Here is a 138547-nt window from a genome sequence, read left to right on the forward strand (position 1 = left end):
ATATTAAAAATGTGTTGGATAGCAAATGATACTTGACTGCTTTCATGGTGTCACAATATGAGCTTCTTTTCTAGTTGACTGATGAACAACAATGGACGACAGTAAAAAACAGGAAATCATTCACGATTTCTGGTGACGGAAACCTAAAATTTACACCCAAGAAACATATTGAGTCTGGTCGTTATTTGTTCCAAATCAAGATAAGCAATGACAATGCCTGGAGTAACTGTTACATTGAGGTATTTTCACAACAGTTTGGCTAAAATTACAAAGTATCTGGCTGTCATTGGTCTGTATGAATTGGTCATAATATGAATTGGTCTGCAAATGATTTAAATTGATTTGGAACATGGGTATAAGTAATTGCCAGCACATTTTATTGTCATCATTTCCCCTTTTATAGCTAAATAGGCCTGTATATTATAGAAATGTTTCAATCTTTTTTGACAAATATTTTTTTGTTTCTCATTGACATAGTCATTATCGTTTACCAAACCTGTGAATTATATGACTAACATTTTTGTTTTTAAATTTCTGAAGTTTTTATGTCCATCTACCACAGCACAATATTTTTGGTCTTTGCAGGTTAAACCAGAATCGAAACCACCTCAACTTCAAATTCCAAAAGGCTTTTCCCTTGATCCTGTTCCATTTGATATTGATTTGAACATTGGCATAAATGTCTCAAGCATTGCAAGAATGCTCCTAAACGAAGATGAAAACATTAAAAACATTTCTCTGTTCATAAAACCGTTGGACTCCTATCTTGGTAAATGATGACTTTTCTACAAGATTTACTTTACTGCAACAAGTTGTTTGTATGTGAAATACGCAACGATCTTAAAACTTGGCCTTAAGTGAAGTATATGTGTGAATATGCATTTGTTTCAGTTTGTCTATGGCGATAAAGCTGCTATTTTGGGTGGCTGAATTTAAGTTTGCCTGTATTTTAGTTATTTTTGAGAATTTTTTTATTGAAAACGTGATTGTGTTTTTTTAAAAAAATTTCTTGAAACCTCTTTAGAATGTAAAACAAATACTTTTGATCTTTTTCTGCTTTAGGACAATGGCAATTTGAGTGGCATGGACGGTGGACAAATCTGACAGAATTAATTACAACAATTAGTAAGACAGTTTTGTCTGTCTTTCAGTTTAAAACATTTTCAGCTGTATACATGTCCTATGTTACAGAACCAAATGGGGAAAAATCGTTTCAAATGTTAAGTTCTGCTGGGCTAGGAGTATTTCTGGCTCCAAGTGGTCGAATCCGGTTTCAACCAGTTCATTTTGGTTTGTTCTGGAAGCGGTCACAAGCTTGGTCTTCCACAAGAATTACAATGTGGATTTGGGATGCTGACACAGCTTTTTCTGAGGAAGCCAAAATGGAGTATGAAGAGCTTCTTGACCTTTTCAACTCCTATGGATATGTTAAAGTTCCTATCTGCCCTCTGAAGGTGAATTTAATTTTTAGATCAAAGCCATTGACTTGGTTATGCAGTTGATAAAGGTTCATGGATATAAAACCCTTACTATATTTGACAACAGTAGGACCGGGCCATTACAAAGGCCCTGATTTTAGGAATGATTCAACATGCTTTTATCATATCACCTCCCAAAATCAGTGATTAGATCTCAAAAGACTGGTGACCTAAGAGCAGTTTATATTTTTTTAAGGACCCAGAATGTGATGACATCACAAAGAGACACAGTGATCTCATTAGTCAGGATTCAGTTACTGTGGCAATAGAACGCAATGGATGTGATGGAAAAAAATCATCTTTAAAAGTCAACTCTGATTATTGTGGTGTTTGTGGTGGTGATGGCTCATCATGTTTAGATTGTAATGGTGACCCACATGGAGGTGTGTGCCTGCTTGTGTGTGGAATAAAGCCTGGTTATAAATGATGGTTAAATTATCTAACCAAAGCTGAATGCTTTTGTTGTAAAATTAACTTCGTAAAGATCAAACTGATTTTGAACGCATGAATTTTGTTATTACTCTTTCTGTTAGTAATTAACAATGACATTTATGCTTTTCTGAGATTTAAGGAGTTACTTTTCTACATATGATTGATTGAATTATAGTTATTGAACATGCTAAAAACTTAGAAAGCACCTGACAAAAAATATTATGTAGCGATATTCAACAATGATTTAAAGTTGGTGAACATTTGACTGAAGTCCCAAATTCAGTAGATGGAAAAAAATTGATGTTATGTTTTTTTATTTAGATGCATTTATCGACCAATGTGGTGTATGCTCTGGTGGTTTAACCAATGTCACACCCAACGCTCTTCTTGATTGCGCTAATGGCTGCCATGCTAACAACTACATGGATTTGTGTGGATTTTGCCAGAACAGGTATGTAGTGTGTAAAACCTTTTAAACCATATAACTTTATCCACTCTGTTTCACTTAGATTGAAACCTGTTGTGAATATGATGGATTGTTCTGGCAAATGTCATGGAAAAGCTGAAGTCAATCAGTAAGTTTTTACAATTAAAAAAAACAATTTTTGCCTTCTGTTTTTGAAAAAGACAACACCAGTACTTAATTGCCTGACATTAAAATTCAAGACTGTAGCTAATGTGCTAATGCCTGACAAATGAAACCAATACTAGCAAGTTGTTGTAGTGTGAATATATATATATGTAGTCACTTTTTTAAGATGTGGATATTGTGTCTCTCCTCTCACAACTTCTCTCCCTGATGCAGTGGAAGACATATGTGGAGTTTGCGGAGGGGACAACTCATCTTGTCAAGGGTGTGATGGTGTTCCTGGGAGCAAGAATATACTGGATAATTGTGGAAAATGTCGCCATCCAAAAGATGAAGATTTCAATCAAGGTATTAAACCCCGCTGATCCACTTAGATTTTTAAAACAATTTGTTACTTTCGTTGACTATCAACTAAATGTGGTATTTATAAAATGTGCAATGTCAAAGTCTGAAACTGATAATTTAATATTGTTTTACTAGGTTGTCTGTCTAATCTATACATTCTGAATCCATTCTATGTGATCAACAAAACTTCACCAAGCCTGGATTTAATATTTTATGGGCATTTTTCATCATTTGAGGCATCAAACTGTTGGATCCAGCTTGTCAATGGATCTGATTTCCCTATTTCGAAGCGATCAATTAATCTTGGTTTAAGTAATGTTTTGTCTACAAGTGATCTGACCTCTTTACTGATTGCTAAAAATGACAACACGAATTTAAAAGGTACTACTGTTTTTAGATGCTAGTTTGTAAACATGTGTCTGTATTATGAAAAGTGCGGCATTTTGTAGTTTGTCTCAATTTTGTGTTCCAATTCGTGAATCGTGTGCATTGTTTTTTTGTGTTGTTCACTTGTTGCCTACAGTGCACACTGTTTCAACCTATAAGGTCATCACAGTGCAGCTGGTGACTAGAGATCGGCCATATTGGCTAGTGTTGACATTGTTCACTTGACTGTTCTGATTAATGTTTTTCTAACTTCTGAGTTTTTTACAGAAATAAAAGGTCTTCGTTCGTCAACTGACTTCTTACACTTTCACATTGATTTAATATTCGTACATGAACGCCCAACTATGTGGGAAGCCCACTGTTTGTTGTACAAAAATGGAAGGTACAAAATAAGTCAAATTGCCAATACTTGGTCATTTTTGACAACTAGAATATACTAATTCTGTGATTTTGCTGGTTGCTTTTCCAATTAAATGCATTATGATTCAAAAAACTGGATGTGATTTTACAAGTTTTTACCCATGTCCGAAATTGTCAAAGTTATGTTTAATGCTCCTCTGTAAGTGATATTGAGCAATTTTGAAATGTAACATTTTTAAAAAGGTGTAACTAAGTTGTAGTAAGTCACATTATAACAATAACTAGTTGTGCATTTAGCTTTCTTTTTTGCAAGAATATAAATCCATTCTATGTCAAGTAACTAAGCAATTTGCTAATTTGTCAACAACTGTTTCAGTGACACACAGATTATTGCTTCAAATGGTTCCAATATTGTCATCCAGCCATCTAATTGGCCAGTGCTTAATCATGTGACCCCTATGGACATCCCGATTGGCTCTGGTCCAACCAATCTAATGATATCTGGAGGAATGTTTTTGAAGCATTTTCCACTGACATGTATTCTGATAGCAAAGTCAAAAAAGTGGCGCTTATTTCCAGCCAAGTAAGTTATGATGTATTTTTTGTACTAGATTTTCATACATAAGCTAAGTTGACATGAAAGCATCGAGCCAATACATGATAAGCTGCAGTGCAGAATTAAATTGATTTCTCTTAATTTGTGAAGCTGCTTTTGTTCATGAGGACATCTAATTTGTTCCAAAATAAGAGTTATGTGTTGTTAGGTGTCATTAAAACAACAGCTATCCAATAAACTGCAAAAAATGTTTAAAATGTCATACTATGTTTTGTACAAAAGTGTGGTGTTATTATTGGTTTACATGAATGCTTAAGGGTGCCTGTGCAGTTGTAGAAAATTATTTTATGTTTGGTTGTTTTCGTGGTAGGTTTCTGAATCAAAGTATGGTTTCGTGTGAGATACCATCTGCCAACAAATCTTTACAACTTCGATTGTCAGTTGTATTTGAACCAAATGCTATGAACCTAAAATATGTTGACATCAAAAAGTTGACAAACTTTCTTATCATTACATTTTAGTAAGTATGAATTATGCAAATTATTTATTACCCAACTTTGAATTCTTGAAACAGGTGTTTTGTACCTTACTGGGAAACTTAAAATCTAAAACAAATATAATTTTCAAAATTAAGCTGTTACATGTTTAAGCTGCAGGCAGTACACGTTGTTTTAACCTCTATGGATTCACCAGTCAATTGTGCAGCTGGTGACGAGAGATTGGCCATTTGGGCTAATGTAGCTCCTTATGTCACGCCTGTTTGTTGGGAGCAGCAAGCTGAAAAGCCATGCCTTTACAAACCTGTTCCATACCACAACTGGGCATTAATGACAGAAGAACATAATTTGTTTTATATTAACTTATATAGAGTGTTATGCACCGATACTGTACAAGTTGTGCTAGGCCTCTCCTGTGTTTTAAACAATGTACTGGAAAATTTACTTGAAATTTACAAGCTTTTAAAACAAAGTTGATTGTTTTCAGTGCACCAGCGCCAACAATTATTTCAGCAAAACTGAACTCGAAACTGGATTTAATAACAATCAAGTTCAATGAAGCAATTAAGTTGAATAAGGAACACAATTGCAGTAATGTGTTTAAAAGCTTACCTGAAGGTGTTCTTGGTGCTCAACCAAGTTGTTTCAACAAGAAACCAAATGGAGTGATTGTCAAACCAGATTCCAATGCCCTTTTGCACATAAATATCACAGGTATCAATACATTTTTATTAAAAAACAATACATTGGCCAAGTATTGGGAAAGAGCCTAAGGTATGACAATTAAGCAAACCACTCAAAGAAACCCTGTCTATAATGCTTTGAAAAAGGGATTGACTGTTGCAAAAGGTGAAAAAGTTTCGGATGCTTTTAAATGGACAAGTTATTAAAAACAAATTTTCAAGAGAAGACATAAATAGATTTGAAACCATTGAATCAAAGTACCACTCAGACAGAAATCGTAATTTAAAAAAAAAGAAAAAAAAATGTGTGTTATAATTTCAGAATTACTGAAAACTGGTTTTACACTTGCAATGAAAAGAGGTTCGGTGGTAGCGAGGAGATCTGACCAACACTTTGACATATTTCCTGCAACTAGATTTGATGTAGAGCTGCCAGATGTGGTGGTATAATTGCATTTTATTTTCATCAAAACTACCGAACTTGTGTATAGTAAATACATTCTTTTGCAAGTAGAATGTATTTACAAGCTGTATGACAGCTTTGTTTACAATCGACCCAAATCTGTGTGTAGTGTTCCAACTGTAGTTTTAACACAAAAAGTTGTCCCAAAATATCTTTTCACTACATTGTTTGTTCTTTTAGGAACCTGGTTCAGTTTTAATCAGAGGACTGCCTTCATTCGGTCCTTGTCAAGATATTTACTTTTCATTTAAAACTAGTGGTGCAATAGCAGAAAAAATATTTTGGAAAGTTGAAAGTGAACATGAGAATGAAATTTTTTCCATGTTCGAAAACAATTTGAGGAATATTTCCAAAAGTGGTCGAGTTCATCTAGGAAAAGTTCCTGTAAGTTTCCTTGTTTATAAGTGTTTTACATCTGTACTACATAAAAATTTTACTGGAAGATTTGGAAAAAAATTAAACTGTATTGCACTTATTTTTACCATTAAAACCATTAAAATAGTTAGTTATAGTTACTTTTAGTGATATACTTTAATACCTAAACTTCTGTTTCAGTGCAATGGTTTGGGATAAAGTTGTTGTTGTAAATTTTTCAGGCAAACCAGTCAACAACCCAAAACTTTACGATATCAGTGCAAGCAACAAATTTAATTGGGATCAAAAGTGAATCGTCCACTTATTCATTTCAACTTATTTCCGATGTAGACCTGTTACAAGTTAAGATAGATGGTGGTGATGAAAGGTTATTTAAATCAAACCAAAATATTAAACTCAAGGTAGGTGCTGTTGTTGTATAAAGTTTATTTCTTTGTACATGTTCAGCAAGTTCATGGGCTTTTTGTGTGTTTCTGTTTGCATATTTCATTTTCAATCAATTTTGTGTATGTTTAAGTTCACTTTGTGGTGGAACACACCTTCATTTGTCTTCAACTAATCAAATTTCTTGTACATATAACTGTTTGTTTTTGAATAATTTTGTTTTATTAATAATCTCAAAGTTGTAACAGTACAATAGTATGTATCGTTTTCTGATAACTGTTCATAAGCAACCAGATAATCAAATTCTGCTTAAAGGAGGTACAGATATCTAGAAAGTGCTAGATATCTGCACCTCCTTTCGCAGTACAATGAGAATTTTAACATTTGTTTTATTTCTCTACATGACTGATAGCCTGTGTATGTATGTATTATATTTTAGGCATCAGTGTCATTCAATCTCCCCCAATGTGGTAACTCTGAGTCGAATTCTGTGCAAAAGGAGAGTTTAAAATCTTCTTCCAGACTTGTGTACATCTGGGAGTGTGAGGATCTTGCAACATCTACAAACTTTCTGCTGGATGAGTTTAAGGATGAAGATAAAGATTGGTCAAGAACCCTATATATTCCAAGTGGAAATCTTGTACCTGGCATTCAATATCGCTTTACTGTTACAGGTTGGGACATGAGCTTCAAACACAATATATTTAACCATTTATTAAAAACTATTTGAGTGAGTTGAGTTGATTTCGCTTGGTGAAAAAATCGTAACACAATTACAGTAATATATTCACCTTGCCGGAGATAGCTGTGCAACGTTTAGATGTTAAAAAGCTCGACAAAGTAGAGGGCACAATTGGTGGAGAGATGAGAAACGCGCTGCAGCTACACCGTTATAATAAGCGTTATGTGACGGGGACTCACATCAGAGGGTGAGGTTGGCGCTTTAGGACGTCAAGACTGGGGGAAACGATGGTGGAACCAGTCAGGTTGGGACCTAGAAGCCAACCACCCATGTTAGGGAAAGATTTGCGATGTATATATGTACTTATAACAAAGCTTGCAAAATTTAAAGCCGTTGCTGGCAGAGTGAGCAATTGGTTGCTTTTTACAACTGTATGTACCATTGTCTTTTTTGACTATGTTTAAGCATTTGGCAAGCGAATATGGTCCTTAAGTTAACGGAAGATTACACTGTGATGTTGAAAAATATATGTATCTGCAAATTGTGGTGTTTAAATTGTACATTGTTGTAGCTTTGTTGTTTTCTGGTGACACAATGCTTGGACAAAGCAGCGATGATGTCACAATCCTGATTGAGAGTAGTGACCTTGTTGCCATAGTAACTGACCAATATGCTGATGGGTTGGTGAATGTCTCAGATCAACTGGTGAGTTATACTTCTGTGTTTGCACTTTGAGGTAAATTCCAAGTAAACATACCTCTTTTCATGTTGTCCCATTAGTGCAGTGATACCCTTCCTTGGAGAATGGAATTTCAAATCACAACATATTTTTTACAGATAAAAATAACTGCCCAAATCGACGTAAAAAGTGACAAGAATAAAAAATTGTAAATGAATTCATATTCAAAAGTTTTATTTATTTTACAGATTTTGAATGGTCTTCAGTCTTACGACCCTGATAACCCCAAAACCCAACTCACATACAAATGGTCTTGTGAGGACATGAGGGGAATTCCCTGTGTTGTAAAGGGCAATTTATCAGAAGAAACATTTGACAAAAGGGCAGATGAGGTTTTGGCAAAATATGAGCTCTCCCCAGGATATATTTCAATACCAGCAGCACTGTTTCCAATAGATGTTATGTAAGATTGTTACAATAGTACAATAGTGCATTAAATTCGCTTTTTGTTATTTTATGTAAAACATTTAAATTAAATAGACAAATAAATGATTTTTTAATAGATATTTGTTATTTTTTTACCTCTATTTTAAGACTAAACTCTTTGTTTTCTTTGAAAACATTTTTTTTCAGCAAGTTACAACTAAAGTGACTGCTACCTATTTAAATTTTTCTTTCATATTAAATTTACTTTCTAAATGAAAGTCATTTTATTTCATAAAATATGGGTAAAAATGTAAATGTTAATAGATTGTATAATTTTTAGGTATAACTTTACACTGATTGTACATGCTGGTGACCGTTCTGCTTCAGCTTCAACCTTTATCAAAGTTAAACTAATTCCATCATCACATCCAAGGATTATTTTCACCTCCAAACAGAGACAAGTGATCAGTGTACAGAAAGTCAACCGGTTTAAAGCATATATTAGAAGGTTAGTGCAGTGCCACTTACATGATTTTTTACAAACTCTTGGAGAATTCGGTAGTGACGTAAATAAATGCTGAACAATTATGACTTATTTGATTTTTTGTTGTAAACAGTGATAAAGAATTTATTGGAACTGTGTATTGGACGTCACTAGAAGATGAAACATTTACTAAACTTGATTTGGGCACAAGTTTGTCTTCACCTGTCATGAGACAAGTTACATTATCAAGGTAAATAGAACAATTGAACACATACATCTATTTATTTGTTCCTTTCAATAATTGTTTTAAGATCTTTATTGTTTTTCAAAAATCGTTTACACAAATATTCTTTAAATATCAATCTGTTATTGAACAAAACTGACAGGAAAGTTAGTAAAAGGTTTTTCGGTGAATATTTTGTCAAACATGTGCTTAAATTATTGATACCTGTAAGTGACTCAAGTTCTGCTTTTTCGAAAACCTAGAATTTTCAAAGCATAGTCTTATAGTTGTTTTTTACCATTACAAATTTTATCGAAAAAGTTTTAACACAAAGTTTCAGTCCCAAACAACTACATATTTTAGGTTATCTGTACTTGTTTTATTCCTATTTTGGTTATAAATGTTTTAGTTCATCAAGATTGTCAGTTCCTCTTGTGATCAAAGCTGATTCCCTTCAACCAGCATCAAAATACAAAGTCAGACTTGTTTTAACATCGTCAAGTGATGATGTTATCTTATCTGAAGCAGCATTTACATTTTCTACTCCATCTCTACCACAAGGGGGAATACTACAAGTAAGCATGTGTTTAAAAATACATCCAACTGTTTGTTTATTTTCTCAAAAGCCGCGATACAAAACTATTGTTTGATGTGTTCATTTCAGGGGATTTTTTACCCTTTTGAAACTAAATTCATATCCTACATTAGAATTTTGAATCTAATATTTTTAACTTAATTTTTTGTTAAAAATAAAAAAATGATTTGTATTGTGGTAAAAAGACTTACATGAGCATTTATTCACAATGTAGACTCATATTCTTCACCTCACGACGTATTTTAATTTGCCTGCAATGTATTTCAAACTGTTGTATATTTATTTAATTGCAGGTAACACCAAAATCTGGTACAGCAATGTCCACAACATTTACATTACAAACAAGTGGTTGGTTTGATCCGGCATCTGATTCTGAAGAAACTTTGTTCCAGTATAAGTTTGGATATTATAGAACATTTGAAGGGGTTCTAAAATTTACAACACTGCAGCCTTACACAGAGCAAGCTTTTGTAAATGTTGTGCTTCCACCAGGTAATATAATATTTATGAAAGTTACTCTTATTTAAAAGTATAAATTATATTTAGTAACCATTGTTATTGAAAAACTGACACAAAAAATTTGACATTTGATTTAAAAAGATGTGGAATTTTTTAGGTTAAGTTTTGTAAAATCTTTCTGATTTTTGATTTACAAATATGTGAAATTGTTGAAACAGAAATTTCATTGTATATTTATTTGTGCTTGTCCAATGATCAACTATCATGCACAATAATATAGCATTGTATACGTTTAAAACCTGTAAGAGTTTACTTCAGAATAATGGTTTCAAATCTTTTTTATAAACACCTTTTATAATTTTATTAAGTCTGCAAGAACTCAAGTACAATTAACCCCTTTTTTGAGAACTCGAAAACCCTTGCATCTATAATCCTTCCAATCTCACAAACTTCAGATTTGTAGCCACTGCTTTTCAAAAAGTCGCATGTCAAGTTATTTAAAATGTGTATATACAGGTGAAGGTAATACAACTAAACTGCATGTTGTGGTGTTTGCGAAGCTGAGTGATGAACAAAATGCATTGAGAAATAAAGCTTTTGCTGAAGTGTTGGTTCATCCCCCACTGGAATATGAGGAAAAAGCAATAAATGATACATTGGATGCAGTTACTGAAGCAATATTGTCAGGTTTGTGAAATGACTTCTTGCATACATACTTGCAGTCAATTGAAACTTGTGGTTTGTACTATAAGGAACTCTAAAAAGCAACCAATGTGACAAATCAAGCCATATTTTCATCATTCTGTTGTAAACTTTCTATAATTTTGCAGAAAAGGTTTACAAATGATTGTGGTTGTAACCAACAAAACAGAATTTGTAATTTACCACAATTGACTGCATTGCTGCTAGACCTTTTTGACATTGTTCAAAAACTTACATGGTTTCTGTAAATTATCAAAACATTTTTAAGTGATTTTGGTTTATGTGTTTGTAACAATTCAAACACGCAGGAGATCACAGCAAAGCATCAGCTACTATTTCCACTCTTACTGATGCCATTGACGGTGTAAATAAAAATGAAGAAAAGATACAAAATGTTGTTGATACTTTCGCACTTTCAATATTAGATGTTCGACCAAGAACAGAAAGGTTTGGATTGCACAACAAAACATTGTAATATTTTCCAATCACTTATTACTGAAATTGTTTATATATAGTGAGGCAGATGAACTTCTCAAACAAGCTACTTCAGTTGCAAGTAGAGTGAACTTACTTTCAGAAAGCATTGGATATTTTTCTCAAGTTCCTGGAAATATCATTAATGTACAATATGCCATAGGTTTGTATGTAAAACAAACATTTGCTTGAAAAATAGACAGAATTATGTTATTAAATGCTATGTTTGTCAAAGACTTTGACTTGTTGATTTTATTTTGCTTGGTGAAAGAACATGTAGTTACACAACTGCACTAAACAATCACCAAGCTGGAGATAGCTTCGAATTGTAAAAAAATGTTATGGATAGCACAATTGGTGGGTCATAACTGTGAAGCATTAGATTTCATTTTAGTGTTTGCTGGTGATGGTGGCATCAGCAAGTAGACTGAGAAATGTTTTTTAGATAAATCAACCGTGACAAGGAAGAGGAGAAACAGTGATGACGTATCAGTGACAAATGAGATTCCATCAGAACTGGTGAGTAAACTGTTTCTATGCATGTTACAATGTGCTCCTCCGAAACTGATTCCTTCCAAAAACTTTAAATCAGTTAAAAATACTTTTTGTTATTTTTTAAGTGACAACTAAGCAGTTTTGGGTATTTCTTATAATATTAAAATATGTTTTCATGAAGGTTTTATTTATCTTTTTTACTTCATGCAATACAGAAATTGCAGGAAATCATGCCATCTGTTACATTGCATATTGGCTGTGAACACGAATCACTAAAAAAGTGTTTGCGTTATGAACAGCCCCTAATTGCATAAGCAAACTTGACTAATTTGTTATGTCTGTGTATAGTTTCAACAAATTTAAACAAAACAGTAAATTCTACAGGTCTCTCAAATCCTATCTCTATATGATATTGTTCTGAATGGAAGTGATCATGATGATTTGGATTATAACACAGCAAGAAACAACTTTGCGAAAGACCTTAAATCTATAAAGGTTTGCATTTCAATATTTTTTCTCTCTACACATAATCATTCCACTGTCTTTGTTTTCCTATATATGAAATATTTACCTGGTCATGGTATTCTAAAAATTCAAAATATTTTTCTTGTGTTTGCAGTCATCGTTGTGTCGAACTGTTGCTTACCTTGAACCAGCTTTGAAAATTGAAACACCAGATTCCAAGATTCTGGTTCAGAAAAAGATGGAAGTTGCAAGTTTCAATGCTGACTCTAATTTGCAGGTTGGTTAGTTTAGTTCTAACTGCTTAATTGAAGGTTTAATGAGAAAAACAGCAAAGACACCAAAAATGTAATATGAGTTGCATTTGATGTTTTTGTAAGTTTGATTTTAAAATTGTATAATTTTGGCAGATTTACTTTTCACAAGAAATAGAAGATATTTTCGTCTCATGGACATGCTTCGAAGACACAAAGGTAAAATAAACGTATAACAAGTTGTTTTGTTTCAAATTTGCATGATTTAGTTTTGGCTTCTCCAAAATTCGCAATTCTACTATTCAAAACCATCAAATTTACTGAAATGTATTGTAATAAAATGTTTCAATGCTTAGGCTTTAAATGCAATTTATTGAAGTCTCATATCCAAACCAAACCACTGTCTGTTTTTAAAACCACATTTTCTAGAATGGCACAGAACGCCTCTTCATTGGCATGTTAACGCTGGTAAAAATATTTAGCCCAGAAAGGTTGTTTGAGATTAAATTATAATTTTATTGTAATACAAAAAACCTAATAGTCCCAACCGTCTCCATTTTGTTAGGTTTTCTTATTAGGTTACATATTTTACAGTAGAAACCATTATTATTTTCATGTCACAGTTTTTATAAATAAATATTACTTAAACAGCAGAAGTTTCATTCAACCAGAAGCAAAATGCTTAGGCGTTAAACTGTCTACATTTATATTTCAGTGTGATGGAGCCTGTATTGCGATTGGCAGCTTCTCACACAACATCAAGACTTGGTACAACACAGAAGATATACACAGAGTATCTGACACTGTATCTGTAAGTTACGGACACCGTTGTTAAGTTTTTGAGGACTGACCGCACACTAAAGATGAAAATGTTTCGTCCACATTATGCACTCACATATTATAGAGTTGCAACTCCGTCTCCTGCATTAAGTTTATGTCGCCAATTAAAACAGCACATCGACACAACTGTACTAAAACAATCACCAAGCCAGAATTAGCTGCGCAACGTTGAAACGTTATGGTGCGCAAAATGGCGAAAGGCAATATTGGTGGATCATGACTTACGCCCTGCAGCTACACCATATCAGCGTTATGTGGCAAGAGAGTTTGGTGCCCAGTGAGTGAAACGCGTGTGGGACCAGTAGAGTGCGCTCCTAAAAGCTAAGATAAGGAAATAAGCGGCATTAAGTTAACAATCCATTGAAGACAAGAAACAAACAAAGACATAAGCAATATGAACAAATACAAATACGCTTTTGGAGAGGTGTGGGGTTAGTTCAGCTAACTTTGGCACGTGACAAAATACACTTAAATCTTATTATTTCCCTACAAACTATTTTATACGGTTAAATTTGTGACACATGCTTTACTTTTTCAAATGATGTTGTTTTGTTTTTCATCAAGTTGTCAATACTAAACCCTGAATCTGGAACCGAAACGTCAGATCTTTTCTCCACGAGTGGGAACTACTCCTTTACAATCAGTTTCAATTCTTTAAACACTGAAAGTTTTGACCAAGATTTGCATTTCTACGAGGTAACAAACATTTTAGTCCTTTACCTTTTACAGGGGTGCACTAACTTTGCCATTGTGAGCCGCGTTACAGGTTTTTTTTAATTTACTGACGGCAAACGAAAGGCCCGATGAAATGTCTAGCAGCTGAACACTTACGTTCATATCTTACGTTCATAACTATCCTGAATGTGAAATGTGTCGCGGGTGAGCGCCCCACTGGTACACCCTTTCCGTTGGTAGTTTACTTATTTAAAAGATGCTTGTATTATGTAACACAATTTGGCTGTTCTCCTAAAACATACGTCTATAAGAATAGACAAAGTGGTTCACAGCTTTTGAATTTTCTACATTTCTAGGGTATTTTCCAACAAAACGCGACCCCCTTTCGTGCTCTTCACTAACACCTTGAATTTTAGCAGAATGTGTTTTTATTTACAATTCTACGTCAATGTTACAGTAAGCCTTTTTGCTCGTATATCAATTAATAACACCCTTGGTTATGTCTGGAGTTAAACATTGGCAATATTTCAAGATGAAATGAAAAAAAAAACTTTTACTTAGGTATATTGTCGAAAATGCAGCTGCGCAACAACTATTCTTAATCTAACTGTTGTGCGCATTTTCTTGGCCTTAAGTCAGTGGTTCTCAACTCGTTTTGGGCCATGGACCACCAGCCCAGTAAAAATAATATCATGGACCATGTTTTTTTTTTGTTTTTTTTTTAGATTGAAGTACGCATACAAAACAACCATTTGGACTTGAAACATAATTCTTTAAAACTAATTTTCAAGAAGTGAGATACATTTATCAACATCTAGCATTTTTATACTCTTTCAACATGTAATATGTAATCATCTCTAGTTTGTTACTAAATTTAGTGGACGTCCTGTGGACCACCAAAAAAGGCATCATGGACCACTAGTGGTCCATGGACCACCAGTTGAGAACCACTGCCTTAAGTCATGGATATTTTTTGTGTTCCAGATAAATTTGGCTTCGCGAACTCCTAAACTAAACCAATTTAATGCTTGACGGCCATTTTGTTCCAAATTGTTTACGATCTATTTGTTGTTCAGTGCCGCAAATGGGATCAATCAATGTGGTGGAACGAGCCTTGTCGCGCAATCACAACTACCACCGACTTTAACGGAGCCATTGTGGGCGTTACCTGCCAATGTTCAGGAACTGGAGGGTATTTGGCGTAAGTCGGGTTAATATTTTCTAAACTGGTGTAAGTTTTTAATATTCAATTCTTTTTGTCTTTTCTCACAGTTTTGTTTTTGTTGAAATTAAGGTTTAGTTCTACACATTTTGGAAATTTGGCTAGTGAAACGTTTTTTGGCGATTTAGTGTTATTGTGATTATCACTGCTACATCAAGTTACTTACCAAATCTTTGCTAAGTGTAAAATTTTTCAGTGTGTTTGCGGTTACATTACCAACCACCACTGAAAATTCAAGCAAATATGTGACATCCAGTAATGTTCCATCTTGTACAGAACCAAAAGAAGTGGCATCAGTTTGTGATTCGTAAGTATTACGTCTCTTAAGTGCATGTTTATTACCAGTAAAACTCAAGACTGCATTCTTCGAGCAAATACAGCACAGCAAAAATTTCGGAAAACATTTAGAATCCGATTTTACTTTCGTGATACGTTTTCACCAAAACTGTCTTTGCAGACAAAAATAGGTTTGCAAAAGCCAATAAAACCTTGTTAAAAACTGTTTTAAATCCCGAAAAAGCAATTGTCAGGCTCGACTTGGTACTATTCTCTGACAAACTTGGGTTTTTCTAATTTTTTAGATCATGTGTTCTGTCTTGCGCCCATCTCTCTGCAAACCCTCCTTGTTTTGAAGAATGCACCCCCATGCGGTCTTGTGTTTGCCCTCCTGGTCTGGTTAATGACGATTTTGGAGATTGTGTAAAACCGGACGATTGCGAGGAGCAACCTGTATCACCACCTGAGGGTATATTTTTACATATGCTCAGGATATATAATTTGACACCATAAACTAGTTTTAAACGCAAAAAATGCTTTGTTTTTCGAAAGTGATTAGATTTTAAATTCTTGTTGTTGAAAACACCTGCATCAGATGTGCTATAGTATATTTAAAGGTGTTTCAAATCCTGTAAAATAGAAAAAAGTAACTCATTTACCATCTGATCCCAAAAGGCTGGGGTTATAAGTTTAAATCTTGTCACTACCTCTGTTTGTGTCCCAAGCATTGGTAGCATATAAATCGAAGACCACCAATACTACCAAGATTTCTAGGTTGCTTAATCGTTTTTGCTCTACTCTCCCTTTTACATTGTTATAATTTTATTATATTTTCAACAACTGAGCCTTTCGCGTACGAACATTTTTTTACTCAGTTTGTACCACCCATACTTTACAATCGCCTAGATTGGCAAGGCCTTGCCTGGTTGTACAACTACAGTTTTTAGTTCACTGTCAAACTCTTTGTTTAGTTGAGACTCCATTCAAACCAGATTCGTGGATAATGACACTTGTGTGGTGTTTGGTGGGAATTTTCTGTGCTCTGCTCATTCTTGTACCAGCTGCTATTGTGGTTTCATCAAGATACAACAAAAGGGTAAGTGTTCATTTTTCTAGACGTTTGTGATTTGAAGAATCGTTTTTCGATTCTGTTTTGTATTTGCCGTTTTGAAAAGAACTTATAAAACGGGCAAGTCTGTCTTTTACTTCTATTTTTTTAATTTAATTATTTGTTTCTTGATTTTCCTTTTTTATCTTTAATTTTTTTTGTGGTAGGCAGTTAGTCCCTTTTTAGTTTTTAATTTTATCTGCACAAAATATTTGCAGACGCCAGTTATTAAACTGCAGAAAAACGCCACTATCGAATATTGCCATGACGACGCGTTTCGTCACGCCCGAGCGGCCCCGCTTGAACCAGTGTATGACAATATTCCGGCTCTACCCGATTTTCCGCCTGCATATTGCCCACCCGGTTGGTCACGTGATGGGAAAGTCGGCGTCTGATTGGCTGGTCGCGAAACGCACACCAGAAGAACTTAAAATTGATTTTTTTGTAGATTTCTTTCTTAGATTACCTTTATAATAGCTATTTAGTAATAAAAAGAGAAAATGCTTTGACCTCATTTTGGTCAGGTTTTGTCTGTACCTACACTAGTTGGTAAATAAGGACTTTAGTGCATCTGTCATTGATGTGCGACGCGGCAAGAAAAAAAAAAGAACTCCATCTGGGCACGAATACGTGGCTATTAAAGCAACTGCTTAGCGTCCCTTCAATGTTTGACCATGCACCCATCGTCAAACTCAGATTGGACCAAAACTTAAACTAATTGCATAACAATTTGGAAAACAAAAATGCGAAATTTTCATGTATGCATTGAATTGTGGAACAAAAAACGCTTTAGCTACTTCAGTGTTGCTATTTATGTTGTATCAACATAACCCAATGTCGGTAAGTAAAGAAAATGCTGCAACATGGTAAGTACCTGGGTGATTAGCGGCTCCGCAATAAGATACTGAAACCTTATTTTTTCAGGTTCACATTTTGATTATTGCGGAGTAAAAGTCGAGCACAAAAGGGAATAATTAAACACATTTTAATTTCTTGAGAGAAATTTTGTAAGTCGCACTTGCGGTGAAACACATGTTTTTGGATTCAATTCTGGGAAATTAAAGGTACAATTTAAAGTTTTATCGGAGGCAATGTAATAACATGGCTAAGATTTCTATTTTTTGTACTTTTCAAAAGCACTTGCAACCACAAATCGTTTTAATTTTGTTTGTTTTTCACCACAACTTAACGTTTAGGTTATTTGTGCCAAATTCAAAGCAGTGTTGAGGTGGACGAGTTTCTTTCGCTGGAGTGCCTCACACGTATGAGTGCCCAAAACTGTCACTTGACAGAAAGGAAAGTTTTATTAAGGCGAACAAAATAGCAAGTAGTACTTCGAGGCATATACATTAGTTTAAACTGTCCGTTTGACCAATGTGAAACCGTCGAAGGACGAGCAACTATGTATCATTATCATACAAAACATACAAACAGTGTTTTTTTAAGGCGTCAAATTTCTCCAGCGGTTTCCCAAAATTGCCAGTAGCCTAATAAATAATTCGTTTAAGCAAATATGGCTATTTTTTGGTATTTAAATGAAACACTTGCGGTCTCTTAAAACTACTTAGCGGTCACCCAAACCAAACCTTAAAAAAACCCTGTGTTTTGCTTTTCTGGTCGAGGCATGGTATTAACTGTTCACATGCATGGCAGTGAAGTGTTAGTTATGTAGGTTTTGTGGTAATGATGTACCAAGTTATAGATCAGGATTGTCGTTCGGTAGAAGTAAGCATCTCCACGCTGTCTTTGTTTCTGAAATTACGTTTGCCGCACATACTTCCCAAAAAGCGCTTCGATTCTTGGCGAAGGTTGCTACAAAAAAGTATACAATACTTCAAACCACGCACTTTGGTTTTTATAAAGTTTGTAACTAATAGGTTCTGAACAAAGATTTTAACATGGGTGCAAATAACGTGTTTTGCAGCGCCCCAGTAATCGCTATACTACCTTTGTTACGTTTTTTTTTTTACCTAATCTGTCAGCTGCGTTTTTTAGCATGGTGCTGGGTAAAATTGAGAGCCATTAGGTCATACATTGCAACGCAGTCTACGCTTACGAACCTGTCAGCTTTTTGATTACTATTTCCTAAAACGGGGATACAATCTTACCTTGATCCTAAGTTGTAGAAGAGGGGGTTTAAACACTCACTGACTCGTAAGCAGGAATATTGCAAAATTGCGAAAATCCATCTATTATGTTCGTTGGCAGGAGTCGGTATGGCCAGAATCGTCACGTTAAAAGCTTAAAAAACGATCAAAAACATTAGTGGTAGCCTATTGTGGTAATTGTAGCCTATATACCACACAACGATAAATATATTCGGTGAATTGAATTATTACATGAACAGTATATCGATACATGGATTTTTCCGTTAGGCGGTTCTAAAAGTACACTAAAAAAAGCGTTTTTGGCAGACTTTTTCAAAATATTACGTATTTGTTGATGCTGTAGTGAGAACAAACGCATGAATAAGATAATAAGAAGGTGTGCAAACTAGAGAATGTAAAAAGCAGTATAAATTTGGTGAATATTTGACTTTTGAAACCGGTGGAATTTTATTTTGATTCCTACCTGCTCTTGGCACATATCCGAGCACGAACGAACCCACCACCAACGAAAGTTGTATGATGTGCTGGTTTTCCTTGTTCCTTCTGGCCCGTTCCGCTTTGCTTATCGTGTCGCACTTACCTAGAAAAAAGCAAGTTAAGCCTAGCAGATTTACCCTATAACCAACATTCAGAAATTGAGTGGTATTTGTTTGAAGGGTAAAATTTATCTTTTTCAAAATTCCAAAGGTTTGACCAACTTTGCTCTAGATGAGCCGCATTCAAACCCCCAATTTTTACCATTCAGTTCAGTCAATTTTATTTGAGCAAAATAAATTTTTCAGAAGTTTAATTTTCTACATAAAGTTCACAATAAAAAATACGAGCAACCTTGTGTACAATATGTAACAATTATTTGAAATATGTGAACATGACATTTTTTGAGTGTTTGGTAGGCCTACCTGCCATTCGCTGTCGCTTCCGTCTCTGCTTTAGAATTAAAACGATTGTTCCCACGCACAGTGACGTCATAAGGACAGTGAAAGTAAGGTAAAGACCACTGTACGCAAGAAGTCGATTGCGACGGAGTGAACTACAAAAGTCACAGTTACATTTTGACAAATGCGAATTCAGTGCATTGAAACTTTTTTTGCGGATGGGCTTCTATTTAAAATCGAAACTTATCCGCGGACGACACAACCTAAATTCAATGGGCCGCAGGTAATACACATTTGGCTTGCAAAGACAACCAGACTTTACATATAACTTATAGTTGGTTGCTTGATATTGTCGCGTCTTGTATCTTTGATAACTTAATACTTAACATTTTGTACTTGTGTGTTTGCATGCTCACTTCGAACAAGATACAAACGGAATATTTGAAAATATAAGCGGTGTATTTTTATTAAAATTCAGTCCTGTTTAAGCCATTTAAAATAATAGATGTTTCTTCATACGGTAAAACTCACTTGACAAAAACCAAAACGAAGCCAAAGATACATGATATCAACCAGGAACCAACGATAAAAATCTAAATCCAAAACAAAATGAAAGTATGCCGTATTATTTTACACCTTTGGTTTAGATCAGGAGTGCGCGACATATGTTACTGTGAGGCCAAATACAATTATCATGATTGGGTCGCGGGCCGTACCTTTATATAACACTGGGTAATTTTACTTAGTTGCATACCAAATACAGACCCCTACGTCAAGTGTGCAGAAGGTCTTTTTTGAACGTTTGCGGAACAAATTTTGCTTCAACTGAAAGTATCTACTGGAATGTGCCGGGATTCGAACACCATTTAAAGAAATCGGGTTAATTGCATGACGAAAACTTATTTTATCTGCAGTTATAACTGGATCTATCTGTAGGCCTACATGCAATTAGCAAACTCAATGCCGTAAAACCCCAGACACGAATTAGCCTATATTGACATCAAAAAATATTTTTAGTTGAATTCTGATATGTAACTCAAAATTATAATATGTTTGTTGCGTTTCACTGTAATTATTAAAAATTTACCCTGATTCGTGGTACAGTGAGTTTGTGGAAGAACGAAGGCCACATAATCGATGTGAATCGAAAGGCTGCAAACCCGGTGATGTGCAAAGCAGTGTTGAACGTCATCCAGTTTGTTATACGCCAACCAATCTGTAATTTAAACATCCATTGTGGATGCCGGTTAAAAATAACTGGCATTTGACTTTGTGTTTTGACTAATGTAGGTTTGCAAACACAAGACGTTTTGTTTTCTTCTAAAGAGCAGTATGTAATCTGATCGGGTCTGTGTTTCTTGAAGAGTGATTTTCGTTTGTGCACTACGACTTTACGATATGGGCCTTGGGTACAAAACTTATTGTCACTCCAAACTGTCACTATTTCATTGGGATTGCAAGAGGTTATACTGAAAAAAAAATACACTGAAACCTAAGGGCTGAAAATATATCTTGCTGTTTTCCAAATAAGGCAACAAAAAACGATAGTTAAAGGCGTCCTTACTTACTTCGTTGACAAATTTCAACACTCAAATGCTTAATAGAACTTACGTTACAGGCGTTCTTTATGACGGAATAGTGTTCAGCAACTTCGCACAAGCCCCAGGTATAACAGTACATGCGGTTGAAACTGGCAAGAGCAGATGTAAGGTCGGAACAACAAAGGCTCAGTATCAGCGTGTTGAAAACCGAACTGCAATAAAAGCAAAGACGACTTTACAAATGTAAGTTTCAAGTTACTTTGTTAATGTAACTCTAACGTTTTAATTAAGTTACTTTGTTAATGTAACTCTAACGTTTTAAGTTTATTACTCTAATTTGATATGGAAGTGGTGAAATTCATGCAGAAACAGGGTGAAAAATATAGAAAAAAGCCTTAATGGCCCTTTACTTCGCAGTTTAAGATCCATTCATTTATCATTGCCTCGTTTTTTTCGTTCCCAACGTTGTGATTTGAACCTGCGCCCGTACCCCTTGTATTCTAAACAAAAACTTACTGAAGCTTCTTGGAGCGCGCTATCACCACAATGGTGACGACGTTTCCGAATATCCCGATTATTGCAAGTATGCAAATCCACACTGTGAATGCTATCATTGAAGCGTTGTTTGCCGGAAGTCCGGAATGTCTTGTTCCCCCAAAAACAAAACAAAAAACTTTAAAACACTTACCTATTTCATTTGCAAAACAAACTGGTTGAATGTGCGATTGACGGCGAAATAAACTTACAGAAAAATGTAGGAAATGTTGTTGCAAATCATCTTGTTTACCACCTTTCTTGTTCAACCTTTTTCCACCGCAGTCCAACACAGTTGTGACTACTTAGACCTAATACATCTGCCTAGAAAACACATTCCTGAAACAATGTTCTTTAAACTACCTTTGCCACATCGAAATGGCACGTTCAGTTGAACACCTCCAGTTACTCATAAGCATTTGTCTCATATGGATTATAATCTGACCCCAATTACTGGTCGGAACTTTATTAACGTCTATTGCGTCGATCGAAAACGTTTAGCCCGTTGTATGGCCTCCGCGCTTTTTCTCGGTACACCAGTGACAGAATGTTGCAAACTTTATAAATGACCTCTTCCTTTACGCACATCGTATGTGGATGTCTACATGAAATCATAAGCTATATACTGAGCTGTGGTTTGTTTGAAGACAGTAAAGTTTTCTGTAATACTGTAACATTGAATGAATACATGCACATATTGTGTAAAGCATATATTTTGGCTAGCTGATGACAATTGCCGCTAATCCGGTCGTTTAACCAACTTTCGTTATTCAATAATGCTTAACGTTTGCTAAGTTTGTTGTTCAGAGGTTTTTTATGATCGCTTGGTTGTAGAGTTGTCCAGCTTTTACGGTTTTGTTACTGCCCCGGTGCTCCCTGACCGTTCTTCTAAAAACATTTGTACGATAGTAAACGTTATTGAATCTCTCTGTCTCTGTCCACTGCTTTAGCAAACAAGTTCATCAACGGTAACTGATTGTGCGGCCCGTTCATCCTGTAACTAAGCCCTTCAACAAGTTACTGATCAATCAGCCTTCAAAACTGCAGGAAGGATGCTTTCAGTTTGACAAGGTATCAAAACACTTCTGGGTGCAGTTTGCTGACGATGCACATGAGCCGGTTTGTTTACCAATTAATGATCCTATCCTTGACAAGGCAGCCTACTTGCGTATAAACCGCCCAGTACACATTTACTTCATGCTTTAAATTTCGAACACCGCTGTAAAAAGGATTCCGCTGCTGTGTTTTAACCACACCAAGTATAACGTGCATTTAAACAGTTTGGGTGTTGTATGTCGAACATGCTTCCTTGATGGCAATTTGGTAGAAAAGCATCGTTTTATACATGATAAAGTTTGTTTTAGCAAATGTTATCTACTTGTAACCAATGGAATAATGGTAAAAGGGGTCAACTTTAAGTTCAATATTTATTACGGCATGTTGGTATTTGTGGAGACCGACTTCAAACAATTGCGCATTTTTCGACAGAAATAAACGTCACAGTATTAAAAACAAACACGAAACTGAATATAATAATGTCACACAAGATAACAACACAAGGATGTGCACATAAGATTTTGACAAGTTAAACGAAATCAAATCGCAACTGTAGCGTAATATGTAAACATTGTGTTTATGAATACGCTTTTAACTAAAATTTAGATAGATGTGTTACATGTACTTTAAACATTATGCAGACTACGTACGTACACGTACAAAATCAGTCGTGCAAGTGAAAAGAAAGAAGAACAAAATAAAAAAATACAGCCAAAAGTACATTTAGCGTTCCGGCTTTTGGTATTTTTTTAGAATTGAGGCTTTCTTTTACAAATTAGCAGTAAATTGAGGTTGGTGTAAAAGTTACGTCTTTTGGCGTTTACTGTCACAGAATTGTTATTCTTAATTATTAACCGCTTGGGGCGTGCTAGGGTAAAACATAACGCGCTTTTACCTTACCACAGTCCTAAATCCCCAACCTTTGTTGACACAAATCGACTTTTGAGGTAGTCAAACTCACGGGATCTACCATTCCAATACAAATTAGCAACACAATGCAAGGCTATGTGCTTATTACCAAAGGATAACTTGTCTTGGTTTGGGTATGATTGGTTTTTACAGTGCAATAAGCTTGATCGAATGTCTTTGAAACACAAAATTGAGATAAAATTTTAGGCCAGATTTTTTTATAGATCAAAACAGCGTTTGAACTACCCAACATATCCCAATGATTGATTCTCATAATCGTCTATGTACTGTAACATTCCTCAAAAAACGCATTACCATATGCATTTTTATACTTCGTACGGTAGACAGTACTAACATAATAATATCACAGCTCTCGACGACTAACAGCGGTTTCTACGATTGTTTTGCACTTCAATATTTCCACCTAAAATTCGCACAGCTTTTGCATAAATTTGAATCACTGAAACTTGGTAGGTAAATGTTATAACATACGCAGTGGAAAATCAGAAAAACGAGCACTTTTAGTGCACACGAATATTTACATGAAATATATATGGTCACAAAATCGTTTTTCTGTTTCGATTTGGATAAAACATGAAAGGTCCACGTTGTTTTCCTGCATTGAATCGAAATGTGTTTGCGCAAAACGTATAAATGTGGATTTACAGTTTGCCACGACTGCGTTCATGCCGAGAGTTGAGCAACCCGTTTTCGGAAGCGGGTGAGCGAATTGTTGTTTGTTGAAAGTTCTGTGGTCTCGTAGAATATTCCCTTGTACTGTCCGGCTGTAAGTTAACGCACCTTTTACACCAACAGAAAATTGCCAGGGTTCTTTTGGTTTCTTTGCGAAGTTTGCTGAAACAAAATTATGAAAAAACTGATTAAACACATTTTTTGCTGCGCTGGGAATTTTGTCAATTGTTTCTACGACAAAAAGTGGATCAGTTTGTTGTTTAAACGAAATCAAACTTGTAGAGAGTTTGTATGAAAACAATGTAAGGCATAAGTATCAACAATCACACTGATAATATCATCAGCTATTGTTAAAATACTTGGTGACGTTACTATATGATCCTACACGCTATAGTAAAAGTCCGTTTCTAGTGTTCTTAAGTTAATTAGTAGAAAAAAAGGGTTTGGACCACAACTCCACGAAGTAGGAAATTTACATTTTCAACATAGGCCTAACTATTTGCACTAGCACTATAGTTTTGCGCTTTAGGCGGTTTGTTGTTGAAATCAATCACTGCCACAAGACCACAGCTTGACTGCAGCGTTTAACCAACTATGATATAATTTAACCTTAATCATGGAATGATAATGCTATAAACCGCCAGCACGTCAATTATAATGTTGGAATTTTGTACGGGCGTGATTTCAGTCAAACCCTTCACAAAAGTAAATGTTTTTTCTGTGCGGTTGTTGGTTTCCCGAAAAACTATCCATTCCATTACTTTTATAACTGCTACTGTTATTTTGTTGTATGAAACAAAATGTTGTTTTGCCGAACTTTTTAACTTGGTGTCCATTAATTTCCGGGTGTAATTAGTTGGTAAACAAGCTGGATTTTGTTACAGTCGCAAATATTTCAACTTGTTATACATTCAAACATTCTATTTTTAAACGACTGTATAATTATACCAATAGCATCATTAGTTCCCTATTCAAACGGAATGAAAATATTCAGCTTATTTGTTGAAAACCACGTGCATTTTGCTTTTAAGATTTCGTCGCCGTTTTTGTATTGACTCCTTACAGTTAAAGAAGTATTTCTAGAACACAAACCTTGCATAGAATTTAATTGACAAAAAGGTAGGTTGATATAGAATTTTTTTAGTGCGTACCTTGATCCTAAGTTGTAGAATAGTGGGTTCAAACACTCGCTCACTCTCAAACACATGTACTGGGAAACTGCGAATATCCATCGTTCAACCTCCTTCGATGGTGGTGGAGTTTCAAATATTGACAGATTAAAAGCTGTTCAAAAGAAAACTTGTGTTTAATACCATGTTAACTTTGGGACTTTTGGATATGAAAGCTACAATGATGTACATTCATCAAACTAAACTCAGTTTTAGTGAGCTGCGAAACATTCCTACATTAGTTTTCGTTGCTTAGATCTCGTTTTGAAAAAGTATACCTACTGGCGGTTAAATTTTACAAAAAGTATAGGCTACTGGTTTTTACGGAACCCATTTTTATCTGAAATCCATCACTTTATTCTTACCAGCTCTTGGAACGTAGCCAAGCACGAACGACCCAATAATGAGTGCCAGTTGCAAAACTTTTTGGTTCTCCGTTGCCCTTCTCCTTATCTCGGGTTCGCTAAGTTCATTTCGCATACCTAGTATTTAAAAAGGTCACTAATGTTAAAACCTGCAGGCCTGCATAGCTTTACAAACAAATGATGTGTAGTGAAAGCAGAGTTGATTGTTGTCAACGCGCATCATAAATATTTATGGGTATAGTGATACTTATCACGGTGATTTGATAAATGTAACATTCTCGATTAAAACGTGTGTTAATTTCTATTTTTTTGTGGGTTTTCAGTTGTCAAGGCAGTTGCCGTTTTTTACGAAAGCTTACTCGCGTTTTTCAGCAACTATGCACTTGTTTTTTCTTGGGGTCACATTACAAAAAATACTAGTTTATTGTAATACAATATGATAGCCACTAAGTTTTAAACTGTTTTTGTAGACGTTGAACAATATACATTAAGTGAATACCCAACGGGATAGCGTTCGTATTATTGAGATATTGTTCTACTGTTTATGCTTATTCTTGGATTGAACTCCACCGCCTTACATGTCTATGTGGTCAAATCAACAAATGTTGGTTAACCCTCACCTGTCATGAATTTCCTCTTGTGTCTCTGCCTTAATATCATTATTGATGTTCCTGCGCATAGTGACATCATAATGGCGGTGAAAGTAAGATAGGTGGCGCTGTAGGCAATAATTCGGTCAAGGCGGAGCGTGCTATGAAGAAAACGTTAAAAATATTGACAGATAACAAAGAGTTTATCGACGTATTGCTTTCTTACTAAAGCATACCAACGTATAATGTTGAAGTCGGATACTTTAACATTTTGTTACTCGTTTACCCGTGGCAGATTTGGAAGACAAAATTAACATCAAGTTTTTTTAACGCCGTATTTTCCACGAAAACATTTCCCACTAACGTTTTACCCTCGTTTACGAACCTTCGCATTAAGATATTTCGTATATAAGATATATAAGAAATATGTTTGATTGAACCACTTTCTTAGTCTTGTTCCAACAAGGTTTCGACATTTTGCGTTGTTTCGTGTCTAATTTTATGAAAAGAAAATATATCGTATACGTGGACTATCTTCTAAGAGGCTTAATGAAGTTGTATTTTAGTTTAAAAAAATCACAACAAATTAAAATCATGACACACTATTTTCTCACCTGAAAAAGACAATCACAAATCCACAGACAAAAGAAACAATCCAAGAAATGACAATAAAAATCTGAACAATAAATCGTAACTTTAATTTTTTTTAAAGATATTCTGAAAAAAATTTTTTGCTGAACGTTTTTGGGTTGATCAGATCCATTTCTGTTTATCAACAAGTGCTTTATCGACACCCATGGATATGGTTTAGGTCGGCAACCTTTTTTGCACTGCGGACCGTTTTTGAAACTAAAATTTTATCGCGTACCGGCCTTAAAACAATACAAACATTTAGCGATTAAAACGCGAAAATTAGTTTATTATCCCCGTCTATTAGTCGGTGGATTTTTTTTTGAGGAAAAATGTTTTATAAAACGCTATATTCACCCTGATTCTTAGCTCCGTAATTTTGTGAAAGAATGAAGGCCACCTGATCGACGTGAATCGAAACGCAGCGAATCCGGTGATATGTAAAGCAGTGTTGAATGTCATCCAGTTCGTTATACGCCAACCGACCTGCCGAGGTAAACAGTGTGTAAAGATTTAAACACAGCGCAAAGCCACGCACAAAGTTGTAAAATATCCCACTTAATTTTCACCGATAAAAATCAAAAGATTATTTTTTACAAACGCTTATATTTCACATATTGCAACCGAAAGCTAATTCCCCACAGTGGTTAACAATACAGCAAAGCAGTTGCGAGAGTAATAAGGACTGTAAGACGACATAAGACCCTTCCCTTTGATTGAGTTTCCGTCTTTTCAACGTCACTAGATTTTGTCCCCATTTGATATCAGTGTTGCAGCGCGTCAAACCACCAATTGCGCTTTCGGCTTTTTATTATGCTTAAATTTTTTTTATTTAAATCTTATTTAAATAAAATATTATTCTTACCATGCAGGCAAGTCTCACAGCTTTATTATTGTCTATGACGTCACAATGAGCCCAAGTATAACAGTAGAGTCGATTGAAACTGACAAGAGCCGAAACCAAATCCGAACAACAAAGGCTTAAAATCAAGATGTTGAAAACCGACCTGCAAAATTAAAGGTAGAATTGTTAATTTATGTTTGGTATGTTATGGTCAGACTCAATTGTCCACAATCACGAAACTTAAAGTTTCATTTTGTATAATTTATTTTATCTTTATTTTGAATTTTGGGAAAAAATGATGCAAAAAAACAACAGACAAAAAGTTGCGCATAAAACTCAAAACAACACTAACACCATGCGCAGAAATTGTAATTTATATTTTAAAAACTGGTGTGGTACAAAACTGTTTCTACTCAAAAACAATACAAATTGTATTCTTGTACGACATGACCTATTTTACGTCACGATATAACTGACAAAAATGACTTTTTTGTGATTTTACAAATTCAATATCAAAAACGGTAAAAGTTGTGCAAGCAGCACATTAAGTATGAACAAACCACATGTATATCATATAAATTACATATCAACAGAAATATTATGTTTATTATCTCCCTTCAAAAGCACAACCTGGGCAAAAATACCGAATAATGCCGTAACAGATGGTGTAAGTCGGGCCTGACCTTTCCAGCCGGGTCGGGTTTATGTTTTTTTCGCAAAAAACGGGCTTGATTCGGGCCTTACTTTACACTCTGTGTCAGAATTTTTTTTAAATAAATTTAACTAGCAAAGTAGCCAGTTGCTGGACCTGACCTAAAGTCAAACAGCCCTATAATGCCCTGTTCAAGACCAATTGTATATTATTCTCTATTGTGTTTGTTGTCTTGTTCTTTCCTAAGGCTTTAATGTGCACACCCGACAATCAAACTTTCGGGCCTAAAAGGGCTTCTCAAAAACGATTCGGGTACGGGCTTGTACTTTCGGGTTCGGGCCCCAATTTCAGGCCCGTTTACAACTCCATGCCGTAAATAGGCACGAACTTACCGGAGTTTTTTAGATCTTGCTATCACCACAATCGTTATCACATTTCCAAATACTCCTACAAGTCCAAGCAAAGCCACGAGAATTGCCAAAGCAATCATGGATCCCTCGCCGCTTGGAAGTCCATATTGCCTGAACAAACATTTCTGTTTTACACCAGTGGCAAAAAATTAAGTAATTATGAAAAACTTCAGAATAGATACACCTTTCTACTTAATTCATTTTAACAAACAGAAAAAAAATGTTTTATTGAAGAGTAAAAACTTCACGTTGTTGGTAAAATGCATAATAAACTTACACGAACACATGGCTAAAGTTATTGCACGTCATTTGTACAATCTTTTTATTCCAGTTTAGTGACACCAACGTTGAAGCAAAGCAAGGTTGCCGTTTAGGTCTTACAAAATTAAGGCTAATTTTCCTCGGTTGATGTTTTCAACATAAACCAATCTTCTGAAGTTACCAGTTATATGTCTGTAATTGGTAAACCAAATTTAATTTCTGCACACTCTCTCACTTTACTACACAATGTTCAATGTTTCTCTTAACATATATTTTATAATTAGGTTAGAAATGTTGTGCAATTGCGGCACTAATGAGAATGTACAGTCATTCCTCCAGTTAACCCCTCTTTATCGAAACGAACTCGAATCCGAGAAGCCCGGCCCGACTTCAACTGTGATGTAACAATCCCAAGTAATAAGAAACCTCCATCCTTTATTTCTGTTTACATCAGTCGTTAACTGGAACTCACATCAATCAATAATATATCACTTTCTATCTTCGCGTAAAAGACAAACCACGCCTGTCTTGTGCTGGGCTGTCTTACAGGAAGTACAGGTTGTGCTTTTCATGTCAAGATTACATTGACGTTTCGGACGCGTGTCAATTCTCCCAATGAGTGGGACATTAAAATTTCAGGAACCTGTTTAAACTCGTCACCAATGCGCGTCAAAGCACGCTATCTCTATTTCACTCAACTAAAACATCTATTATTATTGTAGACTGCCAAAACACAATTCACAAAAAAACAGCACAATCTATTTTCTCCTTTTCATACTGACTCTAAAATTGGCTTTCAACGTGGGTATTGCGTTTTCAGAGGTAGCCTTGTGGCACTTGAGTTGCAAAAGTATTTGGTACGCGTGGTTTTACAGTAAGGTTAAAAGGTTTTTGTGGTTTACTTTGTTTCTTATCGATTCTTCAATTCCGGTCCAAATAACATCGCTTACCAGCCTAAAACGATTCGACTAATACTTTAACCAATTTGAATAAAAAATTGACAAAAATATGAAACGGTACAAATAACTCGCAAAACATTTTAACAATCTCTGTGTTTCTAGGGTCCACACTCTGCGAAGCTAAATTGCTATTGATCAGCGGTACTATTTCTCATACCACTTTACCTCGCCATAAAAATATACCCGTTCAATCATGTTGCTTCCACACATGTTCGTAATTCAAGATGGCATCTAATTCAGTTATGTCGCGGGGGATTAAACCAATTAACTTTCCCTTAAGCCTAAACGCTATTTCAGCTGGCTTTGTGACATCATGTGCGCTTTGATCCTCCAACTTGTGTCGCCTTTCAACCTTCATTATTTATTTATTACAAAAATAATTCTGTTTCCAGTAAAAAATGGATATTTTCGATTTTAAAAAAATCGTTCTTTTTTCCTTCCGATTTAATTTTAACTTAAAAGCTGATCTGTCCATTCTATTTAACCAGCTAAAAAGACAACGGTTCGTGCAAAAATGACGTAATTTGGGGGTCAGCACTTGGAAGGAAGTAGAATCAGTGATGCTGGCCTTCTGTCAGTCTGTGGTCATTATGGCTATATACACATATTGGTTTAATTCATGCAAAAAGGGTTTATTGGTTTTTTCTTCTTCGCAGTTTAAGATTCATGCACCAACGTTTTGCTGCAATACTGTAACAATTTGAATGAATAGATACATATATTTTGTAAAACATGGCTTTTGGTTTGCTAATGAATTTCCGTTGAACTGGTCGTTTAACCAACTCTCGTTATTCAAGTAATGCTTAATGTTGTTTTTCAGAGGTTTTTTATGATCGCTTGGTTGTAGAGTTGCTTAGCTTTTACGGTAAATTTTTGTTACTGCTCCAGTGCTCCCTAACCATTCTTTTAGACAACATTCGTACGAGTAAACTTTATTGAATCTATCTGTCTCTGTCCACTGCTCTAGCAAACAAGCAAAATATTTTAATATTTTCTTATTTCTCCATCATTCATACCAAAGTAGTATGGCCTTAGTACTACTATCTTCCGCCCACCAACGGTAGGTGATTGTGCGGCACGCTTATCCTGTAATCAAGCCCATTAACGGGTTACTTAACAATTAGCCTTCGACACTGCAGGAAGGATGGCTTTTATTTTTACAAGGTATTTGTTTACCAACTAACTGCCCCAACCTTGACAAGTTAGTCTACTTGCGTATATACGGCCCAGTACTTATTTATTTCATGCTTTAAATTCCCAACACCGCTTTAAACATGATTGAGCTTCAACTATGATGACTGCTGTGATGTTTCACTGACAATAACGTTTCTACAAACAGTGCGGATGTTGAGCATGTTTGTAACCGAAAAAAATGTAACCATAATAACAAGTTTGTTTGGGTTTTTACATAAAGTTTGTTTTTTTGCAAATGTAGTTTGCCCTGTGACTATCTCAAACCTAACATTTGCACGATGGAGAACTTCATTAAATGCATTTTTCTTTGGTCACGGCAACAATTCCACCTTTTTCTATTATCCGTACCACGTTTTTTTATCACCCTGTTACTGATTGTAGCTGATTGTGCAGCACGCAAATCCTGTAATCAAACCCTTAAACAAGTTTTTTTAACACTTAGTCGCCAAAACTACAGGAAGAATACTTTTATTTTGACAAGGCATTGAAACGCTGACGAGACACATGAGCCGTCTTGTTTACGAACTAACTGTCCCATCCTTTTACTTGCGTATAAGGCGCCACGTAGATTTACTTCAATTTCGAAACACGCTACAAAGAGGATTCTGCTGCGACTAACATTACTGTTGTGTTGAATCCACACTAACAATAACGTGTCTACAAAAAGTGTTGTAAATCAAACATGTTATCAACCGAAAAAAGTGCATCTCCCAATGGTTATTTGTTATCAAGAAGGCGTCGTTAAATTCAAGATATTGTTTTGACAGTTATAGTATATATAACTCAAGGGTGTGCAACCTTTGTCACTGCGGTGCCAAGTACAACTACCATTATTAGATGGCGGCCCGAACCTTAAAAAACCCAAGGTGATTTTACCGTCAAACATATTCCTATGTTGAGTTAACAACTCAAATTCGCATTTGATTCTAGCCGCATATTGTCATGTCGCAGAAAAATAGCACCGGGCGCATTAATCTACTCAAAAATGTTTTATAACTGGACTCGTTTGCCAGTATATTTGAAATCCAAGTGTCTCCGCAGGTTGCACACCCTTGGACTAACAGTTAGTTAGACTCTAACTAGTATCGACCAATGAAAAGAACGATTAAAAGACAACTTAAATTTAGTATTTATTATTACAATATACGGCACTCAATATTTTGATTACAACGTGATGGTATTTGTATAAAGACAGACTGAAAACAATTGCGCTTTTAAAATAAAGGATATTTAGGACAAATACGAAATTTGTTTGAACTCTCAGGCACGATAAAAACACAGGGATATACGTCAAACAAACAAGGTCTTGACAAGTTAAAAGAAGTGAACTCGTTAACTGAAGTGCACAAAAAATATAGATTTATGAGTACGCTTTATACCAAATTTTGTAAAACGCTTTGAACATTTTGAACGTGCCAGAATGGTGAACAACCGTAGATGCATATACCATCCCGCCATTGGTTACTTTTTCGTAACAATTGAGGCTGTGTGCAAACGTAAATTACAGAAACGAAATAAGTATAAGGTCTGGAATTGGTTTCAGTAAATTAAGGTTGGCATAACGGCTTTAAATTGTTATAGGATTATTTTCATTTAATTTGGCCGCTTGGGGCATAGTTGGGTCAAACATTAAACGCTTTTCAAGTACGATGTACTTTTTGAGTATGACAGACAATAGCTGCTTAATTAACAATTTCACGGTTGGTTTCTCTTAACTGCGGTTTTAAAATGGTATTCGGCTTTAATATCACCAGCTAAAATTCGCATAGTTTTCGTATAATCTTGCATTACTAGACTTGGTAGATAGAGGTTATAACATACACAGTGGGAAAACAAGCACTTTTAGTACACACGAATATGTGCATAAAATATATATGGTCACAAAACCGTTTTTCGATTTGTACAAAACATTAAAAGGTGTACTCGGTGTCCTGCATTGGATCGAAACGTGTTCAAAACTTTTAAATGTTGGTTTGCAGTTTATCACGACTGCTTGTGTGTTGAGAGTTGAGCAAATCGTTTTCGGTAGCAGGTGAGCGAACTGTTGGTTGTTGAAAGTTCCGAGCACTGGTGGAATATTCCCGTGTACTTTCTGGCTGTATGTTGACGCAACTTTTACACCGACAGAAAATTGCCAGGGTTCTTTTGGTTTCTTTGCGAAGATTGCTGAAAACAAATTCAATAAGCTAAACCATAAATTTGCTGAAAAAGTTAAAGATAGTTGTGTTGCGCTTGAAATTTTGTTATTTGTTTCTACGGAAAAAAAGCCTTAAAATGGCAAATAAGTCGTTAACTGTGAAAGAGTTTGTTGATTGAACGAAACCGCTAGAGAGTTTGTGTATAGTGAATACAGTGGCAGACATACGTTTGCACAATCGCAAATTCACTATATGCACTCAACATGCTCCGTGTCTAGTGTTTGTAAGTAATTCTTTCAAAGACTTTTTTCTGTTTCAAAGCGAAAAGTTTTAACCCGTTATGTGACAGTAACGTGCAAATAACGTATTTCCTTGTTTAGTTGTTGTTCATTGCAGGTACTTTATTGACTTGAAACTCTCTATTATGGTTCTTCATATGATGCAAAGCAGAAGTATGGTAAAACAGTAGAATTGTAGAAAATAGGTTAGAAACAACGAAAAAGAAAAGTGACATTTTCGAGCTTATCATTTACAGTGTAAATTTTACACTATAGTTTTGGTTTAGGCGCCTTATCTTTGAAGTCAATCACTGTCACAAGGCAGCCGCTTGGCTGCAGCATATAACCAACTATGACAGAATTGAACCTTTATCATGAAATGTAAATGCTCTAAACCGCTAGCACGTCAATCATACTGTTCGTGATTTTAGTCGTACCGTAACAATGGTACGAAGTTTTTTGTGCTATTTGTTTAACTTGTGTTGTATGAAAAACGAGATGTTTTGCCGAACTTTTTGACCTATTATAATATCTCCCTGGTACAATTTTATTCGATAGTAATTGTATTGCACAGACTTGATAAGGTCCGGGTAAATTGCAGCGAAATGATTGTGAACCCTGACCTTAAAACCTTAAATACGCCGAACCAGCAGTCAAAACCTTGTCAGTCAAAGTGCACAAACTGATTACCAATGCCCGCTGCAGCATACGTAATTGGGTAATTTACCGCAAATGAAATTTAGCTGTTCTATTACGGTCGTTAGGGCAGTAAAAAGGGTGTGTGCTCAAGCACCACCGCAATTATAATTGTTCGCTTGGTGGGTTTTGTGGTTTTGACAGCATAACTGATGTGACAGGTTTTGCAAGTGGTGCACAGTTCTATGTGCTGGGCCTGAAACCTGTAAATGCGTTTGCGTTGCTTTTTCCAGGCTTTGGTCAAAGTGTTTAGATGTGAGCTGGTTTTTTTTAAAATAAACCACAAAACGAAAAGAGTTTAGACCACATAGCGCAATGAGTTGGTACAAATACTTCGTAGTTTTACATTCATCACAGATGTGTATGAAATCAATGCGATTTTCAAACTCTCTATTAAATCGCACATTGGTTTTCAAAGTGCCAAAACTGTCTGCCAATGGATTAATTAACCAAACCAAGCCTGTTGTTGAGTGACAAAATAGTGATATTATCGTTTTATTTGTTGCTATGCTAAACGTTTAAATCGATGGTTCTGGATTAATCGAAATTGAGTTTTGACGAAAAAGTGAATAAAAGATCTTAAAATAATGGGCGCCTTAAAAAGTCTTTGATATTGTCTGACTGTTTATGCGTGCATTGTAACTGCATGTATTTCTAACAACATATTGTAGCGTGATTGTGGGGGTTAGGGTTCATTGCAATTTGCAATGTTCTGAAAATACATTATGCATTAACCATGCGATGTGCGTACAGTGGCTCGTCTTGAGGCAAACCAAATGAGCAAATCTATTTTTGACTCTGAGTACGTAAAAAAATCCCCAAGATGTTTGTTGACCTAAGTAGTGACGTAATCACTACACACGTGGCCTAGCTTGTTTATCTTGGTGTTAGTCATTATACGACGGGAAGTTAAACTATACGCGTTAGCATCCGGTGTCAACAATTCTTTGATGACAGGTGCCATGAAGTGGAAATTTTAACTGACTGCTGATGTAGTACCGATAAAATTTCGAACACACAAATTTTGATGACTGGCGGCATGATTTTGCAAACGGATAAACGTTAATCAATTGACATGTTTTAATTTTGTAATGACGCCAAGAGCCTCATTTTTTTTAAAATGTGTTATTAACGAGCAAAATTTACTATCGTGACTTTAGTAATACAGGATAATTGTTTGAAAAGTGTTTTGAAAGACCACATTTCACTTAGTAGGATATTTCGTTCCTTATTCAAAGAGAAAAAAATATTTAACATTTTTTGACTTCCATTTTAAATTCCTTATTCATACAGAATCAAAATATTCAGCCTATTGATCACGGCGTTTTTAGGATACAAGCATTATTTTCCCTACACTTTATTTATTAAAAATTGGCGTGTTATAAGCTTACAACGGTTTTAGTGCGTACCTTGATCCCATGTTGTAGAATATTGGATTCAAACACTCGCTGACTCTCAAACACATGTACTGGGAAACTGCAAATATCCATCGTTCAACCTCCTTCGATGGTGGTGGTGTTTCAAATATCGACAGATTAAAAGCTGTCCAAAAGAAAACTCGTGTTTAATATTTTGTTTGGACTTTAAATTGAAAGCTACAATTCTTGGAACTCATCAAGTTAAACAGAGTTATAAATTTTAAGGAGTTGCTAAACATTCCAATATTAGGCTACGTAGGCGATTTGTTGTATTTTTTTCTTGCTCATATCGCGTATTTAAATAATATCCAGGCGGGCAATTAGCAATTCTTATGAAAAAAAAAAAAAACGATTACGCCGCCATGCTCCTACAAAAAGTATTCACTGACCTGATTCATACAAAGTTTTTAAAACCTATTTTATCTGAAATCCACTACTTGATTCTTACCTGCTCTTGGAACGTAACCGAGCACGAACGATCCAATAATGAGTGCCAGTTGCAAAACTTTTTGGTTCTCTTTTGCTCTTCTGCTTTTTTCAGATTCGCTAAGTTCATTTCGCATACCTAGTAATAAAAGGTTACTTACTTAAAATCTGTCATAAAAAGCTTTATAGATTCAAGGGTCTAAAAGATTAGTTTTTATTGAGACCAAATGCAGTTATCAAAGTCAGTGGTCTCAACCTATGGATTATGGCACCCAAAGAGGTAGTTAACGTTTTTGAGGTTTCAATTACATTATCATTTTTTTAGTGGCGTCATAATTAGTAATTTTTTTTGATATAGGTAAATGACACATCGCTCTTGTTATATAAGCGTACTTAAACTATGGGTGGTAATACTTTTTTATGCCAAATTGGTGTTCATTATATCTTCCATTGAAACGAGTTGTAATTTTAAAGCAGTAGGCCTTTGGCGGTGACTTAAATGCTTAGGTATGTTGCTTGGGTACTACATTTAAGTTAATATCGTTTATTCATTACGCCACAATCAGTTCACCGCCACATCTGTTATTGCAGACATCAAACAAGGGATATCCATTTGATTGACATTTTGTGCTACTTCAAAAAAAGTCAATTTTTGAAAGTTGTTCAACCCCCACCTGCCATGGATTTCCTCTTGTGTCTCTGCCTCAATATCATTATTGCGGTTCCTGCGCATAGTGACATCATAATGGCGGTGAAAGTAAGATAGGTGGCGCTGTAGGCAATAATTCGGTCAAGGCGGATCGTGCTGTGAAGAAAAAGTTAAAATAGTAAGAAATAACCATGAGTTTGTAGAATTATGCCTTTCTTACGTAAACATACGAACGTATATTGTTAAGTCAGACGGGTAAAACCTTTGTTTATCTCTCGTTTACCCAAGATATCCCAGATGATTTTTACCACCATTATTTAGCCATTCCCCCTAGGTTTGAGAACCTTTGTATAAACTTTCGAAAGAGAAAATGATTTGACTAAATTTTTATGCACAATTTTTTAAAAAACACTTTTTTATCTTGCTTCAATAAGATTCAGGCAGTTTATGTTAATTTTGTGTGTAATAGACTTTCCATAGAATTAGTCGTAGACCTATATATCCTGTGTTAAAAGGTCTGATGGAATTGGTTTTAAAACCTTGCAAAAAAAATAAATCAACTTTTGTTTATTCTTACCTGAAAAAGACAATCACAAATCCACAGACAAAAGAAACAATCCAAGAAACGACAATAAAAATCTGAAACAACAAACGTTTATTTTTCTAAAATTTATATTCGTTCAGTTGATTAGTTTCAATTTCAACACAATTTTTATACAGTTTTCGATTTGGTTTGTGCTGCCTTAAATGTTTTTGAACTTTCAGTTGCTTAGGTTTTAAAGCAATTTCTCTCAAGCGTTTTGCGTTCATGTGAAATAGGACAAGCATTTTCAACATGTTTAGGATAAAAAGCCAGACAAAGAAAAAAAATACTACTGGGACCATTAACAATTTTTTGGGCGAAAACATGATTAAACTCACCCTGATTCGAAGCTCCGTAATTTTGTGAAAGAATGAAGGCCACGTAATCGATGTGAATCGAAACGCCGCGAATCCGGTGATGTGTAAAGCAGTGTTGAACGTCATCCAGTTTGTTATACGCCAACCCAGCTGCAGAAATAAATATCGTAAAAAGCCGCGCAGAAGATTGCAAAAATATCTTACTTAGCTTTCTAACGATCAAAAACAAAAATTGTTTGGTTTAGTGCTTTTCTATAAATTTCGTTGCTCATATTTTTTCGGCTGCAATGTTCCACATATTACATTTGAAAGCTTATTTCTCACAGGGGTTAAATAAAACAGCAAAGTCGTCGCAAATAATGATAATGACTGTCAGGTTATATATCTATCGTAAATAGTTTCTTTACAAAACAAACACGATAAATTAATACACAAATTGGAGTCCCTTGGTTTTGATTATGGGTCCCCTTCCCTGAAGGGGACACATATTGTTTTTGTCCGTATTTTTTTTTCTTTTTTCTGTCTAACGCCGGTTTGTGAGACGCGTTTGGTTAAGAAAGAGTGCTTCAAATTTATTCAAATTTGGACATATGTTAGTTATCAATCTGAACTTGATCCTCTAGAAGTTTGACCCCGAATGACCCAGCGGTTCACCCACAGGCCCCCGAAACGTAAATGTGTCTAACGCTCGTTTGGTCAAGAAAGACACTGTAGGCAGAAGTACCAAGAAAGTAACTCACTGGTTTACGATAGCGGGAGGGCTCAGCTTGACGTCGGACAGACGTTTTACGAGACGTCGTTTCAGTGATTAGAAATCAGCTGTTTTGCACAGCAATGCTATGTCGTTTTATTAAGTTATCACTCACATTTTTAGTTTTGGCGAAGGTTTTACACCTATGACGTGATTTAAACCTAATAACCGTGCTTCGGTTTTGTATATGTCAAGAAAAACTTTGTTTTTCAAAGAAAAGATGAAAAAATTAACTTGACTTTTTTGCCAAATAAATGTTTTTTTAAATGCTCGTTGTCAGGTTGGCCGCCGCATGATCACGGGTTACTTAAGGTCAACTAGTCGGTATTACAAACACAGTTCAACTTTCTTCATAACGTAGCGTTTTTTGACAATTAATTTAGGACTCAATACTCAAGGCATGTATAAATTAGGCTTAACAGTATTGTTGAACACCAAGGACGGCATGCTATTGAAAACGGTGTCAAAAGATCAAACAGTCGTTTGGCGTGTGCACACTGAGAGGTTACTACAGGTCAATGGTACTCGTTTTGCGAAACAAAGTTAAATGAAAAACAATTTGTTATGTATACACTTAATAATAGTGCAAAAAGAATACGAACAATTTTTTTTATTGTTGGGTTAATGCTTTCTAAAAATTTGTCCTTAAGAATCTAAAAATCACCGCAACATTTGTTTACCGTAAATCCGCACAAACGCGCGTATGGGGACCCATTTGTTTTTGTTAACAAAAACAATCATATGTGTAGATCAAATGATGTGTATAGTAAATTGGAAAATATCGTATAGAATATATAAAATGGAAGTATATCAGAAAGCCACTCTTCTAGTTGAGTTTTAGGTTCGTTTGGTTTTACCCGATTATTTAACGTTACTGGTTAACAACGTCCACCGTTTCATTCCCATATGCCATTTAAGATCAGTCTAGCTGCAACGCGCTAAACCACCAAGAGCTCTTTGCACTTTATGTTATGCTCAGAATTTGGTACCTCGAAAATAGGTTTTGTACGTTTTTACCAAGCTAAGAAGTTTCAACTCACTGAAAAAGCACATGTTTGAACTTGTCAATAAATATTTCTGAACATTATTCCTTATTCGAATAAAATATTATTCTTACCTTGCAGGCGAGTCTCACAGCTTCCTTGTTGTTTATGACGTCACAATGAGCCCAAGTATAACAGTAGAGTCGATTGAAACTGACAAGAGCCGAAACCAAATCCGAACAACAAAGACTCAAAATCAGCATGTTGAAAACCGACCTGCAAAAAGGTAGAGTTGTTTTTAATGTTTAATACGGTAAGCTTTTCGAGCATTTGTAAAAAAAGCCGTTCCTCGGCGGAAATCTTCTTAATTCATTTTTCGTGAGTAGGTTAGGAAAAAAAAGTTTGAAAAACAAGAGATAAAAAGGCATTCGACTGAAAACAACATTAACACCTTGCGCAGAAATTGTTGTATTTTGGAGAACAGTGCCGTACAAAATTGTGTCTACTTAAAAAAACATAAATAGTACATTTGTTGTACGAATTCATGATTTATTTTACTGCACCCTATCGCGGACAACTATCTCCCTTTAAAAACACAACCTGATCAAAAATATCGAATTTGCCGTTAACTTATCAACACAAACTCACCGGAGTTTTTTGGACCTTGCAATCACCACAATCGTTATCACATTTCCAAATACTCCCACAAGTCCAAGTAAAGCCACGAGAATTGCCAAAGCAATCATGGATCCCTCGCCATTAGGAAGTCCGTATTGCCTGTATGCAAACATAAGTTATTTATACTAGTAACAAAAAAATAAGTAATTATGAAAAACTTCAGAAAAATAAAAACACCTTTCGGTAAGCTTTTTACAAAACAAACCGAAAAAGGCGTTTTGGTGACGCTTAGGGCAAAAACAAATTTTACACAGTTGGTAAAACACATGATAAACTTACGAAAATACATGGCTAACGTTGTTGCACGTCATTTGTAGAATCTTTGTATTCCAGTTCAGTGACACCAACGTTGAAGCAAAGCAGTTGGCTTTTAGGTTTTTACAAAATTAAGGCTAATTTTCCACGGTTGATGTTTTCAACCTAAACCTGACTTCTGAAATGACCAAATATGAATCTGTTATTGGTAAACAAAATTTAATTCCTGCACACTCTCTTACTTGACTGCACAATGCTAATTGTTTCGTAATAAGGCTCGATAGTTGGTGCATTTGTGGCTCTAATGAGAATGTACACTCCCCAATCCCTGCTTTATTAAAACTCCTGAACCCGTGTCCGGAGAGCCAAGCCCGAGTTGAATCGTGATGCTACAATCCATAGTAATAAGAAACCTTCATCCTCTTTTCCTGTTTGCATGTAGGCCGTTTACTGAAACTCACATCAATCAACAATCTGTCTTCACATGAAAGAAACACCAAACCTGTCTTGTGACGGGCATCTTACGGGAAGTGTAAGGCGCCGTGTTACGTTTCATGTCAAGACCCTTAATGAGTGTGACATTAAAATTTCAGGAACCTGTTGAAACCTGTCATCGAACGAACGCCAATGCACGTCAAAACACGCTATCTCTAATTTACGCAACTAAAACATCGTTATAAACTAAACATTACTGTAGACCACCAAAACACAATTAATACAAAACTCAGAAATTCGCTTTCAAAGTGGGTATGCCTTCTCAGTTCTCAGAGGCAGACTCATGCCACATCGGTTTACTTTGTTTCTAATCGCCTCTTGGGTTCCAATCAAAACGAAATTGCTTACAAGCCTATACTGCTTGACTAAAACTGAAACCAGTGTGAACCGATGATTGTAAAAATACAACTGGTTTCCGATGTAAATTACCAAATATGTCGCAATTCAAAACCATATCTGCGATTTCAAACCTAAAATTTAACGGGAAACCATAATTTCTACATATTTGGTATCCCGCTTTGCGACGAAAAATTTGCGTTCAGACGAAAGCCTTTCTGTCGTACCATTTTCGTCACGCATTATATTATATCACTTGTAGCATGTTTGATTTTATGCTCTTTAGCTCTGTTAGTGGTGTACATCTGGTAAATGTTTGAAATTTAAGATGGCGTCTAATTCTGTTATGTCGCGGGGGGATTAAACCAATTAACTTTCCCTTGAGCCCAAACGCTACTTACGCTGGCGTTGTGACATCATATGCGCTTTGATCCTTCAACTTGTGCCGCCTTTCAACCCTCATTATTTATTTATTACAAAAATGATTCTGTTTCCATCCCGGGAAATAAAAAACAAAATACTTTCGATTTTAAACGATCTTTCTTTTTCCTTCCGACACAATTTGTTTTAAAGCTGATCTGTCCATTCTTTTTTATCAACCAAAAGCACAACGGTTCGTGCAAAAATGACGTAATTTTGTGGGTCTGCACTTAACAGGCGAGGCGGGACCTTCTGTCAGTCTATCGTCATTATGTGGTCACTATTACTTCTTCCTATGCTGGCGCCTTTCGTGCAACACCGGCGCCTTTCGTGCAACATTTGAGGAAGCCTACACACGACACGGACTTGAAATGTATCCTATTTGGAAACAAAATTGCCGTTGAAGTTGCAAAAACTTAATTATATTATTAGTTTGCTTTTTTAAACGTCTGATTATTAAATCAAATATGTCTTTTGTATGTTTGTTCTTAATCAAACGTAACTCGAGACCAATAATTGTAAAGCTGACAGAAGTAAAACGTTACGCAGATAAGTAACCTAACTTTCTTTGAGGTCTTAAGATTGGTCATAGCAATCAATCTTTGTTTAATTGACGAAAAATCACAAGTACTATCTCGCCACGCTATATCTCAGAACTTGTAAAGTTTAGAACTTTAAAAGTGATTACTGATTACTAATTCTTTAAAAATATGACTTTGACCTTATTTCTGCAATCAGCATTTCTAACCCTAACAATAAAATCAAAACCGTTCACTTCAAAAATTCAAAAATGTACAATCTCAAAACATTTTCATACATGTTCCTTTTACTGTACTATCAACAAAACAAGAGTAAATATAACTCTGTACCTCTCCCACACTTTACTATATACCTCTTATGTCAAAGTATAGCCTTTCTTTGTCAACAGAGTAAATCAAAATCGGTTGCACAACCATTTTGTTCTCGGAAACAATTTTTCATTGATTGTTTCTTAACAATGGGCATTGTTAACAGTTTGCTATTGTTCAAACTTATTCATCAACACTGCATTACCATACAACTACAGGCTTAAATAGCCTGCTCTTGAGTCATGACGCATACGTAGCAGGTAAAGAAATTAGTGCTAACGGCCAAGGAAGTCGTAATGGCCAGGATTAGGTTGGCGGAAAGGCTTGACTGATATTGATAGGGCTGTGATGATTTATTTTGACAAGGACGAAGCACTACCATACATTCTACGTTCTTACAGATTGCCTGGAATTTTTGTTCTTGCAATGACCGGTCTTTAGCAATGATGGTCATGTTGCGAAGGTCTCGCATGCTGTAATAACCTGTTTTAGGACTTCTAACTGCATAACTTCTGCCTTTTTGGTGTTTGTTTTAGTTCTTAGTAACGAGGGGGTAATGTTACGAAGGTCTCGCATGCTGTAATAACCTGTTTTAAGTATTCTAACTGCATAACTTGTGCCTTTTTGGTGTTTGTTTTAGTTCTTAGTAACGAGGGGGTAATGTTACGAAGGTCTCGCATGCTGTAATAACCTGTTTTAGGACTTCTAGCTCAATAACTTCTGCCTTGGTATTTGTTTAAGTTTGAGGACTTAGCTACTGTAGACTTATTGTTTACACTTTGTTTGATATCTAATACATCATAAATTTTTCGCATACAATTTAGTTTCGTTTTCTTTCGTGTCTCACAGGTTTTCAATTTAAACTGTTACAAAAGGGCTGGGTTCTTTGAATAACGTTGAACGTAAAACGAAACGCATTTTCTTTTTCTAATGTGTTCTCCAAAGGTGTAATTTAGTAAAAGTTTGTACATAAAAATATGACGTTATGCCACACAAATTACAAAAACAACACAACAAACAGTCATCACAAGCAATTAGCACTGAAATTAGCTCAAAACGTCATTACACTGCATAAGTACGAGCTTATTTTTTGCGATACACCAGGACTGGCACTTTTGAATGATGCAGAACATAATCGCTCACTGAACCGAGCACAGTACGTCGGATGACCCCCTGACCCCTGGTTCCTATGACAACCATATCGACGTCAGACTCTTTTATCATGCTGACGATCGCTTCCCCAGGATTGCCCTGTCGGATTTCAAACTTGAAGTCGCATTGGGCCTGCAAAGGGGAAAATATTGGCGATAATTTAGGGCAGAATTATATAGTGGGTGCCGGGTGGGAAATATGACCCAAAACCCAAGGTACAAGCCCCATTCTCTTGGCGTTTTTAGGACGCTTGGTTCTGTGCGCTTCGTTTTTTATCTTATTCTACATATAAACTAACAAGTACATGAGCAACTTTTTAAAGATAAGTTTTTTAAATACCACAACTATGTTTAAGCCATAGTACAAGGAGCAACTACACTGTTGGCTACAGTAGTATGTACAGTTAAAGACCAATGTTACCTGTCTATATGTAGCTTTCTGTTCATATCTTTCCTTTAGTTCGTTGATTTTCTTTCGGCAAGTTTTTACACTGGCCTGATACTCTTCGATTGGGAAAACGGCTTGTTCTTTAAGATTTAAAAAAACTTTTTGTGAACTTATACGAGTGACCTTTAACAACTTCAACCGGGTTTTTAATGCATTTTGTAAACCTAACCCAAAACGCAGATATGTACTGGGTCTTGTTATTGATTTCCTAGTGTGGTTGAAGTCATAGTGCTTTGTATTAAAATGTTCGATTTTGCAAAATAAGTTTAAACTGATGATGGGCCTTATAGTTTGATGTAGTATGTAGTCCTTCCTTTAAGTTAAAATTTTTACTTAATAGGCTTTCATGTCCTATTTTTACACACTGAAGCAAATAAATTTTGGTCTACACTAGGGGAATTACCGTAACACACGAATGAAGGAAGTTCCGGTTGATCGCCCACGTGTGCTATGGTCACGTGATTCTGGGCTTGATGCATGCTTTCGAAGTACCCTGAAAATATCGTGCTAAGCATTGTTATTACGTAACAATAATCGGCCGTCTTTTTTGGCCGGCCTTCTTTATAAAGGCCACTTATCAAATGGCCATGTAAACGGGCTAATTGTGTTGCTCTATCTGCAATATGATGCAAATGCCGCAAGCAAAAATACGCTTTTTTACGTAAAGGTCTTTAAAACAATAACGTTTTTCTTTTTTATAATAGCTTTAATTCTAGATTACTTGCACATCAAATACGTATCGTTTTTCACAAAACAAAATTAAACAAAATCACGTCCTTTTCAAAGCGCACGTAGACGATTGGAATGCAAGAAAAGCAATTATGCTTTTTCCAGGCATAGCACACATATGAGATCAATGTCCAATTTACACAACACTGCCTACGTGTTAGACTGACCGGTTTAGGTTGAATTAGGGCTACTTAATTAATGTCCACCTGTGTCAGAATGTTTGTTGGCGTCAGCCTTTTGTGTGCACAACTAATATTGGCTACGTGAGTAAACAATTTGTACAGCATTCGTATTGGTATGTCGAAATAATCTGAGTTAGTTCGATTGTGTACTTACTTAGATTGTACTATTGTTTGAGCAAAAACAACGTTTTAGCTTTAGGAATGAGAAGTAATTGCTTGTTAAACAATTGATATAAAAAGGCCTACCACTGAAAGACTGTAGCTAAAGTTTTTGCCCAATTAGTGCAAGCGCCCACTTGCAAAATTTAAACCCTCAACCTCTTAAAACTGTATTCTGAGCTAACATTCAAGATGCTTGATAGCATAGCCAAATGCTGTTTGTTATATAACGTCCGTTCTAATACTAGTTTTTCCATATGCCCACTGCAGTGTATGCGTTTTTCGTTTTGATTTAGTTTCCAGTTGATACATGTTCAGTTCTTTTACACAAATACCTTTATTTTTACTAAAAAGCAAATAATGCAACTAAAAGCGAAACTTTAATTGTTGCGTGCACTTTAGCATGTTGTGTCGATTTCTTCTTTGTAATGTATTGCACCAGCAAAATGTTTTGGTTTAGCTTGAAACATATCGATTGACGACAAAACCAACGCTGTAAGTTAAAATTCATCCTACCCAATCGTACTTTCAAAATCTAAAGCAAATTGCCTCGAACTACGATTACAAAACTTACAATCAAATGCATTTTCAGCACAGGTACTACCATCCACAGCAATTAAAATCTTCATGTTTTCTCTTCTGGTAAGTGCGGCTACGAATAACTGACTGATCCGGGCTGGTACGGGTTTAATAACCTCAGTCGTCGTGTTAAATATTGACAGTGCGTGTAATGTCTTGCTACAACGATAAGATTTACCGATATGACATTCCGGCGTTTAACTCTATGACAAGTTGTACCACACACAAATTGAACAACTTTGTGTAATGTAATGGTGACTTTGACCGATTTGTGTGCGATTCCTTTCCTGGTTGTGTACCAAAACTCCTCTTATGCTATGCTCTGCGTAGAGGCCGAAATTTCGACATCTATGACGTCACTTATGTACGTGCCATTTGTTTACCTTTGTGACGTTCATGTTACGGATTGACGTATGCATTATGTGACTAAAGCCTTTTTGTTTCTTTATGCCAAGGGGCGATTAGCAACTCTTCATGACTTTAAAGCTACCCACAGCAGACCTAAATTTGAGCATCAACAACAATAAATATAATGCACTTAAAATGCATTTTATAACATGAAACATATTTGACATGACATTCGTAAATTTATTTTTGATACTTGACATGATATTCGTAAACATACATATCTGACATCAAAAGTAAGAACAACACTTTTATTTTTATGTTAATATTGATAACCGCTTGTAATAAAGCCCCAAACAGATTAAGTTGTTTCAAACAAAAATGTCTAGCTTGTTTATTCACTCAATGGAGAAATTGTAAGTTGAAATTCCTCTTTTGGTCGGACACTTCCTTTAAATGTGATTTCTAATGGTGGTTTCTGAAAATTGAAAAACAACATATTTCACCAATGACCAGATGTTATTGAAAAAGAAAAAAAAAAAGAAAAAAAATCTTTTACCTAAAAGAGTGCATTTAAGTGATTGAAATACACTTACTGGTGTATCAGGGCAAATATCAAGTTCAAAGTTCAGTAAAATCTTGGAAATTGCCATTTTCATCTCAATCAAGGCGAACCTCATTCCAATACAGTTTCGTGGACCAGCTCCAAATGGTTGAAAAACTATTGGGTTGATTTTACTCATATCTTCCATTCTAAATCCAAACATTGCAAGGAATAATTCAATAAACAACCAAAACTGATTCAAAAATTAAAACACTGATTATTTTTTAGCATCAATATCTTAAGGGCACACAATAATAAAACCACAATTTGCCTGTCTTCAAAATATCAATATATATCAACCCAGAACTATTTTGTGTTTTTTGTTCTGCTGTTACCTATCAACAACTAAATAAACATACTTGGAGTTTAAACTTACCGCTCTGGTTTGAACTTCAAAGGTTCATCCCAGTATTCCTCATCTCTACCAAATCCATAGTTGGGAATGTCAACATGACAACCTGCTGGAATGGTCACTCCATTTATAGTGATTTCCTTTTCACAATATCGGGAATTCCTACAAAAATGTGCTTGTTACATTAATGAACCTACCAGATTGTAACCCTGGAAGTTTGATTTAGGGCTTAGTTTAAACCAAAACAACCAAAAAACAAATACAACAAGAAAAATTTCACTTTACCTGACAACAGCAGGGTAGATTCTTAGTGTTTCATTAATACATTGAGTCAAGTATTTAAGGCCTGACATCACTTCATATGTTAAACCACCCTTAAAAGAAGAATAAATAGGGCATTCAAATATATATATTTTTAAAAAGGACAAAAGTCTTACATGTTTCTCCACATCTTTTTTAACTTCTTGGCGGGCCCTCTCTTGTGCATCTTTGTAGTTTGCAAGATTGTAGATCACAAACAACATTGTATTTCCAGTGGTCTCAAATCCAGCCAAAATCATCAGAATACTGTTTCCTACTATTTCATTTCTTGTCAGACCTGAAAATATGTGTTACTGTAAAATTTATGCTCTTAATGCGACTATTTGTTATCCAAAAAGAGTTCTAGTGTAAAATTGAAAATAATTAAAGTTATCTGAAGCAATTTACCTTTAGTTGCTGTTTTTGTTTCTGCTTCTGATATTTCCAAGTTTAGCATTTGTATCATGAGATCAATTCTCTGAAAAGTGACAAATTTGTAATGTTTTTTACTAAAACTGATACAAAAACAGTGAATAAATACATATGTGTCGCCAAATTAGCAAAGTCTCTTACTTACAGATTTATCATAATCCTTGTTTTTGATTACAGCATCAACTAGCCCAGCAAAATGTCTAATGGATTCTGAGGGTAATATAGAATAGTTGAACAGTTCAGCAACTCTTTGCAAAGGTGGAAATATAACTGCAAGAACAAAAAGGTTAACTTATTGTTAACAATTTAAAAAAATTTTTAATAACAAACTTAAAACGCCAAACAGAGGTTAATTTTTTTATTAGTTTTAAACTCCATACTTACAAAACAAAAGGAAAGCGATTCTTGTTCCTCGTTTCATGTCAAATAGCTTTTTGGCCATTTTAAACAATTGTGAGTTTTCATTGGAAGAATCCTAGATAAATTTACATCATTACACATGCTTTGTATGTTTTGGTTTAAATGAAATATAATAACTAATTAAGCACAAAATAATCCAAAATGTATACTAAAGTCACCTGAGTATGCATGTCCACATTAAAAGCAGACGAACAAATGACATCAAGTGACAGTTTGGTGAGGACTCTAACATAATAAGATCCGGTAAACAACTAAATTTCTCCTCAATTTAAAACAAATTAACAACTTACTGTTTTGGTGAAAACTTTTCATCATCGTCTTTCAGTATCCTGTTAAGGTTTTCCACCATTTTATCTGTACAACCTTCAATGATGCCAATCATTTCCTTCAGTTTTGTAGTGGAAAATAATGGAGACATACTGGTCCTGCATGAATTTTTTTTATATTTTGTTTTTGATCAAAGCAAGGAAAACAATTTATTTTGCAAGGGCTTTGTTTAAGGAATTTTCATACTGGTGTAACGTTTACTGCATTTCATTTGTATCCTTGAACATATGAAAACATGTTCAAATACCTTAAACGCTTCCAATGGTCCCCTGTAGCGGATGTCAGAGCCTTGTTCATTTCTTTTCCATTCACTCGATTTAAAGTTCTCTAAAATACAAGTAATGCTCTTGTTCAAATTTCTATATATTTACTAAAGCTGCATGTATGTACCACAAACTATTTACCTGTCTATCTCTAAATACTCCAAATTCTTTGATTTGAACTTGCTTCAGAATCTCTGGATCAGCCACTATAATGTGTGGATTAAGACCAGCATAGGACCTATAAGACAGAAAATATAGTGGCATGCCAAATTTCATTTAGAGGGCCTGATTTACCACAACTTTACTTTTGAGTTAATAATAAATAAAACTGGAAAAAAATACATTCATTACTGCCATGACCAAGAAAGGCAATTATGTAATGGCTATTTAAATTCATTTTTTGAAGACTTTTGCAATTAATGTCAGTTTGACTTACCCATAAACTAAACCAAACTTCTTTTTCCTTTCAAGATCTTTCTTGAAAAACTAAAACAAAACAGAAAATCTTATCAAGTTCAATCATTAGGTCAACATGCAGAACATGGTTGGTCACCTGTTTAAAAATATCACTTTCAAGGCAACAAGCATATTAGCTTTGTTCATGCAAGGTTTGAAAATTATTTTATTCTACTTAAACCTAACTGTATGAGTAAACATTTTTAGTATAAGCATAACTTAGCTCACCGAATCTGGATCATCTTTTAATTCATTCATGTTTCCTAGCTTAAAAACGCTTGGAGGATCATGTGGAATGTTGTGTTTCTTCAAAATCCCAAACTGCTTGTTTATGTACAATCTGCACAAAATACAATGTATTGTTTAAAAAAACACGACCCTAATCACATTGTGAAGATTAGCGACCAAAGCGTTTACATTCTCTTCAATGGGAATTTTAAGTATGCAGTTCTGTTTCCAAACAAGATACTCCCTTGTGTTGATCACTTTGCAATAGATGGCGACATCAAATTTTGCTTGTCATTAACAATTTGCTTGAAAATTAAAATGTTTGGAAAAACTTTCAAAAAGCCACTTTTAAAGCCAAATTTGTCAAAGAGATAAAACAAAGAAATGCATGTACAGTTTACAACAGCAGGCTCTAAAGTCAATCTTACTGCAAATCATATTGATCTTCCCACCAATCTGGAAAACCACCCATTTTTGTGTGCCTAACTTACCTCGCAAATAACACAGCAGAAATCAGTAAAACCCACGTTTCAATCGACAAAACACACAAAGGACAGTACATTTTGTACCGCTTGCAAGTAAAATCTGGCTTTGGTGCGCATTTGCAGCTTATATTTAAGTGGCGAATTAAGAAACGCAATTTGATGTATGTCGTCATACTGGACACGCTGTTTCCCCGAGCTTCCAACAGATTATTGTTTTGCTTCGTTTCTTTTGAGGCTAAAGGGAAAGCCCCTATGATTTGTAACAACGCAATCGGCGATATTTTTTTTAAAAACATAAAGGGACTAAAATTTGTTCATGTCCTGTTCTAGGTTGTGTAAAGTCTTGTCTTTTTAGGCTAATTTTTTTAAGCGCAGTGTTAATGCATACCAACTGCATTAAGATGGCTGAGTTGATGGTGAAAGCTTTATCTAAATACTTCATAAAAGTTGGAGTGTATTGGTCAAAAAGGGCAGAATCTGGTGTGTAAATGGGCAAGGTAATTTTGGTGTGATCAACTTACAAGCAAGATTGTAATAATGATCCAATAGAACTGAAAAACAATGGAATATTTTGCACAATGTTAAAGTATTGGGTCTGGTAATACCTTCATTCTCGCCTAACTTCATTTTCCTTGCCAGCAGTAGGGAGGATCGATTTGCTAAACTTGCTTCGTTTTAGGTGTTTTTTACAACAGGTACAAACATGTTCTGTTACATATTCGACTGAGGTTTATTAAATGCATCATATAGCTTTCAATACAAAATTTCACTTTTATTTACATTTCTCAACAGTTTTTTCATAACTTTTTCTGAAAAATCCACAATAATACTTCATTGGGAACAATAAAAAAATTACAATGAATAAAATTAAACAACATGTATCAATCCAAAGCAGAGGACAGTTTTCTATCCCCTTCGCTTTGCAATTTAAAAGCTCTATTCAGTCTCAGAAAAGGCCAAAATCATTCATTCTGAATTAAGGGGAGTAACTTTAAGTGAGAAATCCTCCTTTGGGCGCACACTTGCTTTGAATATAATTTCAAGTGGAGGTTCCTGAAAAAAAGGACTTTGTCAACCATACAAACAAATTGTTCACCACAAAAATAATGCTTATGTAGCTATACAATGGTTTAAGACTTTATTACATATTTCTAAGATGTCAAAGCATACCAGTGAAACTGGTTAAATTGACATTTTATAATAAGTTAAATTACCATATTGTAAAATGGATTAAATTGAAGTATTGTAGAACAGAAAGTCGTTTAAAAAAGCGCTAACACCTAAAAGCATAAGACAGTAACCCAAGGTACACTTTACTTACTGGTGTGTCTGGGCACATGTCCACTTCAAAGTTAAGCAGAATCTTGGAAATTGCCATTTTCATTTCAATCAAGGCAAATCTCATTCCAATACAGTTTCGTGGACCGGCTCCAAATGGTTGAAAAATAATTGGGTCTATTTTACTCATGTCTTCCATTCTAAAGAGAAAAAATGACTATTTATTAGACTGCACTTAATTAAACTTAAATGATTTTTTTGTGGACTGTTCATATTTTTTTAAATTTAATTTTAAATTTGTAGGAGCTAGTACAGATTTAAAACTGTTACAATTTCAATACACAGAGAACATTGGACTGGTTTTATTGCAAGTTTTAATAATGACATCTCATATTGATTTATACTAAGGGTGGGCAACCTACCGCCTGTAGCAACTTTTGAGCGGCCTGTGACTCGTATTTTATTTTGATCGGCCACACGGCATGTATGTGTTAAGTCCCATTTTTGTACCAAAGAGTTGTCACATTAAATGTTGATAGTTATTAGTTTATTACTAATAATAGGTATTGTTACGTACAAAGGCAAAATCATTGTGTGTTTGACTTTACCTATGCATCACCGTCGGTGCGGCCCGCCTCGGCAATATATCGATACTTTTGACCCGCGCATGCAAAAAGGTTGCCCACCTTTGATTTATACAGTCAACACATTATAATGCAATCATATTGAGAGCTTCAATGGTGTAAAGCAGTTTGGTATTTTTTGCCATAACTATTCCTTGAACCTTATATTGCAAGCAAACTCACCGTTCTGGTTTGAACTTCGTGGGTTCATCCCAGTATTCTTCATCTCTGCTCATGCCATAGGTTGGAATGTCAACATGAATACCTGCTGGAATGGTCACTCCTTGGATTGTGATTTCTTTTTCACAATATCTGGAGTTCCTGTAAAAAATTGACATGACAAAATTTATTTATCAACAAAACTTCTGATTAAAGTTTGTTTGTATAATGCTTTTTCCCGAAAGCAAAGTATCTTGCAAACTATCCTTTGCTAGGTATTTCAGAAGAATCACATTCTTCCGACTTTAATTGTACTCCGTCAACAAAACACGAATTTTTACAACCCTTTTATACCTGATAACAGCAGGGTAGACTCTTAGTGTCTCGTTAATACATTGAGTCAAGTATGTTAGTGTACCAATGGCTTCATAAGTCAATCCACCCTGTAAATCAAACAAAATCACTGTACTAAAACGGATGTAAAATATGTGGTTCGGTACAAACCAAACCCAACTTCTTTCTGTAATTTACTTTCATTGCAAATAAAAAATATATTCATCACAATTTGGGTATAAGAAAGTCTACTTTGAGCAAACAAAACTTACATGTTTTTCGACGGCCTTCTTAATTTCTTCTCTGCATTTGTCTTGCTCATGTTTGTGACTGGCAAGATTGTAGATCACAAACATCATAGTATTTGCAGTAGTCTCATATCCACCCATGATCATCACAATACTGTTTCCAACTATTTCGTTTCTTGTCAGACCTTCAAAAAACACCATCATTTCACAATATCAAAACAAAACTGGTAGGAACTAGAAAAAATTATGAAATGCTTTAAAATACTTTACAATGAACAAAACAAAAAGTATGAACTCCTGGGTTAAGTATGTAGTAAGCAAAGTTGCTGTTTTTTAATCCTGTTTGTGGGGCATATGCGGTATAAACCAGCATCAGGTAGAAAAAAATACATGTATATATATATTTGGCCCATCGAGAAAGGGTACCCAAAACATCTGGAAAACAAGAGTAATGGCAGGGAACTAGCAATAAACTAAAATTAAACAGGTAAAACATATGTTAAGTTTATTCACATTTCTATTCATGTACTCACAAAAAAGAAATGTTTTTAAAATCTCTACAGTAGGATTGCTGGAATATGATGCAATATTATGAAATACACACTTAAAATGGTACATAAAATGTATTACTAATTTTTACCTTTGTGTGCTGTTTTTGCTTCTTCCTCAGAAATTTTTTCATTAAGCATTTGTGTCATCATGTCAACTCTCTGAAAACATTAACGTTAAAGGAAAAAGAGTAAAAACACTTTTTGTATCCTACAAGAAATTGACAAAATTGATTTAAAACACAGTTTCTCAACCAAAGTGGTAATGACCACCTATGTGCATTTTGTAAATTATAAAGTATTATTTTGTAAAAACGCACATTTTGTAAAACGAACAGGAAATTAAATTGTTATACAAGACTAACTGTTTTGTCATGGTCTTTGTTTTTGATCACAGCATCAACAAGCCCGGCAAAATACTTAACAGCTTCAGATGGGAATATGGAATAGTTAATAAGTTCTCCAATCCACTCCGTAGATGGAAAAACAACTGAATTATAGAATTATGAATGTAAATTAAAGTAAGTAAATAAGTGTTGTGTTTGGTAGGTTACTTACAGAATGTAAAGAAGGCAAAACTTTTCGAAAGTTGAATATCAAAAAGTTTGCGTCCCATTTTGATTAGTGTGGGTTCTTCGCCATCATCCTGTACAGCAACCACACTGTATTATTTTTTGTTTTATGGTGTATAGTAGCATACCTACTAATTTTAGAGTTGGACTGTGATATAAATCATAAATAATAAATTCATTTTTGTGAAACATAATAAAACAGGTGTTTTAGCTTGTTTGTATACCTGTTAAATAAACGTTTCTTGTTATTGAACTAGGACGGTGAATCAAAAGCCTATCATTTCTTGTGAAAGATCACATATTGGGGTTCATTAAAGATTACAAATTGGGGTTTCAAAAAGCACCTATCGGGGTTTAGTCAGAAAAATTAACCTAACACATGTATACCAGTGACAAACAAAACAATAGGAAATGTTGGTTAAACAGACACTTTAATTAAACTTTGAAACTAATCCAAGTTGTAAATATTACCTGTGTATGCATGTCAACATTGAAAGAAGTTGAACAAATCACATCCAGTGACAGTTTGCTAAGAACACTGCAACCAAATAATAGATGTAAATTTCCAACTAACAAAAAACAACTCTTCAACAGATTTATAATTTTTTTATTTACCATGAACCACAAGATCTATTTATTCCTATAAAGTATTTATAACAGAAACATGAAGGATTTTAATGTATAATCTTTATAAAAACGACTAACTCTGTTGGCATGAATTTTCCATCTTCATCTTTTGATATTTTATGGAGATTCTTTACCATTTTATCTGTGCATCGATCCATAATACCAATCATATCCTTTAGTTTTGAGGTGGAAAATACTGGAGATATTGTTGATCTGCATTTGCAAAAGCGATATTAGCCTATGTTTCTAATACATGCAAATTTTTAATGAATTACTACTGAGGGAAAAACATTACAAAAACTTGCAAGATTTTTTTGTTTTCCCCAAAAAAAGAATGCAAAAGAAAAGTTGCTGTAAACTTGTACTAATGTGTTGAAAACTTCACACTTTTTTAAAGTTTTATGTTTCTTGACAGTTTGTGACAAAGATTTAAGAAGAAAATGTTGAAACTTCACATGTTTTTAAGTATTACGTTCTAGACTGTTTGTGACAAATAGTACTTACCTTATTCTTTTCCAGTGGTCACCTTCTGCGGAGGTTAAAGCCTGATTCATCTCTTTGCCATTTACTTTACTAAAACTTCTCTAAATACAAACCAACAAGTCAAAGCTGATGCATACAAAAGACAAATTCTTAAATTAAAAAAAATAACCATGAAATAAAGACAACTACAATCAAAATAATTTAGCTTTTTCAACATTGTTACATGTTGTTGTATGTGTGTAATGCAATGGTGTTTAAAATATAGAAACAATTTACCTAATCAATCTTTAATCGATATCATTTTATTGGAAACATTGTAATGCATGATGTTAAGTTTTTCAAAGTAATGTTGGTTATTATACCTGTCTGTCTCTAAAGATTCCAGCTTCCTTTAGTTGGATTTGCTTCAAAATTTCTGGATCAGCAATCGTAATTCGAGGATTGACACCCACATAGGTCCTATAAAAAAGAAAAGTGGTGAAAATTGTATTTTGCTGTTGGATGCAAGTGGCACCAAAACTTTAACAAATAAAAAAGCAGAACTGCTGCATTATTTTAACTGTTTACTTTTTCCTAACATATCAAAACTTCTTGCTTTGTTTTCCACTTGATCTGTAAAAAGTACCTACCCATATATTTTTCCATACTTCTTTTTTCGTACAAGATCCTTTTTGAAGAACTGCAACATTAAAACAAAAAATTATTGTTTTCTGCCAAACATTTGTTTTTTAAACTAATGTTTTACTGGTAAAGAACCAAATTTTACTACATCCAAATGTGACAATATGAACCAATTAGTGTAAATGTTAATTTTATAATTACCGAAACAAGATCACTCATCATTTCATCCATGTTACCCAATCTAAAAATGCTTGGAGGTGCATGTGGGATGTTAAGCTTTTTCAAAACTTGATATTTTTGGTTTATGTAGTACCTGGAAAAAAGAGTAAACACATAGTGATGTAAATGAAAAGTAATGTTTGCTGATCTGACATCTAAAATGGATTGAAAACCTTTGTTTATTTTTTAATTTTGCAAAAGAATTCTGATTTGAACTTGAACATTGCAACACAGGGGAACTCCCAGCAAGGCGCACGTTTGCGTCACGTGACAATACACAAAATAGATTGGAGGTTTACTAAATTTTGTTACAGGCAGCCTAAACGATATTTAGTGAATTCACGGTACTAGAGGTTGAGTTGATGAAAGACAACATAGTAACACAATTGCACTAAAACAACCTAGAGGTCGGAAATAGCTGCGCAACGTCAAAATGTTATGGAGTGCAAAAAATGTCGGGCACAATTGGTGGATAGTGGTACAACGCGCTGCAGCTACACCGTAGGTAAGTTGCAGGTTTCACAAAACGTGTTTATTTTACGGCTACGTAGGTTCTGTTGTACAATTAGTTGTCTGGAAGGCAATTTGAAAAGACACCTGAATATTGCAGAAATATTCACAACAACAATAACACTTTTTCTTACCTTGCAGCTAATATAGCAGTAATCAAAAGTATCCATGTTTCAATTGACAAAATGTCCAAAGGCCCGTACATTCTGTTGATTGCTTAGCTTAGCAGTGCGTCAGGTTACAAAGCAACTATGCTCAGCGAGCTACTGGCGCCGTGGTTTCGTCACGGGATCAGTACTTAGCAGTCGCGATTTTTTTTGTTTACCACATGACGTCATGGCTAAAGCGTGACCGTTTAGTCACGTGATAACCTCTGTTCGAAGCCGCCTAGTATCGTGTAACGGTGGGAAATGTTCGTCTTTAGTTGAAGTAAATGCATTTAATTCTAAATTAGGGCTGTTGGATTCAATAAACTAGTGTTTTTGAAAGCGTCATTGCGTGCATGTGCAAATATCAGAACTTATTTTTACAATTTGGACACGGATCTGTCCACAAGTCAAATAAGGATACATATTAATATAAATTACTCGATTGCGGCATAGAAGCATTTGCAGAAACCCGTGAAGCATTTTTATTTTAACGTCTATTCGACCCATTCTATTCCTCATCACGGCGAAAAAGGCTTAAACCGACATTCCCAATAAATGCACAAACTGAATATAATGGCGTTTGGTAATCAACATACATATAGTTTCCGTGGTGTTATTGCTTTCATTGTGTTTCGTCATTGCAGTCTGCATTGCGTCACTGAAACGGGCTGTGACTTACGCGCCACAGTGATGATGCAATGAAGCGACATGTTATACGTCACCACAGTTCGTGCTGTTGGAAAAGGGTTTTGCGTTAAATCGCGTGTTTCAAGAAATGCCCATCTAAGTTGGCACAGTAAAATATTTAAAATGTCAAGCGCATTTGCACGCAACTGTACAAGAGTGCTAGTAGAATCCTTCTCGTAGGTGACCTAAAAGTTTTGATCACAAGACAAGCCCACATATTTGTGTTTACATTCCAACAGCGGAAATAAGAATACGAACGCCGTAAGCTCAATTATGTCGTCAAAACAGCCACGTTGGAAGACAGGCTGCCATTAAAACACTGAAATTCTCGTGATTCGTCACGCACTAATGCACTTACTACTTGATTTGTTTGTTCGGTAGAGCTACTAACACTGAGGAAATCCCCGTACATCTTTGTGTTACGTTTATTTATTTAAGATGTAATTTACCGATGTAACGCTTTGGAAGAATTGTTTACTATGTTTGTTCAACCTGTTAACAATCTTGTGACACAGGCCGGAAGTGCATCTTAAGAGAAAGGTATTGGTGTCGTCCCGTGATCCACGTCTTATTATTAAGCTCTGCAAAATTTATACTTCCTCACCTTGGTGCTGCAAACTTTGAACTTGCTTAGCTTAGAAATTGGAACTTTTGTTAATGTTGTATTGATGCTGACAGTAACGTTGTGTGAAACGTTGGTAGAGCTAACACAAGGACTCAGCAACGGAACATAGGCGTTTGTAACATGGTAATAATTACTGAGTCAGCAATTTGTAAGATTTGCTTGACAAAACCACAAAAAATACATTTGACAAAAAAAATCATTTGACAACAATGAAAAAATAATAATGAATAAAATTACAGAACAAAGTGTCAATCTTTAAGCAGGTTCCAGATAGAAGGTTTTCCATTCCCTTGCCTGACGATCAAGGGTTTATAACAGCCTCAGAAAAAATCTTTCATTCTGAATTAAGGGGAGTAACTTTGAGTGAAAAATCCTCCTTTGGGCGAACACTTGCTTTGAATACAATTTCAAGTGGAGGTTCCTAAAAATACAACAAGGATTTTGTCAAATGATGCTGGGACATATTCTGCAGCACATACAAGCAAAATTTTCACCCGGAAATATGGTTCATGTTGCAATACCGAGGTTTAAGGCTACATAACACATTGCTACAATGTCAATACATACCATTAAAACTGGCAGAATTTACAATTTATAGTTAAATGAAATTGAGATATTGTAACAGCTCTACCGCTTAAAAGCCTACACCTGTGGCCCCTTTAGTGGGCCATGGGCCCTGGTTGAGAACCACTGGTTTAAGACCTCACAACATATCTCTAAGATGTCAAAGCATAGCAGTAAGACTGTATAAATTGACATTTTATAGTTAAATTATGTTACAATATTGTAGAATGGAATAAATTGAAATATTGTAAAAAGCACTACAGCTTAAAAGCATAAGACAGGAACACATGGTACACTTTACTTACTGGTGTATCTGGGCACATGTCCACTTCAAAGTTTAACAGAATCTTGGAAATTGCCATTTTCATCTCAATCATGGCAAATCTCTGTCCAATACAGTTTCGTGGACCGGCTCCAAATGGTTGGAAAATAATTGGGTCAATTTTGCTCATATCTTCCATTCTTAACAAATAACATTTGATTTGAATGTTTTATATTTTGAAAATTCTTTCAACATTTTAGGTTAGTAGTTCTTAACCAGGGTTAAAGTAAACCCCAGGGGTTCGACGAAGGGCCGGCAAAGTACAATAGTGCAGGAAAGGTTTTTGCCATATTCTTTGGTACTGTTTGCAAAAACAGAAACAATATTTAGTTGCTAAAAGGTAGTAACCACTAGGGATGGGCCCAGCCGAGCCAGAACCCGAGTACTCGGTACCGAGCATCGCTGTTTTTAATGCTCGGTGCCCGGCCGAGCAGTTGCAGAAACTGACCCGGGCGTTAAATTTGCATATTTATGCCCTGCTAACATACGGAACTAGTGTTCTAAAGGGTGTCTATGAACAAAAACGAATAATTTTTCAAATGTATTAGATAGTGGAAAAACGCGTACTTAAAGGGCATGACAGCTTAATAAAACACCGCCGGTGACGTGAGAGACCTTGTAGAGCTAAAACGTAGAAAGGGGAATTTTGTGACGTCATAATGCACAGAGCATTAAAGTGAGATGCTCGGTGCTCGACCAAACAGAGCATTTGCGGTTTTGGCACATCCCTAGTAACCACCAATTTGCTTTCCTCTGTGACATAACAACGAGTTGTACGCAATAGTATGTGTACTTATTCGGAAGCAGCATAAATGATTCTTACACCTGACCTTCAATAAGTCCACACTGTTGTGGAATATAAAGTGACTCATGCTTCTTTAGTTTGATTTTGCATCTTTTGGTGTAATTACTTTTTGACAGACTACCGACACACAAACCAAGTCAGTCACACAATGCCCTTATTTGATGCCCGCTAACTTTTGTTATTGTTTGAAGACAAAATAATATCAGAGTCAAAGTAATCTTGAAAGTTCTTGAAAAAAGTTGCAATTATTTTTATGTCATAAGTTAACAAATTAACTAAAGTGATTGCTTTATTGGGTTGACAATCATGATTTTATTTGTAAAACATCTGGTTTTATATTAGACAAATATGAAACTAAGTGGGGTTTGATGTAAGCGTGTAGAAATAACAGTAGGTTCGACATGATAAAAAGATTAAGAACCGCGGTGCCGTATACATGATTAACAACAAACTCCCAAGTTTTAAGTTTACCGGAGTACATACATTATAGTGCAAACATTTTAACAACTGTTGTGGTTATCATCAGCGTAAGGAAGTTTCATAGTTTTGTTTTTTACAAAACTATTTTCATGTTTTTGTCAAGTATTTCTTGGATCTTAGTTTGCAAGCAAACTCACCGATCTGGTTTAAACTTCAAAGGTTTATCCCAGTATTCTTCATCTCTACTCATACCATAGGTTGGAATGTCAACATGACAACCTGCTGGAATGGTCACTCCATTTATAGTGATTTCCTTTTCACAATATCGAGAATTCCTGTCATAATATTTTTTATTGTGGCAAAACATACTTGGTTAATATTTGATGCACAACACTGCTGGGATGTTACATTTTGTAGAATTTACTTTACTGAAACCAAATGTCTTACAAACTCTACTTTGCTTACATTTTAGAATAATGGTATTCACACATCTTTAATTTCACTCTATCAACAAAGTATAAATTTATATAATCCTGGATATTATAATCTGAATATTATAAACCCTACCATACCTGATAACAGCAGGATAGACTCTTAGTGTCTCATTAATGCATTGAGTCAAGTATGTTAGACTTGCAATGGCTTCATAAGTCAATCCACCCTGCAAGTAAAAAATATCATTGAACTAAAACTGACAATGAATTATGCAGTTCCTTACTACGGAATTAATTTCTATCATCACTATTATTGCAATTTAAACAAAAATTTATTCTAATTTGGCTGAAAGAAGTCTACTTTAAGCAAAAAGAAAACTTACATGCTTTTCGACGGCCTTTTTCAGTTCTTCTCTACATTTGTCTTGCTCATGTTTGTGACTGGCAAGATTGTAAATCACAAACATCATAGTATTTCCAGTAGTCTCAAATCCAGCCAAAATCATCAGAATACTGTTTCCAACGATTTCATTCCTTGTCAAACCTTAATAAGACAAAGCCATTTCACAATTTAAAGTCAAAACAAGTTTTTTCAAAAGTTTTAGTCAAAACAAGTTTGGGTCTCTACATCACAATGACTCAAATACTATACATTTCATAAAATACAGATTTGTCAGTTGTTTCTACCCTTTGTAGCTGTTTTTGCTTCTTTCTCGGAAATTTTCATGTTTAGCATTTGTCTCATCAGGTCGACTCTCTAGAAAAAAATCATTGCAAATGCAAAAGATAAATTATAAACATTGCTCAAATACTTTTATTAAAACAAATCCGCTGCCCAACAAAGCAATGAAGAAAATGATCAAGTGCATTTTCAACTATGGGCATTTTTACAATTTGGTAGACAACATGCACTTTTACTGAACAATTTCTTTAGTTTTTTATTACTTTGTAAATAGCATCCATAGAGGTAGTGGAGGAAAAGATTGAGAAGTGCTAATTAAAAATAGCTTTACTAATTAGCATTCCAATTTAAACATATACATTAAACACATGGGCATACAAAACTCACTGTTTTGTCACAGTCTTTGTTTTTGATCACAGCATCAACAAGCCCAGCAAAATATCTAATGGACTCTGATGGGAATATGGAATAGTTAAACAATCCAGCAATCCTCTCCAAGGATGGAAAAAGAACTAAAGAAATTGCAAACTAAAGTAAGTAAATCCATGGTCATATGTAGAAAGTTACTTACAAAAAGCAAAAAAGGCAATATTTTTAAAGAACTGGATGTCAAAAAGCTTTCGTCCCATTTTCAGTAGTTGTGATTCTTTGTTGTCATTGTCCTATACAAAAAGTTTGGATCAAACATTTTGGTTAGAAGCTCAGAGCTTTTGTTATAGGATTGTGATAATCATGAAAAACCACAACTTTTTTATAAAACATAGGGTACAAACATTTGTTTTTGCAAAATTCTGATGAAAAGCACTAAAATTGTGGCCACTTGCATGAGATTTATCATAAAGTCCCCTTTTATTGAACATGGACTGTGAAATCAAAATCTCTTGTTTTAAATAAACTCTAGTTATCTATCTCTTCAAGTAAATTGCATTTTGACAAATTGAACTTTGAAGAAATCTGAATCATGTGTATGAAGGACATGTACTTTAAATAGACAATTTATTGTAAAATATTTCATAAAAATAAAGTTTTATAATGTCACCTGTGTATGCATGTCAACATTGAAAGCAGATGAACAAATTACGTCCAGGGACAGTTTGCTAAGAACACTGCAAAACAAAAAGGAGAATTGTAACTACAGCATTGACACATTTATCAAACAAATGGAAATATTTTTATTTAACTGTTCTTATTTATGACCTATGTTGTAGTACTAGTATTAATAGGAGAACTTTATTGCTGTGCACACTCGAAAAAACTACAACAACTTACTCCTTTGGCATGAATTTTCCATTGTTATCTTTTGATATTTTGTGGAGATTTTCTACCATTTTATCTGTGCATCGTTCTACAATTCCAATCATTTCCTTTAGTTTTGCAGTGGAAAACACAGGAGAAAGTGATGTTCTGCATTTGCAAGGATTACATCAGTCTGTGCTTACAACTAATGCACACAAATGCAACAAACTTTCATTGAGACTTAAACACTAACATACAAGATTTTTCTTAACATAATATAACAAAGAGTAATGTTTTCTACCAACTTTAACATACTAGTGAATGTAAAAGCTTACACATTTTTTAAAATGAGTTTTGAAAGACTTAGTGACAATGATTACTTACCTTAGTCTTTTCCAGTGGTCCCCTCGAGCAGCAGTTAATGACTGATTCATCTCTTTTCCATTTACTCGACTAAAGGTTGTCTACATACAATCCAAAAGTTGATGCATACAAAATATATTATATATTATTTTTATACTAGATGGAAAGTGCAAGAATTAACAGCCAACATCAAACTGAGTTTTTTCAACATTGTTAAGTCTTTTGTTTTGATTATTTTACCTGCCGGTCTCTAAAGATTCCACTTTCTTTAAGTTGGATTTGCTTTAAAATTTCTGGATCAGCAATTATAATTCGAGGATTGACACCCACATATGTCCTAGAGAAAAAAATCACCATAAAAACTGTCTTCTGATTGTAGCTAGAAACCTACCCATATATTGGTCCATACTTCTTTTTCCTTTCAAGGTCCTTTTTAAAGAACTGTAATATAAAAACCAAAAATTATTTGTTTGTTTTGCCAAGCATCACTTCTACTGTTTTACCAGTAAACAACCAATCTTACACCAGGTTAAAATATGGTAATGTATTTTTATGGTAATCATATAGTCATTTATTAAATGTTAATAATGTCAACAATTTTTTATTTACTGAATTAGGATCATCCATCATTTGATCCATGTTACCCAATCTAAAAATGCTTGGAGGTTCATGTGGAATGTTCAGCTTTTTCAGAACTTGATATTTTTGGTTTATGTAGTACCTGAAAAATATAATGGTTAAAAGCTACTAATTTAGATTAAAACCACTGGTTGGTAAATTGCACCTCTAAAAATAAATCAAAAACACTTTTATTTTGTTCCCAAAAAGTTTTTTTTTTTTTGCATACAACTGATTGGGATTTTTAAACTAGCACGTTCTAAAAAGGGGAATTCCCTACAACCTACACGTTTGTGTCACGTGACAATACACAAAGCAAACGTTTCAGCTGTTTCTGTTTGCCAAATTTTTTTTCTAGCAGCTACTAAGGTTTTTTTTTAGCAAATCCAAAGTGCTGAAAACAAACTGCAAGTGGCGAAATGGGTCTTAGTTGGCGGTAAAGCAGTTTTTTTGCAATAATTGGGCTTAAAGGTAATTTAGGTACAACACGTAATTATAACACAAATATTCATGACAACAATAACCTTTTTTCTTACCTTGCAGCTAATATAGCAGTAATCAACAGTGTCCATGTTTCAATTGACAAAATGTCCAAAGGCCCGTACATCTTGTTACTGGCTTAGCAGTGTGTCAACTGTCAAGTTACCAAGCAAAAAAGCAACTATGCGTAGCGAGCTGTTGGCGCGGCGTATTTATCACGGGGGCAGTCGCGAGTTTTTTGTTTACTGGAAGAGGTCACGTATTAGTCGTGACGTCTTAGTCACTTGATAGCCTCTCAGCTGGAATCGTTTCGTGCATCGCGCAACGGTTGGAATCTCCGGTGCCTAATTTTTTTGATAACAGTAAAATCATTTCCCTCCAGAATTATGCGTTTCATAATGCTAGTGTTTTTTAAATAAAGTTCATCACATGTATGGTGTAAATATTACAAGCCTATTCACAGGTCAGCGCAGTAGAAGCGGATCCGTTCATACGTCCAATGAGGATACATAATGATATAAATTACTTGATGGCGGCATGAGCATTTTCAGAAACTGTTGAGAATAAAGTATCTCCATTTTTATGCCTATTTGATCTATTTTATTCTACACCACGACAAAAAGACCAAAACTGGCATGTTCAAATGAATATTGTAACTGAAAGTGGCATTTGTTGATCAAAATACGTTTAATTTCGAATATGTAGTTATACTTCCATTGTGTTTTGCATTGTTCAAATTCATGCTTACACTGTAGCCTACGCGCCCAGGAAGTTTTAACTAAGTCACAAGTCGATGACATAATTGGATTTACATTCCGACAGGGGAAGTTAAGATGCTCGCGTCGCGTAATTATGCCGTCTGGAAGACAAGGTTCATATTGAAAACACTTAAATTCACGTGATGCGCTACTTCGAGTTTCTTTGTTTGATCAGCAGCTTTTTGTCAGGGAAATCCACGTATCTGTTTCTGTTCCGTTAATTTATTTACGACGTTATTTATTTAACGCGGCAGCAGAAACGTGTTTGTTTGACCTATTAAAGATCTTGCGAAACTGGTCAGAGGTGCATCTTATGAGAAAAGTCTTGTGTCGTGCCGTGATTATTCAGCACTGCAAAATTCCTAACTTCCTCTACTCCGTACTACAAACTTTGAACTTCCTATGCTTAGGAGTTTAGAATTTGATTCATGTGATGTTGTTGCTGACGTTTTAAAAACTTGAGTAAATTATGGCTACTTTAGCTTGTTTAGGAATATACACGATTCTGACACAAAACTGTTTCCAATAAGGTTTTGGCTAAGTTGTTATGAAAGAACACAACAATATTTCACATTCACAAAAAATGTCATTGGGTATGAAATGGGCTAAAAAAAATTAAGTTACAAACTTTTTTGCAAACCTAAATCCGCCAGAATGCTAAACACTTAGTTTGCTCCAATTGCGATGCTAAAGCATGGTTTTAATTATTAAGGAAAGTCATTAACTTCATGTAGACTGATTTTATACACATAAGATATTGCACAAATTATTAACACTAAAAAACGTTTGATTTTTTGCACCATAGCTGGAAATAAGTGAGGATTTTAGGCATAAAAAGTAATGACAAAAAATTTCCAATAAATTCTTTCACTGGTAAATCAAAGTCTTCAGTAGGCTATTATTCAATTTTTTAAATTTATTTGCTTAAAGATAAGTGGAATTTTTTCTTTGGGTTGAACACTTGCTTTAAAGGTAACATCAACTGGTGGTCTCTAAAAATGCAATAAAGTGCTTTCAAATAAGATGTATGTCATTAACACTTTTTGTTTTTTCAAGTAATTTTACATTAAGGTATAATAAAAAAAATTTAAAATGAACTTGAAATAAAAGTACAATAAAAAAATGTTTTAACACTTACTGGTGTATCTGGACAAGTATCAAGTTTAAAGTCTAAAACTTGTTGTTGAAACCACATAATCGGTCTAGCAATTAGTAATGCCAAATCAGCGATTTTTTGAAGATCTGGTTTTGACCGAATAACTTGTTGCGATTCGGCGTGACCGAATCTATTATGAATTAATTTTAAAGCGCAAACGTGCTCCCTTTTTGTTCTTAATTGCGTACCACAGATTTGTTCCAACTGCACAAAACACGAAATCGTGTTTCAAACCATTATCGTTTTTTCTACTCTATACAAAAACCAGTAATTCATTTGCAGGTTGTAGCAGCGACGACCGAGGCAACCTTTAATACCCACAGAACTAAGATCGTATTGTAACACAAAGGTTCTGTCGTAGATAGTAGATACCACTGTTTTCCTGTTAAACTTTTGTGTTAATTTCTAAAGCGTCGCGCACGGCTTTGCGTGAACACACAATAATCCGGTGATTCGGCCGAGTTTATTTGGGAAATTGTTGCAAATTCGGTTTGGGTGATAATATAATGTAGCCGATTCAAGCCATCACTACTTCATAAACATTGAAGCGTAATGTGCCCACCGAAAAAAAGCAAACAAGACGAGTCTGCTGGTTTACTTCAAATCAAAGTTATGGTTTTGTTTGTTGGCATTATTTTCTGTCAAAAATCATAGTTTACCAGCTTGCTGTATTTAACCTAGTGGTTGAAAACTAGAACAATGAAACTCGCTAGGTTTTCAAATCCATTTAGTTAATCAACCATATGTTACGGCTTATCACACAGATTTTGCCTTACCTTGCGATAAATAAAGCAGTTATCAACAGAATCCATGTTTCCATTGATAAGATGTCCAAAGGTCCGTACATCGTACTGGCATTTGCAGAGATTTGATTTTGTGTTAATATAATCGTCTGTAGTAGGTAACGTTACAGATTTTATAACAACCATGCGACTATTAAATGGCTTTGATAAGTTTAGCGGAAATGAAAACACTTGTGCCGTGAGCATTGTGTCGTCATAACAGCTGCACAGACAACTTTCAAAACAATACTAAAATTCACGTGTTCAGCATATACCCTGGGCCCTATAAGACTTGTGCAATACATCTAGTCTGGCCTTCTTCGAACGCCAGTCATTTTGAGATGGGTCCTCATAAAAATACAGGGGCAAATTGATATACTTCCAGTTATTTGCAGCAATATATTTCAGTTTTAAGCAAAATCATACGTAATCGCCCACTTTAAATTTGAACGTCATATCATAGAGCAGGTCGTATTTATAGTTCTTTAAAACGTCAAAAAATCATGAAACAAAAATTCTTTTTTAACTTTATTTTGCACAAACTGACTTTCATAAAAAATGCTTAACCCCCAAAAAAGAAAATGAGGCTGTTAGTACACAAATTGCATTCTGAGAACAAATGGTATCTGACATAATTCCACTGTCAAGTTCCACGATAAAGCATGTAGTATGGCAGGATGAATATAAAACTGCAAATAGGTAGTACTGAGTGCAAAAATAGAATGTGAGGCAAAGGGCATAAATGCTGATGAAATAAAACAACAATGTTTCAAACTTGTAACAATACATCTGTCATAAAACTGCTGGAAAATTTGATGACTCGAATTACTTGACGGTTTATTCTCCGTTTAGTGGTCGTACAATGAGGGGAATCTTGTCTTTAGGTTGAACACTTGCTTTTAACGTAACATCTAGTGGTGGTTTCTAAAAACACAAAATTAATAAACTTACAAACATTCATTAAGTGGAATACTTAAACCAAAAACTAGAAAATAAATTCAAAAAAATAATGATTTCTTACTATTTATTGGTTATGCAACAGATTTTTTTACACTTACTGGTGTATCTGGACAAGCATCAAGTTCAAAGTTCAGTAAAATCTTGGAAATTGCCATTTTCATCTCAATCATGGCAAATCTCATTCCAATACAGTTTCGTGGACCTGCTCCAAATGGTTGAAACACTATTGGGTTGATTTTACTCATGTCCTCCATTCTATATGAGGAAAAGTTTTTTAAAAAAAACTAGATGGTCAAGCTGAATTTACTACTCTTTTATTGTAGAATAAAACAAGTTTTCACTAAGTACCCAGTCTTTACTTATCTAGGTCATTAATAAACAAATTTGTTCTTGTGAAAGTCCTGATTTACAAAAAAAGGAAGTTTAGAAACAAAAAGTATGCAAACATGGGGCCACATAACCATTGTACACTTAGCGTTTTAGAAAAATGAGGTAAAATGAATAAAAATTGAAATGTTGGGCCTTTAAGACTTACTTTAAATTTCCTATCGCTAAAGTGTTTTGTTTACCTTGACAAAGATTGTTTACCTGAACAAAGCTTGGACTTAACAAAGGAAATAAAGGGCAAACCTTGCATGTAGCCACAGTTGTGTCAGAATATCATTTTGATAAATCCAACTTTGAGGCTTTGCCTTTTGAAATTGCAAGTTCTGGCTTGTACTTTTCAGTTTAGCCCCAATAACGAACTAGTTCTTGTATTATTAGTTTGAAACTTTTCAAGTCACACCTGTCAGGATTAAACAGTGTTGGATTTTCCCAATATTCCTCATCTCTACCAAATGCATAGTTGTGGATTTCTATGTGGCAATCCTTTGGAATTGTGACTCCTTGTATTGTCACCTCTTTTTCACAGTAGCGAGAGTTCCTGTAAAACAGCAATTTTTGTTCTGATTCTGGGCCATTTCGAATTTAAAAAAAAAAAAAACTATTTTGGATTTATACTAGACTGATAAAAATACAAGTCATTTGAACAGGTATCTCACACAACAATTGCTGGGTACAATCTCAGTGTCTCATTGATGCATTGAGTCACGTATTTCAAGCTCATAATGGCTTCGTATGTTAGTCCTTCCTGCAAGTGAAAGATTTCATAATCATAAGTTTACAGGAAAGCCAGCAAATTTATGGCACCTTACATGTTTTTCAACAACTTCCTTAACTTCTTGGCGCGCCTTTTTCTGTGCATCTTTGTAAATTGCAAGATTGTAGATCACAAACAACATTGTATTTCCAGTGGTCTCGAATCCAGCCAAAATCATCTGTATACTGTTTCCAACAATTTCATTCCTTGTCAAACCTGAAAATGTGTTGAGAGATATAATTTTGCATATGGGCTACATGGAATTTTGAAGATGTAATTTTTGAACTGTTTCTTTATTCTCTCAAGTATTTTGTGGGTCAATGTACATTTGCATTGCACTTTTATTTGTATTATGTACTTTAGGTTGTAACACTGGGTTGACAATCTTTAATTGGCAATGGTGACAGCAAAGTAAATATTTTTTTACCTTTTTCAGCTGTTTTGGCTTTTTTTTCTGATATTTTTGCTTTCAACATCAATGTCATCAAATCCGCTCTCTACAAAATTAGAGTTTTTGCTACTTTATTAACTAAGCTTCACACATTGTTGCCACATTTTGAATTTTTTTCTTACCGATTTATCATAATCTTTGTTTTTGATCACTGCGTCAACTAGACCAGCAAAATACTTAATGGAATCGGCTGGAAATAAGGAATAGTTAACCAACTCTGCGATTCGCTCCAGAGATGGAAATAGCACTGTGGAAGACAATAATAAAACTTCGATGTAAATTTTGATTTGCAGAATGGTAAATACTTAATATAGGTATTGACAATTTTCTTACCAAACATCCCTAACAAAACTGATCCGACTACTTGAATATCAAAAAGTTTTCTTCCCATTTTTAACATTTGCAATTCTTCTGTTTTTGATTCCTGCCAAACAATAAACTATACCAGTGGCCATTGTATAGGCATTATATATAACTAAATGGTTGACTTTTTGCAAAAACAAAATACTATAACAAGTTGTCATATACATTACTACTAAACATTAAGACTACATTACATGTACCTGTGTATGCATATCAACATTAAACGCTGATGAACAAATAACATCTAGAGAAAGTTTGTGAAGGACACTAAAATAGAAAAGCAAATATAACAAATGAAACATTTTTTTGTGATAATAACATTTGTTAAACTTACTCTTTGGGTAAAAAAAGTCCCTTATCATTTGTCGATATTTCATTGAGTGTTTCAACCATTTTGTCGGTGCAATTTTCAACCAGGACAAACATCTCTTTTATCTTTGCAATGGAAAACATTGGAGAAATTGTGGTTCTGAATTAAAAAAAAAAGGTTTTCCTCAATAATTAATTATCTAACATTAAAAGTGTATGTCATCTTATTTGCACTTTTTTAAATGCCTGTTAAAGGTTTTTAACCAAAAAAATGCTGTTGCCCAAATACCTTATTCGTTTCCAATGGTTTCCCTTTGCGGCTGTCAGAGATGTGTTCATTTCTTTTCCAGCGCATCGAGTAAAAGTGTGCTGAAGGTTTAGAAAACTAACATCAACATTTTGTACAGTTGTAAAACTTTAAAGGTTAATTTGCCTTTTTATGCAAAGTTTTTAGATTTTTTTAACAATCTGTTTTTGTTTTGTAAATAAATATAAAAACCATTTTAATATAATTAATTTATAGGAAAAACATCGGAAAAATGATATTTAAACATAACTGTTTTTATGCATATTTTATACAACTTTACCCGTCGGTCTCGAAATATTCCACTTTCCTTTATTTGAATTTGTTTTAGAATCTCTGGGTCATAAATCATCACCCGAATATTAAGTCCGACATAATAGCTGCAAAATTATACGTGGTTTTATAATGCTATGTTTCAATCCTTTTTAAAAAAGGAGTAGTAGTATTGCAACATGTCATTATAGTTTTTAAATTGTACACGATGATGTTGCTTTTAACTGTAATTGTAAAAGACAAAAAACACAAAATTCTCTTAAACACTGCTGAGCTTTTTAATACATACCCATATATTCTACCATACTTTTCTTTTATTTCCAGAGTTTTTGTGAAATACTGCAACAAAAAATAATAGTTGTTAGAATTGCAATACATAAAGTTTAAGCTTTTATCAACCAATGTTTTCTATTTTACCAATTCTATGATACGTTTCATATGAATAATTTAAAAACGTCCAATACAAAACAATCAAATTTTTAAAAAATGTTTTAAAGTTTTCAAAGCTGCAAAGCTTTTTATTTAAACAGAGCTTCCATTTTATTACCAACTGATGTAATTTTACGCTACAGCTTATTTTAAAGCTAAGTATTGACTTGATGCTCTTACATCTAGTTAATATTATTATAAAGTTCGCCAAGTTTTACCCCATCTGGTTTCTTTCTGTCCTTGATGAGGCTTGCCAATTTCATAATGCTCATAGGCTCATGTGGAATGTTACACTTTTTCAGAATTTGAAATTGTCTGTTCACGTAGTACCTTGTAAAACAAAAACAAACTTTAAACAAATGAAATACTGGATTAGTATGGTAGTTACAGAGATTAATGTTAGCTAACCTGCTGTCATATTTATATTTAAATTGCTCAACCAAATGTTTAACTTTTTAAATATGTGGCATACCCTTTTTTATTGCACCACATACAGGCAGAAACAAAAAAACGTGTATGTTACCAGAAGAGAGGATCAAATGTTGTCATTTACATTGTAAATCACGCTCTAATTGGAGGAGTGCTTCTTTTTGCCAAAAACGCACATTATAAGCATTTAACTTTGCAACTTCAAGTTTTCAAACACCAAAAAAGCAGAATTAGCTGCAATAACAAATTTGTCTTTTAAATTACCTTGCCACAAGGAAAGCTGTTCCAAGTAGAATCCATGTTTCTAACGACAGAATATCCAAAGGACTATACATTGCTCAACGAGTTAAGACTGCAAAACGCACTAAACGTGAATAAACGTGTTTGATTCAAGCCAGTGTGCAAAGGCACTTCCTGTTTACAAACATCGTCATGCCACGTGACCACAAACCATGCGTGTCGAGGTGTCAGAAAATCCAGACATGATTTGTTCGACGTTTAATGACAAAACAGCAATTGCGAACGAAGCAGGTTTGTTCTAGTCCAATTACTGTAGTTGTTGTTGATTTGCCTTTATGCTACGGTTTGTTTATTTAACTAAAATCATTAAAGCAGCGAGAAACTGTTGATTTTTTATTTCGTCATTATGATACGAAAATGGAAGCAAAATGTCCTAATGATTGCTTGACACGAGACAAACCCTGAAAGTGTTAAGTAAAAGTTTCAAGGCTAATGTATATACGTTTATCTTTGAATGACACGAGCAACAAAACCTAAATTAATATAATTTCAAATTTTTGGTCCTATATCTGGTTTGTGATTATTTAGGTTTTCTTTGAATATTTTGTTTCAACCACAAATCTGTACATGGCTGATAGACTAAGCAGGTATGTTATTAGCCTTTTTTATTCTCAACTGTTGGTGGTTGCATCTGTCAAGAGTTTTATTAGCTGGTTAAATTAAACTGACAAAAACTTGAGTTGAGTTTATTTCGCCACGCAAAAGCGTAGCAGCACAATTGCGTTAAAATATTCACTAAGCCGAAAATAGCTGTGCAACGTTCAGTGGAACTTTAATACAGCAGCAGTTGCATTCATGAAAAACATTTTTATTTGTTTTTGCTGGTGAAAGTAAAAGCAGCATTGTGTAGTTGTTAGTGCCATAATTAGGTATTTTACAGCACAAAATTTCACACATAATGACTTGCTTTACTTCATTCAACGCATTACACAACAGATGCCATTAAACAATGCATTTGTAAACATTTTTTTCACATTTAATCATAACAGTACTGGTTATTCATAGGTAGCATATTTATAGCCTAAAAAAAGGTTCATACATAATCAATAATTTGCTCACAAACATAATTTAAACAAAGTGTTATTTACAGTGTAGAACAATGTAAAAACTGATTCTGAAATAAAGCCAAACTGATTTTTCATTTAAAATAAGCAAAACAATCACATATCTGACATTATCAAGTATATAGTACAGTTTACAAGTGGTAAATCTTGATGAAACAAAGAAGTTTATTTACAACAACATGCAAGAAACTGTCGAAGGAATTATTCTGAAGATTTTAGACGTCTGATTTTAAGTGGGATCTTCTCTTTGGGCTGAACACTTGCTTTGAAGGTGATATCAATGGGTGGTTTCTAAGAAAAAGTTCAGATGTTGACTGGTTTAAGAAATAATAGTGTAAACACTGTACAGAGAGTTTGAAAGCAGTTTTATCAAAAAGTAGCTGCCAGAGAGCTTGTGTATGCAGAATACATTTTAGTCGCTGTTGACCTGCGTTAATGATAACAGATTGTTAAAACATGTGCACTAAGATGTATTCTGTACACATAAACTCACCAGCAGTAATGTTTTTGTTGAATAATAGTGTGTGTATTGGAAAACTAAGTATACACACCGATTAAAGAGAGCATATTTTTTCTGCCATGTATTTTAACTTATTTTGTTCTAACACACTTAACAAACAAAATTTTACACAAAGTTAAGAATTCAAAGCATTTATTGTCACTTACTGGTGTATCTGGACAAGTATCAAGTTCAAAGTTGAGCAGAATCTTGGAAATTGCCATTTTCATCTCAATGAGCGCAAATCTCTGTCCAATACAGTTTCGTGGACCGGCTCCAAATGGTTGAAACACTATAGGGTCAATTTTACTCATGTCCTCCATTCTGAATTGAAAAAAATAAAATAAACTTGAGATTTTTTGTTATTTTATTCGGCTTTCTTAGTCTTTTACATTTACCATTAAAACTTAACATTACTCTCTTTTTAAAAGCAAGATTTGAGAGAATTTTTCAGTGTGTAAAAAACGTTTTCAATTTGTTTTTAGCTGTTAGTAGCCAAGATTTTATTAATACTTGTGTTTTATATGTTTTGGTTTATATTAGACTCATTATAACTAAAGTTTAACACCTGAGTAATGGAAAACTGTGCCTAGCGCTACAAGTTAAAAAAATATTCAAGTCACACCTGTCAGGATTAAACAGTGTTGGATTTTCCCAGTACTCCTCATCTCTCCCAAATGCATAGTTGTGGATTTCTATGTGGCAATCCTTTGGAATTGTGACTCCTTGTATTGTCACCTTTTTTTCACAGTAGCGAGAGTTTCTGCGAAAAAAAGTTTTTATTAAAATCTTGCCCCAGTTTAACTCTGACTTTGAGTTTAAAGCAGGGAGTCGAACCGCTTGTCATACAGGTTCAGTTCGGGTTCACTTGGTTTTGTTTTTATGGGTTCGGTTTAGGTTTTTAAAAATGTACATTTTCGGGTTCGGGTTTGTTCCGGTTTGGGCAAATTATCCGGTCCGAACCGGTTTGCAGTTTTTGAATCGGTTCAAATTTTTATTCGTTTTAGTTTAATTCTACCTATCATTTACCTGGCCTTACCAAACTCCAAAAGAATTTTGCCCGTGCACTGTTATTTTTGTGTTATCTCGTGTATTCTTCATGTGCTGTTTTGATAAAAATCACAATATATTTCAAAATATATTTTTTTTACTGGTTCGGTTTGGTCCAACGCCAAACAAAATATTGGGTTCAACTCCGGTTCGGGTTTTTAGAAAATCGTAATTAGCGGTTCGGGTTCAATGAAATTAACCGCTCAAACCGGTTCGCGGGTTCGGGTTTGACTCCCTGGTTTAAAGTGTATGTGATCACTATTAGCATACAATTTAACCATGTTACTTCTTTTCAGCAGTTACATTCCTGATTGGTTAAACTTGTGACTAAAACATTCGGCAGATTTCAAAAAATATATGTATCTCACACAACAATTGCTGGGTACAATCTCAGTGTCTCATTGATGCATTGAGTCAAGTATTTTAAGCTCATAATTGCATCGTATGTTAGTCCTTCCTGCCAGGAAAACATTGTGTTATAAGTTGGCAACAAAATAAGCAAATTCTTGACACCTTACATGTTTTTCAACAGCTTCTTCGACTTCTTGGCGTGCCTTTTCCTGTACATCTTTGTAAACTGCAAGATTGTAAATCACAAACAACATTGTATTTCCAGTGGTCTCAAATCCAGCTAAAATCATCAGAATACTGTTTCCAACTATTTCGTTTCTTGTCAGGCCTGAAACATGTCATACACAAAGTTGTTTTTTTACTTCATCATCAATAAATCCTTGAAAACTGCAGATTCATTATGTTCTTAAAAGTTTAGACGTCAACACAAACTTTAAACATTAAAATTTATTCAGATCCCAACTTATTTACAATTCTTCAGATCCCTGAGCACTATCTGGTTTTGTCTTCCCAAAATAATGTTTGTTAAAAGAGTTGTATATAATTAAGAATAGTTAAATCATAATAGGCAAGAACCAACAAAACCGGTTCATCAGGATTACAATTTGCCGAGCATTTTGTCACGATTGAATGGTTTTCTCGACTATCTGCATTTTCTTCAAACAGTATACACAGTAAAATTGCAGTTAACCAACTTATTTTTTAAACAAATGATCGACGGCCATTTGGGATTTACTAAACCATCCCGAATAACCGGTTTTGTCTGTATTTGGTTTTACCTTTTTCAGATGTTTTAGCTTTTTCTTCTGATATTTTTGCATTTAACATCAATCGCATCAGATCGACTCTCTACAGAACACATTTAAACTAAAAACATAGCTTTCCTATATATTTCCATTTAATATATTGTACATTTTTGTTACTGATTTAATATGCACACCATTTGACCTACTAATATCATAGACATATGTTTATGTGAATCAGTATAAAAGTGGGTGATTATTTTTAGATTCTTAAAAAGCATCAACCCTAACTTCAAAAGTTTTTGTCGGCATTCTTACATCATTATATTGTCATATATTTACGGAAGTAGTAAAAAGAAGCAGAAAAAACTACCCCCAAGTTTATATCTTACCGATTTATCACAATCTTTGTTTTTTATCACAGCGTCAACCAGACCAGCAAAATATCTAATGGACTCGGCTGGGAATATTGAATAGTCAAACATTTCTGCAATTCTTTCCACAGAAGGAAATAACACTTAAAACAAATAAAAAGATCAGCTTAGACAAAAATTCCTAACATTTAGGAAAACTGGTAGCAATAAAAATACCAATGATTTAGCATGAAACTATGTCTTTACTATAACTTTAGCAATTGTACTTACTGAATAACATAAACATAATTGATCCTCCTAATCTAATGTCAAAAAGTTTTCGCCCCATTTTTAACATTTGCGATTCTTCTGTATTGGAATCCTGCACAAACAAACAAGGCCTTGGTAATGAAGCAGCATGACAAATAGAACTGTAAGAAGAGCTTAAAGTATTAAGGGTTTAAGTTGAACAAACAGATAGGGCCAGGCCATTACATAAAAAAATTGAAATGCATGTCACCTGTGTATGCATATCAACATTGAAAGCTGAGGAACAAATAACATCCAGAGAGAGTTTTCCAAGAACACTAAAGTGAAAAATATGTTACATTGTAAATGTGCTAATGTTTTTTCACCAACGTCTGTGTTAAACTTGCTCTTTTGGTAAGAAATGTCCATCATCTTTGTTTGATAGTTCTTTAAGGTTTTCCACCATTTTATCAGTGCAATGATCTTTAATGCCAAACATCTCTTTCAGCTTTGAAGTAGAAAATACTGGAGAGAGTGAAGTTCTGTGTCCACAAATCTGTGGTTAAAATGACTTTCCATAGTTTAACACAAAATGAATGCTGAAATTTTTTTTTTTACGAAATTGTTTAATGCTTCATACAATTGATTGTTTTGTTATTCTTTGTCACCAAACAGTCCGTTAAGATCTGCTGAGCTCAGCCTGTTTGTTGCAAGATTTAACTGCAGGCCTGCTATGCCCATCTTTTTCCAATTCTGAAAAGTGGTTCCAAAACTCTATTACGTTGTGGCTCAGTACATGCTACAAACTTTTAAAAAATAAAAAGTGCTTTTTTCAACAGTATAAAAGAAAAAAAATATTATCTTAGGTCAGTTTTCATTCTAATGCGTTCTTGACCCACAGTAGGAACCAATGAAGTAGTGTGTTTGTAGTAAAAAGTGCTTTGTAACTGTTTTTCAGTATGCAGAAAAATTATAGCCAGTGACCACACCTGATTCGTTTCCATCGGTCACCCATTGCTGCTGTTAGAGCTGTGTTCATTTCTTTTCCACCGCTTCGACCAAACGTATGCTAAGATAAGAAAATCAACAATTTATATTTTAATAACTTTAATTAATAAATTGATCACAATATGCCCGTATCAGCCAGCCAGCTTTCCAAAAAATTTGCTATTCAATCCTAGTGGAGTTAAATTTCCCATTTTAATGTTAGTAAAGTCAAAAACATGACAAGTTAGACTTTTGTTTGCTGTTAAAAGGTCACAAACAAACATGTTTTGTGATATCATTCATTTTACCTGTCGATCTCGAAAGATTTCACTTTCCTTCAGTTGAATTTGTTTTAGGATTTGGGGGTCAAGGATAGCAACCCGCACACTAAATCCCAAATAAGTCCTATAAAAAAGGCATAAAATTGTTAAAAAAAAAACATTTCAAAAACATTGTTTGGAAAATCCATTTATTCTCATGGCCCAACAGCTCAGAAGTTCATGACACAGGTGGTGTTATTATTTTTATATAGTTGTTACCTTTTATTTTCCAAATTCGAAACTGTTATTTTTCAAATTCAAAACACAAAATGATCTAAATAATGGACAACTTTTTCATGCATACCCAAATATTGGACCATGTTTTTTCTTTCTTTCAAGAGTGTCCTTAAAAAACTGGAAAAAAAGATTGGGGTTTTAACTTTTTTAAATACATTTAACCATTCTTTGGTAACATTTTTCTGCTTGTGTACTTGGTCAAAATGGTAAAGAAAATTACCCAGTCTGGATCCTTCTTAAATTTGTTTAGATTTCCCACTTTTAAAATGCTTGGAGGATCATGTGGAATGTTTAACTTCTTGAGAATCCCAAACTGCTTGTTCACGTAGTACCTTGTAAAACAATAAAACACATGGCAAACTAAATTGTAAGATTATCACAAAAGAAAAGTGTTAGTGACTGTAAGCATTTTTTACCAATTTTGTGCAACTATTCAAAAAATGCAGTTTTTCCACATTATGCTAACTCTTGTGTGAATAAGTTAACACAACAAAATTGTTTTGCAGATTTCCAGGTAAAGGTGAGCTAAATATTTAAACCACTTTGAATAAGCGATTTAACAATCGACGGAAAAAAATAAAAGTTTAAAAACCAAAATTTGAGTTTACCTTGCAAATAGGAAAACTGTTCCTAGTAAAATCCATGTTTCCAACGACAGTACATCCAAAGGACTATACATATTGTCTTAAACGGCAAACCGGCGACTGACAAACCAAATGTGTTTTGTACGCGAAGAAAAAACGTGACAGCTTCAAAGCAAAGTGCAAAGCTCACTTCCTGTTTACAAACAACGTCATACCATGTGATCGCCAACGATGCGTGAAATTTTAAAGGTATAACAGCTAAGTAATTACTTTTTGCTCTTGCGAATTTTCACAATGAACGCATATTTGTCCACAGTTGATTGTTTGCGAATTCACTTCTGGGGTAAATTTCACGTATTAAATTGGTTGAATCGATTTTAGTTTGTAGGGTTTAAAAAATTGCTTTTTTTCCCAAACGTTTGTCTTTGACATTGTGTTAAGTGCTGGAAACGTTGTCTTCGGCAAATTTGTTAACATCGTTGCTATGACGACTGACGAGACATGTGAACAAATTCAATGGATTTATGTTTTATTCTGTTATTAGGTTAAATATAAAACCCTGCTGTGGTCGTTAAACCATGGCACATTCTACCTTAACTTAAAACGGCCATTCTGGACTGATCTGCAGTGTCACTACAATTGTTCACTATGCGAAGTTACAGCAAAAAGTGTATTAAAATGCTAAATTGCGACTGTAAACGATATACAACGTCCATTTTAGAAAATAAAATTCACATAATGTTAAAAAAATATCTTCACAGCACAGTAATCACATGAATAAATGCATAACAAGGATAAACAGTTTTTTTGAAAGATAGGAAAATAACATGAAACTAAAAGATGCATTCTTGTCATGTCTTGGTACTGTCTCCTGTGATTGAATTCACTTTTTTGCTATTCGTGGATGATGTGTGAAACATTAAACCAAGTAAGAGTTCGTGGTTTAGGGCCAAAGAACTTAAATGTAACCGATTATCTGTGTAGAATAAGACATAAAACAGATTTTTCTGCCGAAACCCATCCAATTACTCATCTTCTTCAAAATCAACCGTTGAGCTCTGCAAACAAACAGTAAAATCTATGGGTTGTATAACACATCAATTTACCCAGATTTTATCACCTAATATACTGATTTGAAGATTTTATACCAAATTGAAACCCTACATTAATGGGAAAATCCTTCGAAAGGGCTAACTCATCTACAATCCTCAAATTGGCACAGAGTAGTTTTGAATACCAACTTAAACAATCTTTCACCAAAGATTCGTTTACAGATGAATGTAATCTTGTTTATGGTTCCTAGTCTTAAAATAGATACAGGCTTCTAGTGTACAAGCCTCACTCATTTTGACTGCACAGTTACAAATACTTACAGGTAGGTTATAATTTTGAAGTGCATCATATATTGCCTGCTTTCCAACATCAGTGATTTCACAGCGGCCTAGAATGAGCTTCTTAATCTTGTCCACACAATCTGTTAAGTGTTTTGCACCCTCATCCTCTATGGTGTTATCACTCAGTTCAAGCTCTTTCATCTGTTAAAACACGAGCAAAATATATTTTTTAAAAGCAATTTGAATAATACTTTACACCTTTTTACATGTAAATGAACAAGTCATAGGTTTGCATTACACAAAAACTAATTTTTAAAACTGGGTAAAAGAAAAGTATGGTGTCAGATATATACTACACTAAAAATAGTTTCACCGATTAATAGTGATGGGACGAGCACCCGGTACTCGGTATTGATGGTATCAAACGATTTCAGTGGTATCGATACTGGGTATCGAAATATTTTGTCTCAGTTTTCGATACCAACGTGCGAGTACCGAAGGACGATTTGCACCCTAAGAATAGGGGCAGCTTTATGCCAATATTTGCTTCAGACAGCACAAAATTGGAAAAAAGTTCCGCCAGTTTACGTATATCTTTTTCGCTATCACATGGTAGCAGGTTTTTTTTAAGGTTTGGTTTGGGTGACCGCTAAGTAGTTTTAAGAGACCGCAAGTGTTTCATTTAAATACCAAAAACTGTAGTTGTAGTTGCAAGTCCAAATTTTGGGAAACCGCTAAACGGTCCCCCAAAACACCTTAAAAAAACACTATATCGTCCCATCACTACCGAATAAGCCCTATTGGAGGTGTTCAGTTACAACATAAACTGCTTTTAAACAACAGCCAGAAACAGACATAAACAGGCAATTTTTGCTTGCGTCAGATGTTACATTGTTTTTGTTCCTGTTATGTTTGTGGGCAAAACCTCTTTATCATAAGAAATAGTGTAAATGGGCTGTAGGAAAATGTTAAGCAGTGTGGTGTATGCATTAATTACCATAATTCAAGAATACGTACAGAAGTGACAAGCTTTTTCAATCCATCAGCAACTTTTTGAACTCCTATTGAGGTAATGCTGCAGCTCCCTAGCATCAACTTTTCCATTTTATCAAAGTTGCATGTTAGATGACCAATGCCTTCATCACCCACTTCATTGTTACTTAAATCAAGCTCTTTCATCTGAAAAATCAAAATTTATTATCTACGAAGTTTTACCAAACTCTAAGAAACCCTCAGACACTTGAATGTTGTTACATTTCTGTTTTCAAATGAACAAACTTGAACATCTTGAACTTGAACAGTCAAAATATTTGACAAGTTTGCAAAAAAAACACATGAATATAGTGCAACAAGGAAAAAGGAGCAAGAAAAAATAAGTGCAACAACATGGCCAAACCACAAGACAAATGGACAATATGTAAGCTATTGTATATGAACAAAAGTGTTAAATGATTGTTCCATTGACATCGGCTTTTATCATGTAAAATAGTGGTTCTTAAACTTCATTATTGTTACCCATGGGAAAACAACCAGATGAGTTGAATTTCATTGACCCCTGATACAAAAAAATAATTATCAATTATGCCTTCTCCTGAAACTAATAATTAATGATGTGATTACCGTTCAAAAATTTTAAATGACCCGTTTGGGAATAATTATGCACATGTAAATAATTATTCCCAAACGGATCATTTAATATTGTAAAAAAAAACAGTGTTAGGTTTGCATTACACAAAACAGGGTTTATAGAAGAAAGGTGTTTTCTTACTACACTAAAAATAGTTTTACTGAAAAAGCCTTTTTTTAACAACAACAGCCAGAAACATACATAGTATTTATTGTATCCAAGCGATAAGAGTGGGCTTTGAAGTTAGGTAGTCCTGGTATATGCAATAATCAACATAACTCAAGAATACTTACAGGAATAACAAGTTTTTTGAGTCCATCAGCAATTTTTTCAACTCCTATTGAGGTAATGTTGCAGCTCGCCAGCACCAACTTCTCCATTTTATCAAAGTTGCATGTTAGATGACTGATGCCTTCATCTTCCACTTCATTGTTACTTAAATCAAGCTCTTCCATCTAAAACAAAATTGATACCACACTGTAAAAAACTGTTCACACTTGTTACATTTTTGTTTCTAACTGATTAATGAACTTGAACATGCAGATCAACAAGTCAAACTACTTAACAGACAGTAAAACAATATTTAAGCTGGTGCACATGACAGCCTTTGCATAAGTGTAGTTGAATGGTGGTTCATGTAAAAAATCATGTAAAATAGTAGTCCTAAAACTTTTGATTATTCATTGAACCCCATATCAAAAAAATGAAATTACCAACTATGATGTCATAAAAAATGAAGACGTAATTACCTTTTTAAAAGTATCAAACAACCCTTGGGGGAAAATACCCACAGGTAACGAACTACTAATCCAAATAGAAAAAAATCATGTTACCACTATCATGCTGTACTGCAGATTTTTGCAACTGCCCATTTGCAGTGATTATTTTGTTGGGAAGTTTTTTAAAAAGTATTAAAAATAGAAGTTTTTTGAAAAGTAAAAAAAATCAGGACCATCATAACACAGAACAATGTTTATGAGAATTAAACAAAAATGCTTACAGGATCAGAAAGTCTTGTAAGGCCCTCATTTATCAAACGAAAACCTGTTGAAGTAATGTCACATGATGGAAGACTTAGTATTTTTATCCTGTCCAGGCAAGCACTAAGATGACCAACACCATCATCTCCTATTTGGTTTTCACCTAGGCCGAGAAGCTTCATCTGCAAATCATTATTATTATGAGAAAACCTGGGCTTAATGCTTTTAAGTTTAAAAATTAAGACAAATGCATTATTTGGTTTCTGTCATAAAGTTAAAAATAGAGTTCCTTATTTAACAAAGACTAAAAAAATAAATTTTACTCTAAACATAAAGATGTTTATTCCTTGAGGTATACCAAACAGTACCTTTAGTACGATTAAGCTAAATTACTTTCATCAAAAAAATACATACTGGATTTTTGAGTGCTTTGAGTCCTTTACATATTGTACAAACTCCAACAGATGTGATATTGCAATCAAACAGCACCAACACTTCAAGCTTGTCAAAGCAAATGACAAGATACTCCACACCCTTGTCCCCTATTACATGACCACTAAGGCTAAGCTTTTTTAACTGAAATGCAGAAAACACAAATTTATTATTGACTGACCTTATAAATTCAATTCAATTCAATGGTTTATTTTTACCTAGAAACGCAAACCTGTCACATAGTAATATTTTTGCAAGAACAACATTTTTAACCATGCATGCATAACCAAAAAATATGGCAGAGATTCATAACACTATGTTGACTTGCAAAAACACAAGCCATACTCTATTCGCACTTATATCATATCAAAAGAAAGTATACATTGTATGCAATAATTTTAAGTTTAAAAATTTATGGTTTGTGCATTGCATTTTGGTTGAAAAAATAACTAAATATTAAAGGATTTCAAAACCCATCTAAAGTTATCAAACAAAAGTTTGCATGAGTAAAGGTATAGACAAAATTCGCCTAAACAAAACCTACAGGAATGGCACGCTTTTGAATTCCTTCAGCCAAAATCTGAACTTCTTCACTGGAACTGATTGAATCACTTAGTTCCAATGTTTCCATTTTGTCTAAGTCACTCGATAGAAACATGACACCCCTTTCTCCTATCTTGTTTTGACGCAAGTCAAGTGTCTTCATCTAAAATTAAAACTTACTTTTTTTTATCAAATCTTACAGATTTTTACAAATTTTGCATCATTGAAAGTTGTTGGTAAATTTCTGTCCTTTATACAATTGATCTCAGATGGGTGTACAAGGGTTGGATCTAAATATGCACATGTGTTTATATATAACAACACTCTAATAGTATGTTTAACATATGCCACATATTGTAATTAGTGTTTATAGTTTTTGGTAGTAATTTTACGAACACCTACTGGAACAGCAAGCTTTTTTAGTCCTCTGCTTATTACTTGAACGCCATTGGAAGTAATATCACATTCTGCCAGGCCCAATTTCTCCATTTTTTCCATGCAAGTTGTTAGATACTCTAAACCATCATCCTCCATCTGATTTCCACCCAAAACAAGATCTTTTATCTGTAATGCAAAAAGTATCTGAGAAAAACCAAGCGTGTTTTGTGCAAACATAATGTTGACATGACAAGTTTTTCATATTTTGGTGTATAATTGTAAATTTATACTTGGAACCACGTACATAAAGATTTGTTTGCAATGTTGTACAGATGGTGTAACAAAATCCTGTTCCTTCAGTTTTGGTAAAACCAGAAAAGATGTAAAACAAGATTTTGTTCAAACAACAAATCAACTACAGCATTGCAGAAATTTGGCATTTACTGAGTTGCCTGCTCACTCAGTGCAGCAACCATTGTTTTACCTGTAGGAAGTGATCACAGCAAGGTATACTTTGTTGTAGTGTTGCAGGAGTTTAAAAAGTACCCCCTTTCTGGTTAAACTAACTCATTACTACATGGCACTGCTCAGGTGTTTTATTTAGCTGCATTATGCCTTTTCATTGAAAACTTATCATGGAGTATTGTCTCATCAGTATAAAGTGGCTCGTGGTGTGTAGCTTGTGCTCGTTTACTCTTTATATTTTGGTTTCATTTTAGTCAAATAAGTTTGATTGAAAATGAAATCATGAAAAGGTTTATTGTGATCAGATTACCAAGACATTGTTGCTGAGAAAGTCAAACTCACTTTTTAGCGAGCACAGGAACGTGACACTTACCTCATGTTTCATTTTAAGTATTCCCTCACAAATCCACTTCATAGCATCAGATTTTAGATTGCAGTGCTGTAGATCCAACCTTTCAACAGTTTGATCCAACTTTGGAAGTATCTGAGACAAGGCATGAGCTGCACTTAATGAAATTGGAATAGCAGCAAAATTAATTTTGGCAGGGACATGCTTTGCACATAAATCCACCACTTCTTCACTACATTCTTGTAAATCAACCACCAGTTCAAGCAAATCTAAAAATATACATTGGTAGTTAGAAATCATGGCCAGAAAGTTAGAATAGTATTTGTTAAGTGCTGAGACTTGATATGTTGAATTCTTTCTTTTTAGGGACAGACAAGGTCAAGCCCATATAATAACATGTAAATATATCTACTCCAAACGGTCAAGTTTAAAATATTAGACACATCTAATCTAGTCTAAAAGTTCACCAACCATTAGTATAATTGCTCAGTACATAAACAAACAGAGTCATCGAAGTTTTTACTCACTCCTACTTGCTTTTTTAATGCAAGTTTACAGATTACGTAGATGTTGGGAAATTCATACCTGCTCCCTGCGAGTTTTCCAGCTTCTTTGTCAGCAAATGAAGAAGAGTTGAAGATCTCTCTGCCAAGACAACAAAACATGATTACTTATGCAGCAAAACGTGCCTAGTTTGAAATTAACTTCCGCACATAACATTTTGTTACATCTTTAGTACATTTAAGTGACTAATAAATAGGTGGCTTAATTTTGCAATGGAATTTTTTTAACTGACCAAAATATACAGTGTTAAATTATCAGGTTGGAACAGCTTTAAGGCAAAAAAAGTTGTACCATCAGATAAAATGTAAGAAACCATTCATAAACATGTCAAGTCACCTGTTTCATTTTTGGCCTTTAGTAAAAATCCACACAGAAATCGACGAACCATCGACCAATGGCCTCCTTCAGCTACCTGTTCTAGGACTTTGGGATATTCTTCATCTGGCATGTAATCACTAATGTACTTGGCTGCCAACATCTCTTGTAACATTTGATGTGAGAAGTAAAAGAGCTGGTCACCGTCAAACAGGCGTTGTGTTGGAAACCCAATGTTACGAACAAAGGATATGACTACATCTTGGACAACAGTGGCATCAAGATTTTCATCTGTAAGATTTTTTATGGTAAAAACAACCGTTTCCCGCAGCATGCCTTCATATGCCATTTTACCAAGTGGTTTCCACAGTTGTTTAATATCTGTGCCACGAGCATTTTCAGAGTATCTGAGGTGCTCTAAAACAACTTGGAAAACCTCAGTAATGGTGTTTACTTGGTTTAATCCCTGGTGTATAATGGCAAAAATGATGAATTGTAGCAGCAAAGGGTTGTGGCCAAGACTAAACAACTGTGGTCCCTTGGTGGTTAAAATTTCCCACAATTCATCTGCATTTTCTCCTGCAAATGCTTTAAACAGCTTTATCATGTCATCAGTTGAAAGATCATCAACATGAACTGTGACATCTGGGCGAAGATCTGAGGGAATTTTAAGTATCGTGTGGGGACGAGACGTAAATATCAACAAAGACTCTTTAAAAAACTTTTTGTTGCAAAGATTAGCTACTAGTTGCTTAATTTGTAAAGGTGTATCATAGGATACATTGAGTGGTTTTGTGTTTTCAAGTGACCAGGTGGCCTGGTCATAGCCGTCAAAGACAAAGACACACTTATCTGGATTTTGACATATCCATTGAAAAGAGTGTTCTTTTGTTTCTTCATCCAATTCGGGACAAAGATAGTCAATAAAAAGCTGTTTGTAAGAGAGGCGGTCATCATAACTGAGATCCATGAACCTAAGAAGAAACTTAGCAGATTGATTTGGTTGACTTAACTTTGCCAATCTTTTGGAAAGCGTAGTTTTTCCTGAACCAGGTGGACCAATTAATGCAATAAACTTTTTTGTTGAGGCTAGGTTTAGAATTTCGTCAAAGTAAACCGGCTGCTCATATGATAGATCAACAACTTCTTGCTGTGTGGAAGATACAAATTTATCTTCCATTAGAAGCTCTTCCTCCCCATAAGCCTTGTAGTCGTGCATTCCTGGATACACCACAGGGAGATTACTTTGTTTTACTGCCTTATCATATGGCACAACACTCTCTGGGATTCCATTCAGGTGCTCATGTTGGTGCTTCTCAATGGCAGCAACTAAACAAAATGATGTGTAAAATATTTAAAAAAAGCAGAAACCAATAAAGAATTGTGTGATCAGAATAAGGCAAACCTAACTGTACTTTATGCCAACAACCTTATCATTTTTCGCTTTGGACCAGTTTAGGTCTGGCTTTTTTCCCACCGACCTTCAATAAAACAGCAACTGCTTTTAGTAGAATGATAGTGGGAGCAAATTAAATACAACTTATTAGTTATCATGGTGTTGACGTAGTGAAAGACACAGTGGTAATTTGCTGCAATAAGGTACTTCCACCCCAGCACAGTTTTTATGTTTAGCCTACATTATTTTTTGAATATAGCAACACCAGGCCATGGATCAGTATTTGCCCACCCTGCTCCATGCAAGTAACAGAGATTATGCATCTCAACAAAAGAATATAAACTACCAAAATCTTTACCTTTGCTATTTTCATCAGGACATTGTTTTGCAGGTGGTGTGTTATCTTTGAAAAAATGGTTTTTGGGTAAAAATTCCTTTTAATGGTTATAGTTGCCATAATACAGATGTACTTACAATAGTTGTTTTGATTTACAACTCCTTGAACTCCAACTATTGATGCACCTTGTATGTTCGCTTCTCTCAAATCAAAATTCTGCACATTTCTTATACTTGACCCTAATAAACACAAATAATTTACCTCCCAACACCTCAGACATAAACTGTATAATAACCCATGTAAGTTTAACTGTTCTAGACTGGCATAAGAAATTTTAGTGCCAAAAAGCTAAGTTTTCTTTTACCTAAACTATTGTAACAATGATAGAAAGGAAATATCAACATCTGAATAGTTTCCATGTTTTTTTGAAATAACAAATCCAAACAAAGCATAAGAAAAATAAGACACACAAGAAATATGTTGTTGTAAGAAACAGAAAACCAGCATTTTTAGTCAGTTTTATTTATTGGTTATTCTATAATTTAAGCTATTTAACTTTGAAATAATAACCTGTAATAGCTTGTGCACTTGTATGTGAAGTTTCTTGATTAGAATCAGCATCACTTCTAATGCACAAACGTTTGCCATAAGCTTTGTCCATTTTATAATAATTACCGACCTGATCAAAATATAGATTGGTTATATTTGACGCTTGTAGAAACAACACAATTTGTTTGTACTTATGTTTAGTGTAAAAGTGTTTGTTAAAAATCAACTAATACTTATGTGCATTTCTGATTTCTTCCATGCAAATAAATGTAATGACTGAAGTCAATTCAGCTCATTGTAGTTATGCCTCATGTGACAAAGCAAAATACTTCCACCATTACAATTTCAAACTTCAATACTTACACTTACACCCTTATATTACAATGAGTGTTATGCCAACTGAATGAGCCATGAAAACTTAAAAAAATATACTAATCCACTAAAAAACGTTATTTTTTCAGGAAATTAAAAACACACGAACGAACGCCAAATAGTCCAACTCAAGTTTCAGGAACTACCAAAGGTCACGGTTCCGGTTGGATAAAACTGCGGTATGCAACGAATATATTTCGCAACTAAACCTGCTCAGTAAACTGTATTTTGATAGCCTCGTCTGATTTTAGGCAATCAAAAAACTAATTAAGATTTTAAACACGAATTCGAATTGGTATTACTTTATAAATTACAGATTCCAAAATAAGGTTTTCATTTCGGGGAACCCCCAATATGAAAAGTAAACAATATGTTTTATTTTTTTACGAAAGAACAACATCGCTATATGATAATTTTCTGCCAATAACATTAATTACGACCAATGTCTGAATTAAATGGAATAAAACCAATGTCTGAATTAAATGGCCATATCTAGGTGTAGTCATAAATGCTTCCTTGTAAATTGCAGCCAAAGTGACAAAATGCTTTTTTTGTGAAACTCGTATGCATCGACTTGAGTTTACGTTTTTGTGAAAGTTTCGTTGCTTGGTGGTGCTGTTGCAACCAAGAATTATTTATTCCCAAACACATTATGGTTTGTCTTAGGAATTGCCCCTAGCAGAATTCTCTGATCTGCTTATTGGACTGATTCTTGCTAACTTTCAATTTATGCTGCACAAAAAATGAACGTAAGGTTCGACGGAAAACGTGCGCTAGTCACTGGGGCTGGAAAAGGTAAATGTTTTTGACAATTTTTAGGGTGCTTCTTTTGTTCTTTAATGGTTATGTAAAGACTTGTTGTACAAGTTCATTTAAAACTGACAAAGCGTTTTCTGCACAAAAGTTGCTTTATTATTTGTGAAAAGGTTGATTTTAATTTATACAGGTATTGGGAGAGAATTAGTAAAAAAGTTGGTGGAATGTGGAGCTGAAACAATTGCTTTGAGTCAAACACAAGCTAATTTAGATTCACTTAAGCTAGAGGCAAGGGCAAAGTTTGTACACCATGACTTACATTTAATAATCATTGTCTTTTTTAATTATAAATGCAACTCGCCATATTTTTGGAATTAATATAGTGTACCAAGCCAGGTAAACAAAAGCTTACACCAAATAGATACCAAACAAACATTGCTAGTCAAAAAATCTGTCTTTAAATTTTAGTGTCCATCTATAATTCCTATCCAGTGTGATTTGTCAGATACTGATTCAATCCCAAATGCTTTGAAGGACTGTGAGCCAATTGATTTGCTTGTTAACAATGCAGCCTATGTAAAGGGTGATGCTTTTTTGGATGCCAAGCTGGCTGATTTTGACAAGTAAAGATATTAAGTACAATTTACAATTAATATTACAATACATAATGAATACGATAAAAAACAGAACAGAAATATGCCAGTAAATTTTTGTTTAAGTCTTTATATCACATCATTGTATATTTGAATCATATCACCAAAAAAAACGTAAAAAATACTTCTACATTGTCAGTAATTGTAAATATATAAGTAGCTGCAAATCCACAAGGCTGTCTTCAGTGCATAAGTTGCTAAATACCTTACTTAATTTATATCAAATGGGTAGGTTGCATATTCTACACATTTTCATCTGTTTTCTCTTTTAGGATGATGGCCATCAATGTAAAGGCTCCCATCGTTATTTCACAGGTTTTGCAGTTCTCTGTTCTTTGCATTTCACCTTTTTGGCAAATTAATTTCTTTTAAATAAAACACAGATTATTGCCAAAGGAATGATTAAAAGAAAAACAGGTGGCAGCATCATTAATTTTTCAAGTAAAGCATCATTGAGAGGAATGCAAAACTATTTGCTTTACTCCGCCAGTAAAGCTGCATTAGATTCTGTGACAAGGACCATGTCTTTGGAGTTGGGACCCCATAATGTAAGAAAGCTGAGTAAACCTTTGGAACACTATATACGGATCTGTTCATAAGTGTGGCCTTCATATCACTGATGATGGCATGAGCATTTGCCGAAACGTTTGAACAATAAAGCATGTCGCTTTTTACGTCTATTTGGGCCGTTATTTTTACCATTAAACTTATGAGTATACCTTTTTTACTATTTCTTTGCTAACAGTTTAATGATATCAATGTGGGTTTCTTTTAGACTATTTGACATGAATATTAATAGCAATGTAGAGTAAAATTGGTTGAAAAACGTTTCCTTGAAAATGACAAAGGCTTTGAAACTTTTGCATGCAGTAATCTTTTTTTGACAACTTTGTAAACATAATGCAAGGAGTAATATTGTTTTTTGTTTGTTAGATAAGAGTGAATGCAGTAAACCCCACCACAACCAAAACTGACAGAGCCAAGGTTGTATGGGGAAATCCACAACTTGCTCAAAAAGTAAAATCTGTAATACCACTTGGTCGAATAGCAGGTTGGTGTTACAGTACATCTTTGTCATATCTATGTGTAGCTTTAGAGTTGAGTTCACCAGTGAAATATAGCATGGGATTTGTGATTTAAAAGCTTGGAAGTGAAGTATATATTTGTGTCAAAAATAAACATATTTATGAAACATATAAATCTTTACCATAAAAACATACTTTTAATAAAAATATTTACTTTTATTATGTTTATGTTGCAGAGATTAGCGAAGTTGTTTCTGTGATTTTGTTTCTGCTTAGTGATTTTTCAAGTATGGTTTTGGGATCATACATTCCAATTGATGGTGGTTGTGTCGCAAATTTGATGACATAAAAAGAAGGAAGGTTGTATATTAAAGCTGATTACAAGCAAAAAATAATTAGTTTTTTATCTACTTTTAATTACTTTGCACTAATCTAAAGTCATTGCTTTTTTTCATGCACTTAATTCACAAACATATTAAGACTTAACAAACCAACAAACCAAAATAATTTAAAGTCAATTAGCAATGGAAGTATACTGTGTTCTTTTCAAAACACTTTCAACATTTTCAACTTGCTGCTTTGGGTGTTCAATCGTGGGTTTTAATATAAACTTGCTTGGCTATTTGTGGCAAAAGCTTTCGATTTTACGGGCCAAATTGTGACGCTAATGCTGTAACCTAACAGAAGACCACAATGACATAGCACATAAAATTGTATTAAAACTTGTCACTTTGTCTAATAAAAGCTTGGAACGCTCTACTTCAATTGTTTAGTAAGTTCAGGGCAATGAAACTTTATTACATTTCCAAAACGTACCTAAGTTTTTACTATCTTTTCAGGATAGTAATAAACCTTTTTACACTTTTTTGAACCAAGAAACAATTATTGTGGTCTCATGACTCATCTCATGTAAAATTTCATTGTGCCATTGTGGGGCCAAACACCAAGAGTCAACGAAAAATATGTTGGCCAACGGTCTGCCAACCAAGTCTTGCTATCTAGGATGTAACCATTTGTCAAAATGACCTTGAAACTTTATGACAATTATAAAAAGCCACAGGAATAATAAAAAACGATTGGAAGTTGTGTATCACAAAAACAGCAGCTGCGTATCGCAAAAAAGAGATAATTAATGATAACATATAATTTATCCATCTATTTTACGATGTAATAATGGCATTAGTGGTGCTTGTCACACCTTTGCGTCGGGACTCCAAGCAGCGCCGTTCCGGCAGTAATTATTTCAACACTGTTTATAACCTGACACCCAAACAGGTTTGTTTTACTTCTGGGGAATCCCTTATGGCGCAGTGGTTCTCAAAGTATGGGTCGCGCAGGGTCAAAAAATGGGTCGCGCTATGGTGATTCAGTTCTGCCCAAACCAACTTTTTTATTTCATTTTAAAGTATTTTTAATTCTCCATCATGACTGAATTATTGCATCATATGCTTTTTATGTGGCTTCATCTCAGTAACTTGGAGTATTGCATCACAAGTGGTTTTCTGAGAGTTTTGATGGCAGAGTGAAGCCATAGCCAAGTACAGCCTCACTTAACCACGCTGTACAGTAAAATAAACCGATCATTACCGCTTACAGACAATAGCCTTCCAATTTCACTTTTACGCACATGGCGATTGTAACGTCATAGCACGGGAAACAATAGGACAAGTTAATCATGCGAAACTGAACTTGGAGATGTAACAGTTAGCGTTCAAGGATGAGTTAGTATTCGTACAAGGAAAAAACAAACACATTTTTTGTTGTTTGAGGCTTGGGTCGTGAGATGCTCATAAAGTTCAGATTTGGGTCGCGCTCAAAAAAGTTTGAGAACCACTGCCTTATGTCGTAAGAAAAAGGTGCAATATATTTTGACCAACTTTCGTAATATGATTTGTACAAGAAATTTCAATGATGCCTTTATGTCGAATGACGCTTGCATATAATGGAAATCAAAACAGTCGATTGAAGGAAGCACGCAAGCGTTTCCCTTCTAAACCACAACCACGTCGCATGCTCACGTAAAATCGTGACCGCGGGCGTTTTGCCTTCCTTCTTAATCTTGGTTTAATGACTCACAACACACGAGAACACGCTTAGTTGCAAATAGAGGGATTTTTGTCACACCTAAAAACGTAAAATTGTCGTTTTGGTTTTCACTTTCCTTTTGATTCAAGGATTTATTTAGATAAACAATAATGAACGTAAGATTTGACGGAAAGCGAGCTCTGGTCACTGGGGCTGGAAAAGGTAAACATTATGGATTTGATATGTGATCATGTAAATTTTCTTTTTATGTTTAAAACTTAAGAAAAGTACTTAACAATTCAACCCTAGATTTCTAACGGTGTCAAACGAAGATCTTAAGATCTAAGTAAAACTGTCAAACGAATTGTAGCTTGCAAATAGTGATGCACCGAACCCACCTAAAAAGGTTCGGGCCGAAACCGAATATTCAGCCGAATCAGGCCGAACCTAAAAACCCGTTCTTGTGGATTTTTTTAACTGAATCTTGTGTTGTTGATGCAAGTGAACTCAATTGTGACAAACCAAAATTACTTTCACAGTGCGGAAGCTTTACTAAACTTGCAATATTTTGCTGACAACATGGCTCGTATTGTATAGAATAGATACAACAAACAGTTAATTTATGATGTTTCGCATGGGCGAAAATGAAAGTTTGCGTATTAATTTCATGCAATCAAAAAGTTCGGTTTCGGCCGAATTTTCAAAAAAGTTCGGCCCGAAACCGAAACATCGAAAAACAGCGTATTCGGCCGAAATGTTTCGGCCAACCAAAACTTCGGTGTTTTAAATTAGTTTCACTAGTTTTAAATTGTTGTTGTTTCATTACTTTTTTCAAATGCAATATTCAGCCCGCATTTTTTTGGGTCAAGTACCCCCTCTTGCCCCTACGTGCTTGGTACAAATCATACTAAATCTTATTCCTTCGCACCAAACTTGAACCCTTTAGTATGATTTTATTATTGTTCATTTAAATGGACACAGGTATTGGAAGAGCAACAGTAAAAAAGTTGGTGGAATATGGAGCAGAAACAATAGCTGTCACTCGCACACAATCTGATCTGGATTCATTAAAGCAAGAGGCAAGGCTACAGCTTGTGTAGACACACATTTTATGATTGCATAAATTCTGTTTGATGTATAATTGCAACTCATATGATTGAGGGATTTAAAGTTTTTGGATTAGCATTAATAAAAGAACTTGGCCTAAAATGTCCTAATTAAATCAAAGTAAAGCCCTGTCATAAGATGTTACACGCAGGCTGTCATCCGGAAAGTTGAACTGCAATTTTTTTTCAGTGTCCCTCTATAATTCCTATCCAGTGTGATTTGTCAGATGCTGATTCAATTCCAAATGCTTTGAAGGATTGTGGGCCAATTGATTTGCTTGTTAACAACGCAGGATTGGCAATGGGTAGCCCATTTTTCCAGGCTACAGCAACAGATTTTGACAAGTAGGTGCACGAGATCAGCGTTTGCAATACCTATGTTTTAATGTCAGATCCCACTTTGAATATATCACAAAGAAAATAGGCTGAATCCTTATAAATATATGTAGTTGAAAGTATTCCGTTTGTTATGTTTCACAAACTAAAGTTCTTCAAAGTGGGGTGCACTTGGTACTTACTTTTATACCTTGACTACTCGCCAATAAGATGACATAAAAAGATGATATTTATTCTTGTCTTATTGGTTAAGTAATTTCCAAATCCATGACGTTATTATAAACATGTAGACTTGTTGTGATGTAATATCACTTTTACCCATTATTATATGTAATAACAAGGGTTGGCAACTTACAAGCAGTGGGCCAGGTGCGGTCCACGTGAAGCTTTTAAACGACCCGCGACCGCATTCTAACTTCTTTATGTATCCGGCCCGCAACCACATTAAAAATTTGTATTTTATTCTTCATCGACGGAATGGAGTTTATGCGTTATCTTCCTTTATTATACCAAAGTTAAGTCATTCAATTTATACTTAATCAAGCGTGAGTTCACTCTTACGCTTATGGATCTTTGTGTACTATTTTCAGTTTAAATTAGAGTTAAACTATTTAGCAGGGCTATACCTATAAATACATTCAACCTTTTGCACACCACCATCTGATTTTAATAAATACAATGTAACACAGGGTAAAAATAGCTGATTATCTGATTACACACATAATGCGGGAACAATCCTTAATATTAACAACACATGTAAGATTATACAAATACAAAGCTTCACAAACGCTTAGTCAAAACCTCTATTGAGGCAGCTGTGCGAGGCCTTTATATCCTGATGCCAGCTTGCGTCGGGTGTTTCTCTCTATACACTACAAAACGAGAATACATGCGAATAAAGTTACGAGAGTTTCGACAAAGAATGCATCAGATATTCGTTTTTGAATTGCATGGTTTGTTTAATTTAACAACGCAAGCCTAAACTTTTTTCTGTCCCATCCGAGCAAACCGAGCCATATCACATCATCCTTCCGTTCGCCTGACATAACACAAATGATTGATTGTCTGTGTTATTATAACACCATGGTTAGCTTTAGCAAATCGCACCATGTTGGATTGCGCGACAATACTCTTAATTATGCATTGGATCCTTGCGGTCCGCACCCACAATAACATTACTTCTCAAGGCTGCGCATGCAAAAAGGTTGCCCACCTTTGCGTTACACTGCATTAAACTAAAAAAATATATTAAATGTATTGTATTTCAGGTTGATGGCTATTAATGTAAAAGCTCCTATCCTGATTTCACAGGTATACACGTCTTTATTTTTTTCTACATTTTAACATATTTTTGTCGTATTACCCTCTTGAACATAGATTATTGCGGAAGGAATGATTGAAAGAAAAACAGGTGGCAGCATTGTCAATGTTTCCAGCATAGCGTCATTAAGAGGAATGCAAAATTATTTGATTTATGCTGCGAGCAAAGCTGCTTTGGACTCTGTGACAAGAACCATGTCTTTGGAGCTGGGACCCCATAATGTATGAAGTGTGATTATACACTGTATGTTCTCTACATATGTTTCTCTACATCATAACTATGTACTAGAGCAGTGCTCTTCAACTGGTGTGCACGCCGCACGGTGACCCTAGGCTGCACCAAAATATGCATGGGGTGCACCAGTACGAAAAGGTATACAAGGGTGCATCACAAACTTTTAATAAACCATTGATATTTGACATTTAGAAAAAAAAGATGTAGGTTTCAACTGATGTATAGATGAACCTCTGTATTTTTTAAAATATTGATGAGTAATTTGATTTTTGTTTCAGTTTAATTGACATGATGATATGGCATAATGATTTTTGATATCGCTTTCTACATCAGGGTGGATGAGTTCGTCCTAACAAAAAACAGGTTAAAGAGCACTGTACTAGAGATCTACAAAAAATGGTTTCTAGCTACAATATGCTTTTGTCAATAAGCATCAAAGTCTTGGTTAAGTAGAAAAAAAAATTATGCACCTTGATTTCACTCAGTTTTTTCCTTTTGTTTGCTTTTTTCTCTGATGAAGTTTGCATTTGGCATGAAATCTTAGGTGGATTTTTTATGCAAATTTGGCATGAAATCTTAGGTGGATTTGGATGAAACTTTCACAGGGGTAGATGTAGATGTACCGTCTGCTCATTTGACTTAATAACCCCAGTATTTACCTATCTTTTGGCCACAATATTTTTCCCATAGTGTTTAGAATGCAGGAAAGTTGGTTTCAATCCAGATAATGCAGGATAAATTTGTGGTTTAGATAAGGGTGAATTCAGTGAATCCAACATACACCGCAACTGAAAAGGTTAAGGCTTACTTGAGTGATCCAGCAATCGCCAAACAAGCGACATCTGCAATACCACTTGGCCGCATAGCAGGTTGGTGACTCAAAAATGTTGAATTGCTTTTGTGTGCTTATTGAATTAAATTGGTATGTATTTTGTTTATGTTTACCTCATTGCAACAAACATAGTAACGTATTATCATCGTTAGGACTAACTTATGATAACAGACAATGTTTGGCGATTTTTTTGTGTTACAGAGATCAGTGAAGTTGCATCTGTAATTGTATATCTGCTCAGTGATTTTTCAAGCATGGTTTCGGGATCATGCATTCCAATTGATGGTGGAAGTGCTGCAAATATAGCAAATATACCTGAAGTCTATGAGCTACAGAGACTGATAGAAATACCTGGTTTATAGTCGTTTGTACTCACACAGAATTTACAAATATATCACGTTCATTCACCTATGTGTAATTCAGTGTGCTGTTCTGTGTCACAAGATTTGCACATTTGCATTAAACATGTGGTTATGTGCAGTATCGTAATTTTCTTTTGTAACAGTTTTCATGCGTCCATATTTGAATTAACCTTGGTTGTCTAGTTCCTACAAAATTAATCATTTTAAAACACATTGATAAAATAAGATTTGTTGATTAACTTTGGGAAACTCATGAAACCAAATTATTATGTGCTTAGACAAACGTTTGTATCCTGCCTTTGGTCATTTTTAATGGCTATTTACTATGTTCATCACTTAAACTCAGTGGTGGGATTCAGCCTGTTCGCACCTGTTCTATAGAAGCGTCTCACGAAAATTTATGAGATCAGCGAACTGGTTACTGTCAATGGACTTTTTGTAACAGAACCGGCTGAAAAATATGACATCTGTGATAAAAACGGCTGACAAAAATTTGAATCCCCCCACTGCACAAACTATGTCACCGTAAACTTTATTCCATACGTTCACATGCATTGTATTCAGAGCATATTGAATTTACCCCAGAAAAAAACTTTGTAGAAGTTAAAATCTTGTCTGATTTATCTGATGCAATACAGTCAAGCAGCCACGTAGGCATTCGGGATTTTTAGTATGTAGAAAACTGAGCAAAGGGTGTTAGTAACGCCATGAATAAACCCCGTAACAAAGTGCTTAACAATTGCACATGAGAATAACTGTTTAAGATAATGATGCAACTATAACTCATTATACTTTTTTGTAATGGCTTAATGTTTTCAAGTGCAATCAAACATGGTTTGCGCGTTTTTAAATACAAGTTTAAATTGAGAAAACATACTCTTGGGAAGGTTGTTTATTTGGGAAATCCCCTGTTACGTAATGAAGTGCACACATATTGACATGAGTTCAGTTCGCTTGGTGAAGGAATGTGTTTCCTTGTAAACCAGTACAGCTTGTCACCTAGGCCGCATGTTTATCGCAAAATCACGACTTGGCATTTTTCCTTCCAATGTTTGTTTCACGCAGCGCTATGCTGATGTTGCAATATCTGATCACCCTTAAATGCAGACGCATATGGCGGTATTTTTGCTTTACTTAAAGCTTGCGGACTGCCGAATTGTGCTTGTTTTGCTATTTAATTTAGTTGTAAAAGCAATAATGAACGTAAGGTTCGACGGAAAACGTGCGCTTGTCACTGGTGCTGGAAAAGGTAATTGTTTTTGACTATTTTATAGTAACATGTGTTGGTGTCTGGCAAGCATCGATCTTCTACCTTCAAAGATTCATATTTTTTATCAGCAGAAGATAAAAACTCGGGCTTCTTTTGCTCGGGGGCAATTTCTTCTAATGGCAAATAATAATTCAATTACTGTAAAATTGTAATCACATAGTGTATGTACGTTTGTGCGAAAATTGCCTTGCTGCAAAGTAAGTAATTCGTGTGTGGTGTTTTGTTGTAGCTATATATATTTTTAATAACGTCTCTTTTAATAAATTTTACTTAAGCTCTTATGTATTGTTTTGTTATATTACCTTCTGTGTAGTCAGATCGCGCAATTGCTTACTTTAAATTCTTAGTTGCTTAACTAGTTACACAGCGATATAACCTTAATCGTAACACATGAAGTCTTGAAAATGTTTATTTGAAACGAGCACAAACGTAATTTTATTTCTGACGATTGAAAAACAGAAAATGAATTGTGGCACACAAGACATTTCCTCACATTACCTGTGTGCAAACATGTTTTGATGTGCCTAATTGGATTTGTGCTGTTTTTTAAGCTAATTCATGCAGTAATGCTGCACCTAAAATGTTGGACAATATAAATCTCATTTTTTTAAAGAATTCACATAGGTGGTTATGAATTTGTAGTATTATTATTCATAGAAAATATATTGTCTTTTTCACATTGTACTTTTCAATGCACACAGGTATTGGAAGAGAAATAGTAAAAAAGTTGGTGGAATGTGGAGCAGAAACAATTGCTTTGAGTCGAACCCAATCTGATCTGGATTCATTAAAACAAGAGGCAAAGCTATAACTGTTTGTTTATGACTTCATAAGAACAAAAATTGTCCAGCGTGTATAAATGCAAATTGACACTGATGCATTGGTTGTTGTATCCATAACGTCCTAACTGTAATCTCAACACCACAAGTAGTTAAACACACTCACACTATCAACCTGAAAATTTATATGTCCTACACTTTCTATTTCAGTGTCCATCTCTAATTCCAATCCGGTGTGATTTGGCAGATACTGATTCAATTCCAAATGCTTTAAAGGACTGTGGGCCAATTGATTTGCTTGTTAACAATGCAGGAATTGCTGTTGCTGATATAGTTCTTGATGCGAAACCAGCTGATTTCGACAAGTAAGTACAGTGGTGTGCTGGATCCTCTTTTTGGAATTCAAAAATGTTTGTACTTTTTGTACAAAATATGTTGATTGGATATTGATAGTTAAAGATAATTTGATTTGTTCAAAGTTGTTTAATACTTGATTCCTGGCACTGGAGTGCAATTGGTCTAGTTTTACCAATGTATGTAAAATCAAATTTCAAGACTAAAAAATGAAAAAAGTTCAATAAATTTGCAATAAACCAGACAACCTGACAATATTGTGAGTATAATGCTTCAGCTGTTGCCCGACTATAAAGGTTAAAATGAAACGCACGAGCCAATAATATGCATTATGTTGTTAAGTTGGCCATACATCAGTGGTTCTCAACGGGTGGTCCATGATGACTTTTTGTGTTGTCCACAGGACATCCACTAAGTTTGGTGAAAAACTAGAGATGATTGCATATTACATGTTGAAAGAGTATCAAAATGTTAGTTGGTAATAGTTGTATCTCACTTATTGAAAATCAGTTTTGTATGCGTACTTCGATCTTGCTAAAAAATAAAGTGGTCCATGGCGGTGGTCCATGCCCTGAAACAAGTTGTCAGCCACTGCCATACATCCATAACATTGTTTTCAACAATATGAACATGTGCAATTTATTCATATTTTCACCCATTATTAAGTCATGATACCAACTAGAAATGAGACAAAAAGAAAAATTTCCCTTTGTTTTATACTCAGGTCCATGACCATCAACGTTAAGGCTCCCATTGTGATTTCACAGGTACACATGTCTTTAATTGTTGTAGCATTTTAGTATATTCAATAAAAAAAATGATTTTGAAATACAGATTGTTGCAAAGGGAATGATTGAAAGAGAAAATGGTGGCAGCATTGTCAATGTTTCCAGTAAATTATCATTGAGAGGAAGACAAAACCGTTTGCTTTATTCTGCTAGTAAAGCAGCATTGGATTCTGTGACAAGGACCATGTCTTTGGAGTTGGGACCCCACAATGTAAGAATCTAAATACATGTTGTATGTTCTGTTTATTTGCAAATTTCAACCATAAATCAGTAGTTGCAAACATTTTTGCCAATAATATTTAAAAAAAAACTTGACTTGAATGAGTTTTGTGAAAAGGACAATTTACCATTTTTATGAAATATATCATGACTTTTAAAATGTCTAAGTCAGTGGTTCTCAACCGCCGGGCAGCGTCAACTTTCCTGTCGGTCCGCCAGTTATATTACAACTCCAGATGTTGAAGGCAGAGAAATGGGAGTCAACGCTTTACTTCGCCGCGCAAAAACTTCACTAGAACCGCGTTTAACATGTATTATATCAAACTGACAACAGCAAACTTCTCATTAAAAATGAAATTTTCATACTTCTTTTGAATTGCATGTTTATGTCATAATTACATTTTGGGTTAATTTTAAAAGTCCACCGGTCCGCAAAATTTGTTTTGAAAGTTTACCGGTCCGCAAACTTAAAACGTTCAGAACCAAGGCTAAAGTCAAAGAGAAAAAGAAACCAAGGAAAGTTTACTGGTCTAAGGCATGATGACTAACAAGTTGTAATAAAAATAAAAAAATGTCCCAAAGATTAGTTTAAAAAAAAAGTTTATTCACCAAATAAGCTCAATTTAAGGTAATGTGCGGTGTAAATGAGGAAACCCTGTATTACATGCAAGCTGGTACGTAAGGAGTAATGTTGGTTTTTGATTTAGATAAGAGTAAACGCAGTGAATCCAACAGTTGCAAAAACTGATATGTCCAAAGCTGTATGGGACAATCCAGTTAAAACTAAAATGGTAACATCTGTCATACCACTTGGTCGATTTGCAGGTATCTTTTAAAACAGTGTTTTGTGACTGGTTGCTTAATCTTATTATTTAAAAATGCTAATTATGTTAAAAGGCTGATTCGGTATGGCGCCTTCAATGGGCCTGGTGTACTGTGATTTAAATATGAGTGTCCTATGATCGCTGGTCTGCATAGACGCTTCAGGGCTGATCCCAGTCATGAATTTATGTTCATCTTATGTTAAAAAGATTTATTAATTTAAACTTTCTTGCAATAAAGTATATCATCTTAAAAAAAAATTGAGATTCTAAAAAATTAAATAAAATTTAGTTAATTGAATGGATAAAGACGGATATAAATTGCTTAAATGTACATAGTATTTTGTGAGGCATTGTGACTTTTCTTACCAAAAGTATGGTTTTATAAAATGTTAGATTTAATTATTTATTATGATTTCTATATTTCAGAGGTCAGCGAAGTTGTGTCTGTGATTTTATTTCTGCTCAGTGATTTTTCCAGTATGGTTTCAGGATCATGCATTCCAATTGATGGTGGTTGTGTTGCAAATTTGATGACTTAAAAAGCGTACTAGTAAGGTCGCTACAATACAGTATTTTAAAAACTGCACAATGACTTTATAAACCAACCTAACGTAACAGCTTTAGTGGTTTGAAAGACTTGGCAAGTACTTTATATTTTATTAGTAAGAATAATGTGAAATTTGTTGAATCAAAGTGGGCCTGTGTTTGTTCTTGCTTGTCATTTGAGCTAATAAGACTTGTACTTTTTAAAGCATCATGTTGTCTATTGCAATGAACTGTTTCCTAAAAATGTGTTCAGTATTGACCTACATTTAGCTGACCTTATGTCTTCTATTACACACCGCCAAGTTGGCCGAGTGGTTAGCGCAACCGACTTGTAATCACAAGGTTGTGGGTTCTAATCCTATCTCGGTCGCTTGTGTTTCCAAGAAAGAGCAAGAAACTTAAGCGGCATTGCTCCAACCCAGTGGTTTCCGATTGGTTGAACTAAATAAAAGTCACCAACTGCCTAAAACCGAAAAAATGAAATAAAAATTGAAACGGACTTGCAATAAATAAGGCAGCTCGATGGCGGACTCATTGTGAGCATTAATGCATTCAGGCGTTGCCCGCCCACCAAGAATAAAAATGAAACAAACAAACAAAACTAAGTTCATTGTTTAACATACTGTGACCAAATTATTATTTGTTTACATTTACAAAACTAATAAGTACCATTTCAGCTAAGTTTTAACAATGTCTAACAACTAATCTGGTTCGTTCCTGTGATGGTGAAGTTTGATGCAATGACGTCACACATAAATGACGTACAGCCAATTTTATCAATTTATCACGTGATTAAATGAAATTCAAATTTATATTCAAATATGCTTTAGGTGATTTTAAATACAAATTAATATTTGAAAACCTTTTAAATTGCGTCTGGATTTGGTAAAGTTGTTAATCTGGGAAATCCCCTATCACGTAACGAAATTTACATGCCACAAGAAACCGCACATGTTGACACGAGCTGAGTTCTTTTAGCTTGTTGAAAGAATGTTTTTTTGTAAACCACAGCTTGCCAGGCTAGACCGCATGTTTATCGCAAAATCACGACCATTGCCACTTTTCCTTCCCATGTTTATTTCATGCACAGTTTTATCTAAGACGCTTTAACAATTTATACAAAAATACATGGAAAAACTGCAGGAAAAAAAGTAAAACACAAAAGGAAATGAATTTTTGTACCAACCATATCAAGAAAATATATAATTTTAATGTCAGTACCAAAAAAACAATGTATTTTGCTCCCAGCATTGCGGTTACCAATTGAGTTTCTTCCAAATGAATGAAGTGCTGATCTTATTTGTGCAACGAAATGAGCAGAAGAGATAGAGTTCTTAAACCTTTCTAATGCTTTTTTAGTTTCCTTTTAATTAAAGTTACTAGAGTGCTTGGTCTTTGTAAACTCAGAACACTATTAAATTTAAGAAAAGTTCTTTGCAGTGTAGTCCGGACATTCAGTCACTGGTTTATGTGAGGGTCCAGCAATGGTATCAGACAATGAAGTGGGTGGATTGATTTCCATGGCATTTGAACAGCCACCATGATCTTGTGTAGATGTGTGGTGGCCAAATCACTAAAGAATTCCACAGATGCAACGCCTGCATACATTTGCTTCTGAGGTGCTGATCCCTGATATATCCCTAATTGGACTACCACATAACAGGACTGAAGATGAGGCATTAGTCTGATCCAGATTGGTTGTAGAAGCCACAAACACTATCTCAGAAGATTGTAACATCATTTTGTGGATTCTTTCCATGATCAGCCTTACAATGGCACAAACATTACAAAGCGGATCTTAGCCTCAGATTCTTTAGCATACTTCTGTATTCAAGCAACTTGGTCTCATGGGTTTGTAATGCTTGAGACACTGACAATCATTGCCAAAAATACATGAAGAAAATCTTTTTCGTAGATTCACTGATCTTTAGCTAACCAAGGTTTCTGGCAGCTTTAAGCAAGTGATTGTGATTAACTGCCACACTTACTATACATGGATGAGTAGAAACCAACTTATGTGATGTTTAGTTGACTTGTTGTAAAGTTTGATCTTAACATCCATAGACACAGGACACAAAGTGTTGAATTTGATGCACCAGCTTCATGTTGGCAAAACTGATTAAGATGGCATTTAAAAGTTTCCCCAAAATATTTTAGGGTTGAGAAATGTTTTGTATACATTCCAGCTAGTAATAGAAACTACACAAAAAGACTCAAGCCACGCGTCCCATTATTTTGGTGATTGTAAGGTCAATCTAAATACCATTTCTTCATTTCCTTTTATTACTAATTTTTCTCCAAGTTCCACCATGAGCTGCAGGGAATCCACTTAACAATATCAGATGATTATTTACAAAAAAGCTTATAATTAATTATTAAAAATGCCTTTTAAAATAATTATATTTTAGTAATACAATTATAAAACCAAGCACAACCTTAACTTTCAAATATTGTAACTCAAGGCCAGGGCTGCCACTTTGGTGTGAATGAAAAAATCTAGTTTGACCTCAAAAAATATCTAGAATCATCTAGATTGAAAAACAAAACATTCAAAAATATATCTAAACATAAAATAATCCAATTTAATGTAATATATTAGCCAAACAACAATGCATATGAAGGTTTTTAATAGAAATTGATCTATATTTGATGCTAAAGAAACTTATTTCTTCCTTTTTATCGCTCTATTTTTTCTGTTTCAGTCATAACATTATAACGTGAAGGATTTTGTGGTTATCTGGGTGGAACATTTGTAGGCTTGTACTGTTCCTATGGTCTTTACAAATGTAAAAAAACATCTAGATCCAAAATTTTACATCTAGGCTCAACCAAAACTATCTAGATCTAGCTATAAAATATCTAGAGTGGCAGCCCTGCTCAAGGCAGATTGACTAGTTACTACGCAAGCTGTCGTCTGATTGGTTCAATGAGTCGACTAGGCTGATTGGTTAAAAAGTCACATGACCCGGGAAAACCCGCCTTTGTGATTGGCTTAAAAAGCCCTGTGGTTCGAATTCGGAAACATTTTGGAAATATGCGAACGGTTAAGCAACATGCCCCAAGAAACCGCACATGTTGACACGAGTTGAGTTCTTTTAGCTTGTTGAAAGAATACGTTTCCTTGTAAACCACAGCTTGCCAGTCTAGACCGCATGTTTATCGCAATTCACGACCATTGCCATTTTTCCTTCCCATGTTTATTTCATGCACAGTCATGCTGATGCTGCAACATATGGTCACGCTTAAATGCAGACGTATGTCAGTATTTTTCCACACTAAAAATCCGCGGATTGCCGAAGTGTGCTTATTTTGTATTTGATTCAGTTGTAAAAGCAATAATGAACGTAAGATTCGACGGTAAACGTGCGCTTGTCACTGGTGCTGGAAAAGGTAATTGTTTTGACTTTTTTTAACGTAACATGAAGTTTTAAAAATGTTTGTTCAAAACAATCACAAAAGTAATTTTGTTACTGTGGATTGAAAAGTAAATTGCTAAAACATAATTTAAATAGCAACGTATATGTTGTTTCATGTAATTTCCTGACATGCGAGTGTGTAATATACTTTTTGATGTGGCTACTTGGATTTGTACAGTGATACTCCACCTAATCCTAATATGTTGGACAATGTAAAAAATATTCTCATTTTTAAAGAATTCGTAGTGATAGTTGCTATGAATCTGTAGTATTATTCATAAAAGATGTTCTGTTTTATTTATCCTGTGCTTTTCAATGTACACAGGTATTGGGAGAGAACTAGTAAAAAAGTTGGTGGAATGTGGAGCTGAAACAATTGCTTTGAGCCGAACACAATCTGACCTGGATTCACTAAAACAAGAAGTAAGGCCATAGTTTGCATACAGCAAGTTTTATTTATCATTCTGTTTGTTGGTAGAACGGTAGCTTAAGAGGAATAAAATTTGTCCAACTTGTCTAAATGCAAATTGGCATGTTTTGTAACTAATTAACCTGTCCTAAAAATGGTCTAAATTGATTTGACACTTAGATTGTTATTTTCATAACCTCTACACCAGGGGTGTCAAACATGCGGCCCTTTAAAAGTTTTTGTGCGGCCTGCGAAGTAACTTTTACTTTTTGTGTTTTACTCATGCAGGATATACTGTCAGGCCAGTGAGTTAACATGAATCAATCATTCTGTTTTAGTGGTATATGCAACGTTTTAATAAAATAATGGAAATAACCTATCTTTAGAATCAGCGATTGCAATTGTTTTGTCATTGTATGCCAATGTTTTCACACAAAGCAATAAAGCACAGTTGGTTCTTTTACTTTGCTTCTGTATATCTGTTTGTTTTTATTACAATATTGTTTTTTAATGTAGCTAATGGCATTATTAAACATTTACTTTTTAATCATGCAATTTTGTTGTTGTCATGTTACACTGCAACAAATGTTTCGATGGTGTGACCCTCGACTCACTTAAAAGTTTATTTTTGGCCCTCAAAGTTGTTTGGGTTTGACATCCCTCTACACCAGCGGTTCCCAAACTTCTCTAAAAATTTTGCCTGGTGGACTTTGCCATTATATCGAGGACTCGCGGACCTTAAGCCTGAAGGTGTATTTTAGCAATACGAAAGTTGATTTACAGAATTTTTGCTTATTAGGTATGCAAAATTACACATAACAACGATCCAAAGACGGTTTGTGACATCACAGACAAGACAGAAAACATTACGATAGTGCGCAAACAATTGCATTCTTGATAGTTGTCATGCAATGAAGGCTATCTATTGTATACATAGGCGTCGAACACGGGTATGCCGGGTATGCCAGGCATACCTGAACGAAAACCTCGGGTATGCCGCATGAATTGTTCGCATTGATTACAATTGTAACGTCTTCAAGAAGCATTGGAATTTAAATATTAAAGGGTGGTAAAAAGCACAACAAAGGTTGGCATTCGTTTGCGAGAGGAGGGGAAGCGCTGCTGTCCGGGTTTAACATCAACAACCACGCGATAAAAAAAAAATTAGCGTTTCGTCACAAACGTATAGGTTGGTACTTTTCCCAAAATTAATGTGTTAGCTTATCGGCAGTTTTTGGCAGTTAAGGACATCGTGAAGTACACTAAACTTTAAATTTAATACTGCATACAACTCAATGGGTTAAAAATATGCGACACGTTTTAAACGATACAAGCGACCTTAAAACGTATAAAACGATTTTTGTAATGGCTAGGCCAGAAGTATGTGCGCTTTGTTGCGTGAAGACAAATCTTTTTTGTGATAGTTATTACAGAGAAAATAAATGTTAAACAATATGGTAATTTGCGAAATAAGGTGATTTTCGAGCTAAATCCATTTTATCTTTATTGTTCCGCCTCCCCGTAATTTCGGCAAGTGGGTCCAATTTTTGGCCATGAGTAACGCGGTGTTAACGCCCTCAAACATGCGTTGAAATGCAAGAGAAGCAAAAGTGTTTGAATTACGTTGTGTAAATTCATAAACTGCAAGAATTAACGTAATCCCACCATATGTAGCGACAGGAAATGAATTGGTATTTTATGACGTCACAAAGTGTATATATATAATATATATTATATATATATATGGCATACCCGGGAAGTCGGCGCCTATGATTGTATAGTAATGGAGGCAGTGGATCTCTAATTGTACTTTGATTTAAATCTATTCAGTGACACAAATTAACGCTAAATAAGACTATAGAGGCATGTCAACCTTTTCGCGGACCCCGCAAAATTGCTTCACGGACCCCTAAAGGTCCGCGGACCCCAGTTTGGGAACCACTGCTCTACACTGTAACCTTGACACCACAAGCAGTTAAACACACACATATTGTCAACCTAAAAATTTAAATGTCCTCCACTTTTTATTTTAGTGCCCTTCTATAATTCCCATCCAGTGTGATTTGGCAGATGCTGATTCAATTCCAAATGCTTTAAGGGATTGTGGACCTATTGATTTGCTTGTTAACAATGCAGGAATTGCTCTTACTGATCAATTCATTGATGCAAAACCAGCTGATTTTGACAAGTAAGTATAGTGGTGTACTAGACACTTTTTTTTTAGAATGTTTTGTGTACCACAAATCCTTAATCCTTAAAATATGTTGAAAAAAAGTAGAGAAACATTTGAAGGTAATTATGGGTCCCCTTCCCTGAAGGGGACACATATTGATTTTACTCAAATTGTTTTTGTTTTTTTTCTTTTGTTTTTCTTCTTTTTTTTTCTTCCCAAAGTTTGTCCGACTCGCTTTTCCATCAAATGTTTGATGGATTTGGCTGAAATTTACACAGATGGTAGATATAGTTATGTAGATGTGCATCCCACTTTGTTTTTGTTGATAACCCCAGTATTTACCCCACTCGCCCCCTAAAATGGGTTATTTTCTTCCCAAAGTTTGTCCGACTCGTTTTTCCATCAAATGTTTGATGGATTTGTATGAAATTTACACAGATGGTAGATATAGTTATGTAGATGTGCATCCCACTTTGTTTTTGTTGATAACCCCAGTATTTAACCCGCTAGCCCCCTAAAATGGGTGAGTTTGTAAACAGTGTCAGAATTGGCTGAAATTTGGATAGCTTGTAGAGTATGCCATTTATAGTTGTCGATTGTTGTGTTCAACCCTGTAGCCCTAACATTTACCCCACAAGCCCCCAAAGTGTAAAACGTATTTGTATGTTACTGGACACCACAAACAAAAGATTTCTGTTGCTCAATAGTGTTACAAGGGCAAGCAGTTGTATGGTACTCCTTTGTGACTTTGTGGATTGCTTGGTGAACGTTTTTGTGCCATGGCAGTTAGGGGGTTGTTGCCCTATGACGGACATTAGCAGTTTTTGCTCAAAACACCTCTAGTGGTTGACATTTTAAACATTGGCGGATTTGGCTGAAATTTTGCAGTACTATTGATTGAATCATTGAGGTTTCCTATTTTTTTAGTTTGTGTGTCGGACCCCATTAGTTACCCTACTAGCCCCCTAAAATGGGACAGTTTTTCAAACAGTGTCGGGATTGGATAAAATTTGGGTAGTATATATGTGGGCTATGTTATTTGTAGGTTTCAATTGATGTGTTTTACCTTGTAGCCCCAACATTTACTCAACTAGCCCCCTAAAATAAATGAACTTTTAAAAAACGTCCTAATTATATGAAACTTTGCAAAGTTTATTAAACATACTAAGTCCTCAAATGTTATGTTTTGCCCTGTAGCACCACAACTTAACCAACTAATTCCTAAAATGGGTGACCCTTTTCATGTTCGAATTGAATGAAAACCGGAGAGCTTGTAGAATTTGCTATTTATTTTTTGTTTTACCCCATTATGCCACTACTTACTCCTTCGTTTCTTTGAAAAGGAACAGTAAATAGGACATACTTCAAACAATATCTGGGGTGAATCTAAATTTATATAGTTTGTACTCTACATAGTATTATTATTTAAGCCCAGTGCCGATCACTGCGTTTTACCTGACAACACTAAACATTCACATGGTTATCTCTTGAAATGCATTATCTAAAACTTTGCATGTGTGGGGCCCATGAGTTTCTGCTTGCAGAAACAACTTAGGTTATAAAAGACAGTAGATGGTATGGGACCCAATATAAAATAAGCATAGGAAATATATCATTGTTTTAAAATAGGTTATAGTGTATATGCAAGGGCAATATGTGCTAAGCCACCCTTCTAGTTTGATTTGTTAAATGTTGTTTAATGATTGTTTCGTGGCACTGAAATACAACTGGTACAACCTGGTCTGGTTTTACCAATGTATGTAAAATGAAATTTCAAGTCCAAAAAAAAAATTTATGTCATGATGCAAAGTAGAAATGAGACAAAAAGCCAAATTCCCTTTCTTTTACGCTTTAGGTCCATGGCCATCAACGTTAAGGCTCCCATTGTGATTTCACAGGTATACACATCTTTAATTGTTTTAACATTTTAATATATTGTGTCAATAAAAAATTGAGTATTTGAAATACAGATTATCGCTGAAGGAATGATTAAAAGAAAAACAGGTGGCAGCATTGTTAATGTTTCAAGTAAAGCATCATTAAGAGGAATGCAAAACTATTTGCTTTACGCAGCCAGTAAAGCTGCATTAGATTCAGTGACAAGAACCATGTCTTTAGAGTTGGGACCCCATAATGTAAGATCTGATTATGTGTTGTTGTATGTTCTGTTTTTTTTTTGCAAATTTTATCCATAAATCAATAGTCGCAAACATTTCTGTCAAAGATATTTTGTGTAAAAAACTTGACTTAAACGAGTTTTCTGGAAAAAAAAAATTATCATCTTTATGGAGACAGTTTAAAACAGTTTAATTTTTTGTGTATTACAGTATTATATTTTTGCCATGAAATTTTAAGTACAGGGCTGCCAAAAAATGATACATCATGTTAACAGGATGTAAAGAACGTAGTGCAAGTCATCATTACAATTGCCTCCAGGCAGGAAGCACATCAATGTCACGACTTTTAAAAAGTCTAAGTCATGATGACCAATGAGTCGTAATAAATTTTCATGTCCCAAAGATTAGTTATACAAAAAAAATTCCACAAATTGAGCGCAATTTAATTAATGTGCGGTGTAAGTTAACCCTCTATATAACATAACAAGCTGGTAAACTCACATAAGGAATGATGTTGCTTTGTGATTTAGATAAGGGTGAACTCAGTGAATCCAACAGTTGCAAAAACTGATATGTCCAAAGCTGTATGGGATAATCCAGCTAATACCAAAATGTTAACATCTGTCATCCCACTTGGTCGATTAGCAGGTAGATGCAACAGAATATCTTTCAAAGCAGTGGTTTATGTCTGGTTGCTTAATTGTGTTATTTGAAAATGCTAATTATGCTTTAATAATTTATTAATTTCAACAGTCTTGCAATAACGAATACCATCTATAAAAACAAGATTCTAAAAAATTAAAACAAGATTCTATAAAAATTTAATAAAATCTATAAAGTTGGAATAATGGATAAACACAGATATAAGTTGTATAAATGTAAATAGTATTGTGTGAGGCATTAAACTTTAAAAAAAAACATGGCAAAACTGCTAACACAAGAACTTACAGGACAGGTCTGCTAATTTCCAAAAAGTGGCGCAACAGAGAATAGGATTTCGCTATGGCAATTATTGCTATAGTAAAAGCATATGCTCCTTGCACCACATTTGGAAATTAGCAGGTCTGACCTGTGAGTTCTTGTGTCTGTAGATTTTCTAAAAAATATGGTTTTTAAAATATCAGGTGATTTTTTTTATGATTTCTTTTTGTTTTCAGAGATCAGCGAAGTTGTGTCCGTGATTTTATTTCTGCTTAGCGATTTTTCAAGCATGGTTACAGGATCATGTGTACCAATAGATGGTGGATGCATCGCAAATTTAATGACTTAAAAGAACTATAGTGGTTACCGTACAATATTTTAAAAACTGCACATTGACTGTAAAAAACTAACTAAAAATAACAGCTTTTGGAGTTTGAAAGGCTTGGCAAGTACTTTAATGTATTTTATTAGTAAGAATAATGTTAAATTTGTTGAAGTACTTCAGTATATTTTATTAGTAGGAATGAAATAAAATTCGTTGAATCAATATGTACCTGTTTTTGTACTTGCTTGTTATTTCCACTAATAACATTTGTACTTTTACATGCAACATGTTATCTTTTGCAATGAAATGTTTCCGAAAAATGTTTTCAGTATTGACCTACATTTAATTGACCTTTTGTTTTCTATTCCACACAAAGTTCATTGTTTAAAATACTGTGACCAAATTATGTTTTTGTTTGCATTTACAAAACTAATAAGTACCATTTGTCTAACAACTTGTCTGGTTTCTATGACTGTGGAGTTTGACGTGATGACGTCACACGTAAATGACGTACAACCGGTAAGTTCAGAAAACTTTTCCAGAGGCGTCACAACAAAAAAATCTTGAGAACCACTGGGTTAGTGGACTCACAGAAAAATGCTTATTGGGCGATCAAAAAAATGCTTATTGGGCCCCTGAAACCAGCCAAGCGCGTAAAGCAGACAAAATAGCAAACGTTGGCAGATGTTTTGCAACACACAAAACCGTAAAATTGCCGAGTTAATTGTCGTTTTCTATTCCAAATCGTAAAACGTAAAAAATGAACGTACGATTTGACGGAAAGCGTGCGCTGGTTACTGGCGCTGGAAAAGGTAAATGTTAATGATATTTTTACAGTGACATAAAGTCTTTCTAAAAGTTTTTTTTGCAATTATTAACTTCAGCCGAGTAAATAAATTGGTAAATGATTTGTACAATGCAAAGTGCGGTTGTTGTTTTTTACTTTTTCTAAAATATCATTATGTGATTCCATGCCGCCCGCTGAATGCCTTCAGAGTAATGCATAGAGTTTGCGGCGCGCCTGCGCAGTTTAATGCGCGAAGTTTATTTAACTCAGCAAGCAGAAGATTTTCTAGTGCAGCAATTTATTTCCGGAATTACAGCATTAGAATTGCGAAAACATATATTTTTGCGCGCATACATTTGTCACACCAACGGATGGTACTCTCACTAGTGTATTGGGATCCAAATGAAATTTGTTGTAGGCAATTTGATTTTCGAACTGGGTGATTGGCTACAGTGGTAAACTACACAAAACAGGTTAAGAACCACTGGATGTTAGCAGGTGCCAAAAATGTCTAATAAACGTAGTGTAAACAAATCCTCCAACAAGTACCTGACAATTTTGTGTCTGATAAAGCAACAAAATGTGCTTTGTTATTTATATTGTATTTGATAATTTATCCAGGTATTGGAAGAGCAACAGTAAAAAAGTTGGTGGAATGTGGAGCAGAAACAATTGCTTTGAGTCGAACACAAGCTGATCTGGATTCACTAAAACAAGAGGCAAGAGGCAATTACCCACATTTCATAAATAAACCAATTCTGTTTAATTTTTAAAGTCAAAATAATTTTTGTCAGAATGTCATCAATGTTTTTTTTATTTTGATGGGGTTACTTGATAAATAAATTATAAATGATTGCGTTTGTGACATATCTACACCACAATCCAAACATGCTATTCATTTTACCTATCACTACCAACTTAAAAATCTATTTGAACAATCCTTTTTAATTTCAGTGTCCATCTATAATTCCTATCCAGTGTGATTTGGCAGATTGTGATTCAATTCCAAATGTTTTAAAGGACTGTGGACCAATTGATTTGCTTGTTAACAATGCAGGAGTTGCATTGCCTGGCCCATTCCTTGATGCGAAACCAGCTGATTTTGACAAGTAAATACAACTGTACTAAATACACTCAGCTTTTTCTAAGATCCTACTTTATAAATACAATCTCAAAACAGCACTGACAACAGTCCAATAGATATACCCGATTAATTGGCAAATATTGTCAAACACTTATGAATTGGCACTGACAGGCAATTAACACAATCTGCTGTGGTTTTTATCATGCTGTACACAAAAGATGCAAGCAAAGCATTAAATATTCATTGTGTTGTTACGCAAATCTGTAACATGTTTTCAACAATGCTAAATTGTAATTGCAATTATACTCTTTGTAGAAGCATCGAGCAAATACATGATAAGCTGCAGACCGTCTGCAGCTTGTACTGTTTGTTATATATAACAATCTAAACAATAAAAAAACATAAAACGAGCAACACAACTAATATTTGTTGTTTACTTCAGAACAATGGCCGTCAACGTCAAGGCTCCCATCATAATTTCACAGGTATACATGTCTTTACTTGTTTTAAAATTTTAATATATTGTGTCAATAAAAAAATGTTATTATGGGTCCCCTTCCCTGAAGGGGACACATATTGATTTTACTCAAATTGTTTTCTTTTTTTTTCTTCTACCCAAAGTTTGTCCGACTTGTTTTTCCATCAAATCCTTTATGGATTTGGATGAAATTTACACAGATGATAGATGTAGTTGTGTAGATGTGCATCCCACTTTGTTTTTGTTGATAACCCCAGTATTTACCCCGCTAGCCCCCTAAAATGGGTATTTTTCCCCCGAAGTTTGTCTGACTCGTTTTTCCATCAAATGTTTGATGAATTTGGCTGAAATTTACACAGATGGTAGATGTAGTTAGTAGATGTGCATCCCACTTTGTTTTTGTTGATAACCCCAGTATTTACCCCGCTAGCCCCCTAAAATAGGCATTTTCCCCCGAAGTTGGTCCGACTTGTTTTTCTATCAAATGTTTGATGGATTCGGCTGAAATTTACACAGATGGTAGATGTAGTTATGTAGATGTGCATCCCACTTTGTTTTTGTTGATAACCCCAGTATTTACCCCACTAGCCCCCTAAAATGGTATTTTCCCCCCGAAGTTTGTCTGACTCGTTTTGCCATCAAATGCTTGATGGATGTGGCTGAAACTTATACAGATGGTAGATGTGCATTCCACTTTGTTTTTGTTGATAACCCCAGTATTTACCCCGCTAGCCCCCTAAAATGGGTATTTTCCCCCGAAGTTTGTCCGACTCGTTTTTCTATCAAATGCTTGATGGATGTGGCTGAAACTTATACAGATGGTAGATATAGTTATGTAGATGTGCATCCCACTTTGTTTGTCCGGATAACCCTAGTATTTACCCGGCTAGCCCCCTAAAAGGGGTGAGTTTGTAAACAATGTCAGAATTGGCTAAAATTTGGATAGCTTGTAAAGTATGCCAATTATCGTTATTGCGCCATTGCAGTTCGGGGGTTGTTAACAGCCCTTTGATGTCAGAAACATTAACGGTTGTTGCTCAAAACACCTCTAGTGGTTGAAATTTTAAACGTTGGCAGATTGGACTGAAATTTTGCAGTACTATTGATTGAGTCATTGTGGTTCCTACTTTTAAGTTTGTGTGTGTTGAACCTCAATTAGTTATCCTACTAGCCCCCTAAAATGAGTTTTTTAATTTAAATAGTTTTTACTCCATATAGCATATTTAGATGTGCACAGTACCAATCACTGTGTTTGTCTTCACAATACCAAACTTACTCATTGTTATCTATTGAATTGCATTATTTTCAACTTTGCATGTGTGGGGACCCATGAGTTTTTGCCTGCAGAAACAACCAAGGTTATAAAAGACGATGTCTAATGTGGGACCCAATACAAAATAAGCATAGGAAATATATTTATGTTTTAAAATAGATCATAGTGTATATGCAAGGGCAATATGTGCTAAGCCACCCTTCTAGTTCCAATACAGATTGTTGCTGAAGGAATGATTAAAAGGAAAACAGGTGGCAGCATTGTCAATGTTTCCAGTAAATTATCTATTAGAGGATTTCAAAACCTTTCGTTCTACTCTGCCAGTAAAGCTGCATTGGATTCTGTGACAAGGACCATGTCTTTGGAGTTGGGACCCCATAATGTAAGATCTTATTATACATTGTCTAATGTTGTGTTTGTTTGCAAATTGGAACAACATAATTATAGGTATAAAATTTCTGCAAAAATATTTATCCTGTAAAAAAACACTTTCAATATTTGTGTGTGAATAACTTGGTGACCATCATCAGACTGTGTTGGGCTTCTAGGTAGTTTATTACCCCATTTCTGGTATCAAGGCAGTAAGCAAAACAACACCATGACTCTTTCCCTAGGAGTCCCTAAATAGTTGTATTTATGATCATACACAAAATAATGCTCACCCTAAACCACTATGCAGTGTAAGTAAGTTCATTACCCCGATTTACATAAGAAGCTAGTATCCACTGGCGCCCACTTATGGGGAGGCGGGGAGGCGCCGCCTCCCCGGGTATTTGCGTCGCTGACTACGTCATAAACAAGTTTTGCGTTAATTTATGCACATACAGTTTTGTAGTAACTCTGTACTACTGCACAGTCAACGACTGCTTACGGTAGTTTGAACAGACAAACCTTTCTGAAAAATCAAACAATGCATATTGTTACGTCACAAACGTATACTTGAAGTGTTATATGTAGGGTTGCCATACCGTCCTTATTTTGAAGGGCAATGTCTTAGAAAAAGTTTTTGTCCTTATTTCCAACAACTGTCCTTGTTTTTGACTTAAGTTCTTATTTTGTCTTATTTTTAACAATTACAAGTCAAATCCCCGCTAAACCTAGACCTGGGCTGTCGTGAGATGCACTAAGTGTTTTCTACGAACAAGGAGTTGGAACAGAATGTTCCTGGCAAAAAGAAATATGACATGTGATATGTCAAGGCTCATGCAAAGATTTGTTCAAAAACGTTTGTTTCGTTTGACATGAAAGTCGAATTGTTCGTGTGTCCTTATTTCGAGTTCCATGTCGATGGCAACCCTGGTTATATGCAATGAGCCATTGGATAAAAACATGCAAGGAGTGTTTGCGAAAACTCGGTCAGTAACATCGACACAAATTGACATCGTTTAGAAAGGGGGTAGCCAATTTTTTTCAGGGTGAGCCGCATAGCATGAAAATGACATTGACGGCCACATAGCTTACAAGCGAAAACGCAGCGCCCGTTCCGCAATTGTGGTCTACAAAGCGCTTTTGTGGGACCAGCAGGAGCTACAATATTATTAAGAGATAGCGCTACTGTCGAACAATAAAATTATCTGGCATAAATTACTAACTTCTCACTTATGTCATCACAATTAACAAAGAAAGGCAACTGTATACGCACAGTAACGAACGCATGGGTACTTTAAGTCTTGTCTGTGATGTAACAAACTGTTTTTGGATCATTTTTATGCGTCCTGTGAAGTGCAGAACTAGGTAAACTTAAGACCACATGTTGTTGTGGGTACACTTTCGTAGCAAATTAACTTTCAACGGTTAACTCGTTGTTTTCCAAGATATATATTTAGAACAAATACCTTCGCGGGCTTTACTTTGGTAATTGCTGATTTAAAATAAACTAAACTTAAATGCGTTACATGCAATTTGCTGTGTAAATAGAAAACATGGTTGAAACCAACCAAACGACCTAGAAACGATTATTATAATGGCTTTTTAGACGCATGTGCGCCTTGTTGCGTAAAAATAAAACATGCTTTGTAATAATTGTTCCGGGGAAAGAAAAAATGTTTACTGTATAGTTGGGTCGGCATCAGCTTCTAATGTTATGTATACCAGTACAGAAACACTGTAAAGGCTGTAACTTGCGACGTTAGGTGACGTCCGGGCTGAAAATATTTCCGTCTTTACCGAGCCGCCTCCCCGCCTATTTTAGCAAGTGGGCGCCTATGCTAGTATCGTAACATATTTTGTTCACGTGCACTAGAACGCAACAAGTATAGTAACACATGATGATAAAGTGGCACGAAATACAGGACACATCTGCGAAAACCTAGCGGTTGAAAATGCATTAAGGTACTAAGGGAGGGAGGGCAGCGGTAAAAAAAACGCAGCAGCTGTACCTGGCAAAAAAGAGAAGGGGCCTGAGAGGTTGGAATCTCGTTGGAGAAACGAGTGGCGCTAAAGGCAACGCGACTGGGTTTGACAACATGGGTGGATTCCAGCCGGTTTAATAAATAAGCAAGTACACTTATGTAAGCAATAATATTGGAATGTTATACAGATAAGAGTGAATTCAGTGAATCCAACAGCTGCCAGAACCAAATTGGCCAAACCTCTATGGGAAGATCCTGCATTTGCCCAAAGAATAACAGATGTCATACCAGTTGGTCGTTGGGCAGGTAGGTGCAACACAATACCTCCAAAGTAGTGGTTATCAATTTCAATCAACAATATTAAAAGGCCACTACAAAGTAAAACATAAGAATCGTTCAAATATGTTGAGTACACAAATTTTAACACAGTTGGCCTATATTCCAAACAATTATTCTGAGGTTGTAACCTCTAATGCTGTAAGTTTATGACTGTAAAGGGTAGAAATAAATTGTATAAAGATAGATACTGTTGTGTGAAGCATTGTGTCAAGAAAATATTATATTTGACTTTTTTTATTGTTTCTATGTTTCAGAGGTCAGCGAAGTTGCATCTGTGATTATATTTCTGCTCAGTGATTTTTCAATCATGGTCACAGGATCCAACGTTCTAGTTGATGGTGGAAGCATGGCAAATTTCGTGCTTTAAATAAGCAAGGATGCATGAAGAAAATGACTAACACAAAATCTGTTTGAAAACTTTGTACTTACATTATAAACTAACCTAAAATAACAGCTTTTGTTGTCTGAAGCACCACATACTTTACACGCACTTTAAACTTATGGCTATTAGTTCGTGCACATTTAATAATGGCAATTTTATGCTCTTGGTATACAAGCTATTGCTGCCAGGCATAATATCCAGTTTATAGAGCTCTTCTGGCAATTGTATTTTTATTTTGACGTTTCGACGTCCTGTACAAGTCGCCTTCATCAGGGTAAATAATTATCAGTGTGTAACCGTTTTCTATTCTTGTTTGTTAGATTCAACTAATAAGAACTTTGCAGCAACATGTTTTATATTGCAATAAAGTTTATTTGAAATGTTATTAGCGTTCGGCATTTTTTAATTAGCCTTTCATTTTCTATTCCAAGTAAAGTTCATCAATTTGTAAATTTCTGTGACTGAATTATGATGTTTTTGTTCACATTAACTAAAACTAATGCCTACGAATGTACCGAAATTTCGAAATTGCTCAACTTTGAACAACTTTATCTATCTGGTTCGTTCAAATGGTTATGAAAGTTCCTAAATGATGTACAATCGTTTTTATCATTTACTCACGTGACAACGTTTGCATTTCGTCATCGACTTTTACTCATACCTGTACTATTACGTCATATTATTCGTGCTGATATATCATACTATTTTACCATATACCCACATAGACTACTCAGATTTATCGTACGCAAAGCTGAACAAATTGAAGCGCTCAAGGAAAAAACTGGTTTGATTTGTTTTGAGCAATGAAAAGCAGCAACTCCGATAGACGTGAATTTCGGGAGGAGAATCAATGACGATTTTTTTTACACAAATCATGAGATGGTTATAGACTACAGTGCCAACCACAAAATTGAAACCCTACACTGACCAGTCTAAACACAGGCAAACAAGCAATCAGGTGAACAGAGTAAAACAGGCATTCGGTGTATTTTCGCCGGATTGTTCCAGACAAAACTTAAACCGAATCTTGAAAAAACAAGGCTATGGCCTTTCTGTTTTTTCCATTTTTGGGTGTCAAAAAATTGAAGTAAATAACGGGTTTAGGTGGGTTTTCACCGGAAAATTCCAGTTTCAAATTGGTTTAAGTCGGTTTCTGCCTCCTACCGAACCACCAAACCGGTTTAAACCGGAATCGACAATCGACAATTTTGACCCGATTTTTGAAAAAAACCTGAGGCTATGTAGTCTTTCCGTTTTTTTCGATTTTTGGGGGTCAAAAAGTTGAAGAAAATACCGGGTTTGGGTGGTTTTTTACCGGAATATTCCAGTTTCAACTCATCGTCTGCAGCTCATCATTTATTGCCTTGATGCTTTTACAAGTAACCTATACGTTTTTTAGTAACACTAATTATGCTTAAATCAAAGTCATGAAACTACCGATTTTCTTAAACATCTAAAATAAATATTTTACGAATGCCAATTTTCGAACTCAGCAATTCCAACTGCATGCATTGTTACGCTTGATTAAGTTTTCCAACGTCTCGTCCAATCAGCGTTCGAGAAACACGCGGCACGAATTTGTTTCTTTCCTTGTTAGGTCATTTTGTTTGTGAAGTTTGTGGCGTGCGGAGGTGAAAGGCTGGCAAGGTTACAAGGTAAAATTTGTGCTGTTAATTATATTTTTTGGACTTGTCGGTGTAATCATTTAGTGATATCCAAATTAAATGTAAAACAATAGTAAAGACTTTGGTAATACGTGAATGTGTTAATTTGATAATTGTTGGAGAATTATATATATATTTTTTTTACTATTGTTTTTTTCACAGATTAAAAAATGCTGCATGTAACTACAAGTGAACACCTGAAAACTTGCTGTGCTGTCTGATCAAGGTGAGATTTTATCTGAAACAGGCGTATTTATTTTTCACTTGACATTTTAACAAATTAACTGAACGCAAAACCACAACTTTACCTAAACTGTATCAAATTAATGTTTGTATATTGAAAAAGCAACTAAATCCCAACTTTGTGTGGTGTCTGGTGAGAACAGCACGTGTTTGTGACGTAACAAGCGGCGCTTTTTCAATCGGGCTGATTGTAGAAAGCTTCGCCCCCTGTTAAGAAGCGTTTCTGTTCGCAATGCAAAGTTGCGCTGTTGGGTTGTTAATGTTGGTTTTATTTTTAATTACAGATCGAACAGTCTGCATCAACATACAACAACATATCAACTTCGTCAATCTACGTTCGTCTTTCAACCAACATACCTCAACTTCTAATATTTATTTGTATGTAAACAATAGGAGTCTGTCGTGCGTCAACCGGGATGGCGGAATCGTTTTCTTTAGGCCTTAAACTTAGGCTAACTGGCGCTAGGGCTGAGTGACTTATTTTTTGTCCGAGTTGGACCCGTAAAGGAAGTCTTTCACGGTCAAAGAAGGGTCCAAGTCTGCAGGAGTGCTACTATGTCAGCAAGTTGGCGCTAGGGATAGGACTAGAGTGGCACTCGTTAACTAAGGTTAGGTTATAGGTAACATAGGTGAGGTACGTTTGGGATTCGCGCGCCACGGAGGGACTTAGCTTAGATCGATTTCTAGATAGGTGTGGCGCGTTGCTAAATGGCTTTAGCTAAAATAAGGTGCGCTTAGAAATACGGCCTTGGCATGGCCTCCACCGCATTGCATTGGCCGCGGTGCAGACGGGACCGAGTATCGGACACCGCTATTTCCAATGAAGACCCAGGCTCGTGGGTCTGAGGAGACCGGCTTTGCATTTTGCCAGAAAAGTCCCGTGACCCACCCTGGTAGGGCGCAAACTGTTGTTAAACTTTTTTCCCCAGCCCTGAGTTTGCGTAAAACATTTGGGTCTCTGAGGGCAAGGGACAGTGACACGATGTTGTTTAGTTATACGCTTTAAACGTAACTGTCCCTTTTAAACAAACTTTTGCGCCTGTCCTAACTGTAAAATTAGGGACGTTGTGGATTTCGGGTACTGACCAGCTTTTCATATCCATTGCTTGTACATCCGGGTCTCTTTCTACTTCCATATGAAGAGGCTGAGACTTGGGGTGTCAAGTTTTGAGATGTTAGACCTCATGCTAATTTAAATTGCAAACGTTCTAATAATTTAAAGTTGGAACTTTGGTAACCGTTAAACTCCGTTAAAAAATTTGAAAAAAGCCCTTTGCTGGTCACGACCTTTTTATATTTTCGTGGATTTAGAATAACTCATTTCGATTCCGCACTCCTGGTTGACTCGGCTTCCATTCATTACCTGGCGTTTGTTCCTTAGCGAACTTGTTCGGTGTAAGTTTGGATTGTTGAAAAACACGGCAGACTCACTTTCTACTTTACCTAGGCTAACTTGCGACGGTTGAAAGTGGAGACAGTTAGTTGAGGAAAGTTATATTTTGTAATTGTGTACTTTTACGTCGCACGCGCAGGGACGTTGGCGGTTCCGCTTAGCTACGTTTTTTAATGTTTTTAATTACCGAAGCTAACGAACAACCAATCATCGATCGACTTGTGTACCAGATGAGCGAAGATTGCATAATTGTACAACAATAATTTACGTCATAAATAGCCAAAATGATTTTTTTAAAGTTTAAAAAATTGTCTATCGCATTTAAAGTGAAAATAATGGTAAATTTCAACAGTAAATAGATAAAAAAGATGAAATTATAACTGGAATTTAACCTACAATGTACCTGTATCGGCTGCGTTATGTGATTGACGTTTTTCCTCTTTCAAAACAAAAACAAATTCTTTTGTAACTTTTCTAACCTTTTTTTCTGTACTTATTAGTTAGACCAGTTTTTGGGGGGTGTTGTGCCTTTTATATCAGCCTGTCAGGGTGTTGGTTTACTGTTTACTATTGACTCGTTCGTTTCTCTTGCGGATCGCCAACGTCAGTTTTGCAGCAATGATTAGTTTGAGGTGTAGAATTTGAACTATTCTGCACCTCAACGAAAACAAGTAATCTGCACAAAGTTTTGTTTCAAAAGTACGTATTCATGTTGCGAATTGTTTGAATATGACTTCACTAACCTTTGCATTTTTTGCAGATTCAATTGTTGCAAATCAATCCATTGTTTGTTTTGGAATCAATTGTTTTGGAATCAATCAGTTGTTAATCCCGCTTTTTCAGGTCCTAACCCCGCTTTTTCAGGTCTCAACCCCGCTTTTTCAGGTCTTAACCCCGCTTTTTTAGGTTTTAACCCCGTTTTCAGGTTTCAATGAAGTTAAACCCGTTTTAAATCTTGTTTTTGTTTTTCAGATCAGTCTCTTTACCTCGTTTCCGTCGTGGTTCTGCGCCAAACGAGGGTTTCTCTACTGTCTTAGAGAAAACCATTGCGTTGGTTGGTACCTTGACGTGGTGCAATGGCTTTCAAACGAAACCCAACCTGCAGAACCCCTGAAAAATAAATAAAATACAATAAAACAAAGTGGTGTGTGAAGCGTTTGTCAGAATTAGTTTCACAAGTCTGATACATGGGCTCTTTGATTATTAAAGCGATGAGTTATTACTGTTACGTTGTGTTCTTGTCCGAATTCTGGTAGAAACGGCAGCAATGAATCGTTGAAACGAATAAGGGGCAATATCTCATAGCAATTCTTAAACACCATACTTGTATTACAGTTAGCGCATTGAAAAGAGTTCAGAGCTGATAGCAACGGTTCAGTACTGGACATGTTTGTAAGTCGCCTGGTTAAATGTCAATATGTTCTCCAACTCCAAACTTTAAAATCTGACCCTCTTGCCTGCATGAAATCATGTTTTTACGCAAATACTTCTTTCAGCAATGAGTTAGAAAGTCCTCTGTAATATATTTGGTCGTACGATTTTCACGTCTCAAAAACTTAGATGTGCCCGAGTATGTTTTGGAACCAGCCACTGAATGCGGAACTGCATTCAATTACTGTCCGATAACCACCTTGTAATTTGGGCATTTCAAGACAAGATTATCTGTATCTTGCTTATCTGCTCCATAGTGTAGGCATCCTGAATTAGTTCTTTCGCTCCAGCGTTGAAGCATGTGGGCAGTGCGAGCATGTTTTGACCGCAGTCTGTTCGCTGCTGCCCGGTGACGTCTATGTGCTATGTCGAAACCTCTAGAAATAGCAAGATGAAAACCAGGTTGCATGTGAGTTCTATATGTTGTATCCCTAAGTTCCTTTTTTGAAACCTCATACAAAACGTAACGCCACTGACAAGAAACTCCCAATAAGTTTGCAAAAAACATAATGTTTCAACGGTTATATTTGTTAAACGTCATTGCTTTTATATATATATATATATATATAACTTATTTGAGCTTAATTAGGGTTATAATTTGAAGAAGTGGGTTACAAATTGTGCTGACAGTTAAAGACTTGAAAAAACACTGAACTTGTTTCTAACAACTTGAAGAAGAATGTGGAAAACTTTGGGCGTAGTACGTCATCGAAAATTTGTCATCAGGCCACCGCTAGACAGCGATAGAACCAACCAACATTGCTTAACTCTGAAAATTCAATGTTTGTTCAAATAGCAATGAATAACTGTTTTTTTTTATATCAGAACAACGACTTAAGCACATTACGAGAATAAAGCATGTTTTTTTACAAAGAAACTTTGTAAATACGCATTGAGTGTTTTTCAATACAAAGCGAACGCATTTGTGGCTTAATTTACCCTTTCATTACCCAAAATCAGAAAGATCACTTCGTGCTGATTTTTGAAAAAGCCCTAAGGCTACAGCCTTTCCGTTTTTTCGATTTTTGGGGGTCAAAAATCGAAGAAAAATCCGGTTTTGGGTGAGTTTTCACCGGAAAATTCCAGTTTCAAACTGGCTCTTGCCGATTTTAGCCTCCTACCGAACCTTCAAACCGGTTTGAACCGGAATCGAAAACCCAAAATTTTGAGCCGTTTTTCGCCGTGTTTTCGGTTTTTGGGGGTCAAAAAATCGAAGAAAAAACCGGTTTTGGGTGAGTTTTCACCGAAAAATTCCAGTTTCAAACTGGTTCTTGCCGGTTTTAGCCTCCTACCGAAACTCCAAACCGGTTTAAACCGGAATCGTAAACCCGAAATTTTGAGCCGTTTTTCGAAGCCTTTCCGTTTTTTCGATTTTTGGGGGTCACAAAATCGAAGAAAAATCCGGTTTTGGGTGAGTTTTTGCCGGAATCTTCCAGTTTCAAACTGGTTCTTGCCGGTTTTAGCCCCCTACCGAACCTCCAAACCGGAATCGAAAACCCGAAATTTTGACCCGAATTTCGAAAAAAACCTAAGGCTATAGCCTTTCTGTTTCGAAGAAAAATCCGGTTTTCGCCGGAATATTCCAGTTTCAAACTGGTTTTCGCCTGATTCTGTCTCCTACCGAACCTTCAAACCGGACTCGGAAACAATAACGAAGCACCTACGAATTTTTTCTCAAAGGTATTGTGACGTGATAATCCTGATCCTTTCCTTAAACTATTTGTTCTGGAATGTTTAACTTATCACTTATTGATAGATTTTGGTTTTGGTGTTAAAGCAAAATATCCTGTTGTATGGTAACGTATTCAGTAAATACCTTGAAAAGTTAACGGAAAGCAACATGGGGTTTATTACACTGACATAATGATCGTTTCAAACATACGCTGGAAACATTTTAACCATTATCTTAACATAACTCATGACTTAGTACAGCGATAAAACAACCAACCAACGAAACAAAAAGACAAATGCACAATCTTTTTTGATAGCTGGTCATTGTACAGGCGCATAAAAACAGGAATATGATTGCCGAGTTGTATGTACAGATATCTGATAATTGTTTGTTATGGACAAGAATTTCCAAGGTTGCATCTGTTCATTTCACAGCAACATCTGCAAACCGACATCGACTGGAGGGGATGGCATTGATGCGAATTCTATGAAACAATTGGTATTGTTACCTAATATTCGCTCGTCGTTTACTTAAAATCAGTAAAAGCAGTAACTTAAAATCAATTGGTACGCAATGAATATAGGTGGCAAGTTTAGAAATAAAATAGCAACACCAGAGCAAATCTTACTCAAGCACTTTTGGTTTGTTTGATCGAATAAGCAATTGTTCAGTTTTGGTGTGGGGTTAAATTTAATCAAAGGCACGAACACAACGAAACCGGGTTGGAGCAATGCAGCCCAGGTTTCTTGCTTAGGGAAATATTGGGTGGCTTTAACAGGATTAGAACCAACAACCTTATGGACATGACGTTTGCACTAAGCATTTACCATATCTTGGTAAAAGAAAACACACACACCCCAAAAGCTAGATGCAAAAAATGGGTTGAAATGTATATGTTGGGGTTATAAAAATTTAGACAGTACCGTTACCATAATGTTTTGAAAATAAACTTAAAGCACAGCTATTCAGCTTGTTACAACATCAAGAAGCAATTAAATACGTATGTTACCACGAAAATGTAGTTCAGTGGCTAATAAATTGACAACAGGATTTAAGTTAAACGCTAAGCCTGAGCTCAAAATTAGTAATAAGTTCTTGCCTGTCCGACGTTATTGTGACATGCCATAGTCTGTTTGCAGTACTTTGAAACCGTCTTTTGGAGTCCGAAGTTTTGCGATCGAACTTCTGTTGCACACGATTTCTAGGACACAAGAAAGGTTTTAAATGTTGCCTGAAACTTCCACATGTTAAATACAGTATATGACATAATTGGATTATAAATGTTTTCCTAATCTGACATGGCGTTTGGTGGCGCTTATATAAAGAAACATCCTGATCATATTTATGTGGCTGCCTTAAATTTTGTATCAAGTAAACGTACGGTTCTTGACCCATGCGGCATTTTATAACAGATTTAATAACGAGCAAGCTCTAAAGAATTAGTGTTATTCGCCTCGAGAAAAAAACGTAGCGACACAATTACATATAAAATATTCAAGAATTTGTGTCTTACCTGATTTGGGGCACAGGTGACAATTTTTCCAATCCGGTCACACTCAGCAAGCGATCTTGCGTTGTAACAAGTCATGCAGCTGAAATCTAAAATAAAGTAAATTGAAAAAATCTATAGCATTTGCTCATGAAATTGAGATTCAGTCTATTTAAACATTTTGAAAAATGCTTTATAAGTCTAACTAGACTTAAGGGACAAACTTAAGTGGAAAACAGATGAAACCTCCATTGTGACTCAAACACTTTACTTAATGGCATTAATAGCAGCTATTTGGTTTTAGTCTGGATGTTAAACTTATCAATAATGATTTTTACCATCGTTTATCCCTGGGGGGGTTGTCACAGGGGCTGCAGAAGGTGTTGTCGAAGGGGATGCAAACGGTGTGGTCGCAGGGGGTGCAGTAGGTGTGGTCGAAGGGGGTGTAGACGGTGTGGTGGTAGGGGGTGCAGAGGTTTGGGTGGTTGTGGTGAGGGGGGTTCTTGTTACCACGGGAACCGGTTCAGTTGAAACGTCAGGAATTTCTGGAGGTTCGAGAAAAAAACTCACGAACCCAACATTGGAAGGTTCAGCCACATTTCCACTTTCATCGAATGCACGAACGGCAAAAGCGATGCTACAAAAACAAATATGTTGGTATCAAGTAAATATGCATTTTGTCACTTACAGACATAGAATTTTTAAATAATGTTAATAAACCGTTTAATCCCCTAGTTCGGATAATCGAGTGAAAAGTTTTCGTTGTTTTATGTATACATATACATTTCTTTAATTACCAAGAAGTTTTTTAAATAACCACATCTGGCAATTTTTTTCGGACAATTAACAGTTCCATTTCTGGTGTTAATTTAACAGGCGAAGACACATCCGGTTAATTACAATACTAATTTGCGACGATTTTTGTGCAATTATGGGGATTTTTGTAAATTACCGGATAATTTGCTTTACGAATGATTACAGTTGGGATTTACGATCCCCATGAAATTGAGCAGATAAAACTCACCACTTCTGCAAAAGGGTCTTTTCGATTGTAGAAAAATAGCATCGGGCGCGTTCATTAGCATATAAAATAAAATAAGAACTGAAATCGATCGATGGAACAGCAATAAAGTAGTTTAGTGGGCCACAGTTGCAATAAACTTCAAACGTCTCTACGTGCCGGTCAACCTTTAATCCATAAAATTAAGCCACAGGTTACATACCCTGGCTTAAAAGCCAAACAATATTTGTTGGTACTTTCATTATGATCAACAGTAAAAACAAATTACAACTTACATCAACTCATCCAGTCCTTCAGCGATTGTAAAGTTGGGCAGAGGAACTACAAACTGTTCAACGGTTCCAGCTGGGTTTGGTGTGTTAACATCGCCCTCCAGTGGCTGGTTGATGCAACTTTGGGAAGAGAAGTTTCTCACTAAATCCAGTCCGCTGCCAAAGGTGTAGCAGATTTCATACCGAGTGGCTGTTTAAACGCAGTAAACGGTTATGTTTGTGAATAAACCAACTGCTGCGTTTTTAATTCAAAAGCAAAAATACTCAAATCTGCCTATTCATCTTCCTTTGAAACATTTCGGCAATAGTTTATTATCATAATATTGATAGTCCTAGAAATGATTAAATTAAAAAAAATATAGTATATTCACTAATGATCGCATGAGTTGTTGTCTAGTCGTATAAAAAATAACGTTAAGTACAAGTGTTTGTAGGCCGAAGTGTACTACTGGGGATATTATGTTTTGCTTTTATATTTTTGTAAAAAAATAGAGGTTTTAAATACACTTTATTGAAAAAATAACATTAAAATAAAGCACCTTATGAAAAGAGTTAACGGAAAAAGCTAAAAAACTTGAAATTAGAAAAAAAGTAAACAAAAAGGGTAGAGATAAATAAACAGAAAGATGTAAAGGCCGATTGAAGAAATAAAATCTTTTTTGCGTACAAATGTGATGTTTCTGAGATAAGGAAAAATTTATAATTTAGTTTGTATCTTACCGTTGCCGAAATCAGCATCGTCGCCAGGTGCTGTGAACTGTAGAACAATTCCCTTTGTTCTATCATTGGTGTCGCGCTGTACAGCTATGAGATCGGTGACTTGCTCCGGTGCAAATGTGTCACGTGTCGCGTCTGCCGGGTCACTGATTGGTAGAAAATTGACACGTGACTTAATGTGCGGGAATTAAATGGTCTGTCACAAATATTCTAGACCGCCCCATGGCGATGTCCAGCGACCGAATTACCGCGGATCATGGGCAATGTCGGTTTGTCTAGAGTAGACTAGAATCTATCGTTGCAGGCGCTATTGTGTTGTCATTGTTCTAGTGTGCCAGTTTAATCGCGTCGCCGTTGCCCGTTGCAGTGTTCATTGTTTATCTGTAGGAAATGGTCACGGCAAGTTAACGCCTTTCCCCCCCGATCATTGTGATGCAAGATATATAAGCGCCTCCATCTAGCGATAAAGATATATAACATATAGAATGGAATAGAGATAACTGCGAAGTAGTGGCGGACTGGTGAATTTGTTGTTTTGATTACGTGTGGTTGAACGTAAATAAATGTAAAAGGAAAGGGTTTGCTGCCGATCAGAGTACACGAGCGTTAGCTGTTAAGGAACTTCCGATAGTCAGTCCCAATCTTTTGCGTACCCGTGAAAACGGGACGTGACATGGTCAAAGCATTAAAATGTAACAAAATAGTTTTTTTTTCTTTTTTTGCGGTATACCAATGGCACGGAAGTAAGGTATACGACCAATAACATTTATATGTGTCATTATAGTAATCAAAAACTTTATCTGATTTATTGACCGTCCTGAATTAAAAAAGGCCCAAAACGACAAAACTTCGACTGACTGGAGAAAGACGGACTAAAATTTTAGACCAAATCTAAAAGTCAGAAACCCGGCCAACAAGAAACTTAATCAAAATGAAATCCTAGTATGAACGTCTAGCCCAAATAAAACACGCACGTTTTATTTATTGTTTGTGACCTGTAGTAAAGCAAACACCGGTTTTATCATGAGTAAATACATAGAGACGTGTTTAAACACATATATAAACTCGCCCCTGTTTACAACGTTTAAAAAGTTTAGTTATGCCTTTTCAAAGCTTAAAACACACGCGTTGGTCATGAAGGTACACGCATTACAAAATCTTAATGATGTTTTGTTTAAAATTATTAAAGATCTTGTTTGTCACAAATCTCAAAAGGAACAGAAAGTTTTAGATGAGTAAATTATTTCGCTGCGAAAAATCCAAAAAGTTTAATTCGGAAAGTATCTAACTTAAGATTTAACTTACTCCGGTGGTGCAATTTCGATTCCAGCGGCCGTATCAATCCGTGTGAAGTTACCGATATCTGTGAGATTCGCTGCTGGAATCGGTTCCGGTCTGTTTGCTTCACCGTTCGGGTTCAGAGAAACCAATCCTAAAGTCATAAATATGCAGAATATCGAATCTTATTCTATTTTTTTACACTTCAACATTTTCACTTTCACCAAAGTTTAAAAATAAATTGTGCCCAACACCTTAAAACTACTTGAAATGATTCTTATTTTAACATTTCAATAATATAATATCTGCGATTGTGTTTCAGTGAAAATGGTTGTGTGCGAAAAAAAAAAAAAAAAAAAAGATTTTTACGAATCGAAACACATGGACCAGAAAGTCGGCAAACGAAGTAAAATCGAAACTTAGTTATTTGCTTCAAATTAACTTCATGGATTCGTATATTTTTGGACTTGAATCCTTCGGATTTGTTGTCCTAAATATGTCTGCTATTATTTTTTTACCGTCTTCGGTGATTTCTCCAAACTGAAAACCAGCACGTGACACAATTATTCCAGCTTTAGACGGAGCTACAGGGCCAGAGTTTCTGACAGTCACCTAAAAGGAATAGATTTAAATTTACATTGGAGGTATACAACTTGCGGTCGTGAACATGTATCAAAATATATGTACTAGAGCAGCGGTTCCCAAACTGGGGTCCGCGGACCTTTAGGGGTCCGTGAAGCAATTTTGCGGGGTCCGCGAAAAGGTTGACGTGCCTCTATAATCTTATTTGGCGTCAATTTGTGTCACTGAATAGGTTTAAATCAAAGTACAATTAGAGATCCACTGCCTCCATTACTATACAATAGATAGCCTTTATTGCATGACAACTATCAAGAATGCAATTGTTTGCGCACTATCGTAATGTTTTCTGTCTTGTCTGTGATGTCACAAACCGTCTTTGGATCGTTGTTATGTGTAATTTTGCATACCTAATAAGCTAAAATTCTGTAAATCAACTTTCGTATTGCTAAAATACACCTTCAGGCTGAAGGTCCGCGAGTCTTCGATATGATGGCAAAGTGACCGTTTTGAAAAAAACAATGAAAAAGTTTGAAAACCACTAAGTTAGAAAGTTGTTACATTAAAAAGAATCGTGACTGCACTAGCGTACTATAAGAAACAATGGTTTTGCATTTTTCCATTCTTTGATTTTTGTAGGGCCGCGAAATATCAAAATAATTGCAAAGGGTCCACCAGGCAAAAGTTTTAGAAAAGTTTGGGAACCGCTGTACTAGAGGCAGCGAATTGAACAAAACTCTAGACCAGCGGTTCTCAACCAGTGGGCCATGGCCCACTGGTGGGCCATACAAGCATTTTGATTGGGCCACAGATCAATCAAATAGAAAGCTGTTTTTAGGAATTTGCTTTCATTTGTGTCGCTGCACTCAGTTTTACAAAAATAATGGCTTGGGGAGAAATTGAGAAGGGATGTAAATTAATTTGAATTTAACTATTTACGGTATAAAGTTACTTTGAGTTTCTGCAACACTTTATGTTTATGATGTAATAAACTACTTGGGATTACAATAAAGCCAGATAGCAGCATATTCATTGTCCAATTACTCGGTCATAACTGAAAGTGCTTGATTAAAGAAGGGAAACTGCTATTTTATGATTTTGTTTCGCATTAAGTTATATTGAACTTATATTCTGTTTGAAATATGTTCTGCTTTTTTTCTGAACCTGTTTTATAGTTGTTTTTTTCTTTCATAAAAATTTACTGGGCCACAGAATTTTTGAGCAATGAAAATGGGCCACGAAAGAAAAAAGGTTGAGAACCACTGCTCTAGACATTTGGCTTCAAAAATGGTGTGAATGGATTGAATAATATATTACCGGCCCAGTAGCCATATGTTTATCAGATTGTACAGGCAACACATTGTTTTTACAGAAAGGGTGACGGCATACAAAGTTAAGAATAAATGTTTCTTAGTATATGAAAATAGTTAGAAATCAAACCGTTCAGGCGCCAGTAAATTGGATATTAATTGTGAAAAAAACATTGTTTACATCAATAATTTACAAACAAAAAACATGGAGACACTGAATTGGCGGTCGTTGGTAAAAAAAACCTGTAATTCGGCCGTCTATAGCTAAAAAGTTGTGCACTGATTTAGAGGTACAATTTATAAGATCAAAGGTGGTTTTTCATGCTCACCTGCATACTGTATCTGCCGGGTTGTTTGCTCTGAGGAAAGTTGCGTGTGTAAATTCCATCGTTTGCTTTTGTGTCAGCACCTACGCAACGTAATGTCCTATTTAATATCATTAAGCTTCCTATGGTTCACTAAAAACCTAATTGCCATTAAAGCACAAACAAACAAAAAATCAAAGACAGATCTTTGTTAAGACGGTTGCTGCTATCCGTAACATATTTAAAAGTCTAAAAAGAAAAAGATTTAAAAAGAGCAAAATAACTACAATGTACAAATAGCCATGTTTAATACCGCTTTAATGACAAGTTTGTTATTTGTAAAGCTACTGCTTAGTTTTAAACTTGATTTACAAAGTTTCTGGTAACACAGCAAATGAAAAGTTATTAATATACCTGTTCCCTTGTCGAACAACTTGATCTTATACTTTGTACGGTCGGGCGCCTGAATTTCGGCCAAAACTTCCAAATCCAAAACCGGGGCACCCCCTCTTGTGACCTGCAAAGATTGAAGTGAGTCAGTTGTTAAGTTGAGTTTATTTCGTTTGGTGAAAGACAACATAGCGACACAATAGCACTAAAAACAATCACCATCAAACTGAAAATAGCTGCGCAACGTTAATTAGTTAAAAAGGTAAAGGGCACAATCGGTGGATGATATCAAAACGCACTGCAGCTACACCGTATTATAAAGCTATTGGTTTGTTAACAGAAATCAATTTTGTAAAGTTTTTAAGTTAAAAGTTAAAAGTTATGCGTTGCCTTTTATTCCACATGCAGCGATACAAGGAAATAGCAACGTTAAATTATACAGGGTTAAACAAAATAGATAATAGTCTAACCCAATGGGTCTTAAACTTGTTTTGTTGCGACGTCCCTGCAAGAGTTTTCTGGACTTGCGACGCACCAGTAAATAAAAGTTAATGAGGAAACTTACTATTAAAGTTGGGTTTATTGATACAACAACAAAAAGCCACGAAAAGGAACTATTCTGCGACGCCCTTGGGAGATTGAAACGACGCACAGTTTGAGAACTACTGGTCTAGCCACAAAACCGTCAAAACTTGGCAATGTAGTTTAAAGGTTCCCCAGGTTTTGCAGTAACGGCCTCTTAGTACAAACGCCTAAGTGTGTCCCCACATATATTAAGATCTCCACATACAATAAACCTGTTTTGGAAACCAGAAAAATGCTTTCATTTTCGCGGTACCTCAGAACTAAGCGCGTAATGTGAAGTTACAGGAACAGTAACATTTTCTCAATCATAGTATTCCACAAAATCGTAATTAACCATAATGTATTTGAAGTGTGGATTCTTCTAAAAAAGATGAAAGACCCCAAATCCTCGTGAGCAGCTAATAACATAAAAACAAGAAATCATCTGATTTGTACTTACACGAGCTCTTGCAACGATCGGTGCTCCTTTTTTTGGTTGAACAAAAGACGATTGTAATTCGATCGGTTCAACCTTGTCGTTCGATGCCTTTGACGTAACCGTTACAGTAACAGAGTCTGCAACTGTGGTTGTGACGTCAAAACGCCATTTGCCACGCTAAAATAAAATCGAAAAATATCGTTTTACCCTAAAAATGAGTAATTCCATCACAAGTGTTAAAAATGCGATAAATACATATAAGAACACCAGCCAATTCGGCCAATGTCTTACCATTAGCTGCACTGATGGGACCCTAGAGGAATCTTACTTAATCAGTTAGATTCTTATTATCACCATGTAGCAAATGTACACGTTATAAAATGCATTTTTGAACAGGGAAACATAATCATTTGATTGCATCAAAAATTCAAAGTTTTGAAACCTAATTTTGTCGCAAACCTGCGCTATGCCAGGAATAGAAAATTTTATGGTTTTTAGATCTACATCGGTAACAGCTAGCGGATGACCAGGACAGCTGTTGGCGACCGCTTGTGGATTTGTTGAGTGCTTGCATTTGTCTGGTGCGGTAAGATCAACCTCTGAAAGCAAAACAACAACCTGAGAAGCTTGTACGTCTTATACCACCTAAGCGATTCAAAAAACAAAAATTCGCTTCCAATGTAAAATATACGTTTCACCCAATTTTATTCAGAAGAAACTGGTTTAGAAAAAAAATCTAAAATAACATAAATAAGTTAGAAAAACTGTAACTAAATGTACGTTGTAGGCTGCATCTTCGAAAAAAACCTCCTTAATATGTTAATTAGTGTTAAAAAAGGCAGTTTCGTTGCAATAAAATTCGTTTCTCGTTTAGCAGAAACTTGTTTACAAGCGTAACGTTCACCCTGCAATGTATATTAAACAAAAATATTAATGTAAACGTAAATGTAAAACCTGGTGTTGTGTCAGACAGCCAAGAAAATTGAAAAACTGTTTCCTTTCCTACTGTGCCATCGACATCAACGTTTTTGCTGATTGCTTGGTATGGTTCGGCTTGGATTGTTTCTTGAGCCAACTGAAATGCATAGAACATATTTGTCAGCAGGAGAAAGACTTAAAGTTTAACTAGAAGAGTGGCTTTCTGATATACTTCCATTTTATATATTCTATACGATATTTACCAATTAACTATACACATCATTTGATCTACACATACGATTGTTTTTGTAAACAAAAACTGATGGGTCCCCACACGCGCGTTTGTGCGGATTTACAGTAAACAAATGTTGCGGTGATTTTTACATTCTTAAGGACAAATTTTTAGAAAGCATTAACCCAACAATAAAAAAAAATTGTTCGTATTCTTTTTGCACTATTATTGTCATGTAATTACAAAATTAAAAAAACGTAACAAAGAATCTAATCTCTTGCTTTGACCCAGATATAGTCCTCCAAGGTCGGGTTTTGAACACAATTTTTTTAGAAAGCTGTAACAGTTGTGTTACAGACACTGTAAATTAAAAAGCAATTTGCTACAAGTGTATACATAACAAATTGTTTTTCATTTAACTTTGTTTCGCAAAACGAGTACCATTGACCAGTAGTAACCTCTCAGGGTGCACACGCCAAACGACTGTTTGACCTTTTGACACCGTTTTCAATAGCACACCGTCATTCGTGTTCAACAATACTGTTAAGCCTAATTTATACATGCCTTGAGTATTGACTCCTTAATTGATTGTCAAAAAAAACGCTACGTTATGAAGAAAGTTCTGAGCTGTGTTTGTAATACCGACTAGTTGACCTTAAGTAACCCATGATCATGCGGCAGCCAACCTGACAACGAGCATTTAAAAAAACATTTATTTGGCAAAACTCAAGTTAATTTTTTCATCTTAACTTTTATTAACAAAGTTTTTCTTGACATATACAAAACCGAAGCACGGTTATTAGGTTTAAATCACGTCATAGGTGTAAAACTTTCGCCAAAACTGAAAATGTGAGTGACCACTTAATAAAACGACATAGCATTGCTGTGCAAAACAGCTGATTTCTAATCACTGAAACGACAAGTCGTAAAACGTCTGTCCGACGTCAAGCTGAGCCCTCCCGCTATCGTAAACCAGTGAGTTACTCTCTTGGTACTTCTGCCTACAGTGTCTTTCTTGACCAAACGGGCGTTAGACACATTTATGTTTCGGGGGCCTATGGGTGAACCTCTGGGTCATACGGGGTCAAAATTCACATGGACCATCTTTAGACCAATATCTGCAATGTGTGTAAATTTGAAAAAGTTTGAACCATTCTTTCTAGACCAAAACGTGGGAACAATAGCCGCGCTAAAAATTTCACGTTTTGGGGGGCTGTGGGTGAACCGGGGGATCAAACAGGGTCAAAATTTACATGGACCATCTTTAGACCAATATCTTTAATGTGTGTAAATTTGAAAAAGTTTGAACCATTCTTTCTTGACCAAAACGTGGGAACAAATCTGCGTTAGAAAGAAAAAAAGAAAAAAGAAAAAAAGAAAAAAGAAAAAAGAAAAAAAGAAAAAAAAATATAGACAAAAACAATATGTGTCCCCTTCAGGGAAGGGGACCCATAATTAACCAGTCCTTGTTAAACTTCCGTATGGTTTTGTACACAGACGTCTGTATAAAAACATACAACTGCTTCCCTTAAGTCACTGGTTCCCAACCTTTTTTGTTACATTCCTCCCTTTGCCCATTTTCGAACTATTCATTCCTCCCCATAAGACGAAAAACAAATATAACACAAAAAATTATAGCAATTTGAAATAGACCTTATAATTAGGGATGTCCATTTCAGAATCCTTTACAACCGGTTCGAAATGCGAGCAAGGTCCTAATTATAATGGACATTATAACGTACATACAAAAATATTCTGTAACATTTCCAATGTAAATTTTTTTAAAAGTTTTTATGAAATTCCTCCCCTCCACTCATAAAATTGCTCCCTAGGGTTGGGAACCACTGCCTTAAGTCAAAGGATCTAAACCTGGGCTACGAAGCAGAGGGTATGAGATGTTTTGAAACAAAGGCTATTCTGGTCCATCAGTAAAAACATTTTAGTTATGCTTAAAAAAGTTTCTTAAACTACATTTTCATAAATATGCCACTGAATAGGCAAGAATTCTGTCAGTATTACTTTACAATCACTACAATTTTATTAAGCTATTTGAAAAAATATAACTTTACGTTCTATTCAAGATTTAAAAATTGAATATCCAAAATTTTTGACAATTCTAAAACCAAGTGTTCTAGCTCCAAAGTTGTGAGGCATTTTCGCTTAAATATCTCAATATTAATAGGATCTCGAATCTAGAATAATCGAAATAGTACAAATAAAATGAACCTTCACATTATATTCAAGATTTTAACATTGAATATCAGAAATGCTGGACTGTTCTAGATGCCTATTGTTTTAGCTCCAAGTTTATGGAGCTATTACGCTCAAATCTCATAGGATAATCACGGATGCGAATCTAGAATAATCGTAATAGTATGCACCTGTGTAACTCCCCCTTTCTTAACACCATCGTTCCTGCTTGCTAGCTTCGAAAAGGCTCCGATTAAACCTGCCAAATTTTTGTCCAAGCCAAAAAACCATTTCCCATTTGTTGAGTCGCTCAGAGCTTTCAAAGCAACATTTCCAACGGTTGTGAAGAAGATTGAATGGACTGTACATTTCTGCAAGTAAATAAGATATACATTTGTTGCACGTAATTGCCGTTTTAGTGTTGTAAAAGTAGCTTATACTATAAATATAGCAAAGTTATCAAAAGGTTGACATTTTCCAGGCAGCTTTCCAAAACTTAAAATTACATTTCTTGTTTTTGTACACATGTATAGCGTTTCACAGTTGTAAGCAGGCCCGAAAATGGTACCTTAGGCCGATTTTTTTAAACAAAGTCTTTAATAGGCCTAAAAATTAGTGTAATTGTGGCACAATTGATGCTAAGTGTGAAGTCAGGCCCAAATCAAGCCCGTTTTATTTTGAATTGCGCCCGAGCCCGACCCGACTTAGTAGCGTTTACCTGATGAAGCCTTTAAATTAACTACTTACCCTGTCAATAGCAGTTTGGCTGGTAGAAGCCACAGTTGGTCGTCGATTTTCTTCCCCATCAGTAAACACAATAATATCCCCGCAAGTTTCGTTTCCATCAGGACCAGTTAAAACCTCAACACAAACAACGCAATAGGATTAAATTTTCAATCAGTATTGCTTGTTGGGTACAGTAATCACATTATAAAGCCAAAAAGAACCAAAAACTGCTGCTCCGAGAGATGTGTGATTGGCTGAAACATTTCGGCTAAATATGCTTTTTAGGAAAGTTTGGATAATTGGATTTGACCCGAAATTGTTTTTCGAATTCAGTCGTAACCTAATGTTTGTACTACAAAGCAGTGTTAAAATCAGTAATCAGCAAACTATGAAATCTTTAAAAATGACTAATAATGGAAAATATTTTCCTAGTAACAAAATCAGTCGATAAATATCGCGGAATATATACATTTCGCTGAACTGGCATCTTCAGTGCCCTATTCAAAACGGTCCGATAATGTTCAGTTCAAAACTCTTACGTCAAAAATGGTATCTATTGTGCAGCTTATGTTACACAAAACGGTATCCCACCACAGTTTTTTAAATGTTTAATTTCGGGTGGAACTATGTAAAGCGGGTTTAGTGATACAAATTACTGCGATAGAGGCATCATTGTCCTGGCCAAACACTGCTTTAAAATACGACGTTTGTAACCAACCACTTACCCAAAGTGCTTCATTTATTCCACAGCCAATACAGGTTCCACCAACAGCCGATAATTTCATTGTGTCAATTACATTCTGTTTATCTTCGGGAGTATCAACATCTACCAGGCCTTGTGTTAATGAAACTGCCCAAGAGGCGAATTCAACCAGGGCAATCTTGTTTCCAAGTGGGAGGGATTGTTGAATAAAAGTTTGAACTGCTTGTCTCATTTCAACTAAACGATTCTGAGTAAAAAATAGGATTTACGTTTGTGGTAATGGAGTTGAAATGATCAAAAATGCCAGGGACATTGCTTTTGCAGTTAATAAGATCCATTTATAAACGTGTTGCTTAGATCATGACAACAGAAAATGTTTAAACGTTCGTAAAGAATGTATTAACCACATTCAAGCTTTTTAAGAAGCCGATCATTAAAACGTATAATCTAAAAAATGTATGACAAAAATACTCAACAATGCATCATTGAGAAAATTATTGCTACATATATTTAAATACCAAAAAAAAAACATAAAAATATGTAAATACTCTGAAACTATACACAAACAGATTTCGGGCTCATTTGTTATTTCCCATAATAAAACTAAGTAAAACAAAAAAGTCAATTATGCAGACCCGGACTCAACTTAATTTTCAAAATTTTTTGTCGACAAGCACAAACACACACAAAAACAACGAATTGTAAATATGAAAACATGTTTTACCTACCCCACTCATACTTCCAGAAGTATCCAGGACCAACGCATATTTTCTGAAGGCCTGGGGTATTAGAACTTGAAAAGTTGGGGTATGATCCGCCAAGGCCGGGTTTGGGGGGTTCGCGCCCCCAGTAAAGTCACGTGATGAACTTATGACATCCCACGTGCTTCGAAGGTTGCAGAGTCGGTTTTGGTCGTTAGGGGCAATGGGGTTGTGTAGATTGTCAGGGTCGTTTACGTCATCATGACAAAAGTGAACAACCTGTGGAGGGCGACAGAGAGTAGTCAAAGGGGATTTCGCACATAAGCAGTAAAGCTAGGTCCGTGTAATGTCCGAACGGTACAATTGGTTCAAATGGTACATTTTGGTTTTATAACACAACATGACCCAATGGTAGAAATTGGCCGAATGGTAGAGACTGATTAAAAGGTACAACTGGGCCATGTGATACAATTTAGCCTTATAGTACAACATGGCTCAAATTGACCGAATGGTACAACCGGCTCCTTAATGTGGCAACTGTTCAATTCCATTTTTTAAGCAATTGCTGATAACATTAAACACAAAAAACTAATAAGTGTTTTAAGGTAAGAAAGTCTTAAACTCAGCTCTTTAAAACAGCTGCGCAATTTCATTTCAGAAATGTTCCAAAGCTTTACATTTTTAGCTTTTTACACGTCTAACTTGACCATGCAACTTTAAACAGCATTACACGGAAATTGAAGTTTAGCTGAAGTTATGACGTCGTTACAGATTTAATTACTTTTCCTCGATTTCTTCGCAAGATTGACGTCACTGTTTTGGTTTCGGATATTACAGAACGCCAAGGAAACGCATTTAACAAAATTAATTTACATGAAATCATTGAAATATTCGGTTTAACATTTCAAGTTAAACTAAATGGCTATTTGCAGATTATAAGTATGGACAATCTAGCACATCTTGTTTAACTGTCTAGCATAAGCTAATAGAAATTTATTTATAATTTACACGTGTTGTTAACTTTGTATTTTCTGTTTAAAATCTAAATTGCCTACTTACAGTTACTAATATTTCAACTTCAAAGTTGGATTACAATTCCAATTTAGCTAAGATGATTACTTTCATACTGGCATCAGCCCTGAAGCGTCGATGCAGACCAGCGATCACGGCATACTCAATGCAATGCACGGTACGCCAGGCCACTTATTCCAGATTGCTAAAAAATCACGTAAACTTGTATGAGACAAGGTTAGCCTTTTTTACCACTTACATCACGCAGGATGTGTGACATCATTGATGCTGTTCCAGGAGAAGGGCCAGGTAAGAATTCGCAGTTTGGTGAGATTGGATAACCGGTTTC

At 35.1% G+C, this 138547-nt stretch overlaps 15 protein-coding genes and 1 long non-coding RNA gene across 19 annotated transcripts in view; 7 read left to right on the top strand and 9 right to left on the bottom strand.

Annotated features, from left to right (window-relative positions):
• The window catches only part of LOC145234184 (uncharacterized), a 22518-nt gene extending 4926 nt beyond the window's left edge, over nt 1-17592 (top strand). Inside the window, exons 12-48 of the mRNA XM_080098943.1 lie at nt 75-239; nt 586-769; nt 1063-1125; nt 1192-1454; nt 1675-1861; nt 2232-2361; nt 2420-2485; nt 2669-2847; nt 2980-3225; nt 3499-3613; nt 3968-4174; nt 4518-4667; nt 5132-5358; nt 5650-5771; nt 5971-6174; nt 6387-6566; nt 6989-7223; nt 7803-7936; nt 8159-8373; nt 8677-8844; nt 8954-9070; nt 9453-9618; nt 9932-10130; nt 10614-10784; nt 11108-11246; nt 11315-11436; nt 11719-11792; nt 12153-12263; nt 12388-12510; nt 12641-12703; nt 13200-13295; nt 13889-14020; nt 15076-15200; nt 15418-15528; nt 15803-15966; nt 16469-16593; nt 16824-17592. Of these exons, the coding sequence (XP_079955069.1) occupies nt 75-239; nt 586-769; nt 1063-1125; nt 1192-1454; nt 1675-1861; nt 2232-2361; nt 2420-2485; nt 2669-2847; nt 2980-3225; nt 3499-3613; nt 3968-4174; nt 4518-4667; nt 5132-5358; nt 5650-5771; nt 5971-6174; nt 6387-6566; nt 6989-7223; nt 7803-7936; nt 8159-8373; nt 8677-8844; nt 8954-9070; nt 9453-9618; nt 9932-10130; nt 10614-10784; nt 11108-11246; nt 11315-11436; nt 11719-11792; nt 12153-12263; nt 12388-12510; nt 12641-12703; nt 13200-13295; nt 13889-14020; nt 15076-15200; nt 15418-15528; nt 15803-15966; nt 16469-16593; nt 16824-17000 (5655 nt within the window). The 3' untranslated portion in view covers nt 17001-17592. The remainder of the gene's footprint in view (nt 1-74; nt 240-585; nt 770-1062; nt 1126-1191; nt 1455-1674; nt 1862-2231; nt 2362-2419; nt 2486-2668; nt 2848-2979; nt 3226-3498; nt 3614-3967; nt 4175-4517; nt 4668-5131; nt 5359-5649; nt 5772-5970; nt 6175-6386; nt 6567-6988; nt 7224-7802; nt 7937-8158; nt 8374-8676; nt 8845-8953; nt 9071-9452; nt 9619-9931; nt 10131-10613; nt 10785-11107; nt 11247-11314; nt 11437-11718; nt 11793-12152; nt 12264-12387; nt 12511-12640; nt 12704-13199; nt 13296-13888; nt 14021-15075; nt 15201-15417; nt 15529-15802; nt 15967-16468; nt 16594-16823) is intronic.
• A 4888-nt stretch (nt 17593-22480) lies between these two features.
• Nucleotides 22481-31645, bottom strand: LOC145225699 (rhodopsin, GQ-coupled-like). The gene is made up of 9 exons (XM_080092233.1): nt 29259-31645; nt 28964-29092; nt 27941-28082; nt 27433-27561; nt 27060-27121; nt 26476-26606; nt 25856-25972; nt 25473-25605; nt 22481-24483 (listed from the first exon to the last, which is right to left on the bottom strand). The coding sequence occupies exons 1-9, from the start codon at nt 29288-29290 to the stop codon at nt 24291-24293; spliced, it is 1068 nt and encodes a 355-aa protein (XP_079948359.1). The 5' UTR covers nt 29291-31645; the 3' UTR covers nt 22481-24290.
• A 202-nt stretch (nt 31646-31847) lies between these two features.
• Nucleotides 31848-41016, bottom strand: LOC145225683 (melatonin receptor type 1A-like). The gene is made up of 10 exons (XM_080092232.1): nt 40810-41016; nt 40592-40745; nt 40283-40411; nt 39769-39910; nt 37922-38050; nt 37578-37639; nt 37026-37156; nt 36374-36490; nt 35917-36049; nt 31848-33561 (listed from the first exon to the last, which is right to left on the bottom strand). The coding sequence occupies exons 2-10, from the start codon at nt 40621-40623 to the stop codon at nt 33357-33359; spliced, it is 1080 nt and encodes a 359-aa protein (XP_079948358.1). The 5' UTR covers nt 40624-40745; nt 40810-41016; the 3' UTR covers nt 31848-33356.
• Nucleotides 41017-43481: 2465 nt separating this feature from the next.
• On the bottom strand, nt 43482-46303 carry LOC145225715 (universal stress protein YxiE-like). The gene is made up of 4 exons (XM_080092234.1): nt 45910-46303; nt 44669-44758; nt 44239-44345; nt 43482-43950 (listed from the first exon to the last, which is right to left on the bottom strand). Exons 1-4 carry the CDS (start codon nt 45962-45964, stop codon nt 43750-43752), a joined length of 453 nt encoding a protein of 150 aa, XP_079948360.1. The 5' UTR covers nt 45965-46303; the 3' UTR covers nt 43482-43749.
• Nucleotides 46304-46487: 184 nt separating this feature from the next.
• Nucleotides 46488-50336, bottom strand: LOC145214539 (cytochrome P450 3A31-like). Its single transcript, XM_080083095.1, has 15 exons — nt 50133-50336; nt 49642-49753; nt 49394-49443; nt 49099-49195; nt 48942-49021; nt 48658-48792; nt 48526-48592; nt 48332-48422; nt 48093-48217; nt 47924-47993; nt 47653-47813; nt 47501-47589; nt 47240-47377; nt 46856-47012; nt 46488-46737 (listed from the first exon to the last, which is right to left on the bottom strand). The coding sequence occupies exons 1-15, from the start codon at nt 50297-50299 to the stop codon at nt 46654-46656; spliced, it is 1623 nt and encodes a 540-aa protein (XP_079939221.1). The 5' UTR covers nt 50300-50336; the 3' UTR covers nt 46488-46653.
• Nucleotides 50337-50832: 496 nt separating this feature from the next.
• On the bottom strand, nt 50833-63931 carry LOC145211266 (uncharacterized). The gene is made up of 30 exons (XM_080080032.1): nt 63789-63931; nt 63244-63355; nt 63026-63075; nt 62875-62971; nt 62656-62735; nt 62305-62439; nt 62075-62141; nt 61607-61697; nt 61423-61547; nt 61041-61110; nt 60737-60897; nt 60492-60580; nt 60117-60254; nt 58678-58834; nt 58145-58229; nt 56482-56563; nt 55820-55931; nt 55627-55676; nt 55360-55456; nt 55019-55098; nt 54593-54727; nt 54359-54425; nt 53874-53961; nt 53681-53805; nt 53408-53477; nt 52792-52952; nt 52541-52629; nt 52211-52348; nt 51448-51604; nt 50833-51179 (listed from the first exon to the last, which is right to left on the bottom strand). The coding sequence occupies exons 1-30, from the start codon at nt 63857-63859 to the stop codon at nt 51093-51095; spliced, it is 3066 nt and encodes a 1021-aa protein (XP_079936158.1). The 5' UTR covers nt 63860-63931; the 3' UTR covers nt 50833-51092.
• A 2882-nt stretch (nt 63932-66813) lies between these two features.
• LOC145214560 (cytochrome P450 3A31-like) lies at nt 66814-71528 on the bottom strand. Of its 2 annotated transcripts, none has more exons than XM_080083124.1 (15): nt 71352-71528; nt 70877-70988; nt 70537-70568; nt 70240-70336; nt 69942-70021; nt 69678-69812; nt 69544-69610; nt 69314-69404; nt 69103-69227; nt 68957-69026; nt 68585-68745; nt 68432-68520; nt 68176-68313; nt 67487-67643; nt 66814-67352 (listed from the first exon to the last, which is right to left on the bottom strand). In XM_080083124.1, the coding sequence occupies exons 1-15, from the start codon at nt 71420-71422 to the stop codon at nt 67266-67268; spliced, it is 1512 nt and encodes a 503-aa protein (XP_079939250.1). In that variant the 5' UTR covers nt 71423-71528; the 3' UTR covers nt 66814-67265. The 2 variants fall into 2 exon arrangements, with proteins under 2 accessions (XP_079939250.1, XP_079939243.1); XM_080083117.1 differs by having other exon boundaries at nt 70519-70568; nt 71352-71527.
• Nucleotides 71529-72174: 646 nt separating this feature from the next.
• On the bottom strand, nt 72175-78043 carry LOC145214550 (cytochrome P450 3A11-like). Its single transcript, XM_080083105.1, has 15 exons — nt 77849-78043; nt 77461-77572; nt 77308-77357; nt 76992-77088; nt 76686-76765; nt 76104-76238; nt 75968-76034; nt 75739-75829; nt 75487-75611; nt 75131-75200; nt 74519-74679; nt 74369-74457; nt 73576-73713; nt 73118-73274; nt 72175-72742 (listed from the first exon to the last, which is right to left on the bottom strand). Exons 1-15 carry the CDS (start codon nt 77917-77919, stop codon nt 72653-72655), a joined length of 1533 nt encoding a protein of 510 aa, XP_079939231.1. The 5' UTR covers nt 77920-78043; the 3' UTR covers nt 72175-72652.
• A 443-nt stretch (nt 78044-78486) lies between these two features.
• LOC145209572 (protein NLRC5-like) lies at nt 78487-87217 on the bottom strand. Its single transcript, XM_080079885.1, has 14 exons — nt 87115-87217; nt 86682-86783; nt 86566-86610; nt 84833-86140; nt 84518-84577; nt 83957-84201; nt 83143-83304; nt 82742-82903; nt 82180-82341; nt 81786-81947; nt 81079-81240; nt 80176-80337; nt 79198-79359; nt 78487-78882 (listed from the first exon to the last, which is right to left on the bottom strand). The coding sequence occupies exons 1-14, from the start codon at nt 87203-87205 to the stop codon at nt 78850-78852; spliced, it is 3018 nt and encodes a 1005-aa protein (XP_079936011.1). The 5' UTR covers nt 87206-87217; the 3' UTR covers nt 78487-78849.
• An 854-nt stretch (nt 87218-88071) lies between these two features.
• LOC145209578 (L-xylulose reductase-like) lies at nt 88072-91040 on the top strand. The gene is made up of 7 exons (XM_080079893.1): nt 88072-88260; nt 88412-88509; nt 88690-88844; nt 89147-89189; nt 89258-89422; nt 89808-89925; nt 90136-91040. The coding sequence occupies exons 1-7, from the start codon at nt 88209-88211 to the stop codon at nt 90246-90248; spliced, it is 744 nt and encodes a 247-aa protein (XP_079936019.1). The 5' UTR covers nt 88072-88208; the 3' UTR covers nt 90249-91040.
• Nucleotides 91041-91804: 764 nt separating this feature from the next.
• LOC145209575 (L-xylulose reductase-like) lies at nt 91805-96724 on the top strand. Its single transcript, XM_080079888.1, has 7 exons — nt 91805-92146; nt 92906-93003; nt 93221-93375; nt 94635-94677; nt 94744-94908; nt 95673-95790; nt 95955-96724. Exons 1-7 carry the CDS (start codon nt 92095-92097, stop codon nt 96113-96115), a joined length of 792 nt encoding a protein of 263 aa, XP_079936014.1. The 5' UTR covers nt 91805-92094; the 3' UTR covers nt 96116-96724.
• A 327-nt stretch (nt 96725-97051) lies between these two features.
• Nucleotides 97052-101505, top strand: LOC145209573 (L-xylulose reductase-like). 2 transcript variants are annotated; one of them, XM_080079886.1, is made up of 7 exons: nt 97052-97364; nt 98087-98184; nt 98375-98529; nt 99243-99285; nt 99353-99517; nt 100233-100350; nt 100776-101505. In XM_080079886.1, exons 1-7 carry the CDS (start codon nt 97217-97219, stop codon nt 100886-100888), a joined length of 840 nt encoding a protein of 279 aa, XP_079936012.1. In that variant the 5' UTR covers nt 97052-97216; the 3' UTR covers nt 100889-101505. The 2 variants fall into 2 exon arrangements, with proteins under 2 accessions (XP_079936012.1, XP_079936013.1); XM_080079887.1 differs by lacking the exon at nt 97052-97364 and adding an exon at nt 97400-97582.
• A 2611-nt stretch (nt 101506-104116) lies between these two features.
• Nucleotides 104117-110474, top strand: LOC145209576 (L-xylulose reductase-like). Its single transcript, XM_080079889.1, has 7 exons — nt 104117-104285; nt 104637-104734; nt 106754-106908; nt 108749-108791; nt 108864-109028; nt 109541-109658; nt 110168-110474. The coding sequence occupies exons 1-7, from the start codon at nt 104234-104236 to the stop codon at nt 110278-110280; spliced, it is 744 nt and encodes a 247-aa protein (XP_079936015.1). The 5' UTR covers nt 104117-104233; the 3' UTR covers nt 110281-110474.
• A 65-nt stretch (nt 110475-110539) lies between these two features.
• On the top strand, nt 110540-117570 carry LOC145209577 (L-xylulose reductase-like). Of its 2 annotated transcripts, none has more exons than XM_080079891.1 (7): nt 110540-111068; nt 111665-111762; nt 111998-112152; nt 112570-112612; nt 114096-114260; nt 116418-116535; nt 116823-117570. In XM_080079891.1, the coding sequence occupies exons 1-7, from the start codon at nt 111017-111019 to the stop codon at nt 116933-116935; spliced, it is 744 nt and encodes a 247-aa protein (XP_079936017.1). In that variant the 5' UTR covers nt 110540-111016; the 3' UTR covers nt 116936-117570. The 2 variants fall into 2 exon arrangements, with proteins under 2 accessions (XP_079936017.1, XP_079936018.1); XM_080079892.1 differs by lacking the exon at nt 110540-111068 and adding an exon at nt 111305-111541.
• A 975-nt stretch (nt 117571-118545) lies between these two features.
• Nucleotides 118546-119567, top strand: LOC145239517 (uncharacterized). Its single transcript, XR_013862324.1, has 3 exons — nt 118546-118605; nt 118777-118840; nt 119142-119567. It is a non-coding gene; the product is annotated as an uncharacterized LOC145239517 (long non-coding RNA).
• Nucleotides 119568-123506: 3939 nt separating this feature from the next.
• The window catches only part of LOC145228630 (calcium-activated chloride channel regulator 3A-1-like), a 17459-nt gene continuing 2418 nt past the window's right edge, over nt 123507-138547 (bottom strand). Inside the window, exons 5-22 of the mRNA XM_080093777.1 lie at nt 138458-138547; nt 137215-137466; nt 136509-136733; nt 135805-135918; nt 135249-135428; nt 132672-132792; nt 132177-132316; nt 131739-131894; nt 130739-130841; nt 130349-130428; nt 128649-128742; nt 128158-128284; nt 126856-126998; nt 126139-126325; nt 125181-125479; nt 124867-124952; nt 124453-124554; nt 123507-123837 (exon numbers count right to left, since the gene is read on the bottom strand). The exon at nt 138458-138547 is cut by the window's right edge and continues 79 nt beyond it. Coding sequence (XP_079949903.1) covers nt 123745-123837; nt 124453-124554; nt 124867-124952; nt 125181-125479; nt 126139-126325; nt 126856-126998; nt 128158-128284; nt 128649-128742; nt 130349-130428; nt 130739-130841; nt 131739-131894; nt 132177-132316; nt 132672-132792; nt 135249-135428; nt 135805-135918; nt 136509-136733; nt 137215-137466; nt 138458-138547 — 2592 coding nt within the window. The 3' untranslated portion in view covers nt 123507-123744. The remainder of the gene's footprint in view (nt 123838-124452; nt 124555-124866; nt 124953-125180; nt 125480-126138; nt 126326-126855; nt 126999-128157; nt 128285-128648; nt 128743-130348; nt 130429-130738; nt 130842-131738; nt 131895-132176; nt 132317-132671; nt 132793-135248; nt 135429-135804; nt 135919-136508; nt 136734-137214; nt 137467-138457) is intronic.

The sequence above is a fragment of the Phallusia mammillata genome, chromosome 1 (assembly GCF_965637545.1).
Source record: "Phallusia mammillata chromosome 1, kaPhaMamm4.hap1.1, whole genome shotgun sequence".
NCBI lineage: Eukaryota > Metazoa > Chordata > Ascidiacea > Phlebobranchia > Ascidiidae > Phallusia > Phallusia mammillata.

Excerpts from the sequence above, each read along its gene's own strand:
- LOC145209576 (XM_080079889.1), top strand. The coding sequence starts at position 104,234 with ATGAACGTAAGATTCGACGGTAAACGTGCGCTTGTCACTGGTGCTGGA. Across the intron at positions 104,735-106,753 it reads TGGATTCACTAAAACAAGAA|TGCCCTTCTATAATTCCCAT; the intron begins GTAAGGCCATAG and ends TTTTTATTTTAG. Across the intron at positions 106,909-108,748 it reads AAACCAGCTGATTTTGACAA|GTCCATGGCCATCAACGTTA; the intron begins GTAAGTATAGTG and ends TTTACGCTTTAG.
- LOC145209572 (XM_080079885.1), bottom strand. The coding sequence starts at position 87,205 with ATGGACAAAGCTTATGGCAAACGTTTGTGCATTAGAAGTGATGCTGAT. Across the intron at positions 86,784-87,114 it reads AAGTGCACAAGCTATTACAG|GGTCAAGTATAAGAAATGTG; the intron begins GTTATTATTTCA and ends TGTGTTTATTAG. Across the intron at positions 84,202-84,517 it reads GGAAAACTCGCAGGGAGCAG|ATTTGCTTGAACTGGTGGTT; the intron begins GTATGAATTTCC and ends GTATATTTTTAG.
- LOC145209578 (XM_080079893.1), top strand. The coding sequence starts at position 88,209 with ATGAACGTAAGGTTCGACGGAAAACGTGCGCTAGTCACTGGGGCTGGA. Across the intron at positions 88,510-88,689 it reads TAGATTCACTTAAGCTAGAG|TGTCCATCTATAATTCCTAT; the intron begins GCAAGGGCAAAG and ends TTTAAATTTTAG. Across the intron at positions 89,926-90,135 it reads ACCACTTGGTCGAATAGCAG|AGATTAGCGAAGTTGTTTCT; the intron begins GTTGGTGTTACA and ends TTTATGTTGCAG.
- LOC145209575 (XM_080079888.1), top strand. The coding sequence starts at position 92,095 with ATGAACGTAAGATTTGACGGAAAGCGAGCTCTGGTCACTGGGGCTGGA. Across the intron at positions 94,909-95,672 it reads TGGAGCTGGGACCCCATAAT|ATAAGGGTGAATTCAGTGAA; the intron begins GTATGAAGTGTG and ends TTTGTGGTTTAG. Across the intron at positions 95,791-95,954 it reads ACCACTTGGCCGCATAGCAG|AGATCAGTGAAGTTGCATCT; the intron begins GTTGGTGACTCA and ends TTTGTGTTACAG.
- LOC145209577 (XM_080079891.1), top strand. The coding sequence starts at position 111,017 with ATGAACGTACGATTTGACGGAAAGCGTGCGCTGGTTACTGGCGCTGGA. Across the intron at positions 111,763-111,997 it reads TGGATTCACTAAAACAAGAG|TGTCCATCTATAATTCCTAT; the intron begins GCAAGAGGCAAT and ends TTTTAATTTCAG. Across the intron at positions 112,153-112,569 it reads AAACCAGCTGATTTTGACAA|AACAATGGCCGTCAACGTCA; the intron begins GTAAATACAACT and ends TGTTTACTTCAG.
- LOC145225683 (XM_080092232.1), bottom strand. The coding sequence starts at position 40,623 with ATGACGTGCAACAACGTTAGCCATGTATTTTC. Across the intron at positions 40,412-40,591 it reads AACGTTAGCCATGTATTTTC|GCAATACGGACTTCCTAATG; the intron begins GTAAGTTTATCA and ends GTTTGCATACAG. Across the intron at positions 38,051-39,768 it reads CTGTGAGACTCGCCTGCAAG|CTGGGTTGGCGTATAACAAA; the intron begins GTAAGAATAATA and ends TTATTTCTGCAG.
- LOC145214550 (XM_080083105.1), bottom strand. The coding sequence starts at position 77,919 with ATGTATAGTCCTTTGGATGTACTGTCGTTGGAAACATGGATTTTACTA. Across the intron at positions 77,358-77,460 it reads TTAAGAAGGATCCAGACTGG|TTTTTTAAGGACACTCTTGA; the intron begins GTAATTTTCTTT and ends CTTTTTTTCCAG. Across the intron at positions 76,239-76,685 it reads GACCGATGGAAACGAATCAG|AACTTCACTCTCTCCAGTAT; the intron begins GTGTGGTCACTG and ends TTGTGGACACAG.
- LOC145214560 (XM_080083117.1), bottom strand. The coding sequence starts at position 71,422 with ATGTATAGTCCTTTGGATATTCTGTCGTTAGAAACATGGATTCTACTT. Across the intron at positions 69,813-69,941 it reads AACCATTGGAAACGAATAAG|AACCACAATTTCTCCAATGT; the intron begins GTATTTGGGCAA and ends TTTTTAATTCAG. Across the intron at positions 68,314-68,431 it reads TTGTACCCAGCAATTGTTGT|GAACTCTCGCTACTGTGAAA; the intron begins GTGAGATACCTG and ends GCTGTTTTACAG.
- LOC145225715 (XM_080092234.1), bottom strand. The coding sequence starts at position 45,964 with ATGAAGATTTTAATTGCTGTGGATGGTAGTACCTGTGCTGAAAATGCA. Across the intron at positions 44,759-45,909 it reads TGCTGAAAATGCATTTGATT|GGTACTTCGAAAGCATGCAT; the intron begins GTAAGTTTTGTA and ends CGATATTTTCAG. Across the intron at positions 44,346-44,668 it reads TCCTTCATTCGTGTGTTACG|AACAAGCCGTTTTCCCAATC; the intron begins GTAATTCCCCTA and ends TAAATCTTAAAG.
- LOC145225699 (XM_080092233.1), bottom strand. The coding sequence starts at position 29,290 with ATGACGTGCAATAACTTTAGCCATGTGTTCGT. Across the intron at positions 27,562-27,940 it reads CTGTGAGACTTGCCTGCATG|GTCGGTTGGCGTATAACGAA; the intron begins GTAAGAATAATA and ends TTACCTCGGCAG. Across the intron at positions 26,607-27,059 it reads TTTGTGATTGTCTTTTTCAG|CACGCTCCGCCTTGACCGAA; the intron begins GTGAGAAAATAG and ends TTTTCTTCATAG.
- LOC145214539 (XM_080083095.1), bottom strand. The coding sequence starts at position 50,299 with ATGACGACATACATCAAATTGCGTTTCTTAATTCGCCACTTAAATATA. Across the intron at positions 47,814-47,923 it reads AACAAAAACAGCAACTAAAG|GTCTGACAAGAAATGAAATA; the intron begins GTAAATTGCTTC and ends ACATATTTTCAG. Across the intron at positions 47,378-47,500 it reads ATCTACCCTGCTGTTGTCAG|GAATTCCCGATATTGTGAAA; the intron begins GTAAAGTGAAAT and ends ACATTTTTGTAG.
- LOC145209573 (XM_080079886.1), top strand. The coding sequence starts at position 97,217 with ATGCAGACGCATATGGCGGTATTTTTGCTTTACTTAAAGCTTGCGGAC. Across the intron at positions 97,365-98,086 it reads TGTCACTGGTGCTGGAAAAG|GTATTGGAAGAGAAATAGTA; the intron begins GTAATTGTTTTT and ends CAATGCACACAG. Across the intron at positions 99,518-100,232 it reads TGGAGTTGGGACCCCACAAT|ATAAGAGTAAACGCAGTGAA; the intron begins GTAAGAATCTAA and ends TTTTTGATTTAG.
- LOC145211266 (XM_080080032.1), bottom strand. The coding sequence starts at position 63,859 with ATGTACGGGCCTTTGGACATTTTGTCAATTGAAACATGGACACTGTTG. Across the intron at positions 63,076-63,243 it reads TGATGGATGATCCTAATTCA|TTCTTTAAAAAGGACCTTGA; the intron begins GTAAATAAAAAA and ends TTTATATTACAG. Across the intron at positions 62,142-62,304 it reads GGAAAATTCATGCCAAAGGA|TGTTCTTAGCAAACTGTCCC; the intron begins GTAAGTTGTTGT and ends TTTGTTTTGCAG.